The 125,882-nt window shown below is 44.9% G+C and overlaps 4 protein-coding genes and 1 long non-coding RNA gene across 5 annotated transcripts; 2 read left to right on the top strand and 3 right to left on the bottom strand.

The window, feature by feature from the left end:
- Nucleotides 1-22,293: 22,293 nt before the first annotated feature.
- LOC114065499 (serine/threonine-protein kinase TNNI3K) lies at nt 22,294-62,861 on the top strand (the record flags this gene model as incomplete). Its single annotated transcript, XM_027899464.1, has 27 exons — nt 22,294-22,543; nt 22,658-22,825; nt 23,808-23,900; nt 32,920-33,028; nt 34,998-35,083; nt 36,570-36,667; nt 37,165-37,275; nt 41,790-41,888; nt 43,343-43,481; nt 47,301-47,445; nt 47,534-47,638; nt 48,282-48,376; nt 48,998-49,147; nt 49,813-49,899; nt 50,899-50,955; nt 51,948-52,040; nt 52,126-52,183; nt 52,309-52,503; nt 52,850-52,954; nt 57,557-57,609; nt 57,777-57,829; nt 59,117-59,249; nt 59,959-60,068; nt 61,527-61,586; nt 61,805-61,974; nt 62,543-62,622; nt 62,750-62,861. Coding segments are annotated over 27 exons (2,979 nt in total), but the record flags the coding sequence as incomplete, so codon positions are not given.
- Nucleotides 62,862-65,009: 2,148 nt separating this feature from the next.
- On the bottom strand, nt 65,010-66,889 carry LOC114065494. Its single transcript, XR_003572981.1, has 2 exons — nt 66,845-66,889; nt 65,010-66,393 (listed from the first exon to the last, which is right to left on the bottom strand). It is a non-coding gene; the product is annotated as an uncharacterized LOC114065494 (long non-coding RNA).
- A 461-nt stretch (nt 66,890-67,350) lies between these two features.
- ERICH3 (glutamate rich 3) lies at nt 67,351-87,618 on the bottom strand. Its single transcript, XM_027899463.1, has 16 exons — nt 87,304-87,618; nt 84,131-84,224; nt 83,386-83,511; nt 82,691-82,762; nt 80,813-80,941; nt 80,123-80,206; nt 79,493-79,642; nt 77,946-78,164; nt 77,163-77,337; nt 76,229-76,415; nt 73,866-74,161; nt 72,022-72,243; nt 70,311-70,772; nt 69,862-70,008; nt 67,499-69,033; nt 67,351-67,380 (listed from the first exon to the last, which is right to left on the bottom strand). The coding sequence occupies exons 1-16, from the start codon at nt 87,321-87,323 to the stop codon at nt 67,351-67,353; spliced, it is 3,948 nt and encodes a 1,315-aa protein (XP_027755264.1). The 5' UTR covers nt 87,324-87,618.
- Nucleotides 87,619-90,609: 2,991 nt separating this feature from the next.
- On the bottom strand, nt 90,610-95,955 carry CRYZ (crystallin zeta). The gene is made up of 9 exons (XM_027899459.1): nt 95,908-95,955; nt 95,170-95,294; nt 94,677-94,829; nt 93,657-93,820; nt 92,945-92,996; nt 92,191-92,340; nt 91,708-91,809; nt 91,498-91,593; nt 90,610-91,236 (listed from the first exon to the last, which is right to left on the bottom strand). The coding sequence occupies exons 2-9, from the start codon at nt 95,278-95,280 to the stop codon at nt 91,075-91,077; spliced, it is 990 nt and encodes a 329-aa protein (XP_027755260.1). The 5' UTR covers nt 95,281-95,294; nt 95,908-95,955; the 3' UTR covers nt 90,610-91,074.
- Nucleotides 95,956-96,034: 79 nt separating this feature from the next.
- On the top strand, nt 96,035-99,882 carry TYW3 (tRNA-yW synthesizing protein 3 homolog). The gene is made up of 6 exons (XM_027899467.1): nt 96,035-96,193; nt 96,799-96,879; nt 97,864-97,962; nt 98,744-98,815; nt 99,082-99,215; nt 99,395-99,882. Exons 1-6 carry the CDS (start codon nt 96,035-96,037, stop codon nt 99,597-99,599), a joined length of 750 nt encoding a protein of 249 aa, XP_027755268.1. The 3' UTR covers nt 99,600-99,882.
- The last annotated feature ends 26,000 nt before the right edge of the window (nt 99,883-125,882 follow it).

Here is a 125,882-nt window from a genome sequence, read left to right as displayed (position 1 = left end):
ACCTACAGCGTGGAGTCCCACTCTGCTGGAAGTGCCACTGGCACACTGGGCAGCCCTGGGTGGGCAGCATGTGCTGGGAAGGGGCTGTAGTCAGGGACTGAGGGGTTGCAACAAAGACCTGGCAAGTTCCAACACAGCCAGGAGGGAGACAGATAAGGAGCAAATTCCCGATACTCACACAGCTGCAGTGTGTTCCAGCTTTTACGTAATGTCTAAATCCCAGCTCCCAGGATTCAGCATCCTGTATCAGCAGTAATGACTAAAACTATTGAAAGTCATTAAAGAACTTGCTAATCAGTCTCTTAATTGAGGCTATCTGTTTCCCTTTACTCAGAGACAAATTAAGCAGGTTAAAGAAGCTCCCAGCAAACATCTGTTGAAGCAACTCAGAACTAATGACAAATACAACTGAGTTCCCTTTGTGGTTGATTTTTCTCCCAACTGTACCTATAAACATGCTGTCATGAGTGTCAATCCAAAACAACATTGCAGCACATTCACGTCCCCTCACACCATCTTGAAATCATAAAATGATTTAGGTTGGAAAAGCTCTCTGAGCCTATCGAGTCCAATTGCCAGCCTAACTCTGCCAATGTCACCACAGTTTTTAAATCCCCACAGGTATGCAGACTCCACCACCTCCCTGGGTAGGCTGTGCCAGGGCTGGACAAACCTTTCAGGGAAGAAATTTTCCTGACTATCCAACTTAAACCTCCACTGGCACAGCCTTAGGCCGTTTCCTCTCATCCCATCCCTTGTTCCTGGGGAGCAGAGCCCAATCTGCCCCTGGCTCCACCCTTCTGTCAAGGAGTTGTCGAGAGAGAGAAGGTCCCCCCAGAGCCTACTTTTATCCAGGCTGAGCACCCCCAGCTGAGGGATCAGCTGCTCCTCATCAGACTTATGAAACCAGACCCTTCCCTGGCCCCATTGCCCTCTTCTGGACGTATTCCAGTCCCTCAGAACACAATCATTGGATCATGTTCAACCTTTGAGTCCACCTTCCCGAAAGTCCTTTGATCAAAGGTGGCCATAGCTCTTCTCCCCACCTGAACACATTCACTTAATCACTTGCAGACACCAAACACCTTCTTTGCCTGGCACTGCCTGTCATCTCTGGGCAGGTCTGTGGTGCAGCACCAGCACATGGCCCTCCCATGTCAGAACCAGAGAGAGATGTCAGGGCATGGAGCCCTAAACCACAGAGGGTGGGGAGCTGTGTCCCAGTGCCACCAGTGCCGTGCTCCTTTTCTCCAGGGAAGCCTTCTCTCTCCACCCCAGTGCTGCTGCGCTTCAGATGGCCTGGCAGCCCCGGGCTGCTCCTCACTCAGGCAGCAGCAGCCAGGCAGGTGCTGCAGTTGGCACTTGCCAGCTGGCCAGCAGCAGCCAATGATTTTTTTGAAAGAAAGAAGCAAAATCCCAATACCAAACCCAGTAAGAAAGCAAAAGGCACCATCAGCACTGCTCAAGTGCTAATTGGTACCTCAGAGAGCTGGCTGCAGCTCACCATCTGGGCAGACCTCGGAGGCATCTCAAGCAAGGTATATTCAGCACCACATGTACCGGGCAAGGTTCTTCCCCAGCCTCAGCAGTACCATCCTGCTCTGTGTGCTGGCTGGTGCCCCTGCACATCACCACAGACCTCCTTCCCTTGGAGGCAGCTATCTCCAGATGTCAGTGAATTAGAGTCTCCTTGACACTGATAGACAAGTTGTCACAGAACTGTTCCTCTTTCTAAAGGAGCTGCAGGAGAGCTCTGCCCACAGTGGTGGCTCATGACGAATAGCCTGGGGTGTTCGTTTGTTTGCTCACTGATTACTTTGCACACTAATACCTTTGCTCCCCGTACCTGTACTGCTGTGGCTATGCAGCACCGGGTCCAACACGCCTCAAGGCAACAGCTATTCTGACAGTAAGAAACTCAAACATGCACCAAGATCAGAGACCTTCTGCAAGAGATTCTCTGTTCAGCAGACAGCAATATGAATAATGTTTCCCAGCCCAGGAGGAACTTCTGCAGCCCCCACCAAGCTCCAGATTCCCAGCAGCTCTCCTTTCCCAAGCAGCAGCGCTGCCTCTCTCCCAGCTCCAAACATGGTGTGCAGAGCCAGCTCAGGCAGCCGGCCAGGGCCAAGCCTCCACTGGGGGATGACAATCCACCTGGGAACTCACCACTGCCATCCGTCACAGCTGCATGTAGAAGCCTGGCTTCTGAGTGGGTTGGGGTGTAACCCTTGCCCACAATCCCTCAGATTTTTGAACTAGATAGATGCCCAGCTTAAAAGAAAGTGGATGAAAATGCTGATATTGATAAGAATTACGCATACTTCCAGAAAAAGTAAGCCTTGAGAAAATCCCAGTGGGCAACTGGCTGCCCTTCAGGAGGCTGTCACCTTTTACGTCATGTCTCTCAGTGACAAGAACCGTCTGCCTCTTCTTGAAACACTGCTACAAAAGCCCAGACAAAATTCCACAGAAGATGGCCAGAGAAAATCCTCACTCAAAGCTGAGTGGCTTTAGTGAATATCAGCCAATGGACCTGGAAAATCACTGAGACCACCTGGCCTGTAGTCCAGTCCAGAGCAGTGGGAGTGAGCAGCTCAGGCTCTGAGTGCAGAGTGACCCAGAAATCCAGACAGAGCTCTCCTCTGCCAAATGGGATGAACTTATCATACTCACAGACTGGTAAACCGGGAATCATATGTTTGGTTATTGCTGAAATGAGGTCATTTGAATCTCCCATCCATTACAGAACTCTGGCATTTACATTGTAATAACAGTTTTCCTCTCCCTTCCATGTTTTACGTGTGCAGATGGATCTGACACATGCTACTAAACACTTTTTTGTAGATGTAGGTTTTTGGTGGGTTTTGTTTTTGTTTTTGTTTTTCCTTTTCAAGCAAGAAAACTGCTCTATGAAATCTAATGCATGAGTTGTCTGTCCTCCAACTTCATGGGTGCCAAGTTCCCAAGCAAGAGCCATCAGGAAGCTTTCAACCCTATATGCTCAAAACAGAGCTTTTACATATGAAATGAAACAGAAATCCCAGCGCTGCCCCAGCCCAGCAGGAGAGGGGAGGCTGCCGGCATGGCTGGCAGTGCTGGCACAGCACCACCTCTTAAGGAAAGCTGTGGGGAAGAGCAGGTGCCCGAAGCCCGAGCTGCAGCTGTGCAGCAGGACAGCAGCAAGGTGGGGGGAGCTGTCCTGAGGGGACCATGATCAGAGCTCCCTCTCATTGCACATCCTGGAGTTAACCAGGAGCAGAGACACTGGTCACAGTGGATGGCAAAGGCCCACCCCAGTGCTGCTTCTCAGACTAGGTATTTCTCATCAGAGACCTCCCAATGGAAGGAACTGCTTCTAGCACCTTCAATTCTGAGCCCAGAAAGTGCTGTCTTCAGTTACTGTATTTGCTCAACAAACACAGCATTTCAGAGGAGAATGATTCCCAAAACCAGCCTCAGCTCTTGCCAACCCATCCCAGCAACCCAAGTCAAGAAAGTTCCCAGCAGTCTCACGCAAACACACCTTCAGGCTTGTGATCAAACCACGAGCTGAGCTCACCCCACCCTTTTCTGGGAGAACAGAGAGGGAAAGTGCTGGGAAATAGGGGTTTATCCCAGTTCTATTGCTGCTCTGGAGGTTTGCTCAGAATCCATCCCTGATGTCCAGGTGATGGTGGAGAGGTAGTGAGTGAGGGTTCAGAGACATGTCTTCTTGCCAAGACAGGCAGAGCAAACTCTGGAGCTCTGCTGCAAAGTGCTCTGAGCACCCAAATCTCAGCCTGAAAATAGGCCAGGAAAGGTGTTCCAGGGGCACTGTGTGGCCCCACTCACAGACAAGGGTTTAGACAAGAAAGGGGGAAACACTTCTTCCTTTTCTTTTGATCTACCACCAGGAAAGTACCAGGCTGAATTCATGCTGCTGTTGTGTCCTATTCTCCTCTTCCTCCTCCTCCCAGGTGCAAGCAGGTGTATTCTCTCACCCCAAACATGTCTCAGTGACATCCCAGATTGACTGCACAGCTGAGACACACAATTTTCTCTGATCAGAAGCTGCTTGGGCATGTCAAACTGGGCAAAATAGTAAGACAAAATCACTTAAATGGTAGAAATTCTCTAGTTGGAGTCTCTGATGGATCTTATTACAGCCTCAGGGTCTGGAGAGTTTTGTATTATCATATTGTATAGAATACTGGATAAAGGGGAAAACAGGAGAAATAGTGAGGAAAATGACAATAACCTCAGAAAAAACAGAAAAGCAGATTAATGATTAGAAAACTGAGCCAACTAGATTTAAAATTTAAGTTTGATTTAATTTCTCCTGTTCTCCAGACTCACAGATCACAATCAGGGTCTCTGTTTGATTATTTGAAATACCTGATTACCAAGTTCTGGAGAAAAAAAGATAAAAAAAACTTAGCTCTACACTTACCCAAGACATATTTTTTTGCAACAACCTGATTCAGCTCCAGCACAACACAGCAGCCATTCCACCTCCCACAGAATGGTAAAAGTGATTTTGGCTCCCTGAGCCATACCATTGGAACGATGGGGTAGACATTCTGTGTCCATATCCAGTACTTTTGATGGCTAGAAAAAGTTAATTATAACTTCTGAAACAATGAGACATCCAATTTTTCAAATATGATTCATCCTACATCTGCACTACTCTCCCAAGGGTCATTTTCACAGTAAATTAATCTCTCTAATGTCAGACTGATGTTATTGGCAGTGACACTGTGGCCACAGTGGTGGCAGCAGCAGTGGCCGTGCTGCAGAGGCATGGGGGTGGCGCTGATGATATTGAGTCTGACAATACAAAAAATTAGCTTAAAATTAAAATAACTCAAATGACACCAAATGCAACAGAGGTTCTTTCAGCCCCTGGCTGCGTCTCTGTTCCTTCATCCTGGAACAGACAGGGATAACATCTCTGGACTGCCCTGCACCACTGCAGAGGTGCTGCTGGAAAGTGCTGGAGACAGGGACAAAATCCTCTGTTCCTGCTGCTCCCAGCTATGGAGACAGGAGCTGTGATAACCATTTCTAGGACCTCCTAGGGAGGGAGGGGAGTAGAGGGTACATGACCAGCCAACACATCCCCGCTGGACATGTGCTGACCATGCTGCCTTCCCGTGGCTCAGCCACAGAGGCCCTGACACTGCTGAGTTAAACACGATTTTCTTTAGCTTGCCTTTAAGCACCAAGTATTGCAGCCAGAGCTCCTGAGCAGTGTTCAGCTGGGACATTTCAGCAGTCGCAGCATGCACTGCAAGCTGGGAAAATAAAATATAGCAAGTAGCTGTTCTAAGTCCTCAGCATCCTTCACCTCGGAAACCACCATTCTTTTATGGAGCTCTAAGCCATTCCCTGAATACATCCTGGAAATAATTTCATCTGCTGCCTGCTTGCAAGCAAGTTTGATAATATTTCATATTTTTCTTGGCAAGATGAACTTCAGGACTGGGTTCTTACAAATATATTGTGGGATCTACACCCCCATTTCATATGCCATCAAAATTCTACATTTGACCAAATTTTTCTTTTTTTCAGCAAGCACTCCTGCCAGGAAATTCATTAGCCAGGATTTGCAAAACTGAAGGAAAAAATCAATATTAGCACAGGAGAGCAAATTAATTTGCTGATTAATGCAGGAATTGGTGGTATTTTCTTTACCTCCACTTATTACTGGCCAAACACAGAATGTGGCAACTGTTGAACCTCAAAGGAGGCATTTTGCTGAAGAATCCAATATTAACACTCATTTAAAAAATGTGACAGTTACTAGGAAGGCATGTGACTTTTTTCCTCCTGCATTTCCCATTTGACTAGCAGGCTGGATTCCCTTCTCCCTCATTCCTGCCATGCCCCTAGCGAGTGGCATTGAATCCCTCCGGCTCTCTCGTGGTCTCCCTTGGTCAGAGAGGTAGGACTGCTCTGGGCAGCTCTGTGTGACCCTGAGCTTAAGTTTCATCTGCTCAGTTTCTTGTCCCCCACTATGGATACAGAGCCTGCAGCCCCAGGGTTGGCGCTGCATCCTGGCAGGGGTGGGGGATGTGTCTCTCTGTGTGGTGTTATGAACCCAGTGAGTAGAAAAGGGTGTTGGGGGGTCCAACCAGTTCCCCTTGCAAGAGTTTATTTAACAGGCACCTGCTGGCAAGGTTGGCAGTACCACATCAGAGAATCCCTCCTCCATTCACCACCTGGTCTGAAAGGGTGATGCCAGGAAGGGTGGAAAGCACCAGCACCATGATCAGACATGCAGAGATATTTCCAACAGCCACATTCAGTGCTGGAAACTTCCTGGCAGCAAATGCCCTGTGGTCAAAACACAAGCAAACTCAACAGGGGGGACAAAACATGAGCAACCCCACCCCTCCCTGCACCAACGTGCTCATCCTCAATGTGGTGCTCAGCAAAATCTGATCTAAATGAATATGAGTTGTGAACCTACAGGAGATTACTGAGACATTGCTATGTCTATGTGGGGACACTCCTATTCAGAGGTAAAATTCCCATTTGCTTTAAACTTAATTCTCTTACAAATTGTATTACAGTGAAGTGGCAGCTTACAGCCTTCTTAGTATTTGGGGGCAGCCAAGATCTCTTGGGGTTGTGGAGCCAAACACCACAGAACTACACAGTGCTGTGGGCAACCGGCTTCTCTTGGATTTGCTTTCTGAGCAAAACCAAGGACTCCTGAAACAGAGCCTGGAAAACGATTGTCTGGGACAGAGAAAAGCCACATTAGTGCTGCCTAGGGAAGTTTTTGCATTAAGAAATCTACGTTAACTGCTACTTCGGACATTTTCCCTCAGTGTCCCATCCCAGTGGGGGATCAGTACCCCAAGGCTAGTTGGCTTTTTTTAGGAAACCAGTAGACCTACAGACCAGTATTTTGCACACTTCAGAAAAGCTCAGGAATTTACATTTTACTATTTTGGAACCCTTCCCAGCCATGCACTCCCCTTCCCTCCCACTGCACTCATAGATCTCAAACACAATTAAGACATCTACATTTATCTGTAGATGAGAAGTGGATTCACAATTCCTAGTGCTGATGTGTCACATCACACTGCCTCAGCAGCACTGGGAACCACGTCAGGAGGAAATTTTGCCCCATCCACGCTGATGGAAAGGTCCTGGCTGCACTGACAATTTAAAAACCAGTTTAAATCCTTAAGGCTGAGTGAGTTCTGCACTTGCCAGGTGGGGAATTCACCTGAAGCAGCACAAAATGAAGCAGCATGTCCAGTCCTCCTTCCAAACAGTGGTCTAGGCCAGGTTGAACAGGACTTGGAGCAACCTGCTCTAGTAGAAGGTGTCCCTGCCCATGGCAGGGGGGTGGAACAAAATGACATTTAACATCCCTTCAATCCAAACCAGTCTCTGATTCTATGATTCTGTAAAACAGAGATATCCAAGAAGCTGTGCCAGCCATCCTCCAAGGGTGACCAAGCACTCAGCACCATGTTTGAATCATTCTCTGCTCCTGAGACAGACACCCACTCACCCGAGCCCAAGAGCAGCCCTGCCATTCCACCACCGCCCTCCTCCCGTAATTACAAAACAAACTATGCAACAAAATAAATGAGGTTGGTAATTTGTTATCTTTTTGCTGCTCCAGCAGAACGCTGAGGGTTGTGAATTGGGTGCTGTATTAAAAATGACAGAAACACTTTGGGTCCTGCACTGAGAGAGGGATTTCACTGAGGTGTTTGTGCATCTCAGCACCTGCACAGAGTAACAAGGTGGAAGGAAACAGCAACACAGAGACACTGAGAAGCCACAGTGCTGCTCAGTAATACACAGGAACAGAAATCAGAGGGAAATGGTTATGTGGCTGCAGTGTGTGTTGGAGCAGAGTCCTGACAATGGCAGCAGGGCAGGAAGACAAGGTGAGGTGGCACTGGGTCCCTGGGCAGTGGGCAGCAGGCAGCAGACAGACAGAAGAGGGTAGCAGGCAATGGGCCTCCTGAGCAAGCCACATTCTCATGGGGATCCATCCTTAGCTCCACTGCTGCTCTTGGAGGAGCAACTCTGAGCCATCTTCAAACTGGTGCATCACCTCATTGAATGCACTGTGTCACCCTGGACCAAGGGGCACAAGGAGCTCATAAACAGAGGTGGTCAGAATCATCACTTGCGCAGCATCTTGGGGCCAGGGAGTAGAGCACCCAGTGCTTGACAAGGGCACCAGGAGCGTAGCAAAAGGGAACATAAGGACAAAATCCTGGTAGGCTGGAAGGATGTTGGGACTGCAGAGCAATACAGCCGTAACGATCCGATGAGCCCAGAAAGCAATAACTGAGGAGCTGCCTGTCTGAAATACACAGAGCAGCAGCTCAGACACTGCTTGTTTATGAAGGTTTGCGCTTCCCAAAGGGCTTTACTTGGGGTGATCCCACGCTCTAAGGCAGGATTACCCTCCCTCCCTTCATTCTGCTGAGCACACAGCCCTGGATGAATTATTGAACTCCTCATTTGCTGCCCTCCAGGTAATAGCAATCTGTGTGCTGAGAGGACAACCTGCCGATTCCTCAATTTCTGTGTGCGTTATTAACATGGCACATCGAGTACACACACATCAACAGCCCACGGAAAACCCTGTTTGCTATAAGACTCACACATTATGCAAAGCAAAGAAATTATTACAAAGAGGGCTTCCCCCCATTTGTTATCAGGTTCAATTACTGGGCCACTTAACCTATTTTACTGTTCATCTCCTTCTTGCTCCACATGAAAGCTTTATTGCCAGCACTACAATCATATAAATAAAAGCTAAAGCCTGAGACTGCTGAAGAGTTTTGGTTTCAGAGCTGAAGTGGAAGAGCACAGCAAGAGTTACTGAATGGGAAGGAAGCCAGCATGCACTGTGCTGCTGGTGGATATATCTCCAATGCCATTGCAGGGGACAAATTAAACCCCAGATTTATTTAAAGGTGAAAATTTTGATATAGCTTTTCTCATTCCAGCACAACACAGAGAGGCTCAGCAAGCCCTGTATCCCCCAGCACTGCACAGGCACCTCAGTCAGAGGGTCTATTTTTGTTTGTATTTGCCTCTACCAGTCACACATAGCCAAATGGCTGATAAAAATATGGCCACATATAATTTCTTTCCAGGAATCCAAAAGAAATTCCCAGGCACTCAGCAAGAAGCAAGACTGCACTGAAGGCACCTCCTTCCCCCACCTGCAGCATATGAACACCATACCCCCAGGTACTGGGCTGCTCACCACATGCCCCACAACAGCCACTACAGGGGGCCCACACAGATGGTCCAGCCCCAGGCTGGTTTTGTTATCTGGAGTAGGTTGGCAATTAAACATATCAGACATCAGCAGCTCTTTGATAGTACTAGTTAGGAATGGTTACTATGGCTTGGTCCTACATAAAAGAAATGCTTGGAAAAACTTCAGGAAACTCATCAAAGTAGCACCAAAATTTCCATCTGACTTTCTGACTTACATGCTGCTCCTTGATTCTCTTATAGACTTTTTTCTTCCAAAGATTTAAGCCGACATTTAATAAAGGGCATTCAAGGGAATTAGTCAGGAGGGGACTGAGAGGCAGGACTAATTTTGGATGTGCAAAACATAGCTGACACACCTGGGATTGCTCACGTATGTCATATCAACCCCACGTGCAGGAACCCTGCTGGATCAGAGCAACACAGTAAGTCCCAGCTGTTCAGATCAGTCCTGTTCCTAAGGCTGCTCTGACCAAGGATGTGCTGCAGGAGCTGCCTCAGCCTAACAAGGTACTATGGGTTCAGCTGAGACACAGACCACACAAAATGTATGAAAACTTCTTCCTAAATTTGAAAGGGAAATTTAATGAGATAGAGATGCCATCAGGAATTAGTAAAACTATTATATAAAATCAAGTTTTTCAGTACGCTTACTTAATCACACTCTGTCTTTCTGTATATAGAAGAGAAAGGTCTACTTATTTGTTTGACACTTCACTTTTCAAAGAGTAACATAATAAGCGAATTGATAAGTAGTGAAAGCATTAACTGTCATGTAAAGATTATGACTCTGGTGCTCAGTCGCACAATTAAATTTAATGTTTGTTTCTCTGTCTCTGTGAATAATGACAAGATTTCCCTTGTGAATACCTAAGCAGTGCCTGATAACATGAGGACAATCACTCTGGGTGGCCAATGCAATTCATTACTAGCCATGTTATTGAAACTAAACTTTGCAATTACCTTAAGTGACCTCAAGTGCTAAGCAAGTTATGTTTAGGTGTGATTAAATAAACATGCATAAAACTATCCCCAAACCACGTCACCCCCCCCCCAAAAAAAAAAAACAGAACTCATTTGAATAATACTGAAATGTAAAGCTGCATTCATTTTTTCTTGTGTATTCTGTGATGTGCTGTAATAAAGATGTGATTACATCCAGAGATATGAATTTATAGTTCTCATTTCTCGATAAAACATCCAGGAAGGCACTAATAACAACTGAGGATCAATCAAAATCAGGAATGCTTTCTGAAAAAGGGATAACTGAGAAACAGAAAACTTGACGCCTACAACAAATGATTCTTAAGGGAGAGACATTATTTCTAAAATATGTTGACTGTTACCTAATTAAACAGAGGAAATCATCCCAGTGGCTGGACTCCCAGAACCCATCGCAGTTGTTGTTTAGAAGTGCTCATTAGCAAGAGGAGCCGTGCTGTGTTAGAGCAGCGTGTGTGCCGTTCCAGAGGAGCTCAGTGGGACTCAGTAACATTCACCCCTTGGGAGATAAAGAGCATCTCCAAAGGGAACAGAATTTGGAGACTTTGGGCTGCATAACTGGAGGAATCGAATGGTTTAACAGGGATTATTTCTCTCACTCAGGTTGGAATGTTTGGAATGTCTGTGAAATATATAACTCACTATTTTTATCAGTTACTTAACGGTCCTCAGTGTTGTCTCAGATGTCTGGAAGAAATCTTCAGTCTCCAGTAATGACAGCAATGATCACCCTGGTCTGCCAGGCAGTGTTCCACCAGTCCACACAACAATCCCTGACAGCCCTGGCTGCAACTAGGGCTAATGAGAAATTAGGATGGCCCAGGCAACGGGAAGAAGCTGATCAGATTTAAGTCAGGTCGTCTGTAATTGCACTGAGTTAATCACCAGGCTCCTCCCAGCAAAGCTGGGGTTCTGTTGTGCTCCCTGTGCCTGGCTCTGTGCCTTGCACAGGCAGGGCTGCTGCCACATCCTACAGGAACCAGGCCCTGGTGTAATGCTGTTCCTGCCTGGTTTTCCAGTCCAAACCTCATTTTCCTTTCCATTCTTATGCAACATCACATCCCTGTTTAGCCTGGCCTCACGGCAGAAAACCACCATTCCAAACATGGCTTAGCACAGCCATGCCTGTTGAATCCATGGAACACTTCCTTGATCATCTGAATTCTTTGGGATCCAAACTTATTTAATGTCCCTAGGAGATTCAATTAATCAAGGTGGTACAATATGTGATCTACAGGATGTGACTGATGTTAAATTGACTACAAGATAATTAGATGGTAATGTCACCATTGTGTCAGGATGACAAGAATGTCACCCTCTGCCACATCTGTGTAATTTATGAGTGACTGAGGTGTCACTTTGGAGGTTGTTTAAGACACTCTAATGACATGATTGCAGGGTTGCCTGTGCAGGGTGGGCTGTTTGTGTGCAGGCAGACCATATGATCACTGCATCCCCTACCATGTCGCAAAGCCAACAGCCAAGGGTGAAGATATGAATTCTGGCCTAAAATTTGTTAATTAAAGTTCCCCTGAAGAATGAGGGCACAACCTGGGATATTCTACTACAGACCCTATTTAGAAGCCAAACAAACACAGAACCCCAGAATTCCAGACTGGTTTGGGTTGAAAGGCGCCTTAAAGCTCATCTTGTTCTACCCCCTATCATGGGCACAGAGACCTTCCACTATCCCAGGTTGCTCCAAGCCCCATTCAACCTGGCCTTGAACACTTCCAGGGATGGGGCAGCCACAGCTTGTCTGGGCAACCTGTGCCAGGGCCCCACCACCCTCACAAGGAAGAATTTCTTCCCAATACACCACCTAACCCTGCCCTCTGGCAATGGGAATCCTTCCCCCTTGTCCTGTCGTTCCAGGCCTTCTGAGCTCTCTTCCAGGCCAAATACCCAACCATGTTCCAAGATGGATTAGGTGATAGCTCCTTGCCCTGGAACTCTCCTCTGGGGAACCCTCTCTCCTCACACCCGCAGGTCTCCCCACTGCTACAGCCACAGAACCCCAACGCCAGTCCCAGCCAGGGGGAAAGGAGGAAAGCCCAGACAACAGCAAACCCCTGGTATGAAAAGAAGAGGCTCTTCACTTCATGTGGGTAATTCCATCTCTCACTCCTCAGAGAAACAGCCCAGCATTGCAAGGCTGCAATAAAAGCCTTCAATGGCCTCTGCAGCATCTGGACCAAGACCAGCTCTCATTTCAGGCGATATAATGAGAGGGTAAATGAGAGTTCAGCACCCATCACGCATCCATCCCTTTTGCTTTTATGAGATCTGATATGTAAAAACTGGTCTCTTCTCTACCACAAACCCAAAGTCATTTTAATCTCAGCTGGATCTTATCAGCCATGCTGTACCTATCAGCTCTTTGACACAGAATCAAAGAAAATACTCAAAATAAAAGTAGACAGACATACTATGAGAGAGGAAGAGGTTATCTATAAAATATTATGAACTTTAAAAGCACAGATATATTCCAGAATCCCCTTTCTTTTTTAAAATAAAAGGTTGTTGCAGAGAGAAGTCCAGTTCAGAACAAAGATGATCAGGAGAAGCCCCATGGCCTACCACAAACCCATTCCTACCTCTCCTGGCCTTGAATTTAATTGGGGAGTCAATATTGGTCTTGGTATTTTAATTATACTTTGAAAAGTTTCTTAGGTAGGGACATTTAGTAGAGATATGGGCACTTAGAAGTGTCAGGGGCGTTTAGAAGTGTTAACAGCCTCTGTCCTAAAAGAAACATTTTCCTGTGGTTTGTGAGATCTGGGCATGTTCACCTGATGTTTCAATGCGTTATGCTGGGAATGCTACAGACAACCCAACACTGGAAACAAAGCTTGTAAAGCATCAAATTGTTGAATTCTGACCAGCAGAGGTCAAGAAAATTAACTTTTTTCTTTCTGCAGCTGTGTCAGGAGTTAACTCTGAGTGTGAGTTCGGCACTGCCCTCCCCAGCACACACACACTCCCCCGCTCAGGCACAGGGCCAGAGCGTCACCTGCCAGCTCCTGTCCAACACCTCCAGCTCCCAGGGACGCGGCCTGTGCCTGCAAACCCCATTTATCCACACAAGTGACCGGTTAGGTACATAATTGCCACTTTATATTCACTCTCAGCTGGAGCTTTTGAGTGCTGGGCATGTTCAGAGGCTTGACACTAAAACGTGCAGAGCAGTGCATTAAGGCATCAAAAAGGGTAACTTAAAAGTCATTGCCATGGCTACATGACAACTTATTTTGCAGTATAATATATTCTATGAAATATGTATGATCTTATTTAATATATACCATTTGTTTTTAGCATTTCATTTCTGATAATAGCCTTTTAATGATAATCATGGTCTTTTAATGATTGTAATAATTAGACTCTTATAAATCAGCATGGTTTATGTTAAATATGATGAAATCCTTTAAAAATATTTATTTTTCCCTGCTCTTTAAAAGGTGCTTTGGTCTTTTACACTGTCTGGAATCTCTTTAGAGCCACATTAAAATCCTTCCTGAAGCCTCATTTCCTTCCCTGGCTGCCAAGGGCTCCTCATGCCTCTTTCTTCTTCCCTTAAGGATGTGATAAAGAGGAAAAATCAAGCATCCATTATTTGCATCTAAAATGTAATTGATCACATTCTTCATCTTTTTATTAACCAGCCAACCATTACGGGACTAAATCTTGGCGATGAACTTGTAAACAAGGGGCTCAGAACAGCAACACAACACTGAAGCTGTTTCATACCCCGTCAGCTCCGGGCCTTGTCGGCTCCCAGGTGTCCATAAACCAACATTAACTTTTTGTAGGCTTCGCTTTTTTTCTTCCTGAGCCAATATTAGGCAGCTTTTTAGCCTACAACTTCTCATTCTTTGAAAAACACACATCCTTTAGTCTTTTTTGATAGAAAATATTGACAGCTTTTGGTAAGGTCATATATTCACTAATGAAACCTCATCATTCATTCAAACTTGCAGTGCCCTGGATTACACAAGGAGGTTTAATCTAATCTCCAGCATCTAACACTTATTCACCCATTTCAACACAGCTTCATTAGACTTTTATTAAGGACAGGACTGCGAAAAGGGAGAATTATTCATAATTCTTTTTAGTATTTCCTAATTTTAAAGGGAAAAGTAGATGCCATGAAAGTATTTCCACCTGTCTGCCCACCAGCATGGACCTGACCCATCTCCTCTGTTGGTCATACAAAAGTAAGATTCTTTTTTTTTCCCATATAAATAGGAGATTCAACAAAAAGTTTGAAATGGGTGGCTCTGTGCCTCGTGCCTCCCTCCTGCCTGCACCCCTGGAGCCTGGCCTGCACACCCTCAACAGCAGGATGACCAGGAGATAGAAGAAGCCCCTCAGCCTGTCCTGAAAATGCCGCATTTGGTCGATGTATGAACCCATTATCATGCATCCATAGGTATTTTAACATTTTCAATTAAGAAAAACTCAGTTTAAGCAATAATTATAGCAGGTCCCCTCTCTACAGTAACAATGGAAGGAGAACATTATCACCACTGCTTGTGGCAACAACTTGAACAAAAACGGGTTAGAGGGGAAAAAACATAATTAAGATGAGACATGCATGCCTGACTCTGAAAGAAAGATTGTTTATGCCTAATGCATTAGGGAAATTGCTCGAGAAGGGCTCAGCGAGCCCCGGGCTTATCTGTCCCATTCAGGATGTTGCACATGGTCCCTGCCGGCTGAAGGAGCCCCACAGCTATGGACCAACAGCAGGAGCTCTGGCAGCACCAGACTGACATCCCCTCTAAGCAGATGTGAAATACATCTCACCTTATCCATGAGGGATTCTTGGGAAAACAGAGCTGAGGAAGAGCACAAGCATCACCTGGCACTCAGGCTGCCTCGAGGTTGCTTCAAGCCACTCCCTGTGTAAACAGCAAGAAGGGGCAGCAGTTGGCTCCCTGGGTGACTGGGAGCACCAAAGAGCCCCAAAAGCAGAAGAAAAACTCTCTTCTTTCCCTATTTTCTTCCCTGTCTTTGAAGGAAAAAATTCCCCAAAGACACTTGTGCAACCAGTAGACAATAATATATTTATAACAAATTAGTGCAACAGAAACAAAAGTGGAGTATTAAAGAAAAGAAGTGCAGTATTGAAAAGGGAAAGTGCTGGCAATGAACAGAAAATAAGAATATTGAAACTGCTGCCAAGAGCAGTACAAAATAATCATTCCTGTCTTCCTGCATCATCATCACTGTTCAGGGAGCACATCTGGAGAATGTAAAGCACACCAGGTTTTGTTACAAATCTCTTGTTTCCATACAAGCACAAAGCTACAAGGTCAGGCCTTAGTGGGTGCCAGGAGTCAGTGTCGAGGTCCCTCCAGGTCAGGGCCAAGATAAGCCCTGGGGCTGAGCCACAGCCTGAATCCCACACTCGGCACAGTGACCCAAGGGGGGAATCCTCAGGTGGCTTTACATAGCCGCTCAAAAAATCCCAAACATTTAAAAAAACAACAACAGCAACCCCCCCCCCCCCAAAAAAAAAAAAAATCCCCAAACATTTCTCAGATGCATTTGCTTCCAAGGAACTTGGATCCAATCCTATCTGTATCATCACTTTTAGAGTAAATCCTGGGTCACAGGCCTTCATGTTCCTGTGGGAACAAACCAGCACCACACCCCTATCTCGCTCTTTTGTGTTTCAGGACCAAAAACCACGCTACAGTAAGAAACAGAGATTTTCTCCCACTCACTGCACACAATCCAGTGGAGTCTTTCTACTGAACTCCTCCTTTCTGGTTCTCACCAGCCATTTCTTGAAGGGCTGACTAACATTAGGACTAACAGTTATCAAATATTTGGTGCTTATAAAAAAATAGAAACAAGCTACACAACCTTTTAAGGATCATACATTGGTCTTCTGCAAGCATTTCCTTAACACTTTCTGAAGATTTTACTTTGGTTGGAGTTTGGTTGGGCTTTTTAAGAAAGACTGAATGTATGGTGCCATCTCCTGGACAGTATAAATTAATCCACCAACAGTTAGGTGTTTTTCCCAAAAAACCTGGAGAGGGGATTGACTTTACTTCCTTGCAGTTCATAGAATCCCAGACTAGGCTGGGTTGGAAGAGACCTTAAAGCCCATCTCGTTCCACCCCTGCCATGGGCAAGGACACCTTCCACTATCCCAGGTTGCTCCAAGCCCAATCCAACCCAGCCTTGGACACTTCCAGGGATGGGGCATCTACACCTTCCCTGGGCAACCTGCGCCAGGACCTCACCACTTTCACAGGGAAGAATTTTTTCCTAATATTCCATCTAAATTACTTTCCTTTCAGTATAAAACTATTTCCCCTTGTCCTATCACTTATCTGCAAATCTAGAAAGTCACTCTCCTTCTCTTTTATAATTCTCTTCAGGCACTGAAGGGGCTCTAAGGTCTCCCCAGAGCTTTCTCTTCTCCAGGCTTAAGACCTCCAGCTCTCCCAGCCTGCCTCCAGAGCAGAGGTGTTCGAACCCTTGGAGCATCTCCGTGGCCTCCTCTGGACTTGCTGCAGCAGCTCCACGTCCTTCCTGTGCTGGGGATCCCAGACTCGGGCGCGGTGCTCCAGCAGCCCTGCAGGGCCAGAAGGGTGCCCAAGTCTAGGGCACCCACCCAGCCTTTTCAATTAAAAAAATGCAGCTTTTTTACACTGGAAAAAAACCCTCTGTTTACTACAACTAGAGACCACATGGAGCACATGAGAGACGTGGCAACAGGGTCTAGAACTGACCAGCACTAACAAAATCACAAGGTTTGATGTAGTAAAAAGTGCTAACAGAAAGCAGAGCTGCCTACAGCTGCCTCTGCAAGCTCAACATGCCTGAAAGGACAGCCCTGGGAAAGAATAATCCTCTCTGTCACAGAAATTTAGGAAGGAAGCAATAGAGGATGAGGAACAAAGATGGAAAAGTACAAAGGGAAGTAAAAGGAGTCCTTCACTGGAGTATTCATTGCTGGCGACCACAACCAGGTAGGTGGTTACAGAGAGAATGCAGGTCAAAGTATCTGTGAAAGATTTGCTTTGGCAGAATCTGGGAATGTTCAGTGTCCAGCCCAGCATGACAGCAGAAGGGGCACCAAGAGACCAATATATGGCAAAGTAATGGCGATGCCCAGCAGGAAGAATGCCAAGGGGGTCTCACTATGAGGTGCACAATGGGAGAGCACCACCCTGTTCAATTCCACAGGCAGAGTGGGACCAGAAGCAAGGGAATTCCAAAGCAAGCTTTAGGAACAAATCCTCTTATGCTGCAGAAGAGCAACATGCACAGAGAGAATGTGGACTGATGAGAGCAAGGTCTGGGCAAATATTTGGCCTAACACTCTCTAAAAAGGGAAGTATCTCTGGAGCACTGGACAACTGGGACACACTAGACATAATTTAGCCTTAAGGTATCATTACCAAGTAACTTGATTTACATGGAAGGTGAAGACAAACTCTTGTTTGGACAATTCAAGGAAAAACACGACCAAGAAAACCATCATGAGCAAGTACCTATTAACAGGCAAAGTACTGAGATTGATTACCTCTGAGCATGAACGGTTCTGGAGAGCTCAGCCCTCAGCAAGCTGTGCTGTCCCAGCCCTGCACTGGCAATGGGAAGGACAACACAAATCCTCTCATGAATCCATGAGAGTGCTGCCCTGGAGGACCATCCCTCGCTGCCCAAACCTCCCCTCCCAGGGGAGCACAGTCTCCAGCTGTTCTGACGGAACCATGGCACTCACCAGAATTGCCATCTCTTGCCTGCTGTGCCGGCAGCACCCCATGTTTGTCACCACCCTGTGTTTGTCACCCCCAGGAAGGACTGGCCACAAGACGCCAAGGGGCGAGATGCAGAATGCACAGGGAAAGGCTTCAGTGGCTAACACGATCCAACTGTAGGAGTTAAAAAGCCGACTTACAGTTATGACTATTTCTCACTGAAAATTAGCTAAGCCTGTCCTTCAGGAAGCCGCGTGTGTGTCACTTCAGTGACTTTGTACTCACAGATACAGCTGCTCAGGGGGATTCCATTCCATTCCATTCCAGTTCCCACAGGCAGTAGGTAAGGCTGTGGACTTAGGGGTACGGAGATAGTGGAGGTGCCCTCCCGACTGTAGACCTGACCCTCCAAAAGCCACAAAATCCCCGAAGAGCTGGTGCTCCCCTCTCTGAAGCCCACCAGACAGACCCAGCACAGCCCCTAGCCAGCTCCACTCCCCAAGCCTCCTAGAACTGGCCCCTCAGCCAGCTTCACTCCCCAAACCCCACCAGACTGACCCCCTGACCATCTCACCTGCCCCAAAGGAGGGGGAAGGCAGCCCGACACCCAACCTATGATAAAATATCTCAGCTTATCTTCATACTGTTTTATATAAATAAATAAGTATATATATACACTTTTTTTCTGGGCTCATTTTATTTATTTCTAGCAGGTATCAATGTCTGTTTAATTCAAACATACTGCCCCCTGGGACTCATTAGCAGTTTAACAAACTGCCTGGGTATCAACACACGGCAGATAAAAAGACAGAATTTTAAAATGTTGTATGTATGCCTACAAAAATAATCCGGGTGAATGATGAAAGGTGTCAGGGAAGTGCTTGACCACATCAAACAATGAAAACATTCCTGAGATGGGCTGTTTAAATATTAAATAAATACTCAGAACTTCTGTAAATGTCGAACTGGAGAAATGATGGAATGCTATTTTTCCTAATCTGTTTCCACTGTAATTATGGACTCTATACTCCAGCTAAAAAGATCATTTATCTTGTGCTGAACATTTCAATTGCTTTATCTCCAATAAATTGCAGATATTACCTTCCCCGGGTAACCAAGCCCAGTGCAGGAGCTCCAGACACAGCTGATGTGCCTGGAAAACACTTAACATTTGTCTTAATTTTTTTATTTTCTTTTATAAAATGTTTTATCTCTATTTCTGTGAAAACCTTTTTACCAAATTTTGTATTGCTAAAAAAAATTAATTTATTCCATTCAGAAAGACTCATTTTGGGCAGGTGGGAAGGCTGTTTACAGGCAAATATTCTGAACTGTATTCCCTTTTTTTATAATACCACCCGTACAACAATATATATGCCAATATCTAGTACTATACTAATAACAACACATGTAATAATTTTTCAATGAGCTGACCTGGGGCATGGAGGAGGGTTCCTGTGTCCTTGCCACCAGCATGTAGCGGAGACATTTCCACAGTGACACAGATACACAGATAATTTATGCAAAATACACCCAAAGCATGTGTGAGAACCGGGAAACTAATTAAGTAGAGACGGCGCTAATGAGGGTTGGCAGCCAGGAACAACGGCTGTGCCAGGCGTGGGGACAGAGGGGAGGGAAGAACACATCCGTGGGAATGGAGTAGGGCCGGGCACTGCCAATCCTGGGCACAGAATCCCAGAATCATTTAGGTTGGAAAAGTTCTCCAGGACTGTTGGGTCCTACCTTTGACCCATCACCACCTTGTCAACTAGACCAAAGCACTGAGTGCCACGGCCAGTCATTCTTTGAACACCTCCAGGAATGGGGACTCCACCACCTCCCTGGGCAGCCCCATCCAATGCTTGATAATTCCTTCCATGAAGAAATTCTTCCTGCATGGCACAGCCCAGAACAACACTTGTTCATATTTTGCAGCCTGAACCATATAGGCATTTCCTCCCACTTCTAGTAAGTACTTAAAATCCAGTTCTAAGAAAAAGGACCAGTAAGGGCACAGATTTGCAGTACTTATCAACGCATTTGATTCATCCTGAAATACCAGATATTTACTGGTCTGTGTGGGATTACGGAAAATCTGAGCTAAACCAGAGACTACACTATAGTAATTGGTTTTTGTTGCTGTTTTAGCCAGGCAAAGCTGAGCAGCAGGCCTGGTGTTACAGGTCCATCACTGCTAAGAAAAAGTGGTTTCTCATTGCTCCTCTGTGAGAGCTCAGTTCAGATTACAAAGGTGACATCAAATCTCAGCACTTCCATAAATATTCAGAGCCTGAGCATGCTCCATCTGAGGCACTGGGACTCAGGCTCTCCACTGACAGCACAGGTCACTGCTGCTCATACTGCAGGTGTGCAAAACCTCTTCCTGAGAGAGACACACAATTTGATTGGATTTGGTGGAATAACTGTGCTCAGAAACAAATGCCTGTGCTTGTTTTATAACTGCATTACTCTAGTAAAGCAGGGAGTGAAGAGATACCAGCTTAGGGATAAATCTAGCTTGGAATGTGTCCTGTGTGATCACAACAGTGAGGTGCCAGAGCTGTGGGGGCTGTGTTAGGAGCAGCACTGACAGTGGGGGTGGGGGAGCCCTGGGGTTGCTGGGTCCATCTCCCCAGTAAAGAGAGAGAGGGACATACTGCGCAACCCAGCAAGGGGCCCTGAAGATGAAGGGACTGGAGTATCTCTCCTCCAAGGAGAGTCTGGGAGAGCCAGGACTGCTGTGCTGGAGCAGAGCAGGCTCAGGGGATCTCACCAACGTGTACAGGTACCAGCAGGAGCGAGCCAAGGAGATGTAGCCAGGCTCTTCCAGTGGTGCCCATGGCCAGGACTAGAGGCCACAAGCACACACACTGGCACGCAGGAGGGTCCCCTTCAACATCAAGAGACACTTTTTTACTGTCAGGTGACCAAGTACCACAGGGAGGTGGTAGAGTCTGCACCCTCAGAGATACTCAAAACCCACCTGGACATGGCTAGGGGGGACTGGTCCGGGTGACCTCCAACAGTCCCCTCCAACCTCAACCAGTCTGTGCCTCTGTGACAATCTCCTACATGTAGTCTCTGTTTTTATCAGACTTTCCCAGAATTCTCAGAAGGGTTCTTTCCTCTGCTCACAGAGTTCATTTTTCTTAGAAAGGAATGTTCTGCCTGGTGCACTCCTGGTTCCAGTTGAGTGGTGCTCCCCCTCGGTGTCCTGTGCTGGTTTAACAGTGTATCACAGGGAGTTTTTCCTATCACAGACTGGAGCTGTGCTTTGACTGTTAATTCCTTTAATACTCATCTCTGACATAACACCTTCACATTCAGATAAAGGAATTCTACTGTAATAACCACTGCCCCTGTGACTATTGCACAGGATAACAGAAGAAACAGTGCTCGGAATAATAATGGAGTTAAATCTTTTGTTGCCGCTATAACTTAGTGAACCACTATGTGCAAATATTTTACATTACTGAAATATCTAGTCTGAAATTTTAGAAAATGTAAGAAATCCCAAATTAAACTCTTCAATGCTTATTTAACATATCTCAGATGCTGTCAGCAATGAAAACTCAGTGCAAAAGAACAAAGGCGTAGTTCCAACAGCACAGATCACGGTCCTTACTGGAGTGAGTCAAGAGTGCAAGTAAAGATAAAACAGAACTTTGTGGTGTGCATTGCTCTGATTAGGGCTGTTATCACCTGCATCGCAGCAAAGTCTCACACCCAGAAAGCAGTGAAGCTTTCAACTTTTTTTCTTAATCTTCTCTGTCAGAAGTTTACAATCATGAAAAACTATGGATTTGTTGAAAATTTTTTTCTAACTTCATAAACTCTTTGGTTTTTTTTCCCCAGTAGCTCCTATAGTGCTTCTACAGCTACTTTTTATTGTAAAATTTGTGTATAATGAGATCTTATCAAGGCAAACCCTCCTGTCATTCCCATCTATTTGTATTTGGTATCTGTAGTCACAGCAAACTCTGAATTCGGATGGAATCCGCAGATGAAAAACCACAATATCCACGGCAAGGAACCGCAGCCGGAAAAACCATCAGCTTTGTGACTCCTGCCAGCTGCTAACAGATAAAACACACACTGACGCCTGCGATGAGTCCGGGTGAGGTCCGCTAACCAAATCGCAGCCCTGCTCCGCGCTCACCAGCGTGCCCCTGGTGCTCCAGGTGCGGCCGAGGAGGCACCAACCGGCAGGTGTGGGCAGGGCTGAGTTAAGCAGGCGAGTTCGTGGGCGATTAGAATTCTGTTCCTGACTGGATTAACAACCCGGGCATCCACCTCCTCCTGCTTCCCCGAGAGCGCTCGGAGCGCTCCCGCGGCCGCAGCGCCGCAATCCCCGCCCGGAGCGCGGCAGAGCCGCCTCTCCCCGCCCGGTCGGGCGGGCCCGAGGGCTCCGCACCGCCCCCGCCCCGCCGGCGCATCCGGGTCGCGTTTTGCGGCGGCAGCAGCGCAGGTTCCCGGCCCGGCCGTGCCGGCGATGGGCGGGCGCAGCGCGGCGCGGCGGGAGGACACGGCCCGGCGGCTGGAGCGGTTCGCGGCGCTGCGAGGTGGGATGGGATGGGCGGGCGGGGGGCGGCGGGGCCGGCCCGCGGGGCTGCCGAGCGCTCGGGGCCGGGGCGCGGCCGTGCCCCGGCAGTGTCTGAGCGGGGCCGCTCCCGCAGGCGCTGCCGCCCGGCCCGGCGAGCTCTGGGACGTGGTGGTGCTGACGGCGGCGGACGCGGCGCAGGCGGGCGCGTTCCGGGAGCAGCTGGCGGAGAAGCTGCGCCGGGGGGAGCTGCCGAGGGGCGTCCGGTACCACGTGTGCTCCGACCCGCCGGGGCCCAGGATCGGTGCGTGCAGCTGGCCCGGGGCCGGGGCTGCGGGGGGCGAGGGCTCCGAGCGCCGGCCGCGCCGCTCCTCATCTCCCCGCGGCTCCGCCTCGGCGGGGGCGGGCAGGGCAGGGGTCGGGTCCGGGAAGAGCTCGGGGGGTCCGGGCAGGGCTCGGTGCGGCCGTAACGGGCAGGATGGGCGGTGGCAGGAGCCCACCTGGGGCTCCATCGTGGTGTTTGTGAATGGGCGTGCTGGTTATCCTGTACAGCTCCTCACAGTATGTCTCATGGATACAGAATAGCACTGGCTCGTGTGTTTTAGAAATTCATACTTAACCTGATTGCTTAAACAGTTTGATTATATTTTAATATATTACTCAGTGGGCAGCAAAACTCTCGAAACTAGCCTGACTGCCCATAATACCATCCTGTAATTCTTAATTGCTGTTCCCTTTGATGTACAAAGTAACTAATATCGGTATTATTTGCAGTGTAGAGTAATAGGCAGAGATTGATTCTCAGAAATCTGGCAGCTTTAACTTGTAGGTGCATAAAAAAAATATCCCAAACCATTTCCTTGTATCACAAACCTTCCTCTTTTCCATACTGTAAATGTCAGAAGTACTTCTGAACACTGCCTTGAGGCCACTAGTGAGCTTTTGTCTGACCTGTGTCCTACAGGAGCTGGTTTTTATGGCTGGGTTATGGCCTGTTCAATTGATTAAATGTTTCAAATGTTTGGCCTGTACAGAGGTGACTGGGAGAGAAAAACAGGGTTTTCCCGAGAGCTGTCTGCTCAGGATGCTCTACCCTGGGAGAGCACAGGCTTCCAGAGGAACTGTCCATCAGCTTCTTTGCGTGATCTTATCAACCACAATAGGGTAGAAAGACTGTCCCATCAGCACTGGTGTGGGAGGTTTCAGCTGGACACCAGTACACCTCACCTGTCAGAGCAGGTGTTATTGGAGCTCCTCTCACAGATACTAAAATATTTCTCCTTTAGGAAATGGTGGATCAACTCTTCATGTTCTTCAGTACTTGGAAGATCTGTATGGTGATCAGTGGGCTTCCTTCACTGTGCTGCTAATCCATTCTGGTAAATTCGATTTTACATTTCTCACTCTAAAACTGTACCCCTTTTTTTCCCTTCCTTAAAATGATATGATGACAGAGGAGTCAGAGTTCCGAAATACAGTTCCCTCAGAAAAGTCACCCCAATGTGTGTGATCATTTGAAATTAGGTTGATGCTTAGAGGATGTTACTGTCACTTCAGCATTTTTTCTCAGCACTCAAGTTGTTCCATCAAACAGTGAGAAAGATGTATTTTAGAGTGTCTGATTGAGTTCCTGCCTTGAAATACCCATTTTAGGGAATATGGCCCTCTCACGGTGCAGGGGACCTCGGGCTCCTTATACCTCTGGGCAGGCTGAGTACTTGCCTTCTTATCCAGTTAGTCAGGATACTTCCAGAAGTGGAAGAATGTAAATTCTGTAAAGAAACCAGGTGATAAGTTTCCCGACCAAACCTCTGCTTATTTGGCTCATCTCTGGATTAAAATTCCCATCAGAAGTGTGGGGGTCCTCCTCTTTTCCGAGCAAAAAGTAGGTGTCATTTGCTTTCAACACTTCAGCAACAGGCAGCTCTGAAACAAACTAAAGATAACAAAATCAACCACAATTTTAATATGAGCTATTTAAGGCAGAGTGGGTTTTGGACATAAGGTCAAATCTGCTTTGGGAAATGTTTGAAGAAGAATGATTGATTTCTTCACATCTGTCATTCTTTAAGGAATACTTGGTATGTGACCAAGCGGAGGGGTTTTTAATGCCTATGTGCACCTGTGAAATAGCTGTATAGGTTTAGTTTTTTGCTTACTTACATACAGTGTCTCTGTGTAACTAAATTTCTCTTTCTTTTCCAGGTGGTTACAGCCAGCGTTTGCCAAGTGCAAGTGCCCTGGGGAAGATCTTCACGGCCCTGCCATTCGGCGATCCCGTTTACCAGATGCTGGAGCTGAAGCTGGCCATGTACATCGACTTCCCCCGTCACATGAAACCAGGAATCCTCGTCACATGTTCGGATGACATAGAGCTGTACAGCACTGAAGTGACAGAAACCATCACGTTGGATAAACCTGGATTTACCGCATTGGCTCACCCCTCAGATTTGGCAGTCGGGACCACTCATGGGGTGTTTGTCTTAGATCCGTCCAGTTTTTCAGGAAAAGGAGGACTGGAATATGCATCTTGCCATCGTTTCCTGCACAAGCCTGACGTGGGGGTGATGCGGCAGAGTGGTGCAGTGTGTGTGAGGGGGCACTGCTCCTCTGGGAACCACGGCGACTCAGGGATGGCCTCAGAGTGTGTGTACACAGACAGCATATTCTACATGGATCACCTCACTGCAAAGCAGCTACTGATGTTCTATAAGCAGATGGGCACACTTTGCTATGAAATAGATGCATATGGTGACTTCCTCCAGGCCCTGGGGCCTGGAGCCACTCCAGATTATACCAAAAAAATGAGTGATGTCACCAAGGAGGACTTGGGGTTGGTGGAAGTGCGGCAGCAGTTATACTCCCTCCTGCGAGGAACTGCCCTCAATGTCATAGTCCTCAACAATTCCCAGTTCTACCACATTGGAACTACTCAGGAGTATTTGTTTCATTTTACAGCTGAGAGCAAACTGAGATTTGAGCTTGACTTGCTCCCTGTGGCTTTTAGCATCTTTTCTGACACAGCCAAGACCTCAGATCAGTCAAGCGTCATCCAGAGCATCCTTGAGCCCGGATGTGTGATAGGGCCTGGGTCTGTCATTGAATACTCCAGAATTGGGCCTGAGGTCTCGGTAGGGAAGAGCAGCATTGTTAGTGGGTCCTGCATAAATTTCAGTGCAGACATACCCTCACACTGCTTTCTGAGTTCAGTAACTGTGAAAATTAATGATCAAGTTGAGTATGTCACCATGGTGTTTGGTGCAGGAGATGACTTGAAAAAGACTGTGAAATTGCTGTCGGATGTACACTCGCTCCAGTTTTTTGGAGCCAGCTTAGCAGAATGCCTGGGCCTCTGGAGTATAGAGGCTTCGGACCAGCTCTTCTCCAGTGGGAACAAACGTCTGGGGCTGTGGACTGCCAGGATTTTTCCTGTTTGTTCTACTCTAAGGGAATCCGTTAGGATGTCACTGAAGATGTTGAATTCTGTGCAGCACATGTCACCTTTCAAACTGAGTGGCTTTCGGCTCTTGTCTGTTGAAGAAATGCTCGCCTACAAAGATGTAGAAGACATGCTGAAGTTTAGGAAGCAAATTTATGAGGAAGTCTGTCGACAAAGACAAAAAGAGAAGTCTGATTGTAGAATGAACTGTACTTGAACAAATCTGTTTTCATTTGTGGGTGATTGATTACTTCACAGTTTATAAGAATCCTGAGGAAAAAGTACATAGATTTTTTCTCTGATCTCACTGAAGTAATAATAAAGAAATTGCATTAACAGTGTTGTTGTAGCATAACATTAATAATGCAGCAAATGTGATAAACTGTTCTTTTGATGAAAGTAGTAAAATATTTCAGATCTGAAAGCACTAATTGGTGACTTTCAGGGAGTGCATGTTATTATGTCTTGTAGTTTTTGTCAGTAAGAATATGACACGGAACAAATTAATTAGAAATTTGATTGAAAATTGCTTTAAAAGCTTTTAAAGGGTAGAATATTAGCTCCAGCAACATTGAATAATACAACAATAACTTATGTTTCTCTCCTTTCGTGCTGCCTTTTTGCAGTACAATTTCAATTAGGAATAAGTAAAAATTATTACAAATGTTTTTAATTCAAGACATCTTAAGTATTAATATTTTTTCCTCTTTTATTTTGTAATTTTTTTTATTCTTGCCTGTTTTTCATCCGAGGAAAAAAGATTGGCATGAGAGATTATTCTCTCCCTTGTGACTCATGTTACTGGGTCAGCACCTGTCATCAAGACATACTGATTTATTTTTTTGTACTGGTAGTTGTTTGGATGCTTGCAGTGGGGTTGGACATCTGCCAGCTTTTTGTTACCCACAGATTGACTGATGTGTGCCATGTGAAAACCTGCATTTTGTATTTCTCCAAACTGAACTATTGGAGGCCTTAGAGTGAGGGTTCACCCTCCTGCAGGGCAGTGGAGCAGACATGGGACATGTTCACATTTGTGAGCAGTGTCCTCAGAGAAACACACAGTGTCTGTTCCCTCTTCACCTTCTCCACTCTCTGCTAATAAAGATAATTATGAAGTCCTTCTGTTTATAGTTTAGGTGCCCAAGATTTAGCTCCAAACAGATAAATCTGCTATTTTTAAGAATATACTGTGCAGTATAAGTGTGATTTGACTGTAAATACGATGCGTCTTTTTCTCTTGCATTTATCTCTGGGTTTTCATATTTTATTTAATGTTTCATGATGACAGTGTTTATCTCCCTGCTGACTGAATTCCCAAATGGCACCTTCCTTATGCCACCTACAAGGCAGCAGTGTTAACATCCCCTGAGCTTACCCACCCTGCTTTAACCTGCACCAGGTTTCTTCCTCATTGATAAAGAAACCTCCCAAGAGACACGGTATTTTTCCTGAGGATTTTTTCTGGGCAAGAAGAAATACATAGGAGCTAGATGTGGAGGTTGGGAACTGCTGGGGTTGACTTAAAGAAATAAGGAGAGTTTCTGAGCAAACAGAGGTTCTAAAAGTCAATAGTTTAACAATGGAAATGGCAGTAGGCTTGGGAACACTTGGGTCTAAGATATATGCATAAAGTCACAAAGTAAAAATAGTCATAGAGCATGGAATTGTGAGCATGGCTTGCCTGTCATCTGTTTGCATGATCTATTTGTCTATTGTTACACAAAACATTTTAGGAGAAGCAAATGTTTGACACAGACATTGCACCTTAAGCTGGAGAACAAACTTTGCTCTGCACAGGCTTCCCTGAGGGTTGCTGTGCTGCCAGGAGAGCTCTCTGGGTTTTTAGTAACAGCAAAATGCATCCTTTTAATGTGATTATCCACTTTAACTGTTACAGCTGCATTTGTTCTGAATTCCCTAAGCACCGTGCATTGATTTCATTAGTGAAAACAATCTGGATATAAATAGGAAATGGATTTGCTTCTGGCACATAAGTATTGGGAAAAGCGAATGAGGAAAAGCACAGTGACTGAACAGCTTTTGGAAAAGGTTGGGGTAGGCTGGGCCAGCAGCAGCTGCTGTGGTTTAGGGAGCAGTGTGCATTCCAAGATAAAAAACCCCACAGCTGGTCCTGGGGCCAGTGGGTGTCCCAGGCTCTGACAGCCTGCTGAAGGCACAGGGGACAGGGGAGAGGTGCTGCCCAGGGTGTTTCAGGTCTCCTCTCCTGGTGAGCTGAGTTTTTTATGCAAAGCTGTGAAGCAAGTGATGTCCAGCCCCAAGAACAGCTCAGAGCAGGGTATCGGGAATCACCTACTGGGAAATGAAACATTCAGATCTCTAGGCAAAGGTTTTAATGAAAAAAAAAATCTGTTGCAATGAAATAAGCAGGAAAAGATTTACCAGGTAAGAAATGTTGCACTGCTCTAAGTCTTTATGCTACCTCATGCTTTCCTCTTACACCGAATATTTTTTTCTTAAATTTAAAAAGTACATTTTGATCAATATTAGATCTGGATAATGTCAGAAGTCTTCATGGATTTACTCCACAGGTATTGAAATATCTGGATTTGTACCATTTTTCATTTTTAAACTGCAATTAAGTGTAACATAAAATATTATGAAAAACATTACAAATTATATTTCATTTTTACGAAGCTATATTGATTATTTTCCCATGTGTTTTTGTCTCACATAGAGCTCTGTCTGTGCTTATTCACAGACATTCTTGGACTCCACACTTGGCGATAAACACTTTTACATATATCAGCTTCCACTAATTTCTGCTGAGCCACAGGTAGTGTGCATTTGCCCATTAAATTTCTAATGCATCTATCATCTTGGTGGTCTTTCTTACTCTCAACAAAATGATCATTGTGGAGTTGGAGATTAGAAAGTTTATGGAACTATTTGGAGGAAATGCAAAGGAGAGCAGCTGGTTCCATTGAGTTTCCTGTATCAGCCTCAGACCAAAATCCGAGAGCCTGAATGAATCCCCCGCTTAATGGAACTCTTTCCTGTATGTCCCCATTCCTGGAGGGATTTAAAAGCCATTTGGATGTGACACTTGGGGACATGGGTTAGTGGTGGCCTTGGCAGTTGAACTCGATGGTCTCAAGAGGGCTTTTCCAGCCCAAATGATTCTGTGATCCTGCAATTCTTTGTAGCTCTCTATGAAGTGTGTCTGTTTTTAGCTATAACAATATGCAGTACCTACAGCAAGGACTGTGTTATAGTGTGATCAGACTCTTATTAAAATCAAAAAAGCCTGCAGACCAGACCCTTCCTGACAATAATAACCTGTGTCTGACATACTCGATCCGTGTATGTATTTTATCCATATTGTATTTACAAGTCCAGGTAATCTTTGTATTCCACAGTCTGCTGTTAATGTAGATGACAACAATTTTCTCATGCAACCAGCTGGGATAAACACATCCCAAGGAAATTGAGAGATCTTTGCAAGACCACCCAGTAAACCTTGACAGCAAGATCATAGTAATTCTGAGTTGCTGTTTTCCAGTACTGGGTTCTGAAAACAAGACCACCATGGCATCCTGGCCCGTGATTTTCCTCCAATCTGAGTATTGAAGGATGTAGTGCTGACAGTGCTAGGCAGGCAGGACATTCTGAGGATAGGATTCATCTACTGAAACCTGGAGCTTGATTTTGGTTAAGCCTCATTGAGTTTCCCAGACGGATGCAGTGTTGTTACATCCTCTAGATCATTGCCTGGCTCCATCTATCCCGAAATACAACTCGGCCTGGTACAGTCTCAAACAAAAAGATAAGTGTTTAATGATTTTATTCATGTCAGCTTTCTTTATTTAATTAGATTTTCTGTGTAGTGCAATAATAGGGCTCATAATGAACAATGTTGCAATAATTTCCCTGAATGCTTTGAGCACGTGGCATGGTGAGCAGAGGTTTGGCCCTGCTGTCTGAAATCTGAAGGGTTATTTCAGTGACCTTTTGGGGCAGGAAACTGAAATCTGAGAAACTGGGCACTTAAAAAAGAGCACAAGGGAAGGCAGCTGAAATAAAAATGAACAGCTGAGAGGAATCTCTGCCAGAAGGATTTGGGGAGCTGACGAAAGGAGGTAAGCTCCAAGGATCATCTGGATCTGCAGACAATGTTCATGCCTTGTCATGGTGTTTGTGCTGGAGTTCAGCGCTTCCAGCCTCTTCTCGTTCCTATATCTCAAATGCAAGAGCTTCATTTTCTGCTTTCTGCACATGTGGAACATGAGTCCCTGTGCAAAGGCCTCTATGGTGTTGTGAGAGCAAAAATAGCAGCACTGTTCTGCTGTACGCTCTGTTCATCTGCTGCCATGGAGGAGCCACTGCAAACACCTGCTCCCTTACAAGGGCTACAGAGTTCCTTCGTAATGGAAATATGAGTTATAAATATGTATTTTCTTTTAGTGCCCTTTTCATTTCCTGTGATGTATCTGAATGTCCCCAGTATGGCACTGAAATTTATAGGAGCAACATACAGCCTCTCCAAGGAAAGGATAGATAAGGATATGTTCTAATTGTGGATATGTTCTAATTGATTTGAAATAGTTTCAAAAGACTTGCTGCTGTAAAGCCTCCCTGGGAAGGACATTTAAAACCAGAAACAAGAATTATTTACACATTTCTACTGTTAGATTGGCCATGACACCTACACATTCCAAGCATAAAACTGCAGCAAAACTTACAAAAATTATTCAAATAAAGTTGTACAGCTCAGTATTCTGTGAATATCACATCTGAAGAATTTACTTGCTTACAAACATTACTCATGATGTTTTAGTGCTACTTGTGGAGATGTTTATTCAAACTGGCCTCACAAACAGCACAGTTTCTCAATCTTCTCTGTTTGCAAACAGGCTCTGCAATTATTATTCTTTTTTGTCTCCCCCCACCCCTCCCCCAGTTTCAATTATTCTGCAGCTGCTTCACCCAGCCGAGGATGTGAATGCACTGCTCCAGGAATTCACCTGCTGCCGGTGTGAGCAAAGCTGCTGTGTTGGCAGGGCCAGCTGACAGGATCAGCTCCAGAGCTGCCCTTCCAAGGTCCTTCCTTGAGTGTCCCCATGAATGAATCTTCCCCCACACAAAGGGTTGCGAAGAGTGAGTAAAAATATGGTATGGAAGCTGATGACTGCTTTTCAGTGTATTTTCATAAATGAGATGGTAGAAGAATACAAGTACTATGCAAGTTATTCTTGTAAAAAAAAAATCATCTGTCTCTTTATGGAAATTTCACACTTTACTTTATAAAATTGTTGTGTTAAACTGCTTTTTCTTTGCAGAATGAACAGGGCATTTCTAGGGCTCTGGGCTCTGTCCTGTTCCTGTCACAGCTGGCTTGGTATGGATGGGAGGAAAGTCCTTCAGGACTTCAGGAGAGGAGTCCCAGGGAAGAGACTATCCCATGGCAGAGGGAATACCGTGGGAAACGGGACAGCCTGAGAGCCTGGGAGCATATCCCCAGCTCTCCCAGTTGTTTGGCAACTGGATGTGGGGATAAGTTGCCAGGCTGGCGGCTTTCTGCACATATTTGGTCAAATGTCACAGAGCACATTGTCACAGCAGTTCAGACTCCTCTGAAATAGATCCTTGGATTCATGTGTAAATTTGTGCAAGTAAAGGGATGAGCTGTTAGTGCCAGGAGCTGTTGAGGTTGTTACAGGAGGTTTTATAGATGTGTGTTCTCTTAACATACCTGCATGCCTGAAATCCTTCAGAGAAAGCTGAAAACTCACACACAGAACTGCTGCCAAAGTCAATCAACACACTTTAAATGTGTGTATATATATTTATATAAATATACAGTAAAATATATATATAGGTGTGTATATTTACATTTCACTTTGTATTATGTATTGCATTCAAATTGAACTGAGATCATCCCTGGCCTCTCTGAGCTGGTGATCCCCAGCACTCCTTGGGTATCCTCACAGCCCACCTGGGATTCAGCTGCCTAAATTCCCTTTTCTCCACAAAATGAGTAACAAGCTGCCAAATTACCACTTCCCACCAGTTTTAACTGTTAACTTCATCCATTCAGCAAATGAAGGCAGGTGTTTGTGTGGGAATAGATGAGATTTTTAAGCAAGCTGAGTATGTGTTTTTTTTATTATTTTAGCCCAGTGGACAGCACGGGCTGTATCACCCTGTGCCATTGTTGCATGACATTCCTCTTGGCACAGGGTTTATTTTTAGCCAGAGACTATCGCAAGTATTTTTCAGCAGGACTGTCACTGCCCCTGAACAAGGAATCATATTACTGCAAGAACTTTGCTGAAACAAAGAAGATATATTGGACAAATGGGAAATTATAAATCTAGACCAACTCAGACTTGCACTGGTAACTAATGTCACTTTTTTACAGGCAATGTGCCACCCATCCCTCGGCAAGGAGCAAATGGTATTTCAGGAGATAACTCATTGCTGCTTTACTCTTGAGTTCAAGGCTCAGGTATTGTTCTTGACGTAACTCAGATACCGGCTGTGAAAGAAGGCAAAAAGCTACTAAACTAAATTTCTTTGAGGAATTATATAAGATCATATTAATTTAGATTATTATGTTGGTTTAACTCATGCTTCATTAGGAAAACCTTTACATTTCCAATGTAATTCCGTTTTCTGCTGTGTGTCTGTTTAGGAAATAAAAGCTAACAAATGCAACCTGAGCTTTAAATTTTCTTTTAAGTATTATTTAATATTAAAATATTTCTGATAAGGATTCATACATATGAGCTGTCTCTGAAAACTGTATATATGTGTCTGCATTGGCTCAGCAAGAACACTTTAATAGCTGTAATATTTTAAATTTAATAGAAATATATATGAAACTGTGCAGCTGGATGCTTAAAAATAAAGTGGTTTGGTTACTGGGGCATTATGATTTGATTTTTGGGGTTTTGTATGTTTTGAAGTGTTTTATCAATCAGGAGCTTTTGTTGTAGATGAATGGAAGAAGAAAGTCAGTGAATCCTATGCCACAGTCACAGAGCGGTTGGAGGATGACCTGCAAATCAAGGAAAAGGAGTTGGCAGAGTTGAAGCATGTTTTTAGGTAAAATATTCTGGGAACCTATTTATTAATTTCTTTCAAATAAGTATTTGCTATCAAACAGTATTTTCAGTTTCAGGTGTTTCTTATGGACGGAGTTTCTCGTGTATGGAATGCATGCTCTTTATGTCTATTTTTGGGAATACATCATCACAATGCTGGGCAGAGCCCCACAGCAGAGTACCAAAATTAGTGGCTACTGATTCTTAGTGCCAATGTTTTACAACAAACACTTATATGCTTTTGTAAATTAATTAGCTTTAGTGGGATTTCTGATTTTGCTGTGCACTTCTCGGTTTTGCCGATGTGTTTTTTTAGACAAGAATATTGCTGAAGTTTTACTCTTCAGATACAAATACAAAAACAAATACAAATACAAAAGCAGTGAATTCAAATTCAGAACTGGAATGATTTTCTCAGAATAGCACGTGCTCACAACTAGATTCACCCAACCAAGTAACACACTGGTATGTTCATTATCTTCAAAGCTCCGGTGCAGCAAACATTCAGCTCACGGACTGGGAATAAGTTGAGAAAATGATCAGACAAATCATTTCAGACATCAAAACCACCTGAGAAAACAGGGGATTCCAGTCAGAAATAAATCATAAGCTCAAAAAAGCCAGCCTAGCAACATAAATTATTCCTCGTGCTGAGTTTCAGCTGCCACAGCTATCACAGTTTGAGCCACTGGGCTTTCTCTGCAGTGTGCTGACCACTTCGGCTATGCTCCAGTTAAGTAGTTGCCTTATTTTAACCCTGTTTAGTAGTAAAAGTGATCATTTTAATAAATTGGAACCAGAGTAATCTTTATTTTAGATAAGCAAGACAAGGTAGTATATTGTGGAAGTGCTAAATATCTGAATTAGGCATAAGATTAAATAGAAACCCTTTCAAGGTTAGGAGAGCTCTGGTAGCTCAGCTCAGTCAGGCGCAGGTAAGTCTCAGTGTCAGCCAAACTCTTCTCCTTAGCTACAGAGCCCTACTCCTCTCACCAAAGGAGTGAGAATTAATGATCCTAGTGACATTGCAGTGGAGGAGTTTTTAAGTCAGGCTTGAGGAATCAATCAGTGATTTAATTTCCAAAAGCTGCCCTCACCCATGGGGAATGAGTTCAGTCCGATCTTCTGAGTATCTAAAATCCAAATATGGCCTCTCATGTAATAGGAAAAACTTCTGCAGCAGCAGTGGTTGATTTTGGAAAACTTCTTATTAATCCTTATATTTAAAAAATTCAGGACTCAGAAACTGGATGGTTGCTGGGAGATGAGTCAAGGAAGGTCATTTCCCTGATAGAAATGAAACAAGTAGCTGGTAAAGTCCCTGCTCTGAAGGTTTGAGTTATAAAAGTGGCAAACCCTGGCAGAAGAACAAGTTGTCAGCTTCCCGTTTATACTCAGGGGACACATGCAGGTCACAGGGAATTGTCCAGTGCCACAGAAATAAAACAACAGTTCAAATAGTAAAGAGTCAACATATCAGGAGCATGGCACTGGCACTCGTTGGGTAAAAGGTGTCCCTACTCTGTGCCTGTGTCTCACAGCTGTTTGTGCAATAGTTAACTAAGGCCACCTTAATAATAAACTGTCAGAATTTCTTTTCCCTAAAACCCAGTGAAGCAATGAAGTTTAAAGGAAGGAGTTAGGTAAAGCTGGGCCTTCATAACAGTCATTCAAGCTAGTTCTTGTTTTCAATATAGGCCTTTTAATTGCAGCTTTTAATATATAAAACTTTCCTTGCAATATTTTGCTACAAAAACATGAAAATGTTGCCAGTTTATAAGAATTCTAATGATTAAAATTGAATATCATTAAGAAAACAAACTGAAGCAACTGTAAACTGGATATAAATTCAGGCTCAGGCTCATGTCTCAAAAAAATTATTTTGAGATTCCTCTTTTAAATGTTTCCCAAATGCGAGAAGCTGCGCTGAAGGATGAGAGCAGTAATCATCTGTAAAATCCCTTTTTCAGCTCTGATGAAGCCTTCTGCAAAGTCAATTTAAATTACCGCACTGAGAACGGGCTCTCGCTGCTCCACCTGTGCTGTGGATGTGGGGGTAGGTATCTGAAACAGGATGATTAAACACTTTATTTGGATGATTACTGATTTTTTATGGATGATGGCTGTCAGGAAGAGTGTATTCTATGGGATTTTCTCAGCTAGAGGAGCATCTCTCATCATCACTCTGAGCTGCATTGCCAGGGGTTAAACTTAGTTACACTGAACCCCATTTCAGCTGATTCTTCAGTCCAAGGAAAGTTCTGGTTGATGATGCAGCGTGTTTTACTGCAGGTGTTCACTTTGGTCAAAATTGATTCTAAATGCATTCGTTAATCCACACCCATCACAGAGCATGGCTCCACCTTTCTGAGTTCTGTGCATGGTACAAACTCAAGGACAAGGACCTCATCGTAGCAACACTTACATACTTACACCACCAATTTTTCTAGTGTAATGAAAATATCTGTATTTTATTTCACAAAGATTAAAAGAAGTATAGCTCAAATGCTTTAGTGACAAATATCAGCTTATAGGGCTTTGGCAGATAGCAGATCGAAGTACACAAGAGAAGAGGGCAAGATTTCTTCTGGGATGTTCCATAAAAACACACTAATGGTAGGATTTTCCACTCGGATCCACACAGCTGCTCTGTTATCCACAGTGGTCATTAGTTCATGCACACACTTTACTCCTGTTAAACCATTTTTAGCAGAAATTGTCTGAGAGAGGCAAAGAGAATTTAGCCCTGAGGTTTCAGTGCTGCAAAGTACTGCCTAGCGACATGCATAAATAATTTGATCAATCTTAGTTAGATGTTACCATGAGGATAAACCTGATCCTGCACCACTGAAAACTGAAAAAAAGAGTGGATATTTACTCATCATTTCAGAGTGCAAGATCCTGTCCAAGTATGATATCAGTTGGTAGGATTCCTGAGAGGAAGTTTAGGAAAACACTAATAATTAGTTATGTGAACACTTGGAGGAGGGCGAGTAGCTACTAGATTCAACACGGTCTTAGGTTACTGCCTCAAGAATTCAGAAAGCAGATGCATTTATTGAAATGATCACTGTGCATCCAAAAGGTCAGAGCAAAGCTACTTGCTGTGCTGACCCAAAATGACTGTCACTGTAAGAAAGGTGTGTAGGGACAGCAGTGCTCCAATTCTGGGAGGGCAAAGGAGCTCAGTGGCTGAGGAACTAGAGATTCTGGAAGCACCTCCTGGTCCATGGAGCTCTTTGAAGCATGGTCTAGACATTAAAGGAGGAGCTGTTTCTCTAGAAGTTCAACTACCCTTACCAAATCCTTGTTAAAGTGTGAACAAGCAGCCACTACGTGGCCAGACCCACAGCTGTGTTGGACAACAGGGAGATGTTTCCATCAACCCGATTTCAAGGATTCACAGGATATATTTTATGCCTTGCCTCAGGTCAACAGTCAAGCTGCATGATTCTCTGTTTTCAAACTCACACAGGAGCTTCTTACCTCATCTGCACTTTCTTTCCTGTAACTGACTTTGTTTTCCACTTTTCTCTCTAAAGGCAACAAATCACATATCAGAACCCTGATGCTGAAAGGGCTGCGCCCATCCAGGCTAACAAGAAATGGATTTACAGCTCTGCACTTGGCAGCTTATAAGGTAAATTATTTTGAATCAAACTGATGACAGGGAATCAGAACTGAGCAGCTGATTTGTCTGAACTGTCTGAGGTCCATAGTTGTTACTTCTGGTGAAATATAAATTTTATATTTATAGTGCATTGGAAAATGCCCTATAAAGAGCCTGTGCACAGGAATTAGTGTGGGCTTTTGCAATGTCATCCATGGGGTGGGATACTGCTTTGGAATTACTGATTCAATCATGCAATGCAACTCAGTGTAGAGGAGTTGTCCAGTGCCACCATAAAATCAGGATTAAGGCATTTTTAAGACATAGGTTAGTATAGCAGGAGAGACGTCTGGTGGTGGGACAAACCTTCTCCCCCTCTCCATGCTCCCTGAGCCCCTGGGCCACGGCCGGTCCCTCTCCATCAAGGCCAGCAGTGTCACAGCCAGGGAGGCTGAGGCTGGTCCTGCTCGATTCAGCTGTGAGAGCTGTGTCCCAGAAATGATGTGGGTTAAATCTGTGGCATTTAGGACAATGTGGAGCTGCTTACAGCACTGTTGCACGGCGGGGCTGACATCCAGCAGGTCGGGTACGGAGCGCTCACGGCCCTGCACGTTGCCACCATCGCCGGCCACCACAAGGTACGTCTCTCTTTGCTGTACAGGACTTATATAGGTGAGTGCTAATATTAGCAGGTCATTCTATTTTGCACTAATGCCTTTCAAAACAAAACTCAGAACTATTTAAGTACAGATGGATTTTATTTAACTTTTTCCTGCATTTTGGGAAAATGACATCTGTGTATATATTTTTATATTGAACAAACATGCACAAAGAACACAGACCTGTTTGTACATCTCTTACCTTTCCATAAATGTCTTTAAAGTCTTGCGACTAGATAGTGTTGTTTCCTAAATATCAGAAGTGTTAACCAAGAGATATGTGATGAAACACTCACTCATACATGTCAGGGATTCAGAACCTGGATATGGAGAGAGCCTTCCAAATACTGTCTTTCCAACTATGAAGGAATCAGAGTAAAAGAGTTTTACTCCCTCTTCCCTCTGCTTCTTAGCTCTGTGATTGTCCCTTCAGAAAGGGACTGAGGTTCTTGTTTTAGATCTATTTTATACTTTGGATTAGTGCAGAGAAAGCTGTTACCAGGGTGAGTATGGCATGAATCTTAGATATCTGTACTGATAAGTCTTCTATGGGTTGGAGACTTCTCACTATGGGGAGCAGAGAAAGGAAGAGAGGATGATGTTCCCCAGGTGCCTGTAGTCAGGCCCTTCCCTTTCTAGACATGCTGTCAGTCATGTATCTGTTCTCTTATCATTTACCACCTCAGTTCAGGCATTTCACACACCCTCTCATTTCTGTCACCCTGGCAACAGCTCCCTCAGCATAAAATATTTATCTTTTTTTAATAAATACTGAGAATTTATATTTAAATAAGTACTGGAGCTGAGGATACTGATGAATTTGGCTTAACTTTGCAGCCTTCACAGCAGTTCCAAAATTATTTAAATCCAGTAGGTGTTTTTGCGCTTCCCAGCTCACAGGGGTGAGCACAGTCACGGTCAGTGATGGCCCTGGTTACCCAGAAGTCTGTGTGTCTGAGGAAGGTCAAGCTGAAGGAAAGACGGGACAATTTATGGGTGGTCATGGCAAGGAACTCCATTAAAAAGCCAATAACTTTCAGTGCTCCAGTCAGCAGCTCCGACATGGATCGGACAGATCAGTCCATAGCATCAGTTCCAGCTGGTGCATGAGGGAATGTGCTGGCCGGGCAGGCTTAGCACCCGTGTTGGGAAGGTCAGCTCCCCAGGCACAGGGAGGAGGCTAATGGCATGTCTGCCAACCAGTGAGGCTGGGGAGTGAGTACAACGGTGGGGTTGTACCGTAGGATCACACCCCTGAGCTCATGGATATCCCACCATTCCCTTCCAGCGCACACAGCTCTTACTAGCCTAACGCACACCCTTCCTTGTGTGTCCCCTTACTAAAACACAGGTGAGGAACCTCTACATCTACCACATCAAAGGCTGGACTTGATGATCTTGGAGGTCTTTTCAACCTTAATGATTCTTTGATTCTAAGAGTTCTGTGCGGAGCGATGGTGGAGCTGTTAACTCTGGGATGGTCTTGTTCTCAAGTATTTACTGTCTCCTCTGTGGGCAGTACAAAGTGCTCCTCTCTGATCCAGGGTTTTAAGTAATTTTTAAAATGTTTGGGCTTTTTCCTGCAAATGCCAAAAGCAAGTCTGCTATTGATCCCATGTCCTGATTTCCTGCTGAGGCTATGGACAAATAAGGGTACTCAGAACCTGACAAGGATAAGCTCATTAACTTCATAAGAAATATAGTATGAGTGGTTTTCAAAGGTCCCTCATTTCTTCCTTGGGAATGATCAGATCTGTATCAGAAGCATCTCCATAAATGGAGTGGGACTCTGTATAACTCATTTTATTCATGTGCTGCTCTGGGGACCGAGGATTTATGGTCCAAGTGCAAGCTCTTGCTTTCTTTCTTTATATAGCTCTGAAATTTTCAGTCAGCTTAGAAGCTCCTCTGCTAGATTAAGTAGCTTGTTTTGTTCACAATTTCATTAATATTCATGGAAATATTGAATAATTTTTTCAACCCCCCTAATAACTAGAATAAGTTTAAGAAAGAGGAAATCAATCATTATTTATACCATTAAATAAATAAATAAATAAATAGCAGAGCTATACACCCCTAATCCATACAACATAAATTTTTACTACAGGAGATGGCTGACTTATATTTAGGACAAAGACAGAGAAAAGTGAATGAAAAACTTCTTTTTTTCCCACTTCCATGAAGAGGCAGTCTATAGCTTCTGCTCCATCACTAGACCTGAAACCCCTGAAATGATCAGTTCTCTGGGATGAGGCAATCAGTGTCACTGGGATGCTGCATCTCATTTGAGCCAGTGTGGCGTATTGAATATTTCATGTTCTTTATGATTTAGGACTGTATTTTACTTCATCAAAAATAAGTTATCTGCTGATTTTACCTGTTAATGAAAATTGCAGTTCTCAATGGGAAGAATTAAAAATAATTGAAAAATTAGAAAAGAAATGGGTGACCGTATTAGAAACATGGGCAAATAAGTTCTATATATCTCTCATTAAGTCTGTTGTTTTGAAAATATTACATGTTTCAAGCCCAGTGAGATCATTGCTAAATAAATAATGCATGCGCCTCATTCACATTTATGTGTTGCCCAATGTTAGCACCTTGGAAAGCCAGGGCCAATGCCTATTTCATGTTGTAAATTAAAGTTGTCACTCTGAGACTGCAAGACTTGTGGATGCAGGATCTGAATGGGGGGTCACAGGCAGGATGAACCAGTGCCACTCAATCTCTGTATCTGCACGTCTGAGGACCTGGGCTGTGAGTGTGTGTGTGCCAAGGACCTGTTGGGGAAAAGAGAGTGAATCTCTTCTCAGGGTTTCTGTAGATATTTCAGTGTATGGCTGTATAGAGGCTGGCACTGTGCAAAGGCCTTAATTGCTGAAATTGTGTTCTAAAAAGTCAGTCATCACTGTCCTTGTTTTCTTAGAGGAGTTCTTATCCCTTGCCCTTGTCCAAAACACAAAGTCCTTATGTCTGTCTCTTGTTTTAATTTGTCAGCTCCTTCTAACCTTTAGAGTGGCTTAATTAATTGTCTTTGAAGTGACCATCATTGACTTGAATGTTCAAAAAGCCTCTAAATAAACCTTTCATAAGAGAACTTTAAGAAAAATTGCAAAGTAAAAGTCAAAATATCTTTTGAATTTAAGATTAGTTGTGCAAGCGAAAGGGGAGCACTTGTTGCCCTGATTCTTTGGCCTCTGCCCCAGTGAATCCAACCAGGACACTGCCAGCTGCCTTCATCCAGCTTCCTTCTATGCAGTTTGGGAATGTCCCCTGGGTTATGAGCTGCACCTTTACTCTCATCACTCACAATCTGTCTCCTGAGAAGAAAAATCTTTTTTTTTTTTTTTTTTTTTTGGATCCTTCTGCAAGAATTTAAAGCTCTTTTGCATCAGAAATTTTCCCCTTAGTTTCTGAAGTATTTCTATCCTTGCACATCCCCCCAGTATCCCCCCCACCACCTGTGATGCCTATGACAGCTTTCAGTGCTTTCTAAGACTCCTTTTTTCTTTCCTAGAAAGATATCTTGTCTGAGAGACTATCAAGCCTGTCTCTGTACCCCTCTCATCATTTACACTTGAGTGGAGTTTGCTTAATGCAGCACACAAAATTCCATTTCTCAGGAGATCACAAAGCAGCAAGCACGGCTGCCATTGCTACAGCCTGGAAAATGTGTCAAAATTCATCTGGTTTTATGTTCATCATCAGAGGTGGATTCACATCGCTTAACACAGTTTTTTTCATCTTGAAGATCTACCTTTAAGCTTGTAGAGGAATCTAAATTTTGAATTCCAAAGAGATAAGGAGAACTGGAGTTGTGGTCACCTCCCTATATGTGTTACAACCTCACAGCTCATGGCTAAATTAAAACCAAACTCATCCAAAGAAGGCAATGCTTGAAAGTTCATAGATGTCCAGGAAAACATGGGCCTCCTGAAGGACCAGAAAGGGAGAAATTTGAAAGAAAACACTTAGGGTTATTTATTGAAGCCAAAGAGCTATTATCTTCTAAAATACTGATAAATCTTTACATGCTTAGGGAATTATGTTTGAGGATTTACCTTCACACATTTAAATTTAAAAGGATGTTTCATTTTGGGGGACATTTTCACATCTAAAAACTCTGATGTGTTTATGGCTCTTTGTTCATAATGGGTAAAAGAAAATTAAACTTTGAAAATCCAGACAGTCATTTCTGTGTCTCTTACTTCATAAATCAGTATTTTTACTGGCACACCGATTTTCAGGCTTATTTATAAAGCGTCAGTGACATTCAGTGTTCAGTTAAAGTACTGTAAGTTGATCACTTTTACATGCAGTATGCAGCTCTGCACCTTTATATGTGTTTGTTTGGGGCTTTTTGACTTTTTTTAAACTGGTGACATGAGGTTTCAAAGTCCTGTTTTACCAGCTGACCACACATATGTGTGTGTGTATATATATGTATAGTATGTAGTGGTTCTAATTGGAATCTTCTATGGGTCTTCTTGCAGGCTGTGGATATTCTCCTGCAGCACGGGGCCTATGTGAACGTGCAGGACGCTGTGTTCTTCACCCCCCTGCACATTGCTGCTTATTATGGCCATGAGCAGGTAACTGAGGGGGGACTCAGACACCTGAGCAGGGGACCACCGAGGCATCCATAGGTTTAGTGTCAGATGTTTCTGCTTTACATTCCAGAGGGTCCTTCCACGCAAAGACCTCCTACACTGAACTTGCACTCTGCATAACTACACATCTCTGATTGCCCTACAAGTCTGAATATCAACAAGAAATTTCTACACATCCATCCTCTGTACTGGACCCCAGCAAAAACTGGTGTTTTGCCCCTGAGACCTCTTGAAACAAAGAGTTCTCTAGCAAGCTTTGATGGGCAGTCTTGGGCCCACAGGCACTTTTCATTCACTTTTCTTTCACTTTTCATTCACCGTTCATTCACCCCATGTATCAGAGATTGCCTAAGGAATGTGAGTATGCTTTCTGAACCTCTCCAAGGAAGTGAATATCACTTCCCTGAAATAATTAAATGGCAATTCTATCAGTTTTCCTTGAAACTCACAAACTGTTCAGTTAGTGGAAAAAAAAATGATCATTCAGAGAGCATGATTTTCCCTGAGGTGCTGTGCACACAATCAGTGCAGTTGAGCTTGCTCCATTCACACAGATGACAGACTTACTGAAACACAGCCTAGAGTTCTGACCAAAGCTGGCATTGCCACCCTCAGCTCTCTTTCTTCTGTGTATCTGGACAGTACAATAGACGCAGGGCTGATCCACAACCCTGAACAGCTTTTTCATGTGAACTGTGGTATTGGATCTGTTTATCTTATGCAAGGCATTCCTTGTGCATTGCTTTGGCTAAAATCCTTGTGTTCTGGGGTGTTCTAAAGTTTCAAAGGATGACCTCTAGGCAGAATCTTTTCCATTCCAGTGAGGTGTTACTTTGAGTGCATTGAGGAGTTGTCTAGGAAAAGCTTTAGAAAGCAGAGGGTTCAGATGCATGCTGATTGGAATGCTCTGCTCTGCGCTGGGTGAGACGGGGTGTGAGTGAGCCAGGGGCGTGTCCCCAAGGTGCTGCTTTCATATCTGTGCACCTCATGATGCAGAAGAAACTCCTCCTGTGTGTGCTGCGATTAGTTTGCTCATTTTCCACAAGCCACTGCAGAAGAGTCACAGTCCTGGGAGATGATCCTGAAAGCTCAAGGGACTCTGGGATAAGAGACTGATCAGGCAGGAGCCATGGCTCTGACTTTTGGTGACTTTGAGGGCATTTCCTTTATTATGCTGACTAGTCATTCAAACAAATGTATCTGGTGTCCATTCACCACAGAGAACATTTTAGAGAATGAATGAGCGCTAGCTTTTGAGAATTTTAATGTTTTTATAGATGTGTAACTTAAAAATTAATTTTCTATTGAATTTCCTCTCCTTGTTTTACCTTTACAGAGATGCCCACATGCAGTATTACCCAATGCAATACTGTATCTAATTTTCTCAAAGTTTTATTTTTATGTGATATTTTAAGTAACCTTAATCAAATATTTAGGTAACTCACCTCTTACTGAAGTTCGGAGCTGATGTGAATGCAAGTGGTGAAGTTGGGGACAGACCTCTCCATCTGGCTGCTGCCAAAGGCTTTCTCAACATCACAAAACTCTTGATGGAAGAGGGAAGTAAAGCTGATGGTAAGAAAAGATATTTAAAAATCAGCTCTAAGATTGTGTTTTATAGACAGAGTCTTCGTTTCCTAACACATACTCTGTGTGTGTGTGTATCATCTTTGGGCAACTGAAACAAAAAAACAGTAGTTCAAGAGTTTTTCTCATTTAATTTTGCTTGTTTTTCATCTCACATGTACTCTATTTCCAGTAATAAGTTAGAGGTAAAAAACAGGATCAGGAAAAAAAAAAAAGATTAATATACAGAGATGGCTCACTCTTGAGACAATCAAGCAGGGAACACGTGGCAGTGCAGTGGGGATCTGCAGTCGAAGTGACTTCAGTGCATAGGGAGCTAGTGAATAAGGTACAGGTGAAGGGTTTTAAGTCAAAATTATGCAGCAAGTAATTTAAAATAATTCATATGGAAGTTGAAGTTCCACGGAAAATGGGATCTTTTTATCACATGCTTTATTATGCTGCACAAATTTCATACTCTTCACTGTGGGATATTTGCTGCCAGAGAAAGTGCTTATAGGGAGATGTGATGGGCTGGACAGATACAAAAGTCTTTCAGCATACTTTGGGTGTTCTGTGAGTCAGGGGTCTGCATGTTCTTTGTCCCCGTGGCCTCGCAGTGATGTCAGTCAGGCTGTGACATTATATCTCGTTGTATATTTTCATGTGTTGCAGTTCAAAATATTTTCGTTTGTGACTGATGTCAGTGTGCAGCTGGTGCCCTCTGCTTTTGCTGTTTCAGTAGCATTGAAGGCACAAAATGTGCCACACTCCAGTGTTACTCTTCCACTGCTGTGACACCTGTGTCACACACAGTGGTGACACATCCTACAAAGCCATATAAATGTTAAAACTTAGAGATAACACTTTATGCATATTATGATTATTACTGCAGAGATTCTGATCTGTGTCTGAAGGTAGTCTACAAGAAGGACGGAGAGAGACTATTTACAAGGGCCTGGAGTGATAGAACAAGGAGGAATGGCTTCAAACTGACAGAGAGTAGGTTTAGATTGGATATTAGGAAAAAATATCCTGTGATATGTGATGATGGTGAGGATGGTAAGGCCCTGGCACAGGTTGCTCACAGAAGCTGTGGATGCCTCACCTGTTAAAGTATTCAAGGCCAGGATGGATGAAGCTCTGAGCAGCCTGGTTGAATGGAATGTGTCCTTGCCCATGGCATGGCATTGGAACTGGATGATCTCTATGGTCCTTTCCAACCCAGGCCATTCTGTGATTCTATGAAATACTGAGCAATATTAAAAGTATTTGGAAATTATTTTCTTATCCTCAGAGTAAGAGGCAGAAACAGTTTTTGGAAAGGAGCAGTACATTACTTGGATAAGTACTGCTCTATAATACATGAATTTACAATGTTTTCCGTGTGTCCTGCCTGCAGTCACACATCCTCCTCATGCAGTGAAAAAGCATGGAGGGAAGCAACACAGTCAGGTCTGTACAAGCTGTTGTCAGTAGTGAGCTCAGAGTGTTGCAGCCTCGATGTGAGTGCACTGAGCTGATAAAATTATAAAAAAGAGGGGAAAGAAAAGACGTTCACTCACCATAACAAGGCAGTGGGAGGTTTGCTCTCCGTTAGAGAGTTTATTCCAAAAGAAAAGAATCTGGGGCACCATTTCAGGTGCTTTTCTTTAAAATCAGAATCTTCAGCACAGGAAAAAGAAAAGGGAGACTGGAAGCGGGAAGTCTTTTGCTCTCAAAGCAGCACACTTTGAAACTTGCTATAAATGCAGCAGCGGAGGAATAAGTCTTCAATGCTCAGGAATGAAAGGAACAGGGGAAAGAACCTGAATAAATTTGGCAGTGTTCAGTGCAGACCAGTAATTGGGGTCACAAACCTGAACTATTTCTTTTAACATAACCTGACTCGTTAGTCAGCTCCAAAATCACGGTGACTGAAGACAAGCAGTGACCACCAAATCAGGCTGAAAAGGTCAGAATGCTGCTGAAATAAAGAATATTTGCAGCCTAACAATGGCCGAAGTTCTTCTTCAGAACAACCACAAATTAGGAGAAAAAAATATAAAAGAAAAGTGCTGCCTATGTGTGTCATGACAAATGTCCATGTTTTACACATGGCCCATCTATAAACCCAATGTTACAAGTGCTGCCAGTTCTCCTCATGCCGATCCCATCATTTGTTTTAGCATAAACACTCTGGGGACGGACTAAGAAACTCTGTATTTTCAGAAATCCCATAAGCTCTTTCAAGCACATTTCCTACATTGTCTTTTTTTCATCCTTTTACTTATGGTCATGGTTTCACCTGTTACTTTCTACCAGTGTCATGTCTCAGTGCTAAGAATAATTTCTACAGAATTCTTTTTTTTTTTTCACAGGCAAGAACTTAGCATTTGCTCAGTTTTACTGTTTACTTGTAAGGCAACCTCAGTTTTCAGTCCCTGACTGCTGTGACAGTTATACTCACTATACTCAATTTAATATAAATGTGCTTTAAAAATCTCAATTTGAAGAACTCTCCTATACTCTTCTTTAGTAATTCCTGAATCAATATGATTTACTTTTTCTCCATAATACTCTTCAAAGGTCTTTTTGATCAATTATCTTTTGTTTTGAATGTAAACTTCTCCTTAATTAAAGTTACAGGAATTACTTTTTCTTCTTTTTTTTCCTGAATCAGAGGCCAGCATTTCAAAGGACCGTACGTTTCTGTGAGCATTCATCATTATTACAGAAAGGTTTTAAGACAGGGATTTATTTTCATTTTTGTTGCTCTTTATGCTCACAGAAAATCAAAGAGAAGACAAACTCTCAGAATGTGGTTAGTTTCATCTCTGTCCCAAGGAGGCTTAGCTGCAGGAAAGATATTCCTGAGGGATATTTGTCACAGTTGTGTGTAAAAGCCTGGGAGTACAGGTTTGGAGACCCCTAATGGACAGATATTCCCATGTAGTCGCTTCATTTCTTGTAAACTGCCTAAAAGACCTGGTGCCTTTGGTGCAAAGGCTGAACTGGGAGCTAAATTCGCACAAAGTAGACTGGGTTTGTCATTTCTATCAGTTACAAAATCAACCTATTATTGTTGTTCTGTCTTTAGACACAGGAAGAAATACACTGAGAATCACAGAAATACATGCTGTCTTTCAAACTGACTAAAGACCTTTTTTGGATAATGAAAACAGTATTTGTAGGTGTCTGTATCAACGGAGAACTCTGCCTAGAGCCTTGTCCAGTCTCTTCTTCACTCCCTACAGAACAGAGGAAGGAAGAGTCATGTAAGGTACCTCCATACCCACGGTGCTAGAATGCAATTGCTCACCCCATAAACAGGCAGAACACCCCCTGGCATGGACATAGTCCAGGATAACTGGAAGTCTCACACAGTTCCCACCTGCAGATCAAGGATCCTCCAGGGACACTCCAAGCAAGCACACAGAATAGTTCGCTACTACTGGCAGATGCCAGTGGTTCTGTGCTGCCTGAAGATTCCGTCATGCTGATGTTGTTATCTTCCTTTTGCTTCACAATTTCTTTTTTTAAGGGTCATTTATAACTCGTGATTAATTCATGGAAAACTTCATCAAAACATTCAAGAAGTCTGCTGCTGGAAGAAAGCAATTATGCCTCAAGTCCAGAAGATTGCCTTGACACTGCACTGCAGATGGCACAGAGCAGTATGGGTTTGATATATGAAAGACCACAGAAATTTCAATTTTAAACAAATAGGTCCATAAATATTTTAGCAGGAGGTTTCAAAATGTATAGGCACAACACATAAAGCTTTACTAAATATACTGTGTTAAGTATAAAATCCTTTCTGTGGTCTCTTTCTGTGTCAACTGGCAGTGAATGCTCAGGATAATGAAGATCATGTTCCTCTGCACTTCTGCTCTCGATTTGGGCACCACGAAATTGTGAAGTTCTTACTGCAGAGCAGCTTTGAAGTGCAGCCTCATGTGGTGAATATCTATGGAGACACACCTCTACACCTGTGAGTGCCCCTGAGCAGCTGTTGGGCAGGTTTGGGGCTCATGGGAAGGCTGGTATTGCTAATGACTCTGTACTGGCTTCCTCTTCAGTGCCTGTTACAATGGGAAGTTTGAAGTTGTCAAGGAAATAATTCAACTCTCAGGAACAGAAAGTCTCACTAAAGAAAATATATTCAGTGAAACAGCTTTTCACAGGTGAGGTGTTCAAATGCCATTGTCAATAGAGCTCCACTAACACACACCTGCAACACAGCATCCAAAATTACCAATGTCTCACCAGCTGCCAGGTGAGGGGCAGAGCAAGCAGAGAGCTCGATGGGGAGGGTGAGTTTCTATCATGAGATACAGGAGAGGGCATGAAGTGAGAGGCAGAACCAGAATGAGGAGAGAAAAAGTGAGGGTGAGGAAGGTAGGAAAGGCACCAGATTCACCAACACCTGGATGGACAATGGTCCCTCTCCTTGTCCAATCTGGGAACTGAGCCTGGCCCCTGTTCCACCTGTATGCCTGCTAGAGCCAAGTACTCTGAATGAGAAACCAGGTGGCAGAGCACGTTTTGGTCAGGATGCTGGAAGTTTGTAAAGGGCTATTTAAATGGCACTTTGCAACACAGAGTGTTTGCACAGCTGTACAAAAATTAATTTATTCAGCAATAATTAGAATGTTTCCGAAACAATAAAAAGGAACTTGCTTTGGTGGATTAATAGTGCATTTGCACATTTCCAAAGATCCTTTATTACTACATTTTTATCTCTCTGTTATTGTTTGTAAATTTTTGACTACCCAAAGCACTTCTTTTATGGGCTATAGCATTCACCACTCCCTTTTACTTCTGCAGCGCCTGCACCTATGGAAAGAACATAGAACTTGTCAAGTTTCTTCTTGACCAGAATGTTGTAAGCATCAACCACCAGGGAAGAGATGGGCACACAGGTAACATCAACGTCCTGATTGTGTATGAGGGCATATACCAGCACTAAAGTATCAGGAAGCCATACACCATCAGGTTTTTTAGGGTAATTCCAAGGTAATTGGATGACCAGCATCCAAGTACCTTTCAGACAGAGCATAACTTTTTTGAAATATTTTTACAGGCAGGCATAAAAGTGATAAAATGTGATAAAAGTGAGGATGTGTCAGGCTTGTTAGCATGTGTATTAGTAACAAAACCTGGTCTGTTCATCCCCTAATGAGGCTTCTAAGTAATGTTAGGAATTACTCTGCAAGAAGCTAGGCTTCTGGGATATAGTGTCTGAAGGGTTGCACACCTCCCTGTCCCTACTACAAAGAAAGCTGCCTTTGTTTCTACTTGCTTTTCCCACCTGCAGAGGCATTAAATGTGGTTTGCAGGTGGCAGAGGAAATGCTGACACATCATGCAGAGGCAATAGGTTAGTTCTTGTTGCCTTAATGTTTAATTTCTACCTCTTGCCTCAGGTATTTTTTGACAATATATTCCTTTATCGAGGAAGTCAGTCTGCACTTTACAGTTATTGCTGCAGTCATATTGCCATGTTGTGAGAGTTGTGCTCCCCACACTTCTCTGGTGTTCCAGGATTGCACTGTGCTTGCTACCATGGCCACATTCGCCTTGTGCAGTTCCTGCTGGATAACGGAGCTGATATGAATCTGGTAGCCTGTGATCCCAGCAGGTCCAGTGGAGAAAAGGATGAGCAGACCTGTTTGATGTGGGCTTACGAGAAAGGTATTTCAATTTTCTGGTTTCTGGTACAAAATCCATAGGAGCTATGCAACAAAGAGAGGGCAGCATGGGAAGGAGATAACCTTGCAGAATAACCCTTCAGTGCCTGCAGACAGAGTTCTCACCACCTGCTCTCCAGGTCCTGCCACAAAGTGTTATAAACCTCAGCCCTTCAATTTTTCTCAGATCTCTGTTAAATGTCAGCTTAATCCAGCACAAAGTTCAGGAGATATGTGTTTCTGTGTTGCTAAAACAGTTGTTTGCAGCAATAAGTGACAAATTTGTCCAGGTTAGGATTCCAAAACAAATTTTTCAAGCACTGGTTTGCCTTGTCAGGGCTGCTGAAGACTAATGTCAACTTCCATTGCGGGATTTCTGCAGCAGGTTTTTCCTTTGCCATATCTCACATTTTAGGAGTAGGTGGACTCATGAAAATAACATGCTTGTTTTTATTGGCAGGAATTTCCCACATTTCTGCAGTGAAGAATCACAGTAGGTTTCAGATTATCACCACCATGTCTTTGTTTGCATATTTTATAGGCATGCTGTACATTTTTTTTTTTGTAAAATCCCTTGCTTTTGTATAAATCAATTAAAAACAAACAAACAAACAAACAAAAGAATATTGAGTTACCTGCAAGTCCTTTTATTTCCTCTTTCTTTCCTAGGTCATGATGCCATTGTGACCCTCTTGAAGCATTACAAGAGACCCCAGGATGAATCCCCCTGCAATGAATACTCCCAGCCTGGAGGAGGTACGGGCTGAGCAATCACTTTATTGTCTAATTAAAGACCTGATCCAGAGAATGATGAAGTCTCTGGAAATGATCCACCCATGTCAGGTAGCTTTGGGTCAGTTCTGTCTGGCACAAATAAAATCAGTGTAATGGGACTCTCCAGTTTCCAGGTACCTTTATGTCAAAAGTCTTCCGTTCTCTAAATTGGAGTTGTCAGCTCATGTTACTCCTGGAAAGAGGAGCCCAAAGCTGTGAGCTGAAGATCAGTCCCTGTCAACCATTGCTCACACCTTTCCTCATCCTGAATGCCTTGTGTAGCTGTACTGTTCGTGTTGTTTAGTCCTGATGTTTCTTTGATTGTTGACTTTTTTTTTCTGTACTCAACCCCCCTCATACTTTTTAATATCTTTGGATATCTAATTCCCCCTTGGGAAGAATTAATTACCCTTTTTGCTACAAAAAGACTCATTTGCATTGGTGACTAAATGACAAAAGCCAGAAAGAGGAATTAAACAAAACCTTTGACCATGTGTTGGAGCACTGCCTCGAAGAAGATGAGGGTGGGGCTTGTCTGGGTTATGTAGCACTCCAGGCATGGAAACAGGAGGAGCCTACAGCCAGCAGCAGCATCAACCTACTCCCTGCATCGTTTGGCCTGTTCCAGGTTTAGGTGTAGTATAGCTTAAGTATATGTAAATCTTTAGTAGACTAAGGTTATGTGTGCAATGGAAATTATTTTGGCAAGCAATAAGCGCACCCAGGGAGATTTTGTAATGCTGATTATTAAAAGGACAACAACAAAGCAAAACAACACCTGGATCTGCTGTGCCCCTCACTGTGGAGAAAATTAACTGTATCCCAGTCCAAAACAGCTCACGTCAGATGTGTTTGTGTGTTTATGTGAATTCTCACCCTTTATTATTCATTCTTTCAGCCATCATTGCCTCATTAACTTATCAGCACAGACACTTATGTTGTTGTTGAGTTCCATAAATTTTACTCTGTTCTTTATTTCAGATGGTTCCTACGTGTCAGTGCCTTCTCCTCTGGGGAAGATTAAAAGCATGACAAAAGGTATTTGCAATGGCGAGGGAAAACTTGAACTTTTGTGGTCTTTTTACCCACCACATTTGCGAGCCTGAACATCCTGCACAAGATTCATTATTCCTGAAATGTTCATTGGTCCATTTCCCTGGGATAATTTTATGAAGCAGTATACTTAGCTTTGTTACTCAGAATAATGACAATTCCTGTATTTATGCTATTTTCATTTATTTTAAAGAATGTATTTTTATTTCTTTGAGAAAAGGATGTGATGTGAATTAGCACTAATGAAATACCCACTAATCCATGAATGCAAATAAATACCATATTGAATCCCACCATAAAAAGCCTGGATTATCTTTACAAGAAAAATTCTGTTCAAAATATCTCATGTTACTCTGAAACAAACACAGATAAAATAGTCAGATAAATACTTGTATTTTGAAATATTTCCTGGTTGGTTTTTTTTTTTTTTTGTGATGCTTTCAATTTTCCTCTTTAAATGTTCGCTCTGGATATATTCAACTCCTTACATCCTGTACACAGCACCATCAAAATGTTCCATTTAGAAATATTATGATAAACTTTATAGTAATAAACCAAAAAAGTCAACAAGATAGAGACATTTGACAACTAAATTTAGTTGCAAAGTTTAGATTCCTCATATCACTAGGAGTCAGCTCTGGAATAGCATTCCCCAGCAATCAGCACCCTATGCACATTAAAAAAGAAACTGATTCTCCATGTAAGGAATTTTGTGCAACCATCCCATGGCACAGGCAGAGTTTGCGGATGAGGGAAAGTGCTCATGGCTGATGTGGTGCTAAAGCCAGGAATGCCAAGGCAGCTGCAAGGCATTGCAAGGATTTGTCTGTCACTGGGGTTTGCTGTGTGGAAGAAAGGGAACACAGGACTAGCAGAAAATCATCTTTCTCAGTGTGAGGGTTCTGAAGTTCAGTGCTTTTGTGTTCTGTCCTCCCCTGACCCATGTTTTATAGACAGGATGAGTGTTTCTCTTGCAGAGAAGGCTGACGTTCTCCTCCTCCGCGCTGGTTTGCCATCGCACTTCCACCTTCAGCTCTCCGAGATAGAGTTCCACGAGATTATCGGCTCAGGTACCAGAAAAGAAACTCCATCCTCTTGAAATGTGTGATGTTCATAACAAACATCTCTGTGCTTATTTATTTTTAATCATTTTAGGGTCTTTTGGAAAAGTCTACAAGGGACGATGCAGAAATAAAATTGTAGCAATCAAACGGTACGCTTGTCAGGCTTTTCCATCCTGTTTGGTCAATGGACTAGTTTGAAGTATTAAGAAAGCCCATATTTTATAGTATTTTGTAATATTTTTGCCTTTCTGTTTTCTCTCCTTTCAATCCTAAGCTATCGAGCCAACACCTACTGCTCCAAGTCTGACGTGGACATGTTCTGCCGTGAGGTTTCCATTCTCTGCCGGCTGAACCATCCGTGTGTCATCCAGTTTGTGGGAGCATGCCTGGATGACCCCAGCCAGTTTGCCATCGTCACCCAGTACATCTCTGGGGGATCGCTCTTCTCCCTGCTCCATGAGCAGAAGAGGTATTCCCCTTGTCCTCCACTCAAGCTTCCTGTATAGAATTTGGAAGGGTAGGGAATCCATGCTGATGTAAATATGCATTTCAGTATAAGACAACAGAGAAAGGAACACACTAGAAAATGTTGAGCTTTGGTTCGGTTCATTTGGTGTATGAGGGAACCTGATAAGTAATCACAAAATTGTTATTGTCATTATTTTACAATATATAGATTTACATTACATAAATTATATAACCTTATTTTGTATGTAAAACAATTTTAAAGGTTGCATGATTTACATTTAAGAAAAAGTGTCAGACAATTTTTGGCTGTTTATTAACTTTGAGTAATTTTTTTTTCCAAAATACAGAACTCTTGATCTGCAGTCTAAATTAATCATTGCTGTAGATGTGGCCAAAGGCATGGAGTACCTCCACAATCTCACACAGCCCATCATACATCGGGATTTGAACAGGTCAGTTTCTGTCTTTAACCTAAAGATTCAGAGAACATGAAGGCTCAAAGACACAGGGACCTCCACAGACTGCTGTAACCAACATCTTGTCTCATTAGCACTGAACTGAAAATAATCTCAGACATTTCCCACAAACCCCTACAAGTCACAATTGCCATACTGTCATTGTCCTTGAAGGCAGCAGTCACTGAAAAAGAGTGTTTTCCTGCATCTGTTTGTTTGGGTTTTTCTGAATTTCCATTTCTGAATGCTCCATGTATTTTAGCCCAGCACCTGCTGTCAAGGAGTACTTTGTCACTTTCCCTCGTCAGTTCATCTCCTTCCTTTGTTTTGTCCCTTTTACTCCAAGTATTTCCCCATAGTCACAAGTTTGTGTGTTTCTTGATTTGCTTGGCTGGTTTGTTACAGCTAAAAGCATCTCTGACTGTTCTCCTCTGAGAGCTGAGGTCTCACACAGGACCAGGCACTCATCCCTCTCTTTGGTGGTATCCGAGTAGGAACACTGAGCCCTTGGTGTCTGCAGGGAGAAGCCCGTTCTTGCTGTCCTAGATATGAAAACAGTCTTGTGATGTGCGTGTTTCAGAAACAGGAGGGGAAATACCTAAACTGCATTGACTGCAAGATTGGAGATGAAAATGATCTTTTTGCTACGGCAAAACATGGTCCTTAGCTCTGTCAGCCCCTGAGACCAACAGGCACACTGGGGTGGCATCCCTCACTTTCGCTCTGAGTCTCCTTCACATCCCTGCATCACTGCACAGGTTCCTTTCGGGCCACAATCCATGGTTTCCGAGGGAGAGCCTTGTTTTCAAGCCTGCAGCTCTTGCCTCAGCTGTGATGCAAGCCAAGAGCCTTGTGCCTGACCACTGCAGCCTGTGGGACTGCTCTGGGGCAGCCAAGGTTTAGACTAGGGCAGCCAAAACTCAGCTCAGCTCCACAGTTCAGACCTCACAGCTCAGCTCCGGGCTGTGGTGGCTCTTAGAAGAACAGTTCTGCAGTGAAGGATTTTAAATAATATTTTCCACAAAAGAAAACCCAAATCAGTATCTTCCTAGAGAACTGGAAAGCATGTAATTGCCCCACAGAATTTTTACAGATCATATTTGTGAGGGTCAGAAGATAATTTGCTGTAGGGACACTGCTGTCATTGATGTGTGCCGATGAGAGCAGCTCAACTGCAGCGCAAGAGCAGGAGTTGTGTTTGCAGCATGAGTCCCAGCCAGCCCACAGGCACAATTACCAGATGAAAATCTTTGCAACAACTTAAGAGAAAGACCAAGAGTGAAATTGTGTTAAGTTTTGCCAGTGGCTTCACAGCAGTCTCATATTTTTTACCTTAAATTTTCACATAGCTCGTAACCCCCTTTGTGAGTTCTGAAATCTAATGCACCACACATAATGCATTAAATAAATCTGCAATATGGCTTGATAGAATAGAGAAGAAAATGAATCTTTCATGTACTCTACCCTCAAAAAGGGGTTATCCTTCCATTTGGAGAATAATTGGGAGTTTTATTTTGCTTTTCACTTCTGACAGCTATCCGCAATGGTGACACGTATCAGCTTATTACTACTTACACCATGGTGAGGGATGACAGCCACAATGATTATAGCACTTTAATAAAAAAAGAGACCATTTTAGTATCAATTTAATTTAAACCATAGCAGCTGAACATGGCTGGAGCAAGCCTTTGAGCGACTGACCTGCATTTGATGGCTCTAACTATCCGTGAACACTTCTGAGAGCTGCTTGGTGAGGGAGATGAAAGAGAGGATGGCAGCCTGGTGGTAATGGGGATAGAGTCTGTGACTCCTCTTTGTTCAAACATCCCTTGTGAAATCTTAAAATAGCTGTTGCTTTTCATTAAACCCACAGCGTGTTAAAGGGAGAAGGATCTTTTCGTGGCCCTGATCTCTGGGAAAGGGACATGCTGTGCCTGTCACTTGCCATGGGAGGGAGAAGCCTCCGTGGCTGGCAGATCCAAGAACCACATCCTTTCACAAAGGCAGAATGATTGCACATTACTCATTCTTCTCTCATTTTCTTCCTTCCATGTTTTCATGAAAAGAATGAGGCTTGCTTTCACCATTGCAATCCCTGTGTGATCTTAACAGAGGATGGTTAATTTCTGATTCTGCTGAACTCATTATTAACCTTCTGCCCGCTCAGCTCAGCTCATTTTTTTCTTCTGTATTTCTCAAAACAGAGGCATAAGAGTTTCTTTCTCATCTAAGGTTTTCAAATTTGCAAGTGCCATTGAGGCAATAACAGCATTTTTGAGCTGTACCTTCCAAGCCCTGTTTCTGTGGGCTGTATTTTTTACTGTAGAAAAGAAAAATCAGTAACCATAGCATTCACTGGAGGCACCAGATTGACAAAACCCTCCAGAGCCTGTGTTCTGCCCTCAGATATGTCCATCCATGTGCTCAACACCAAAATGAGCCTTTCAGCATTGTTTGTCAGATTCTGGGCCAAGGGAGGTTCAGGTTGAACATCAGGGAGAATTTCTTCATGGAAATAGCTGGCAGTTACTGGAATGAGCTGCCCAAGGTGATGGAGTTCCCATCCCTGGAGGTGTTTAAGGAATGATTGGACATGGCACTCTGTGCTCTGATCTGGTTGACAAGGTGGTGGTGGGTCACAGGTTGGACTCAATGATCCTGGACATCTTTTCCAACCTTAATGATTCTGTGAGTCCATGAAAGGCTGTTGCATGCCATGGAGAGAAAGGGCCTGTCAATTGATTTCTCAGCTTCTCAATAAAAACTGACAATCCAGGTCTTGATTATGCCTTGACTTGTCAAGTCTGATTTATTCAAGGTCTACACAATCCTGGAGAAGACTGAAGTTGAAGGTAGGGCTCAATACAGTTTATTCACATTGAGACTTGGGGATATTTTTTGTCCCTACTGACAGAGGCTAAATTTGAGTGAAGACCACAGCAAAGTCTGTAGCTTTGTATGACTTGTACATACACTCAGCCTGGGGTGCAGCCTTCAGAAGTCTCTCTAGTTCAGCTTTGTGTTTGATTCATATTTTCCTTTGGCATCTGGTGGGGATCTCAAAACAATTCTCCATGTCATACTGAAATCACTTCAATATTTTGACGGAGACTACATATGGGAGCTAAAATCAGGTTGAATATAAATCAAAAGAGTCATGATTGCATTTTTATGATTAAATTTTATCATCCCAAGTGTTGATTTTAGGTGAAGCTAGAAATCTTAAAGACAGTGATTTGTAGAAGTCCTGCTTGGGAGAGCTTTAATTTTTTCTGTCCTAAAACTGTTCTCTAGTGAAATTTGTGTTCCTCACTTGACTGTTCTTGTTTCTATCTGCAGCTCTAATGTGAGCAAGTTGTGCTTTTTGTTGAGACCATCAATATAATTTCCATTTTTTTTCTCCCCATATAAGCCCTGGCCAAATTTTCATTTCTTTTTTACATACACTTTTCACTCTTCTGAATTTTCTTGTATCAGTCAGCATTTGATAAATATCCTGTCAGCAGCATTGTGTCCACATTCCTGCACTTTTATGTTGTGATTTGCTCAGCCCTTCCAAAGCAGATTCACAGAATCATAGAATATGCCAAGTTGGAAGGGACCCACAAGGATCATCGAGTCCAGCTGCTGGCCCTGCACAGGACCATCCCCAAGAGTCACACCAGGTGCCTGAGAGTATCATCCAAATGCTTCTTGAACTGTCAGGCTTGGTGCTGTGACCACTGCCCTGGGCCATGAAGGTGTAGTGACTGGGGTAGGGAAACCTTCATCCCAAGAGGTACTGGAAGCTTGTGACCTAGCTAAGGCATGTTGTGAGTCTTTCCCCATGTTCCCACTTTGTTTGAAAACCTGTGTTTGTGTTGCTGATTTATAAAAGCCTTGGTCAAAGGTTGGATTATCTGTTAAAGGTTTGACTCTGTGATCTTGGAGGTCTTTTCCAACCTTAATGATTCTGTTATTCTATGGTTTTATGAAATGGCCTTTTTTCTACTTCCTCTTATGTGTTCTTTGCTGAAAATTAAATGAGTTGCTGTAATGTCCTTGAATCAGTTTTCAATAGATTCTATATACACTTTCCCTGCTAAGTGACGCTTTGTAATAGGCAGAAGATATTTTGTGTTCATGATCCATTCTATATGGACTCTTCAGATCTGCTTCTTCCCTTCTATACACCATCATAAATTAGGGATCACCACCATGAATTTACACCTACTTAAGCCTTAGAAGAGAAAAGAATCAGTCCATGCAGTTTTATTTGAAGGCCATCACTCTGCTTATATTCCATTATCATCTTTGTCACTTCAGCACTGAGATTAACTGCACTTACTTAATAAAACTATTAGACTTGGTCTGTAACTAATTACAGAAGCTGTTCTGCTCTGATATTGATTAAAAGCTGACCTTCTGAAGCTTTGGGTTTGCCTCTCAGAATTAATGTGCACTTTCTAACAATAAATGCAAGATGCAGCTATAGACATTTAATTAGCTATGCAGGTAATTCGAACTCCTCAAAAGTGTAACTATGACCCAAAAACTGTAACATTTTCACCATTTTTAAGACACTATCAAACAATTACCTATATTTTTTTCCCCCCCCAGTCACAATATTCTCCTGTATGAGGATGGTCATGCTGTAGTCGCTGATTTTGGAGGTAAGGAGTTTTTGTGAAACATTTATAAATTAACCCCAAATTCTCTAAAACTAAACATGTGCTGGCTGAGACAATCCTGTAGGATTGCACTGAATACAGGGCTTTTGTATAACAAGGTGTGTGTCTGTATTGGTTTGACAGTAATTATTTTTGTCGTTCTGTTTCAGAATCTCGATTTCTGCAATCCCTGGATGAAGACAACATGACAAAACAACCTGGGGTTTGTTTCTTGTTTTGTTCCAAGTAATTAATATCAAATATAAAGGCAAACCCAGTTTAGGAGAAACTGAAATATGCTTATTGAAAAGATGGACTGCTGTAGTGTTTCATCTCTCTCAGTGTTTCTCTGTTTTGGCTTTATTTTTTTCCTTTAAGTGCCTTTAATAGCAGAGATGAGGGAATATATAACATCTTCAACAGAAAACAATGTTTTATAAGGTTGTCTTGGGAGCTCTATTGCCCCAATTCCTTTCTTAAGACTGAGTTTTAATCCACTCTTCCCAACTCTCACACACATTTGTTGGCAGGTGATTCATTTTTCTAACAGGGAATCAGTGCTGAAGAACTTATTTCACAGTTCTTTTCTACACAGCAGCCTATTGCTCACAGTCAGATTTACAAGACAGTTGTTGTCTTTATGGGTTTGAGTCCAGATGTGTCCTGTATGCCACTCTGTGGCCAGAAATGTTCACATCATCCTAACTACTAATGTGGGATGTGATGGGCGATACCAAAGGATGGGTAATACTACACCAGGGCTTGCAATCAGCACTTTACACCCTGTAGTGGCACCTGCTGTGTGAGGAGCAAAGGTTGCTGCTCAGACCCAGGTCCTGCTAGGCCTTAGTGACATCCCACTGAGAAGATCTGTCTTAAGAAGGGCTGTCCCAAGAAAGGCTGACCTGAGGAGGACTGTCCTGTCCTGTAAAGGATGCAGAGTAAAGGAACCAAGGCACAAGGAATCTGAAAATCACCCCAAACCCATCGCCCCAGGGAGAGGCTGGTTCCCTGTGAAGCACTCTCAGAATTAGGGGTCTGCCAGGAGGGGCAAAACCCCAAGAGAGCAAAGCCCCAGCCCAATACAGCTGTGGTCAGCTTTTGTTTCTCCCAGCTGAAGCAGTTAATTCCTATTATATGGAATTTATTCATATGTATACATATATATATATATATTTATCTCTCCGACCTTATGGTGTGGTCTGCAGGCCTGGAGGCTGGGGTTCTTTTATTCTTACTCTACTCTCATGTTTAAAATCTGCTCAGCCTGGCTGTACAGGGCTGAGACAGCACCAAGCTAATGCAGTTACGTATCATGTGCAGTAACACACACCAACTAGAATTTATAAGCCAGGTGAAACTTTTTCCTGGGAAATTACCGGTTATTTTATAGAGTGACGGAGGCAGGAAATAAGAAAACAAAGGAAAAGAAACATCCAAAGACAGGAATAGATGCATGTGTGAGGAGGCAAACACTGCTAACGTGTGACTGCTGTTTCCTGGTGCACAGAACCTGCGCTGGATGGCCCCCGAGGTGTTCACCCAGTGCACGAGGTACACCATCAAAGCTGACGTCTTCAGCTATGCTCTGTGCCTCTGGGAGCTGTTAACAGGGGAAATTCCATTTGCTCACCTGAAACCAGGTAAGATGCCCCATGAATTAGTATTTTAAATTTCTCTAAACTGGAGAAGAAGCTACACTGTGTAATTTTAACCAATAGTTTACTGAAGTGTGTTATTAAGTGCTAAAATACAGCATTTGGTGAAAAGCACAGAAATATCCCATTATAATCATGTATATTACTCACTGCAGATCTACATAACCTACAATTCTTTATCCAGGTCTAGTATTAGGAACAAGTCACTCTGACTGCAGGTTTTTTAATCTCTCACATGAGTGTTGGGATTGCAAAGCCATTCCTTGGTACTTTTCCTCACGTACCTCAAGAGAGCACCCAAAAACTATGGGGGGGTACAACAGCAGAGTGACCTTTCTAGGGCTGCACTTGGCACTCCTGAGATTCTGACCACTGGATGTCTGAAAGGAAGTATTAGAGGTCAAGAGTGCTGCAGGATGTGGTCAGAGCCAGCACAGGTAAGGAGGGAGGGCTCAGACCCCTCTGCCAATGAGACCCCTACTGGTGTCTGTCCTGTGGCTAGAGGTGGGCCCAAGGCCATGGGGATGGGCAGCTCACTCTGCTCTCAGTCTGACTGGAAAAGCCATGCCTTTATCTGCAGGTTGGATGGCTCAGTGTTCTTGTGCCTGCCAGGTGTCTCAGCAGTGAGCAGGTGTGTTCCCAGGATCTGTGTGAGTGCAGGCATTAACAGGTCTCTGTGGGCTGTCCCTTGCAGCAGCAGCTGCAGCAGACATGGCCTATCACCACATCCGCCCACCCATCGGCTACTCCATCCCCAAGCCCATCTCTGCCCTGCTGATGAGGGGCTGGAACGCCTGTCCCGAGGTGAGTGCCCCTGGCTGCGGGAAAACAAGCATGTCTGCTCTGGCTGACCCTCCCCAGAATCCCATCTTCCATTGGAAAGTTGCCTTCAGAAAGTGCCTAGACACAGGGGTGTGTCAGGAAATACAGGAGAGTTGGTGAATTGAAGAGGAAAGTAAACTGACATTTAGCCATCCAATGAAACTTAAGTAATCACGTGACTTTGATTATGACTTCAGTTATAGTGTGAGTAGAAAACTCCTTGATGGTCTCAGACTGTGTGTATAACTGCTAATGACAGCATGTAACACACATTCACTTTAAATTTATTAATAAGATGTCATATTCAAGTGTTGACTTAAGCAAGCACAGAGATGGATGCAGTCCCTGTGTCTTGTCAGCATTCCCACAGCCCACTTAGCCCCCAAACCATCTTTTCAGAGTCCCAGTGCACTTTGCTACCCATCAGTGACACTCCAACATTGCTTCATCTTGCCAATGTTTTAGAGTTTTGTGACAGAATTATAAAGAAATTGATAGCACAGTCACCCATGGATGGCCAGTACTTTGCACAAGATATGAGCAAGAAGTTGTTAAAATTACCTTAATTAAAAGTGTTTTGCTTTTTTTTCTTTACTGAACTTTCCTTCATGGATGGCAGAGCTGCTGTTGCTCCTAGACTGGAGGGCTGCTGGGAGGACTGCAGGACTTTGGCTCAAAGTCCTTAAATAGAGCCTACCTGTTGCAAGTGGTTCTGTTGAGGACAAGGTGGTGATGGGAATGAGTAGCTTATTTAGCAGTTACCTCACTAAGGTATTCCCAGCCCTCTACTGTCAGTGCTCTAGGTACTGCTTCAGTCACACCTGAGCTTCCCGGGAAGGCTGAGCTGTGAGCTGGGACAGAACAAGGATAGGCAGTAATGGAGGACTACTTGTCATTCCCCTCACTTACCTGATCCTGTCCCGAGTGTGGCCTCCACAAACGTCTGTGCCACTTGAAGCACACAAAGATGGACATACTTGTCCAGGAATGGGCTGGGCAAGCGGTGGGGAGCAGCTGTGGGGGGGTGCAGGTACATGGGTGAGGGGAGGAGGAGGAGGATGGTCACACAGGCAGCTTGTCTGCTGCTCTTCTCTGCTGTTGCCGTGTCCAAAGTCCTGTTCATGGCCAAAGAGGAAGCCAACCTAAAGAGCAGAGCCAAGGATTTATTAATAGCATTTTTGTAATCTTATGATCTAGGTATTATTAACTCAAATGCAATTGTTACAGAAAAAGAGATGAATTGCAGTTAAAGTTGTTATACACACACCTCTTCATTTTGTAGCTCAGCACTGAACTTGCAGTTCTCATCAGATTCCCAAACAGATTGACAGCAATGCCATGGAGTTCAGAGAAATCCTGTCCCTGTGTGTCAGTCTATTCACAGCAGATCTGTCCCTTTCCATTTTTAACCTAGCTCTGCTTTTCCTGTTGTGTTCCCAGGGGAGACCAGAGTTCTCAGAAGTTGTCACAAAGTTAGAGGAGTGTCTGTGCAATATTGAGGTAAGGACCTGGTTCCCAGCATGGGGAATCTGTGTGTGTACAAGCAGATGGGAGTACAAGTGGGGAGAGGGACAGTGCCAGCAGCTGAGGACACCACTGGCTTTGTAGCTGCTGGAAAAGTCCAAGGAAAAGTGGGGGACAGCTTATGAGAGAGAGATGAGGAAGGACATGGAAATATGCAATAACAGTACCTTTTTTTTTTTTTTTTTTTAATGCAGTTAATGTCTCCAGCCTCCAGCAACAGCAGTGGGTCCCTGTCACCCTCCTCATCCTCGGACTGCCTTGTGGCCCGGGGAGGTCCCGGCCGCAGCCACGTCGCTGCGCTGCGCAGTCGGTTCGAGTTGGAATATGCCCTGAACGCTCGAGCCTATGCTGTCTGGTCAGAGGGGTGTGTATGAGCCACCCGGGGAGGGAGAGAGGCTCTGAAAGGCTCAGACTGAGGTGACTGAATGAAGGAGGCCATGCTGCTGCAAGGTGTTGTGGCAGGACCAGGAGAGAGCTCTGCCAGATTTGTGCCGTCACCTGTGCCCATTACAGAGATCAGGGATAAACTACCTGTCAGCAGGACAGTGGGTTTGGTTCATGACTGGAAGATAATTCCACAGTCTTCCTCACCAGAGAAACTTATTTGCAGGACCCTTTTTGCAGTGACACATAAAACACATGGCAATGACCCTGGATAGATGCCTGGAATTGCTTCCATAATGACAATGCAGAGAGAGTTGTGAAGCCCCAAACAGGGTATTCAAGGGCAGTTACTCTGAGAAGGGTAACTGAGTGCAAGTGTGCCTGTGGGTCCTGGTCTTCATGACTTTTTCTTGCTTTTTGTTTACTGAACTGCTGTGGTCAGGCCCTACACTGATGTCTCGTGGTACTTTTTCCTCCCAGTCTGGAGAAAAAGCTCCTGTAGCCTTCATCAGTCTTACCTAAACTGACACCTCTTGTTTAATTTGCAGCACTGGGCAACCCCTCTCTCAGGGCCTGTCTCTGGATGACATGAGAAGGAACTTCCAGTATCCCCCAGTCGACAAAAACGGTGAGTTATTGCAGAGGGGTCCTCTACCACAACAAGTTGTTCTGCTGCCGTCAGCGCTGCATGGAGCAGGGACAGGAGCACCACTCCTGTGCTGAGCTACAGTTGACTCTGTCTCTGCACCTTGCAGGGTACGTGTCGGACCCCTTGAGCACCATGAGGTTCCATTCGTGCGGTGGCAGCAGCAGCTTTGAGGAGAGCAGCTGAGGGAGGGACTGTTCGCCTGCTGCCAGCCCGGCCATCGACCCGCAGCCCTTACTGCTCCACCAAACCCCGAGTGTCACACCGAGATCCCTGAACAGCTTTAGTGTTGATGGCAAATATCCCCATCCTGCTTTCTGCTTTAGCATCCCTGATCCCTGAAGCAGGTCTGCGATGAGGCCTCGAGCAGTGCGACAGACGTGAGCTGTGACTGCGTGGTGGGCTCTGTTAGAGAACTAAAAATGGAGCAAGGGAGCAGACTTCGTGTGCACTAATAACCTCAGTGTACTCACAGATACCTGAGCTGCTGTGTCATCTGTGAGCACCTCCTCAGAACGTGACATGTGGAAACAACAAAATAATTCCAGAAAGCAAAAGTTCTATAGTTTAAGAAGCTGTTTACAAAACCACCTGCTTGCAAATAATTGTACTAGTAATTAAAATTACTGGTTCCTTGAAGAAAACAATGTCGTAGATAATTGGTCTCTATAGAAGAAACATCAGGCTTGGGGGAAAACATGTTTTATAGGAGTGATCAGTTAGTAATACAAACAAAAACTCTGGAAAATGCAAATTAATGAGTAGAACATGCTCCAAAGCTGTTTGTGGGAGTGCAAGTAGCTGTGCTGTTCCCAGAGAAGCCTGAGGACCCCAGCACATCAAAATATTTACCAAGAATGAGACAGTCCGAGGATTCTTACACTGCTTTGGAGACCTGCCAGTGCCTGGCGACTGTAGTGATATTTTAAATTAACATACCAGCAATAGCTTATCTAGATTATCAGCAATAGATTAAAATAGATGATCTAGATTAAAATAATTAAAATAATTAAAATAATATGGAGTCCAACCAGACAAGGGCTTAGACTGCAGGCAGGAGTGAACCTGGCATTCCTGCAGCACATGTCCACCAGCCTGGCACAGCACGGGACCAGACAGCCAGAATAGCACAGCACAGGGCAGCCAGCACGGCATGGCCGGCTGCCTCGGAGGCTGGGCTGGCACAGCCCTACCAGGCAGACTGAGGGGTTGGTCATGCCTGGTTTGCACAGCTGAACCCCAAAACCCCTCAGGCAATTCCCAGCCAGGAAAGTCACTTTGCAGCCCTTGTTTCAGACAGAGGGATGCACTGCCCATACGGTGCTGCCCACCAGGTGCTGCCCACCACCAGCATCCCAGGCAGCGTCTGTGAGCCACCATCCCACATCCCTGCCAGCAATGCCAGGGCTTGGTGCCCAGTTCCAGGAGCATGACTTCAAACCTTCCCACGCTGTGTCCACGTTGCACAGCTGGTGTGGGTTTGAACTGGTGAAATACATCTCTTCAGCCTGTGGGATGTCACCAGGTTCCAGCTGTGCGAGACACATCTAAGGCACAACCATCGGCAGCCAGTGACAGGCAATTGAGAACACCTGGCAGCTCAGGGAGTTCCAAAAGCCTTCCTGATGAGCCAAGAATGAGTTATGCCAGTGGCAACACTGTTTGATAGTTTGCTTTGCTCACATATGCTCACTTTAATAATTAGTCGGGGGCTTTTTTCTGCTGCACATCTTGTTTTTCCCCAAGTGCCACCTACTTTTCACTTTGAAGTTAATTACTAATTAGCACCAGATAGGAGAACAGAAAGGACCAAGGGAAACACTTCCAAACCTATACAATTATCCTTTTCCATGGTTTTGCACATTACCAAATTTCTGCCTGCTCAGATGACAGGGACACTAATGTTTTGAAAGTCCACATATGTGTTCCTAACCACAGGATTCCTTCCCCCAGTTGTTACAACCACATGCCCAAGTGCCATTTTGAAGTATTTCAAGAATGTTAAATAATGAACTGCCAGCATTCCAGTTCCTTACAATCACACTGCCCTGTTCATCAAGGCCTTTTAGGATGACCTGGGTCTTCTGCAGTCCTGAAGGGGCTCCCAGGAATCCCTCCTAAGGCAAATCCCTGCATCCCCATTTGCCTTTGCTCACCTTGGATTGCCACCCATGTGTCCAAATGCTCAGATGCAGCCATGCCACAGCCCCAGGCATGAGCTTTGTGTGGGCACCTGTCTGGGGCAGCTTTAGCAGCACACTCAGCCCAGCATCAGTCAGTCCTTTGGCAAACTGAGACAGACACCACAGCCCAGGCCCTGCTGCACAGGCAGGGGTTATTCCTACAGTTAAACCACTGGCAAAAATTGAAGGAGCTGCACAGACTGGTACAGGTGTTTAATAGACCCAAGTGAATGTGCAGGTCTGGGTATGTACACAGAAAACACAACCTCCTGAGATGGTCCTTATCAGGAATGTGCATAGACTGCACGTACAAATGCAACTGCCTCTAGTACAGAAGGGAACACAGCAACCACTTGATGACATTTGAGTTTCCAGTCCCAGGCATATTGATCTGAAGTGACTCACAAAACCAAGCCACTCAAAATCCTACCCATTTCAGCCTCATTTTCCTACTTGAAATGCAATTACAGTCCCTACTGTGTGGGGCTGAGAGTCCTGCACCCACCAAGCATTGCCTAGAGGCTGCTGCATACCCAGCCCCAGGTGCCCAGCTCAGGTGGGCCCGTGGAGGTGCAGGAGAGCTGAGAGGAGCCTCAGGCAGCAGAGATGGGCAGCCACTGCCAGGCTGAGACAGCTCTACACTGACCACCCTCTTGAAGCCTCAGCCCGGGCTCCATGGCCCAGGAAGTCACTCCTGACTGACATCAGCAAAGGCAAAAAGCCAGGCTTTATGCATTTACAAATACTTGTTGGAATTGTTCTGATTTAACAACTTTCAGCATTTCAAAGTGCCAAGAATACCTTGAAGTGTGGCCAACAGCAAGTATGGATCCCTGAGAGAGAAGCCCCCCATGCCTCCCAGCACATAGGGCACTGTGCATGCAAGAGAGCTACCCTCCCCTCACCTGGAATGGGGAAGTCCCCAAGCTAAACCCCTCATGTGAGGCCTCCTTCGCCCTGATCCTGCCATTGTGTCTCTGCTGAACACCCCTGGATGATCTTACGAGAATCAGAGCAATGGCATGCACAAGTGCCCCATGCACAGCAGCGAGGACACAGCATGACTGACAAAAGGCTGCAGCTCAGAAAGGCAAAGACACCTCAAAAAATGACAGATACACTCAGACATGGGCACCCTGTACAGACAAACACATACAGCACATCTCCTGCCCGCCTGCAGGAGCAAGTGATGCATGAGGGAAGAGAAGTTCAGCCAGTCCAGTATTCCTCTGCTTTTTGGGAAAAACAAGCATGACAGCTATGGAACAATCCTGGTGATTACTGTCTTCATCATTCCGAAGCAGCACTGTTTCCTGGGCTGGCAAACACAGGCTTGTTTCAGGTGTCTCCTGCACACTGAGGAGCTGCTACAGTGAAATGTGACAGGTGGTTGTGGTACTCGTGGAGTAAACAGAGGAATGACATCCCAACCAGCACAAACCCACAGCTAATTGTGTGAATGTTGCAGGACACATCCCTGAGGAGCTGCTGAAAAAGCTCAGAGCAGAGTTTCTTCCCCATCCTGGGCCTGTTCTGCGGATACGATGATTGGGTCTGGGTTTGCGCAGTCCTACGGAACAATGAGCAAATGTTACAGGAAACCTTCTGAACTTGGAGCTGCTGAGGTATTTGCTGTGACATCTCCTACAAGCAGAGGCCAGAGTAACAGCAAAGCCAAGTGCTGATGCTGACCTGGTGCTCCAGAGCCCACAGGTGCTGCCAGGGCTCACCCAGTGCCACCGGAGCCTGTGGCAAGCTGGGTGGCTCTAGCTGCTCTGCACAGCCAGAGGGGAGAGAGGGCAGAGGGGCTGCAAGAATTAATACTACAGCAAAGGGATTTGCATGGGATTTTGGGGACAGGAAAGAACACAGGCAGCAGCCACCCGAAAGGATTTATCATCCCTTGTCCCAGTTACCAGCAGCAGACACTTAAGCAACAGATAAGGAATGGGACAGTGATGCATCCTTTGCCTCTGACAGGGATCAGCCTGGGGGCAGTGATGGACCCACGCAGGACTCACCTGATGGGGCCTGTGGCTCCTCTCGCCCACATCAGCAGCTCCTGGGCTCCCTCCAACGGGACTGTCCTCCTTCTGCTGCCTGGCACCAGCAGAGCTCCCTGCACTTGCTGACACATCCACTATCTCACACTCTCTCGTGTTTTCTCGGGGGCCCTGCTGTTCTCCCTCTGTTTTCACTCCCACCTGCTCCATCTCCTCCTGCCACCCATCCTTGCCCTCCCCTGCCCCTGTCCCGGGAGCTGCCAGCTGTGGCTGGGTGCCCAGGCACAGCCCTTCGCCTCCTGCAGACCCTCTTCCTGTCGGCTCCACTCCCCCATCCCCATGGGCAGGAGTGTTTGGGGAGGTTTCTGCAGTCGGCTGTTCCCCAGGGGACATCGCTCTATGGGCTTCTCCGTGTCCTGGGGACATGATACTCACTGTGCCCCACTCCCACTCCCCCTCTCCCTGGCCCTCGGCCCCCAGTGGCTCTGGTCCACTTGGCTTACACCCCAGTGCTGCCTCCTGCTTCACTCCTTGTCCGTCAGCCACAGCTCCATCTGCCACCCCTACCCTGTCCTTCCCAGACTCCCTGGCTGCCCCCTTTCCCTTGGCTGACACCCCTTCTGCCACTGCCACCCCTGTCCTGCTCTGTGCCCCCAGCACTGCTCCTATCACCCTCTCCTGTGCGACTGTACCTGTGCCCACTCCATCACCCCCAGCCACTGCCACCCCCTCGGCCAGCGCTGGCTCCTCAGCCAGTCCCTCAGTCGGAGCCCCTCGCCCAGCCTGGCCGCCCACCACGGCGATGGCCACCAGCCCAGGCTCCCCTGTCCTGCTCACACCAAACCCCAGGGCTGGCACTGCTGCCTCACCCACAGCCCCCTCCCCAGAAGGCCTCCCCTTCCCTCTCTCTTTTCCATACCTCAGCCACCCCTCCATCCCAGTTGCTGGCTCCTCTGGACCTGCTGCTCCACCTGTGGCCTCCTCTCCACCTCCCGACCCCTGGGTGGCCACCTCTGCAGACCCTCCCACCACCCCTCCATCAGGTTTTCCCTCCATAGCTCTCTCTGTCTCTGCCTTGCTGCCCACAGATGAGTTTCCACTCCAAAGTGCTTCCACTGCATCCTCCTCCTCCTGCACTGCTGGAGTCTCCTCCCCCTGAGATGACCCTTCACTGACAGGATCGTCCCCAGCACCCCCCAGTGCCCCTAACCCAGGTGCCGCTTCCAGCACAGCACCCTTGCCAGGCTCCACTGGCACCTCCATCATGTCCTCCACTTTTGGGAGAGTATTCCCTCCCATCATCCATTCCTGGCCACGTTCAGATGCTGCTGCTCCTGTGGCAGTCTTCCCCATCCCCATCCACTCTTCCCCTAACACCTCTAGCTGGGAAAACTCATTTGGCTTTACAAACATTTCCCCTCCAGGCATTGCTTCTCCCGTTTCCATATCCCCTAATGCTTCCAGGAGAGCCTCAGGCTTCCCCACAGCCTCCTCCCCTTCAGAACTGTCTTCCTCAACAGCCTCTTCTTCTTCAGGGCCAACAACTCCAGCAATACCTTCTCCTGCCAGGTCAGCATCCTCCACAGCCTCCTCTCCATCCACCACAGCATCCGCCACAGCACCCTTCCCTCCAGACCCTCCCTCCTGCAAGGACTCCCCTGCCTCCGACACTGCCTCACCTACCTCCTCCTCTGCCTGCAGCCCTGCCGCTCCATCAGGGCCTTTCTCCACAGCCTCCTCCTCCTCAGTGACCCCCCCAGCCCCCTCCTGCCCCTCAGACACAGCTCTGTTTGTCTCCTGGCCCGGCAGTGCTCCAGTTGGCCCCTCTCCCCCAGGTGCCGGCTCTCCTAGTGCTGCCTTGCTCTCCATCCCCTCCACCAGCACCTCCTGCTCCCCAGGTGACACCTCTATGCTCAACTCCACTCTCTCTCGTGTCCCCTTCCCTTTTGGACGTTCCTCTGCCACGGTGCCTTCCTCAGGTGTGGATTCCTCCGGCGCAGACCCTCTCTCTTCCTGGGGCAGTAAATCCTTCTCCTGTACCCCTTCTCCTCCGGCCTCTTCACTGCCAGCATCTCCTCCCACAGCAGCACCATCCTGCTCCAGGGCTTGTCTCTGGCCTTCCTTCTGCCCTTCTTGTACTTCTTGTCCTGCTGCCTCCTGCACATCAAGACTTCTCCTCCCTTCGGCCAAGAAACTTCCATCTGATGCTGTTAGGGAATAATCAAACATTGGTTTTACTCAGCACTGTGTCAGTGTTATATGTTTGACAGGGTTAGTGTTAAAGGTCCCATCTCTGCCCAGCAATGAGGGACACCAGCATGGGGAGCAGAAGAAAACTTGTAGTGTGTCTTCTCATCACACCTCTGGGCTCTGACTATGTCTCTAGTGCTGCTGTCCTGGCATCTGGCATAATGAACTTCAGAAAAAAATGTTGATGCAAGGCCAGCTTTCATCTTTGCTGGTCTTGCCTGCCGTGCCTGCTCTGCCTCCCTCCCTTCCTGCCTGCAGGGAATTCAGGTGTGCATGCGAAACACCTGTAACCTTGACAGTGACACTCAGAAAGTCAGAAATAGGTGGCAAATTGCTCACGTAAAATATGTACACACAGGAGGAAGAACACTCAGCGTTCATATAAAATGTGTAATTGCTTCCTGTGGATTCTTTAATTACACTGGGGAATAACACAGGGTTGATTCCTGCTCCTGGGTGCCAAAGAGTTTCCCAAGGAGGTCCCATGCTACCTGGAAGCACAGAGAACCTCACGACATTTCTGCTTTCCGTAGCTATTTTCCTAACTCACAGCCAGTTTATCATGGCCTGGGTTCTCTGCCTAGAACCATTTAAATGCCAAACAAGCATTAATTATACATGACTACAGAAACTGGATAGTCATCACCCAATTCTATACAAATTAGGAAAGAAAAAAGCACAAGGAGGGTTAATAGCCAAAGGAAAGTGAAAGGACAAACAGTTCCATAAAAAACCTTCAGACTAATAAGATTTAATCCTTCTCCCTGATTGACAGTCAGCCTCACCTTCACTGGCATCATGCTCTGTACTTGCTGCGTTCTCTGCTTCCTCACTGGCATGGGAATCGTCAGGTTCAGGGTCGGAATTCACAGGATGATCATTTCCAGTTGCCTTTGATATTTCCTCCTGGTCTGGTTTGCAATCTTCAAAAATTATCACAAAGAAAACAGGAAGCAAGAAAGAGAAACCATTAAAGAGCAAAAGGGGAGTAGAAGCCATCCAGCCACCTCAGCTTGGCTTAAAATGGTTTAAAATTCATGTTTGGGCAGAGCCTTACACTGGAAACACTAGCAGAGAAGCACCAAGCCAGAATTATGTTCTGAGTGGTTATTGTGCTTACAGCAGCACAGAGTTGTTCCAGCAACCTGAGAACAGTCCAGTGACTCCCCATGCTGCATCATGACATGGTGACATGCACCAGTCACTCAGAGCTATGCAGAGGGGCTGTACTCACCCCCTCCTTTCTCACTCTGAGGAGACTCTCCATTGCCATCCTCCATGTTCATCATCCTGGGGTCCCAAGGCACTGGAAGACGTTCATACTCATCATTCATGCTACTTTCTCCTGACACAGCCTGTTTGAGTTCCGCATTAACTTCAGGACTTTGATGCTGCATTGCCATTAAATTTTCATGAAAAATTCCAGTATCTTCCCTTGCTGCTAGATCTTCTAGTTTTGCCTTTCCTGCTTCATCTATTTTTTTCTTTTCCATTGCAGAAGTCTCCTGATTCTCCTCCCTTCTGTGCAGTTTATTCTCCCCATTCCCATTTCCATACTGTGCATGTGCTGTGCTATCAGATGCCCTTTTGATATCACACTCCTCTCTGCCATTGTCCATCATTGCTTCAGCATGAGAGTCACCCTCAGTGCTGCACCGAGTGCTGATGGATGAGAGAGAGTCTGTAGGTCTCCTCTCTGGAAACAGCAAAGAGCACTTTGGTTTAGTATTTGGCACTAAACATCTGCCTTCACTGGGCACTCACAAAGGACAGAATTTCATGAAATAGCAATCTCTGAATTACACCATCTGGGGATATCATGACAAAATTCCAGTAAGTGTAAATAGAAGTACTGAGGTATCAATTATTAAATCCATTTAATGTTTTTGGGGGGTTTTCCTGGTAATGGAAATTAACCTCTAATGGAAATTAACCTTCTGATAATGGAAATTAACCTCTATCAATCACACAGAAAGACACCCCCAAAAGCACCTTGAAGTGTCACTCAGACAGGGTTTATCACAGATTCTTGAGCTCTGTTTGATAAAAGACTTCAACCATAGCAACAATCCTTCAGTGCACTCCTGTTAACTCAATGAATATTAGAAAGTTCTCCAAAACCATGTGTAAACCACTCAGGTCGAACTGGAGGTGAAGCTCACTGTCTTCTCTAAAAAAAACATAGAGACATCATCATTTAAATTCAAAAATGGAAAGTCTGAGGGGAAAAAAAAGCAGTAATCCTTCATCTAACCCTGAGCTGGCAGCAGAGCTGACTGCTGCTCAGCCTTGTGGCTGCCCATAGTCCACACAGGTTCAAGAAGGGATTGGTGAAACTCAAGGCAGAAAAATCCAGGCAGGCTGAATAAGTAAAAGTGCCAGAACTGTCATCCACAAACAACTGCATGTTCAGAAAAACATACTGTACCATGAAACCTTACAGCCACAGTTTAAAGACTCCCACTCAGAGTACCACTCCTCCACCATGGGAAAATTCGAGGGAGTTCCTCTCCAGACCTTTCCCCTCAGACAATCTAATCATTTCTGGATCTCTGGCACAGACAGATACATTAGGGCCATATTAAGGGCCACTAAAGACAGCACTTCTAAAACCCAGGGTGGTCTGTCAGGTTTCTTGGGACCCTTCAGAAGGTGAAATGGGTCACAGCTTCTCGAGGAGTGAGTCCTGCTGACATGGAGGACTGCCCTGCCAACCTGCTGCCTGCCTCAGCCTCCATTTCAGCACCTAAACAGCTCAGTAAAAAGCCCACGCTTCCAGGGGCCTGCAGTTGTAGAACTATTAACAGATAAAACAGCTGTCTTTTACCCTGTCAGTAGGAATGGCATGGGTTTCTCCATGCAAACTCACCACACATACTGGACATACACACTGTAAAACATGCATCAGGTCACCTTCTCTAAGCCTCATTATGAAAAAAACTAACCTTGTTGATCATTCTCAGAGTCCCTGTCAGAATATCCATCACTTTCATCTTTCTCGCTGTCAGAGGCCTGCAGTGCCTTCTGCGATGAGGTTCCACTCTCCTTTCCATAGTCTAAATTATGGGGTTTATCATCTGAGGATGACTCTGACATTCCATTTGTTTGATCAGCAGTCTGTCCCTCTTCATTAACTTCTTCATCTCCTTCAAAATCTTCATCATACCCTAAAATAGAAGAATTGCGCTGTGAGACAGAAAACAGAATTCACAGCTAATGAAGTTCTTTTTAAGCAGAGGTTAAATTCATTAATCTCCTTTTGCCCTTAGATTATCTCATGACTTTAAAAAGACTGAGCAAATATAAGACCACAGGTTCATGGAGTTGCAAGAATGCAGCAAAACTACTGATTGATGCACCAAGTATCATTAATGCATTAAAACAAAACCAAACAAAATCATTAGACATAGAAAGGACTAGAAAAATTAAAACCTGGGCAAACTCAGAAATTAAATGCAAGAGTCTCTTATTACAGGAGAAAAATGGTTGTGATAAAAAAAAAAACCTACAAGCAATAAGGAAAGATGGAGAAAGGTAATATATTGTAGTGCAAAGCATGATAAATGTGGATTTAGATGGCTAAATAGCAAAAAAGTGTCTTATAAACTCAATTAATCTAATTAAACCCAGCCAAAGGGCACTGCAGAGGCACACTTTTATAACACTGCTCTGAAGTGCTCCTTCAGGCCCAAGGGAAATCCCAGCACAAATGAAGATTGCACACAATTACCACTCTTATACCCACATGTCTGGATTTCAGCCAGGCACTTGCCTGACAAACTGTGACATCTGATAGATAACTTTGCTCAGATCTGTAGGTGGAGATGCATTAAAGAACGCTCCCCTTCAACGTCAAAGCTGCACTGTGCACATCCCAGGCACGAGCACAAGAGATGTCGGTGATTCCCATCTAAAATCCAGTCATTTTGCTCTATCAGGGGCTCCCTGCACCAACAGCAGCAAAGGAAGACACCTGCCCTGTGCAGGTGACTGTCACTGTTGCCACACCAACTGTCCCTCGTGGCCATCACTCCTCACCTCCTTTCTTTCCATCAGGGCTTTTAACATGCTGAAGGGACAGAATGCCAAGGGCAGAAATGAAGAGTTCCTGATGCAGAACCAATTAGGCAAACAAACAATTACCCAGACAATGACAACTAAGGGAATAAGGAGATTTATTTTCTATATTAAAAATCAATTGAGATTCCAACTGCAGTGTTGGCAGGGAGGACTCCTTATGTAACTCTCAGAAGGGAAGCTCCTCCTGAAGGAAAAAGGCCTGATTAATCCCAAACACACATCTGGAGGGACTAATATGGCAGCTGAGCAGTCACATCGCAGAACTGTAAAAGCAAAAATAGGAATAGGAAGTAGAAGTTAAAATCTCCCTCTAAATGTGACTGCCTCTGAAGAAGACTACAGTAAGGAAGTGAAGGGAGAGGCTGAGCTGAATGCCTCCTCCATGGAAGAGAACATCTTCCACTAGACCAGGTTGCCCCAAGACCCCTCCAACCTGGCCTTGGAAACTTCCAGGGATGGGGCAGCCACAGCTTCTCTGGGTAACCTATGCCAGGGCCTCACCCTCCTTCCTTACTCACTTTCTTGCCTCTTGCAAACCATCTCATCCTGTTGCATGGTTGAAAGGTGCCCCACTAATTCTATTACCCAGCCACAGGCATCACTATATTTCTTAAGCCCCAGGCAAAGTCAGAGGTCCATAATCACGTACCTTCTCCAGAATCATCCTCTACCATTTCTCATCCCCCACTCATGTCTGGGAATACTGTACCATTTTTACTGATGTCTTCCTGACTATCTTCACTCTCACGATCAGATTGGTTTGTGATTTCTTCTTCTCTGTACTCCTCTCCAGTTTCCAGTTTTTCCTCAGCAGTTTCCACACTTGCTTCATGAGCTGGTAGGATGACTAACACTGAATTTTTCACTGATTTCTGCTCAACACTGCTGATACTTGGCTCACTGTGCAGAGCATATTCCCAGGAACCCACATGCTTCTCCACATGGCACTCCATCTTCCTCTTGGGAGGGGATAGCTTTCTGTCCAGGCCCATCGCAATAATGCACCTATAAAGTAACACAGATTGGGAAGTATCACATTTTTTTTCCTGGAACAATGGAGGGCAGCAGACATTGTGAGTTCAGCTCATTATCAGCAGTGAAACCAGGTACCCATTTTCCTCTGCACTGTCACAGCGATTCACATGGAGAAGCACCCCAAAATCCCAGAGAGCTCCCCTAACACAGATGCAGTTCTTCCTGAAGAAGAGTAATCCTGTCTGCACTTACAGGCGACAATCGACATATAAACAAATTAAAAACAAAATTATTACAACTGACTCTTCATTTGAACCATCCCAACCTACTTATGTTGGGAACCAGAGAAGGTATTCAATGCGTGTCACAGAGCAGGAAAAAAAACAATTGCACCTGACTTGAAGGGATGTGAAACTAGCTGTCATTTATGGGGAAAATCAGGTCAATAGACATGGGTTTTAAGTCACCAGATAAGGTCAGCTGGACTGACAAGAGGCAGGAAAACAGAAATCATTAAGAATAAGAGGGAAAGGGGGGCAGAAAGGGGGCTGATTATTCAGAAAGGAATTAACCAATTTTTGAATACCATATTAAATTCAGAAAAATCACTTCAAAACTTTCTAGAAATCACACAAAGCTGAGGTTTGAGCTTTTCCTAAATTCTATACCCACTATATCCATTTTGAATTCAGAAGCTATTCACTTGTTTGAACATGCTAGATAACCCATTTACTTAAATCATGTTCATTGTTAGACTGGAGTAAAAAATTGTGGTACAATATTTCTTAGAATTCACTCCTTATCTGAAGGAACAGGGTACAGCTTTGTAGACAGTCTCTTGTTCCAACTGCTTCCTGCTCTTTTAAAAATTATTTATTAAAAGAACATGAAAGTTTTTTAGTTGTCTACATGTCCAGAAGTTTACTTGTTTGGCCAGAATTAACAGTCACAGAAAAGGAAGGTTTTATGACAACTAAAGCTTCTTGGCAGTGATACCTTGGAGTGTTGATGTTTTGATTTTTTTAATTTTTGTAGATCTTAGAAGTAGTTATGTAGTAAATGTAGATTTTAGAGTAGCAGCATATTATCCCTTTACCCTAAACACATCAGCTCAAACCCCTGTTACCCATTCCCATATCAATTCCCTAAATTCCATAGCCTGTTTAGTCTCTTTTTCAAGTTAGAATTGTAGAAGAACACCCTAACCCTACGGAAGAAGATACAGCCATAGACCCAACAACCTCCAGGCCTAGAATTCTGGAAGGCCTCAAAGGACATTACGTGCTCTGAGGAAGATGAAGATGAAGAAGAGGGGGTCCCAAAATGCCCCCAGACCCAATTTCCAAGAGGCGTGGCGGGGGCAGAACCTGGGTGGTAGCTGGACGGCATTGGGTAAAAATCATTATAAAAACTGTGAACATCTCATTTTCGGGAGCGCACGCTGGGGGTATTCCAGAAAGCCTGGGGGCTCATTAAAACCTTTGTATCCTTATCTTATCTCCTACCTAATTTGGCTTGGAGTCTTTTTTTTCCCACAGCCATTTAGGCAACAGCAGAACCACAGCTGTTGGTCAGAGCACTGACTTTCACCCAAACCTGTAACCTTTCTGCACAGATTTGCTTTCTGAACCATGGCCAGTGTTCAGTGCTGCCTTATTCTGCAGCCGGGGGGAGGTATCACAACAGAATCCCACCTCAGAGGCAGAGCTGTTTAAAAATAAATTATGCACAAAAAAGCCTCTGAAAAACACAGCCTGGTATTTGTTTCACTGCCACTTGGGCCAAAGACACACAGGTGGCACACGAACCACAACCCACAGCCCCTGTCCCATGCTCAGCCACCTCCAACACCCTGACAGAGCCAGCACCAACACTGTGATGCCAGGCACTCAACACAGGAAGACTGAGCAGGCACGGGAAAAGGGCTGTGCTGACACTCTTGGAGGTGAGACTCAGATAGGCAACCGCAGTCCAAGGGCTGCTGTGAAACAAAGAAGGTTCTACAGAGCTGTGGGGAGCTAGAGAGATGAAACAGGAACACGTGAGAAACTCTCTGAAAACCAAGTCCCTGTGAGCAAAGCGTACTCATCTCCATACCTGTAGCAAGGAGATGCTCCCTCCACATCGAGAAACCTGAAGTATCTGTGCCTGCTTCGCAGCCGGGAACGCCTCTGATGTTTGTACTCACAGCAACAGCTCAGCCTGTGGACTTGCATCCCATTGAGAAAAAACGTGAGGCTGAACGGGAAACCACGGTGCCTCTTGGAGATGAACTGGAAGGTCTCTGCAATCATAGAAAGAAAAGGTTCAAAGAAAAACATTACACTTCACTGTCAGCCTGGGGTAATTGCTGTATCTCACCTGCATCAGCACAGCACCCAACCCTCTGTGGCCAGCCTCTGGGGTTCTCAGCTCTGTTCATCACTCTACCCCTCCACACACATAGCCCTGGCTCTCCCCAGCCCCAGGACCCAAGGTGGGCACAGCTAGGACAGGTGAGCACCCTGTCAGTTTGGTCACTCACTGCTACAGCAGAAGAGAGGCAGGACACTCCCAGCCATTTCCTGTGCCCAGTTTCCCAGAACACAGGTCACCTTTTACTGGTGTGATGGAATTTCACTCACATAAAAGAGATGAGAACTAGGCTCCCACTATGTACTTTTCCTTCTGGAATAATAAGCAACATGTACTGATGTATTTTAGCAACTCAGGTAAATCCTATTTAAGTACAGCTTACTGCTACAACTACTCCATTAAACATACATCTCTATAGAAAATTAATCTAAGCTACAGTATTTTGTTAAATTAGCTCTCTAAATTCCTTCTACTATAATTCACAGAAGTAATTGTAACTTCACTTGCAATCATGGAACAGTAGATCCAGATTTAATGTGGAGGCAGATGGTATAAAAATCCCTGGATGCAAGTATCTTGACTGAGTTTAGCTGAAATCATTTTGGTGTCACAGCAATGTTTTAACCAAAAAAAGATGTTGCCAGAATCAATATGAACTCTTTGCCTCTATCCTTACCTCCTTCCAACAGCTTGCCAGTGTAGACACAAAGGTTTTCTCCTCCACAGTGCTGCTGATAGACTTTGATTTCATCCCTGTAATCATCGCGAGACAAATGCAAACTCTTTCCTAGGTAGGCCATGGTGACAACAGCATTGCTGCATAATGGGGACTTGGGGAACCCTCCAGAATTCTGCAGCAGGAAACACACAGAAATGCCGTCAGCTTCCAGCTCCAACAGGAGGGGAACAAAAAGCCCATGGCTGTGCAGCACACGCTTGAGGCTTCCAGGCTTTTACAACAGGTTCTGGGCTGATTAAATTAGGAAGTGTTTATAACATGCAGGGGGACAGGAAAATATTTCAAACTGAAAATCCATTTCATTGAATAGCACCAAATTGCAGGGACCATGTCTCATGACCCATATTGTCCCTCCCATTCCTGGGTTCCTACAGTTTTATTTACAGGAGTCAAAACTGGCTGGAGACAGAGTATAACCCCTGCAGTGTTCATACACTTGAGGCATTTCAAAAATCCCCGAAGCTCTGGTGCCAGCTATGGCCAGACACAGGATCAGATTGACTGAAGTGGAAGGTCCTATGAGTTTTTGTTCTGCACCTTTTTTCTACTGAACTGATGAAAAACACCAAATGCTTTAGTTTACAGAGGCATGCTCAGCAGTTATATATTTTAATATTCATACATTTTCTTTATGCAAAGTAGGCATATACACCTTTCAGCATTAACCAAACACACCAGTGAGGAAGGTAATACAACTGTACACAGACAGAGATAACTCACCTTTGTTAAAAGTTGCTCTGTGTCATTCGATGCAGTGGTGGGACGAAACCGTCTCCCTGTGGGCACCCCACTTCTCCCTGCAGGGACACCCCTGTCCCCTCTGTGCCGGCGAGGCGGTGGCACTGGCACCACGCAAGGGTTAATGACAGGCAGCTGATATGGGGATACACCAGTCACGTACTCCACGGAATTCAGAAGCCTTAACTCGCTTCTCTCCCCCTGCAAAAACATTTTAACCTGGTGACATAGGTTGTGCAGAACCAGCTCCTGAGCACATGGAAGTGGCCGTGGTCTGACTGCTCAGTACATTTAGCAGCACACGTCCTTCTGGAACAGCTCCTTAACTCGGGGCCTGCAATTTGTTTGTTAAAAGATTTCTGTGCTAAAACCCTTTCTTTTAATTGGCAAGACAACATGAAGTTTGCTTGAAAATGTCACCCTCAGAGATACAGACAGCACTGCAAACCAAGCCCTGCCTGCAGCCCCGCAGAGCTCTGATATCAGACAGAACTCTGCAAAGTCCTACAGCAGTGCTGCTCTCAAAGCTGGAAAACACATCCCCGAGCAGCCAGAGTCATCCAGTAGGAACATAACTTGGTATCCGTTACACAAAATGGGGTTCAAAATGCTGGTTCCCCATATGAGTGGAGGTTTAGTCCTCTTTCAGAATGAAATGCAAACAGAGGATCAGGGTCTCAAAGAGCAAGACATTGCCAGAGACCAAGTCCTGTAAATGCTGCATGCTCTGGCTCTGAGCTCTGCCTCGCATTCTCATAACTGACACCTGACTTAGCTGTTTTGTCACTTGAGAGTATTAAAGAAACCATTAAATCACCTATAAGTTGAGTATACATAAATAATACCAGCAAATTCTTGGACAAAGGATTGTGATCATCCCAACACAGAGCAAACGCAGAGCAGAAGGGAGCTATTCATACAGCGTCTGCCAGCCAGTGGTAGCAGGTCAGAGGCCCACTCCAAAATCTTCCACCCCATGGAACTCATATCACAAAACCAATTACATTATGTTTTTCTAGAACAGAAGAAAAGTCCAAATATCATTGAAAGTGATGGTAAACATATCGAGATCATGTTTGACTCTCATTTTCTGAACCCACTAGTGTGACTTGGTAGGAGGAATGGCTAAAAAAAGGATTTTTTTGCTACTTTGTAGCTGTAGATGAAGATGAAAAGTTGTAAGACTTGTAAGTGAAAATATTCCATTGGTTCTCACCAGGTGTTTGCTTCCCTCTCTGCATAGTAGAAAATTTACATAGAGGGAGGAAATTTTGTATGCAGAGAGATTTTATACTATAAAATATAAGTCACCACGTTTTTCCTCACTGTGATCAAGAACTGGGTATTAGACCAGTAAGAACATATCTTGAAAGTTAATGGGAAGTGAAAAAGGAGAGTTCAAATAAAAGCTAATGCCATCTGTAAGGCACTGTCCCTGCATTACATAGTTCTGGGAACTACAGTACTAAAGTAGTGTTATAAAACTGTCCCTAAAATGCTATTATTTTCAGAATGAAATGCACCCTCACCCCATGGGTAAACTGCTGATTCCATTCCAGTACATGGCACTTCTGTTGGGAAGGCTTTGGTAGTGACCCTGCTGCAGTCCGGCCGCGAAGGGGCTGGAGGCGAAACGGCTGCTGCACATTTCCTGGAGCTGTATTTGGTCGCCAGGAACTCTACAAAAGGAAAAAGAAAACAGCAACAAAATCTCAGTGTCTAACTTTCAGTGCAGAGCAGCACCATAAAGGAAAAAAATAGCACTGATGAATATATCTGAAAGCAATGAGTTATTTCAGGTACTTCCAGGACAGGACATTTTCTAGTTCTCCAAAGAGCCAGATCCCTTTAGGCATCTTTAACTGACCATGCAAAACTCCATCATCCAAGAAAACTCTTGGCCATAAATACAAGTTTTTGCTACTGTCTCTTCACCGTGCAGCCTTGAAGCAAACCTCATGAACTCACAGGTGTTGTAGCAGTGTGCTATGGACTTCAGTAGATGGACACTAAGAGAATGCACAATAAAAATATGCCTATTTTTCTTCAATATTCAGCTTTTTCCTGACTTTTTTATTTCATCTTGTCCCTGTACACCCTTTAGAATACCAAGTTAAAAAGTTACAGCCTAACAGCACTGTTTAACTGAGGTAACTCACCACCTCAGAGGGTGCAGGCTCCTTGGGTCGGTGCTGATGAGAAGAATGTCCACCACCATAATCAACTACAAGTCCAGGTGCTCTCTGTATGGGGAGAAGGTCATTCAGGACTTGAAAGTCTCTCTTCAGTCTGCACCAATTATCATTATTGATATGGAGAACTAGTGAAAGCTGAATTATATATTTGGCCTTTGACCTTAGGTTTTAGTATCATTATATTTCCAGAGTATATTACCATTGTTTCTTTGCTGTTAACAGAGAGTAAGATCCAGAGCTCCAGACCTCATTTCAGAGCTCTTTCAACTCTGTTTTCTAAAAGACCTCCAAATGCTTTCAGGACTTCACAACATGTGTAAGCCCTTCTAAAGCTCTGGTATTTACTGACAGTGCTCAATGCACTGATACCAACTCATCTTACGAGGCAGCTAAAAGGGAAAGATTGAAGCAGACTTATCAGAGAGCAAAAGTTTTGTTCGGTTTTTTTTCTAAGTTCTGATGTGCCATTGCTGCAACACTGTCTTCTGAAGATTCCTCTTTAATGATACAACCCTGCAAACAGGATGAGGTCCTAATCCAGAATGATCCAGGCAGCCAACGCTTTGTCCTGAGTACAGATGTCACAGGCCCATGTGCACACTTGCAGCTACCCATGCTTCCATGACAGGCAATGGAGAAGTTATTGAAACTCACCCATTGTGAGCGACCAGCTCGATCTCCAGTCACTAAAGGATGAAGCCCACTTTGGTTCCTTGGACCAAGCGGCGGATGTGGAGAATGCATGGGGATGGCATCTTCCATCGATCTTCTGAATTGTTCCTCCTGAAAGAACAGAAATACATGTCTCTAAATATTCTAATGGTGAAGTCTGAGCCTCATTACATCTCTCTTTCACTGTACAGCTGTGATGATCAGCTCACCCGGACCTGATGGAACACTTAATTAAGGAAGGAAAGGAAATTATGGGAGAATGTGAAAAGACAAGTGAAAAGACTTGTCCCCAGCTCTGATCTCCAGCTGCTGATCTCCCCAGATTCAATTCATCTGCCTGCTTCTGTGTATCTCCCAATTCTTGGTTTTTTGAAGGTCTCTTTGAGAGCACCTGCCTCTTCCCTGCTCTGACTGTTGCCTGTCTCCCCTTTCTCTCCTCACCCACCCCCCACTGGGGATAGTTGTCCCACTGGAAAGAGATAGCTCTGTGTCTCAGCCTCTCTCGCTCAGCCATCTGCCTTCCTCCTTTCCTTTCAGATGAGCAACTTGGCTGAATCCACTGAACGCATGAGGTGAGAATCAAATTACACCACTGGCTCCAGCCAGGCTCCTGCACCCCAGCACGGCAGCACAGCACATACAGATCAGGTATCTGCAGGCGTCTTGCTGAAGGAAGCAGTTCTGCTTTATGTTCCAAAATTACCCAAGCCCAGGATCCCTCATTAGGGTGCTGGAGTTGCTGCTTCCACAGGGTGACTTCCTACCACAGGAGTTTTGTCAGCAAACAATGCCTCTTCAATTCCCATAGTGACCAGTGTCTTTTAGGAAAATCTTCTTTCTTTACCTGAAGAGCTTCCTATAGATGTATTATTTACAATTTAACAGATCTGACACTGTTCCCCAGCTGCTCAAAGCAGCAGCCAGCTTCTCAAGGCACTCTTCTCAAAGCGTTCTAGCTCCTAATACAGGGGGAAAAAAAAAAGGCAGAGCAGGATTCTGCCAAAATGAGAACAACTCTTTCCATATGAATCAAAGTGATTTCATGGGGAGAACCATTGACTTCTGTGGGATTTCCATGACTCTAACTACAGAATCAAGCTCAATCTACATAACAGCAAAGTGAAGGCTCCTGAAACCTCTTTTCATTACTCACATGCCAGTTCTGTCCAAATCCTGTGGAGAGGCAAACAACTGAACACATGAGCTCAGTGCTCAGTAGCAGTCAAAAGCACAGAGGGTCTAGAATTACTGTGAGGAGAACATCTCTTGAATTATTCATTCTGTTCTGGTTCCCCATTTCAAAACAGAAATAGTAGAACTAGAAAAGGTAAAAAAATAGCAACAGTAGTGAGAAGCCTGGAATGGCTCAGCTAAGAAAGATTCAGACTGAGGTCTTCAGCTTGGAAAATGGAGAAAGAATATGAAGAAGGTGTGTAAAACTACAGATGCTTTGGGAAAAGAGGAAAGTTATTAACTTTTTCATACCAAGAACAATGGACCATCAGAGACATCAGACAGATATTAGCAGATACATTAATTACTGTGCTGAAATGCAAGGAAGTACTATGTCACACAGCTCATTATTAAATCCCCCCATGAAGAACACTGCAGAACCAGAAGAATAACTAGATTCAGAAGGAATTAGATGCGTGAGTGGAAGTTTTGGAACTTCTAGGCAGAGGAAGAAGGAGATGTAACGTGGGGCAGGATCATCCTCTACTTGCCTGTTTCTTGTCTTTTCCATAAACATCAGAGACAGAGTACTTGGCTCAATGAATCTCTGGCCAGGCTTGTGGCTGTTACTCAACCCCAGGCAAAGCTGCCAGGAGCCACCAGCACCCAGCAGCACTCAAGCCTTACCTTGATTTTCTGCACCCTCTCCTTCTTTGCAGAATATTCAAGTTTCCTTTTTATTTCCAGCTGATGATGACGCTACCAATGTAAGAGGAAGAGAGATCCCATTAATGGGCATTATGAGATGTCAGTGAATGCAACAACACTTGCTTCTGTTCTGCTTGTCCTGCGCCTTCTCCCTGGTCATAACCCTCACTGAGCCCTGTAATAAAACTACTATGGATTGAATCCATTTGCATTTCACCTGTGTATATACACACAGCTAAGGGAACAATTGAGCACTGGTAAATATTGGTAAAGTTTGTAGGGACCAACTCCACTCTTGATATGCCACAGAAACGTGCCCAAATTTTGTATTCAGATGATAAATATAAATGTGTTCAAACAGTTTTGGTTTTATTAGTAATTTTTTAAGCAAACTAGTCTTGTGAATATCATCTCATAATCTGAGGGCTGCCAAAGAGCAATGTGGGATCCGAGACAGTGCCTGCTCTCCTGACAGCAGGGTTTGACAACAAAAGGCCTGTGTAAGGAATTCTGTAGAGAATGTCAAGCAGAGACTGTCCTTTTTCCCTGCAGAAGAGAGCCTTCCAGGGGAGCACGAGGGCAGGTACGGAAAACAGTTCAGTACAAGTTAACAGCCCCTGGCTGTCAGCAGGGAAGCACCTGAGAAGGCTCACACATCCCCAGTAAGGGCATACCTCCATGTCAAGGACCTTATGAAATATGGCACGAGCCAGGCACTCCTGGACGTATCTCTGCTGGTCCTTCCTCATGGCATTAAGCCGGTATTCTTTCTCAGGTATTATTCTTCCACTTCTTGAGATCTGCCATACACAAATATAATGTTACTGAAGAGGAGAAGATGGAATAAAGTACGTTTTGAAACAGTGCAATTTCCCAGCAAGACCACTTTCTCCTCTTGCTTAGTTACCACCTCTGCCCTTGCCATGGTGCTGCAACTCACCTTCCAGCACAGGACTGTCTTTGACCCCATGGGCCCAGCAGCCAAATGGAGGGAGCAGCAGCCACATTTCTAACAGCCAAGGGCTCAGCCTTACTCCTCACAGGCCACTGCCCAAGAGGGTACAGGGAGTTAAACACTTGCCTTCCAACTGCTGAAGGCTACACCTGCCTTTCTGTGACTCTCACCTAGGAGTGCATTAGTGTTTTTTAAAATGTTCAGCACATTCATCGTTAGCAAATCCTTCAGTTTGCTATTAAACACTTGTGAAAACTAAAACTAACACTGAAGCTATTTAAACAACCAGTCAAGTCAAAGATACTTCAGTGCGAAAACCCTGAGTGAATCAATATGATGCTGTATTTTTGCAAACTGAAAGACTTGGCAGAGGGAAAATCTAATGAGCGAAAATAAATATGGAACAAAAGCATTAAACCAATTCTGAATTAAATGTTGAATTCAGGAAAAATTTTCAGTCTCACCAGTCCTGATCTCTGAAGATGTTGTCTTATCCTGGCATTGCTGAAATATCCAACCAGGTGTTTGTCTGTAAGGCTGTTGTAGGTTGAAAGAAATCTGCAATAAAATCAATATAGATGTTTAAAATCTCCTTGACTGACAAACTATTACAGTTTAAGTTAAACAGAACTAGCCAATAATTTGCTGCACAAAATCCTGCCTTGGTGAATTACGCCCTATTTGGTCAGATAAATGTCCATTAGATTATGTAAAAGCAACATCTTTTGGTCTCCACAAAATTCATATCAGAAACAAGTGAGTTGTGCGTAAGGCTGAGCAGCTCAGTGTGGAATCACTGACAGGCTGACACGCCCAGCCCAGACAGCCTCCACCATCCCCAGCTGCCACAGCAGCCCCCTGGGATGATACACCCTGACCTTGGGCATGGCAGTCCCACACAATACCTGGAGCTGGATTCCAGCTGCACAGACCCAGCTCCCCAGTCACTCTGCCTGGGGCCGTGTTGGTGTCACAGACACTTTCCATACACCAGGTTGCTCCAAGCTCCATCCAACCTGGCCTCGGACACTTCCAGGGATGGAGCAGCCACAGTTTCTCTGGGCAACCCGTGCCAGGGCCTCACCACAATCATCACAGCTACCAAAGATCAAACCTTCCAAAAACGGAGCCTCAGATTTGAGAGCTGAACACAGAAACTGAAGCATCCATAATTAACAGATATATTTTTAAACAATTCTTAGCACAACTGTATCTTACTTCCCCCTCTGTAAAACAAGACAAATAATGAAGTCAGTGACAGTAGGCTACAGTTTGTAATACTCTAAATCCATTTACAAATGTACAATTTACACACTCCGGTGCATCTTGCATAGTACAATCAGGCTGACCTTTGGGCTCTCTGGGCAGGTTGTGCGTTAGTTACACAACAAAAGACTGATGTCTTTTGTTTTCTTTGGCTGTAGATTTAAATGCCACTGTACCTCTATTATATCCCTTTCAGTTGGATAATTCAGTCAAATGTCTATTGCCAGGCTAAGCCATGACACACAAAAACACACTCAAGGAGAGAATGAACAATTTTTTTTTGTAAAAAGAGATTATGCATTTACAGGAACTTTATGTGAGGTTTCACAATAACCTCACAGGTAGCTGCCAACAATAAATTAAACTTTAAACAAACAAGCAATGTAGCTTATCCTGTTATGCCTGTTGATTAAGCACTGGTACTATGGCAACTGTTCTATGTTACTTTTTTAATCCAGAGTTTGCATTTGAAACCACTAGATTCCACCAACTGTGATAAGTATCGATTTATGGTATCACCCGGCAACTGCATGTCGAGGCAGAAGAGAAATTCAGTTCAATTCCTTTTCATTGACTGCCTTGCATCTAAGATTTCCTGGACCATATAACTGGTTAAAATGTAGCTCCCACCTGAGCACAGTGATGCAGCAACTTCTGTTGCATAGATGTCTCAGTACAGGTATTTTCTCACTGGAATTATAAACAGGCTGGTCCTTGAAAATGCTGAATTAAATTCAGAGTTCAAAAGGGGCATTGGAGGTAACAAGGAAATGTGTTGAACCTGAACCAAAGCCCATTAAAGCACTGGAAAGAATGCAAGTGGATCCACTAGGGTTTGGCCGTGCCATGCTACCTGGAGGAGCCCTTGCACCAGCCCCAGAACCCTCTGTGGCTACAAATACCATCACAGACAGTGCCTCGGGAACAGGCAGGAACACTCCAGCAAAGCAAACATTGGTCCCCTTTAGTCCCTGCTCCTGTATGTGGTATCAACAAAATGGGAACAGAAGTTCTTGTCTGAGCAGTTTTGTCCCACATTCCAATATTTAAGAAGCACATACAAACGTCACCTCCAAAACCTCTCCAACAGGCAGAAGTGCAGAACTGACAAAATTCATTTTAAGAAAACACACGGCAAAGGGAAAGCACCAGCCTTAGCCAGCTCTATACAGCCTGTGTCATAGCCATCACATCTCTTTTCTGGGTACTCCTGAGACTCCTTTTCTTCTGCCCATTTATCCAGTCCATTCTTCTCTCCAAAAATGCTAGGTTTTTATTTGCATTACAGGCAATTTTCCTGGACAGAACCCAGACTGACTGATCTGTAATTTCCAGGACTGGGTCTGAAGGTCTTCTCAAGATGAGCATCACGTTTGTTTCTCTGGCATCACAGCCACTGACAAAATATCACTGTCATGTCAGTAATTTTATATTTGCAGCTATTTACAATTCTATGATGCTATGATCATTGCCATTATTATTATTAACAGTATTTTTGTTCTCAGCTGGCATCTTACCCACAGCACTATGCTCAGAGCCAGCACTGTATCTCTCCATGATTTTTAAGATCACTATTACTTGGTTGGAAGGATAACAAGACAAAGCACAGCAGGCATCCTACATATTTGCAAAGCAAATCTTCACCGTTAACGTTTCACAGTGCAATTAAATCACTAACTAAATGAGCTGAGAGAGGATCAAGGCATCAGTTATTGATTGGCAGAGTCACAGGGGATTGTGGCCCCTATGCTCTCCACCTGGCACCTGTCTGCCATTCCCTCCCTAAAGAAGCTTTCAGCCACACAACCAGACATGGAACTCAGAGCCAAAGACACATGTTCTGCTACTGATTTCTTGTGTGGACATGAGCAAGTTCTATCATTGCTTCTTTACTCAGAGCATCACCCACTACACCAGGATGTGCCAAATTTTGTCATGGAGACCTGCAGAGATTCTCCATTTCTCACTATTTGTCCTTGATAACATATCAGCTCGGGGAAGTCTGGATTCTCCGAACTCACGACCTGCAGGTCCGGAGCCGGTCAACAAGGGAATGACCTGCAGCCCCCGGCGCCGCTCTCCGCGGCTCCATCACTCCTGCGCTGGGAGCGGCGTTACCTAGACGGTGGAGTCGGGGGTTCGGGTGCTCGCCCTGGAACCCCGGGGTGTGTGGTGGCAGGTCGGGGCATCCACACCCCGTCACCCCCATCCAACGGCCGGCGCGGGCTGCAGGGAGGCGCCGCTGGTGGCCCCGGCCCTGTCACCATCCCCGAAGAGCTGACAGGCCGACAGCGACTGCGGGTGCGCCCGGAGCTGCCCGGGCAGCGGGACCGCACGGACCCCCGGACCCCCAGACCACCGCCCCACTCACCGGGGCTGCGGGGCGCTCATGGCGGGTGGACCGGCGCTGCCGCCGCGTCCCGGGTGTCGCCAGGAGACGGCGGGAGGGAGGGGCGGGAGGAAGACGGGGAGGAGGGAGATAGGGAGAAGGAGGGAGGGAGGGAGCCGGCGCTCCGCCCGCCACCCCCGCTGCCCCGCGGCGTCACAGAATGACAGAATAGTTGGGGGTGGAAGGGACCTCTGGAGATCACCCAGTCCAACCCTCCTGCCTAGGAAGGGTCACCTGGAGCAGGTAACGCAGGAACGTGTCCAGGGGGATTTGGAATGTCTCCAGAGAGGGAGACTCCACACCCACTCTGAGCAGCTGTTCCAGATTCTGCAACCTCCATGGAAAGTAGTTCTTCCTCGTGTTGAGGTGGAACTTCTTGTGTTTTGTTTTATGGCCATTGCTCCTTCGTGTCCTGTTGCTGAGAAGAGTCTGGCACCATCCTCTTGGCACCCACCTTGGAGGTATCTGTAGGGATTGATGAAATCTGTTCTTAGCCTTCCCAGACCCAGCTCCCACACTCTCTCCTCATCAGAGATGCTCCAGATCCCTCATCATCTTTGTGGCCTCTGCTGGACCCTCTCCAATAACCCTTGTCTTTCTTGCCCTGAGGAGCCCAGAAATGGACACAGCACTCCAGATGTGGCCGATGTGCCACTCTGTCACTGCCTGCGGGACATGGGCCGGCAAGGGGGCTGTGGGACACCGGTGCTGCAGCAGTGCTGGGCTGCCAGGGGACAGGAAGAGAAAAGGGGAAAAGGGGGAAAGGGGAAAAGGAAAAGAGAAAAAAAAAAAAAAAGAAAGAAAATAACAAAAGGAAAAGAAAAAAAGGAAAGGTATGTCAAAGGCATTTTTATACAGCACAGACCCACGAACTTAAAAATATCAAACAAGGTGACTGCATGCATTTCCAATATCAATCCCAATTGCCATCTCTCAGTATAGATGACAGGAAGCTCCACCGTGTGTGTGGCAAAGACCACTTGATTTACTGAAATAAAGAAGGTATGATCACCCTTCCATGCTCCAGTTTTTCCCTTCTTCCGGCAGTTCTTGTGAGTTCCAGTTGAAGCATAAACTCACAGGTGTGATGTTTCCAGGGGCCTGATCTGAGTGGAGATCCCCATGATGAGGAAGAGCAGGGATAACCTTCCCCTATGATGCTTCTGCTCCAAAATGTTAAAGGACTTCACCACTCTCAGGCCTTCTTTGGCATGATCCACCCACATTCAATATTGATCTGCCTTCTGTAAAGGGAGCAACTATTAAGAACATCAATATTCTCTTGATATTTTATCTTTCCAGCCCTGTAATTAAAGTCTCATTAATTTATTGTACCATCCTGCAGCACAGGAAGAAGTCAGGAACAGATACAGGGGAAAATTACAAAGGAGAAGGGATGGCATTTTTAATGACTAGAAAGCGTAGGCAGCATTTATTTTGGGCACAATAAGATTAACCAAGAGCAGATGCTTTTCAGAACAATTCCACTCTTTTCTGTTTCAGAAATATGTAGAACAGCAGTTTCCAGACTCTGACATTGTACACAACTCCTTGCTTTGAACCCCACATCTCTCCTGCAGGTGCCAAGGCCAGTACAAATACAAGAGCCTGTGCAACCTTTCCAACCACCCACAGCAGCACTGAACAGCCTGCTGCTGGGAACTACTGCCCCTGAAATCCATCCAATCAAATCAGGAGAAGCTACTCAACAACCTGACGGAATTATTCTGCCCAATTCAATTGTCTGAGATCCCCATGCTCTTCCTCCATCCTTTTCTGCACTGCCAAGGGGCAGCATGTCCCAAAAGGAGAGCCAAACCAAGCACTCTCCAGCCTCACATTCTAGATGGGTGGCTTGCACAGATCAGACACACCTCAGTGCTACATCATCAGTTCTATTCACACTACTTTTTCCAAAATTAGAACAACCCCTTCCATTGGTACAATACATTGCAAATGTACAGAAGAATAAATGTTACATGACATTCCTTCACAAGTCAGTCTCAGTCCTGCTGTGCCATTCTGCCAGATCACCTGGCAGAGAGCAGCTGCAATGTGATAACACAGAACTGCTCTGACACCTTCTGGTGACAAACCCCGTGACAAACATGGCCCTTGGAGACAGCAGCAATGAGGACAGACCAGAGAACTGTTCTGAATTTCACTTCTAAACATCAGCGCAATGCAGAAGCAGCACTAAGAAAGGAGACACTGTAAACCGTTGCTTCCCATTCATGTAATATCCCCTGACCAAATTAAAAGGCTGAATCAAAAGTAATATTTAAACAAACACATAGAGGATATAAGGAAAATGTATACTTTTACAAGCATATCATCTCCATGGTCAATCATTAACCATTACTTTTAACCTCTATTTAGTACTTCGATATTAAAATATGTTTTACTTTCTCTAACAGCATTATTAAGAGGAATAGCAGGTTCCCAACACACCATCACTGCTCAGGCTGTATTCTGCCCCAGCAAAGAGGAACAATCAGCACCTTTCACCTGCATAAGCAGCTGAGAAACTACCTACTCACATCATTTACACCAGGTGAGTCACTTAAACCTTCACATGGAAATGCAGCTCCCTACTCCTATGGGGAAATGCAACAAACAAGAAAACTAACTCTGCTCCCCTGGGAAGGCCTGGAGGGAGGAAGGATCCCACTCCAGACAGGGAGACAGAGACCACATCACTGCCTTCCCACAGCGGAGCCAGCCTCATCCTTCTCCCCCAGCAGCTCTCCAAAAGCGCTCACTAAAACACCAGATTCAAATCGTTTCTTTACCTCTAGAAACATTCCATCTTCTTCCTTGGCAAAACCACCTGCTGTGCAATGGATTTAAGGTTTGTGAGAGCAAGAAATAATGAAATGACTCAGTGTAACAGCACAGTTACCCCACACTGAGACCTGCACAGAAGCCCCAGTGGTAAGGCAGTGGCCTGCCCACTCCAGAGAATGGGGCTCAGGAATTTCACAGGAAGTCTCCATGCCACAAGAGCCATGGAGCCCTGCTCTCCATGCTGCCGGGGACCCAGGAGACTTTAATAAAGGTCACAGCAAGAACTGAAATCCTCACGAACAGCCATTTACCATCCAGGAGTAAATATCATCAGTTCCAGAGAGGAATACCAGCATGGATCTCCAGAGTGACAGTCCCTGTGGATGAGCCAGGACACTGTCACCTCAGACTCTCAGGCAGATGCAGCCAAGTGGAAGTACCTCTGCTCCAAACAGTTCATGTTTGAGAGAATCCACCCATCTTTTGAGCTGGAAAGTGAACTATTTTGTCAGTAAAAGCTTTTATTTCACGTAAATTTTGTGACAAAATTTGAGTTAAGACAGATTTTGTGGCTAAAAGAATTTACAGTTCTAATTAACACACACAGCAAGTTACTTAATTTTGTGTATCTGTAAAAAGCAGCTTCATTCTGCACTACCTACAGTGGCCTAACTCTGCCTTCACACAGAACATGATACCAAACTCTACCTTCCCCTGCAGTACCATGCCACATCGGCAGAGAAAATTTATTATTTACACATTCGTCAAAAAAGCTACCAAAATTACTTTACAGTAAATTAAACTCTGCTCATTACAAAAAGAAGCAGCTTGTTAATTAATTCATGTAAGTGAGCATTTTCTACTGTCAAACCTGATCAAAAGTATGCTTATAACATTCATTCAGTGAACCATGTAAGCAAAGGTGCAGTTAAAACAGCTACAAAATAAACGAAAGATGGTGCTCCTTTACAGAAGGAGCACCATCTTTCCTCGGGCACCACTGCTACAAATAATGTCTTCGTGAGCCTTGGCTACTTTCTCCAGGGTATATTCCGAGCCCACAACGGGTTTCAGCCACCCAGCTTCTATGCCATCAAGGAGTGCCGTGGCACATTCATGCCTCTCCTCCTGCATGTAACAAACACAGCGTTTACAACAAGGTCTTTGCATTTTAGAATTGCATTGACAATTCATGCAAGTGTTAAAATAAATTCCACATCCCAAAAATATTTTATTATGTTCTGAGATTGAATCAAAACATAAAGGAATGAACTAACAAGTTAGTTACAGTGAAATTATGCTTTCAACCCTACAAAGGATTTTAACTTGAAATAGACGAGTGCTGGAACAAGCCAACAAAGCATATTTTAAAACAGAAATGTTTCTCACCTCAGTTGCAAGAAACAGACTCACTCCAATTATGCTCGACTCCTTGCTCATGGTGTCTCTTGGGTTTATCTCGATGCGTCCTCTGCAGCCCACAACCTGCCCAAACAAGTCCAAAGTAAGAGCTGTACGATTATGATGTGGAACGCACAGACTAAGGCAATGATTCCAGCACCCACCATCACCTCCCTGCTCAGGGACACAAGCACTCACCATCACCCTCCCTGCATGGGCCAGCAGCTGCAAGTCAGTATCCAGGTTGACATTGGAGAGCATTTCTATGATGATATCCACTCCCCCTGGCCCTGTGCACTCCTGTACAAGACATAGATGTTATTTTAGTGCTTGGGTACCACCATTTATTTCAACGCTACAGGAAACATCCATTTTACAGGCTATTGTTTAAATTTGCAATGCAGCCTCTGTACTACATCTGACAGCTAATGAGCTGAATTGTGGCACATTATGTTGTGCTGACTTATGGTTTGCTCCCACACTGGAATCTGCTGAATATAAGTTCCAAATGACACTGCCTGTGAGGAAAGCTCTGCTTTCCAAACATGGGTAAATTTTATCTTGTGTAGAAATTAAAAAGGCAGTACACTATTGCTCCTAGATAAATTCCCTTTATAAACTTCAGCAAACAGCTGCTTGTTTGTTAGTACCTGCATCCTCTAGCCCTGACATCATGCCTACCTTAATTCTCTCAATGTAATTAGGGTCTCTGTGGTTAAAGGCTTGGTGAGCGCCGTTTCTCAGGATCACACTCATGCCCTCCTCAGTTCCTGCTGTACCTAAAACCTTCAGACCACAAGCTCTGGCAATCTGACATGCTGCTAGTCCCACCTGAGGGGATAAAAAAAACGAAAGAGAATAATTAATTATTCTACCAGCAACTTGGAACTTCCCCCTTTAAAAAGTTGGTCTGGTAACTTTTTAAAGGGGGTTATATAGTTATAGTAATTAGTAATTCGGATTACTATGAGAAGTGCAATTTCACACAGTATTCAGTCACAGCTTTATCCATTCCAGTGCCTCTCCCTGTGCAGTTGGCTGTCAGCTCATGGGTAAAAACATCCCAGACATGCACAGTTGCCCTGCACTGCTGATTCCTTCTCAGAGGACTTGAAAACAACTTGCACATATAGGAAAATTACAGCTTTCTGCTATCAGTTTTGCCTGAGTTTGACTACTACAAAGCTTCCAGACCAACTTCCACTTGTTCAGTGTGTGACCCTCTGACTGGTGATCTCACACCTGCGCTTGTGCAGTCTCACAGTTATTGTGAGTAACAGAGTTTGCTCTAAGCAACTGTATCCCAGAGTATCTGAAACAAAAACCTTATTTGCTAATCCCTTTATTGATCTAAATGTGACTGTAACTCATAGCCCAGGCAGACACAAGGACAGAGAGCAGCATTCCCTATCACCTGCCTCCTCAGAACACTTACCCCGCCACTGGCACCATGCACCAGCACACTTTCCCCAGCTTTGGCACAGCCTCTGGGTGAAGAACACAGGAAATATTGGTGTTGTGATTGCAGTACACATCGACTCAGTACCAGGGTGCAGATTCTGACCAATGCAGATACTGATCAAATCTCATCATTCACACAGTATTTCCAATTTACGTTCCAATTAACGTTCCAAACTATGCTCCAAGTTATGGCTAAACAGGTATCATAAGCCTTTTTGGGAGAACAAGGAGGCAAAATAAACCCTGTGTTTGATGACGTGAAGCAACAGGCAGCCAGCAGCCAGGGACAGCCTGGTACTGAGCCTCAGCTTGAGACCTTCCTCTGTCCCAGGAAAGCGGTGGTTCTGCTCCACAGCACCTGGCTGTTTAATTAGGAAATTAGAACTATTCCTGCTTTTCTTCCTGGGCTAAAATACCAGTGAGTACTGAAAAGCAGCCACATGTTTTATTATATGAAGCCTTTCCAGGTCTGTTCTCTCAAGAAGAAATGCAGGAAAACACAGTCACCAGCTTCTAGGTCACAATTATCTGACAATTCCATCAGCGTAACAAGTTCAAGTGTCTCGAACATTTCCCACTCATCGATCTTCCCATTTTACAGGACAATGAAAAATATGAATTTAGGGGGGGGGTTGTATTTTAAATATTAAAAATTAAAATGCACAAACTTGGATTTGGTGCCTTACTTCTGGAAGAGGGCCCGGTAGGCAGTGAAGTAGGGCACTCCAAGCGCTGCTCCCTGCCTAAAGTCCAGCTTGTCTGGCAAAGGAAAGACTCTGTTGGCTGCAGCAACTGCATACTCTGCATATCCTCCAGAGACCGTTTCAAGGGTGAAAACCCTGTCCCCTTTCTAGAACAGAGGGAGAGAACATAGAGAAATTAATCATTTCCCTTTCTTTTTCCTTAATAAGCATTAAGAAGCAATTCACAGAGGTTTAGGCTATTGCTAACAGCCCTCCTATTAAAAATAACCAGTTATATTTGTCATAGAAATTTTTATAAATGCTGATACATACCACCCATGCAACACAAACCATACAATTCCATATACTTAATTTTAAGTGTCATTATTATAACCCTGCTCTACAGTGTAACACACAAACCTACTGCCTCATTCATATGAACCTTAATGAACTTAGTCAACTTGAACAGATTTGAAAACTATATAAATGTCATAGATATCTTTTATCAAACTGATATTTGCCTTCTCCTGTCACAAAACTTTCCCCCTGAGAAATACAAGTGAAATGACTAGACTGGATCAGTGCAGTATTTGAACAGTTTTAACAACAAATACATAATGGGGCTTTTCAAGTAAGCAATTTCCATTTCCAAAAAAACTTTACAGAAAATTTTTCAGTTCTGCATTAAATTATTATCCCCAGCAGGAAGCATCCAATCTCAAATACTTCTGCAATGCAGAAACCCCACTTATGTACACCTGATGTCACCACTTTAAGGAGACAAATACCAGGTGCCTCTTCTGAGACCTTTGAGCTCCCAGAGGTCGCAGCATTCCTCACAGTCCCAGCTGCAGAATGGCTTGCCATTGCTATCCCATTTCCTGTTTTTACAAGTCTGTGAAGGGGATTCCCCCCTTGAAGAGATTATATGATTATAAGCAACAGAACCTGCTACAGTAGCACAGCAATCACCCAAAAAGGATACAATAAACAATAGTGAATTAAAGCTCAATGTGTAAATACCTTGAACGCAGTCACGTGTTCCCCAACACCCTCGATCACCCCAGATACATCCGAGCCTGGGGTGTAGGGCAAAGCCGGTTTCCTGGCATAAGTCCCAGAACGAATATACGTCTCCACAGGATTTACCCCGCAGGCATGGACTTTAATTAATACCTACAAAAAAAAGATGCTTCTTAACCAGTAAGTAAAAAGATTTAGCTGTTTTATTTACAGCACAGCATCATGGCATTTTAACTGAATTCTCAAACAGCCTCTGCGACAACCCAGTGTGGAACTAGAGCTACTTTCAGGAAACCCTTGATGTGGAATATGTAGCCCATTGAATAGTAAAGAGCCGACATTTGTCAGGCATGATGTCCCAGGGAGCATGAACACAGTGATCAAACCCCATCTACTCCAGATAAAAGAGTTTTGGGTTGCATCCCTCACTCTGTCCTGCAGGCACCTGTTACCATTCATTACTGCTATTTCCCTTCACAGAGCTCACAGATACCTGGTTTTCTTTTGGAATAGGAACTAACACATCCGACTGGAGTTTAAGTACTTCAGGGCCACCAAATTCAAACACTCTGACCGCTCTCATCACTCTGCTGGTGGCTGCCATGGCGACCAGAGGATCTGGGGAAAAACACGACAGTAACACCCCCGGTTCGTGCTCAGGTCAGGGAGAGCTTGAGCCCCCAGGACGTGCCCTGCGGACACCGCCCGGGACACGGCACAGCCCGCGGGGCCGAAGGGCAGCTCGGCCTCGTGATAATGACCCGATCCAGAGGGAGGGGAAGGTGCGGGGGGTGCCCGAGGTGCCCAGGGTCTCCCGCTCAGAGCAGTTCCCGGGAGCCGGGCATGGGGCGGACGGGAAGCACAGCACAGGGCCGTGCCCAGCGGGGCACAGCCAGGGAACAGGGGCAGCTGCCCCGTCCCGTCCCCTCCCGTCTCTAGCAGCACCACGGCCTCAGCACGGACCGACACGGCCCCGCTGTCAGGCCCGCCCCCTCCCACCCGGACATGCCCCCTCTGGCGGGGCCCGCCCCTGACGCCCCTCTCGCCCCAGGCCCCGCCTCCCGAGGCCTGTCGCGGTCAGGCTCCGCCCCTCTGAGCGCCACGGCCGTGGCCGCTCGGGGTCCGGGCGTGGCCGCCGCGGCTGCGGAGCCCAGCACGGGCAGCGCGGGGCCGCCGCCGCCCCGTCTCGTCCCCTCGGGCAGCACCGGGGAGCTCCGCGCCCCCCGCCTACCTGCGGAGCGCCACCGCCCCCGCGCCGGAGCGTGGGCCAGAGCGGAGGGCGGGGCCACCCCGCGCCCCGCCCCGGTGCTCGGCCGCGCGCGGGGGTTTGTCCTTCGCGGGCCGCCGTCCCCGGCGCGATGGCGGCGTTCGCGCGGCGCAAGGCGCAGCGGCTCGCGCGGCCCGACGCCAGCCGGAAGCGCTCGCTGGACGCGCGCGCCGCGGGGCTCGCGCGGCTCCTGAACGCGCGCGAGCGGTTCTGTACGGCCAGCTCGTGCGACGGCAGAGTCCTGGTGGCGGTGAGACACACACCGGGATACCTACCGGGATACAGGGACACACACCGGCATACGGGGACACCTACCGGGATACAGGGACACACACCGGGATACCTGCCGGGATACAGGGACACAGGGACACACACCGGGATACGGGGACACCACCGGGATGGGGGCTAGGATGGGGACCGGGATACCGGGATGGGTACCGGGATGGACACTGGGGTACCGGGATGGGTGCCGGTATATGGACCGGGATAGGGGCCGGGATGAGTACCAGGACACCGGGATGGGGACCGGGACACCAGGATGGCTACCGGGATGGGGGCCGGGATGGCTACTGGGACACTGGGATACCGGGATGGGTACCGGGATACCGGGGTACCGGGATGGGGGCCGGGATGCGTACCGGGATGGCGGGGCATGCCGAGACGGGGATCCCCGCTGTTGCCCGTGCCCGGCTGAGTGCTGGTGTCCGGGACACACAAACCCGGCGGGTGCCGGGCCGAGCGGTGCCCCTGGGAATGGTCTCCGCGGGCAGAGCTCGGGTCTCCGCTCCCGGTTCGGAAGGGCCGGGTCAAACATCACCGACCCGCAGAGCCCATTCCCTGGTTTCTGTCCATCAGGACACGGACGGCGGCGGGATCCAGAAGAAGAACTGCAGATGGCTCCTGGTAACACACGACCCGTGTGCCAAAGGCGATGTGGTAAGAGCAGAGTGGCGTACAGCTTTTTTGTTTATTCATTGCAGTGCTCATGGTGTCATGGAAAACACGTCACGTGAAAGGGGTTTTATTCCTGCTGCTGAGATGGATTGCCACTCTTTCAAAATTAAATTTTCTTTGGGGGTGTTGCTCATTAAATTCTTTAGACTCATTTTGAAGAGAATGCTTTTAAGCTCAGTGTGTCTCAAAGTGACTTTTCTGACTAGAAGACCCTTTAGGTTTCTCTGCACAAAGACAGCACAGAAAAGGAGAAAAAATGTCTTTGTGAGCTGAGCAGGATGTCAGAGAGCTGTCTGCACTCTCACAGATCCAGGAAAAACTGCCACTAGCATCTCTGTCTTCTGGCAGAACTGAGGGGTCTGAAGGGGATTTCTTCAATTTTATAAAGTTACTCTTTTTTTCTCTTATCTTGTGGGTGTATGCCTCTAATTTCAACCTCTAAATTTTTCTTTACATCTCTCATATGGTATTTGAGCAAGAATTAAAGTCTAGTATGTTAGGCCATGGATTTAATCTGCTGAAACCCAGAAAGTTTTCTAAAGTTGAGGGATGGACTTCAGCAACTAAATGTCTTTGATTCTAAAGAACAGTTTAAAAAAAAAAATCCCTGCTTAATCACCTGATTGCAGCAGAACAGTTATTGTCCTTTGCTGGACTGATGTTTTCTATGTTTGGATGTACAAAGGAAAAATAAAAAGGATGAAACACAATTTTAAATGTCTGTCTTTCTATGAATTTCTGTCAAACTTGATCAGTTTAGCAAACAGAATTAGGGAAATCCAGGGAGTTTCTCTGTATTGTGAGCAATAAAAACTTAAAAGCAGCTGATCAAACCTGACTGCTTGGGACTCATTTTGATACTTGTTTTGCTCACAGACTAGCTTTTTCTTTTTTGCATTTTTTTTTTCCTGGCAATAATAGTATACACTTGCAATGTTAATATAAATGTTTTGGTGTATTTTCCAGATGACAGCACTAGAGAAGGCCACTGGAGATGTTGTGTTCAAGTTTGAACCATTTGTTCTTCACGTGCTGTGTCGGGAGATGCAGGATGCACAGCTGCTGGTAAAACCACATCAAGCACAATGTGACATCATTGTTCTGTTACATTCCTGCCTGTAAAAGTAAGAGGATTGGCTCCTGGTTAAGCTGTAACACTTAAGAGCAGTCACAGATGTGCTATGTGTTCAAGAACTAGGATAGTAAAGTAAGCTGATGAGGAAAACACAGCTTTCAACTTGGTGGAGATTTTGCTGTACGCAGAAAGCAAAATTACTCACCTTTGAGCTGAAGCGGGCTGCCCATAAAACATTTCTCAGCCTGGGCTCTCTCACTAGCTGAAAGGGATGGATTTTAGACATTACTTTGCTACCATCCAGGCCATTTGTCTCCGTTTTCAATGAAGTGAGTGGCATCTTTGTGTTCTGCTTTTCCGTCATGATGGAAGAGCAGCGTGTGCTGTGCCAGGCTCGTTCCCTCATTAGCACAGGAGAGCTGATGAGCTCAATGTACAGTCCTGCTGCTCTCACAGCTATGGATGTGTGGCGATGTGTGCTTCCAGCTCACTGGGATAAAGCAGCTCAGTGCTCAGAGACACATGGTGTCCCATCTGCACTGATGGATTCAGACAATCACGATCCACCATGGGTCTCTGAAAACCACCCATAGTCTGTGGGCTTGATCTTAAAGACATTTTAATTTAACTATTTTTGTATCAGTCTGTGGAGATGGCTTTGAGTAAGTTTTTTTGCAAAACTGAGATTGCAAGTTGCATTGCAACCCATCCATAATTATTTTTTGCTGTGAAAGTGTACAAGACCTGTTCAAACCCTTGTTTGTTCTGCAGCATTCAGTGGCTGTTGATTCTGGATTCAGGAACTCCGGTATTACGGTTGGCAGAGGAGGAAAAATTACAATGGTAAGGACTCTGCTGCTGTAAGGGATGTAACAAAGTCATATCATTACATTAACCTTGACTTTTTACCAGCTGAGATCTGGCTTGTGCTAAACAGCTGTCACAGGGCATGCTGTAGCAAAGAAATAGCTTTCCGCTTTAGGTGAGAGCAAACTTACCAATTGTGTGGATAAGCAGTTTTTTTCCTGTAATGAACTCCCTATATTATTTAAATAACATTCATAAAGTAAAAAAACTTTGTTCCAGATAAATTCTGTGTGCTTTTTCAGGCTGTCCGGAGCACTCACTGCTTAGAAGTTCCATTGAGCCACAAGGGGAGATTGTTGGTCTCTGAAGAATATATTGAATTTCTGGTACAAGTAGCCAATCAGAAAATGGAAGAAAACATAAGGAGGATTGAGAGGTTTGTAAGATTACACCATGTAATGATGTAATGTTCATGACATTGAATTTTTCTTCAGTATTAGCTAAAACCACTTTCTTCTCCTTGCATGTTTTGATTATGTTCCAAAAACATTAGTTTCTCAGAGGAGTTTTGAAGGAAGCCTACAAAATAGTAAATACAAAATATTTTTTTTCTAGATTCCAGAAAGGCTTGGAGTTGGCTCTGGAGGCTGCTGTTTCTACAGACACCTTGGCTCCTGAGAGGCCGGAGAAGAGCCGCTCTGTGTATGTGCACAGGAGAAAGAGACGGACCCCTCGGGAACAGGCCGATCCCAGCAGAGAGCTGGAGCCCCAGGATGATACTGAAAGCAGTCTGGATCTGTTTGCCGAAATCATGATATAGACTAAGGCATTTGAAAGGAAATGGCAAACTGATTGTAATGCTCTTTGTAAGAGGTTTATATACATTTGTGCTCTAAGTAGTCACACTCCCATGGACATGGACTAGAAAAAAGGTAATTAACAGAATGATGAGCAGGTGTAACGCTACCGGGCACAGACAACAAAGCCTTAGAGTGTTTTGGGGGTTTTTCAACTGTACAGTTTTTCAACTGTACTGTTGAATTAACAAGCTTTTACTCCATCTTCCAGTTATCCCAGAAATAACAGGTTTGCTGCAGCCTTTGGCTGTGTTCTCTGGGGCAGAATTTCACTTCCAGCTTTCATGTTTTTGCAGAGCAGAGAAACTTAAAATGGGTTGTTTTCCCTGCAGGCATGGCTGGCCCTTCCCAGCAGCACAAAGCCATCTGTTAGTCACCTGCAGAGCATACCTGGGGCAGAGGTTAGAACAGAAAAGCAGGAGCTGGGTACTACTCTGCACCAGCCTCAGCCAGGTGCATCCAGATCCCTCCTGGCCACTGCACTGGCAGCTGCTGTTTCCCTGCTCTTTGCTGTGCAACCAGCACCCGGCCAAAGTCACCCCAAGGGCTGGGTTGGGCTGTGAACCACTGACTACAGGAACTGTATACTGAACTGTATACAAACAGTGCAGTACTGTGTGCATTCTTTGTTGTACCACTGGCAAAGGCACTCCATGCTCATGTATTTTTCAGAAAAATGCTGAATTTGTAAACCTTCCAAGCTGTCTTTTGTGATTTGAGGGATAGCTTACAATGCAGAGCCAGACCCTGACTGAAGGAGATGGTTTATTTGTGCGGGAACTCCCAGGCCATGCAGAGAGGGATGTCACTGTTTCCATTACATGAGCCTGTGTCTTGGGGGCATTTTAATTCCACTGTAAAAACTGAACATACTCCATGGCAGCCACAGGGAAGAGTAATTGGGGCATTGGGTAGATTCTGAAAGGCCCACTAGGCTGTTTTCAGTCACAGGTGCACCAGAAGAAAGGAACTGGAGCCTCTTGTGTTGTGTGTTAGTGTTGCTGACTGAGCTCAAATGTTCTCCTTCTGGGAGCTTGAAACACCTCAGCATGTGGCTGGCGTGTGGGAAGGGGAGAGGCTAGTGCCTTTCTGTCCCTGTAAGTTTGCAGCCACGTTCAGCTGAGGTGCTGGGTGGCTGCCAGCACAAACAGCGTGTCACAGAGCACACCGGTGCTGCTGGTTTCAGGGAAGGAGAGAGGTGCTGGAGACAAATACTGAAGACTATCGGCTTGTGAGACGGCCAATACGTGAGGTGGAAATTCAACAGAAACCTTCCAAAGCAGCATTGTGTGCACTGGTCTCAGACCTCCTGCACATTTGGGAGAACTAACCATGGTTCCATTCTGACTGAACATGGGGGGGATCATTTCAGAGAGCTGCTGGCCAGGAGGTGAGTGAGCAAAGCCCAAGTCCCTTGACCTTTGAGGCAGCAGCCAGGTGCTGGAAGCAGCCAGGGGTCCCACAGCAGGGCAGGAGACAGCATCTCCTCAGGTGGGGACATGGCTTCTGCCATAGGCATTGCTGGAGCAATGTTGGGATGGGGCCTCGTGTCAGCCCTTTGCAGTCACCACGTTTTACAGACCTTCCTCTCTCTTTCTGAGGCTCTGCTGCCTGTGTGGGCTGAACTGAAACCCCAGGGCTTCTCTCAACGAACAGCAACAACTGCCTCCGTGCAGAGAAGCCTCCCCAGGCTACTGCCCCAGCCAGGCACTGCAAAACCACAGGCTCTCCCTGTCCCCATCCCCACTGCTAGGGGTCCCACCATTCTGGCAGGTCCCTTCTCACTACCCGAGAGGCAGCTCCTGTGCACAGAGGAGGCAGTTGTTGCTTGTGGATTTCAAGGAGTTTGTTCAGAACAGTCTGAACCCTTCTCTGCATGTGACATTTCCTAAAGGTCTGGCTCTGGTCTGTTGGTCGTGGCTCAAGGGACTGACAGCACCAGCACCAACCACAAGCAGTGCCCACAGACCTTGCTGTGCTGTCAGGTCTCATCACACATGGGAAGGGAAAATTCAGCACTGAAAAAGCAGAGATGCAAAAATATCAGGCTTCAAGCCCAGCCTGCAGAACCCATATTCCTAGGACAGAGGAGGCCTTTCCCGAATCCAGAGCAGTTTAATTCCCAGTTGGTACAGTCACTTGTGCAAGGTGGGAGAGGGATCACAGATGCTAATGGTGTGTGTAAATCAGGACCTCGGTGTGCTTTTGAAGGCAGAGTAGGGTTGTGTATTGGCAGGAAAGAGCATTCAGTGCAAGTAAATTTTTTGGGAAGCTCCTTTTTAATGTTACCTTTTTCTTCTTATTTCAGTGGAATCAAACACCACACTAACGGCCCAAACGCTTGCACTGTGTAATAGCAGTACAGGATTTACATTCTTAGAAATACAGTTTGTCAGAAACTGAAATGTGATACAATCCCACATTTCTCTGAAAAATTATACAAAATTCATGAATATTTTTTGGCAAAGCTAGAAATGTTACCCTGACTGTTGACATCTTGTTACTTTATTCCCATCATCTCCCATGGTTGAAGACTGTTGGGGACCTCATACGAAAAATCCAAAACAAGACCCTACAACAAGAAAAATCAACAGTCTCATGATTGTCAGGGAAGGATCAGGGAATTTTGTTACTTCAGTGCCTAAAATGTAGAACGGTTTTTACAAGGTTTGTCTGATTTTTTTTTACACCACATCCAACATTGCAGAGGGCAATGCTGAGGTGGTTTCAACATCCTGCAGCCGCTCCAGGAAGGAGCACAGCCCCAGCAGCACCTCCTCCATGCACCACTGCCCTTACCTGCCCGTACACTGGGGATCACCACACTTCACCCCAGGCTCACTCAAGTTGCACCTGTTCTTTTTGAGGTTAATTTTGCCAAGTTGTGTTTCATTTCCAGCTGCTCTGAGCAATTCTGTTGGGCTGTAAATGCCATCTGCAGCTGCAGAGTGCAGGCAGCCAGTGGGCAGAGCAGCCACAGGCAGTGGGAGGCAGCACCACTGAAAAGGCGACTCTGGAGGTCATGGCCAAAGGAAAATCCACTGATAAGCAACAAGACTCCTAAAACTGGCAAATCTTTACCATTTGTAAATGTGCTTAGCCACTTAATTAACCTAAAAGGTATTTTCATCTCAATTTTCATATTTGCTCTTGCTGTGTTAAATTTTTTAAAATTACGATTTCATTCCCTGTGCTTCTCAGTTGTTTCAGGGGAGGCAGATGGGTTCATTCACTCCAGCAACTGCTAGTCTTTCCTCATCCATAGCATTTTGCATCCACACCAGGAAACCACTCAAATCAGAGCCACAGTGTTCCCAGCTGGTTGTTCCGCAGGTTCCAAGCCAGTTGTGCTCCCCAGCACATCCAGGCACTTGGACACAAGTCACTTGACTGATTCACCAGGATAATTCTGTACATGCAAATCATAGATGTCATACACACAAGTATTTTCTTGAAATAGCTTCTTCCTCTGAAACTCAAGTACTTAAATCAGTTTACAAGAGCATGACAGTAAAAGCTACAGAGTGCACTGAAATCAGTGTTTTCACATGGGATTAAACCTCTGTGGACAGGGCAGCTTCTCAGCTCTCATCCTCGACTCCTGCCAGGGCTTGACCTGAAATTGCCCGAGTCCGCACACTTAACAACATACAATTGTATGAAATTCAGTCTCAAGGTTTTAAAATTATTGTATTAAATGTACCGTGCACTGGAGGCCTAGCAGCTCTTTGGTACTTTTGATTACTGAAAATACACAACTACTTTGCAACACCCTGTCAATTAGATTTTACATAATGGGATATTAGGGGAAATAGTTGAAATTGTCCCGGTGCAGCATACTGGGGGTTTTTTGAAAGAACCCTTGAAAAAAATTTGAGCCTTTAAAAAAATTAGATAATCACATGCCTAAATTTCCCGAGCTGCCCACTTAATTTCTTCATATCAAGAGAAAGTAAAGCCTGTAAAAGCTGCTGTCAAACATGCCAGCTGTGGTGTGGCACCAGGCAGCTACCCGGTATCAAGGTCAGAGAATCCTCAGCTCTTTTTTAAATCAAAGAACAGCACACAAATTACAAGAAAGCTTTTATTTTGTTTTTTGGATGCAGTTTATTTATGGTAGCTGAGCAGATATACTATTTTTGCTCAATTTTATACTGGAGGGGGAAAAAAATCTTTTGTTTTTATTTTCTGCAGGATCCTGTGAAAAGAAAAACATTTTTTTCTCAAAACCAAGTTTTATAGTTACTGTAATTGGGGTTTTTTTTTGCAAAGGCATTCTGACAGCTCAGAGCCCAGTGGTTGGAATCTCGGCCCCGCCGCAGGAGCAGATCCCCGCTGGGTCCCGGCGGCACCGCCGGGCTCTCCCGCAGCCGCCCCGGGCGGCGGGCGCAGCGCTGCTCGGTACATCCCCTCGGTGCGCAGGTGACATCCCCGCTGTCTCGGGGATTCGGGCAGGGGTGGAAGGTGTCGGCACAACCCGCGCTGGCGGCGGGCGACAATTCATACAGGCACCGGAGTTCGCTCCGTGTATAAACAGAGTAGGATTTTTCGTTTCTCTAAATAAGCACCTAATGAATTCCGTTTTACCGTATTTGAACACCGGGCAGGGACTGCAGCTCTCCGCGCCTGCCCTGGCCCGCCGGTCACTCCGGGGCTTACCCCTCCGGTGGGTGCCGGGCAGCGGCGGGACCCGGAGCGGGGAACGGGGCCAGCGGCGGCACCGAGCGATGGAACCGAGCGATGGAACCGAGCGATGGAACCGAGCAAGCGGCGGAGCCCCCGCGACCGCCGGTCCCGATCCCCGTCCCCGTGCGCTCGGGGCCGGTGAGCTCAGCTCGGGGTCCGTGCGAGAGATCAGCACTTGCGGCTCTCCGCACTCACGCTCGGGTTGGCAGCAGGAGCCATTTAACCTCCCGAAATATCAAACAGCTGGCAAGCAAAAATCCGTTTTCCTTGGGATGACCAGCAATTCTCCGCTAATGCCCGTCCCCGATCGATTCCGTGTCGATGTTACACGGGCAGCACTGCTCTTTTATAATCTGCTCATTTAAATATTTTTGCATAACATTGCTGACAAAAATCAAGGAATATTTAGAAGTGAAATGCACACAGAGTTTATGCATATAATCCACGTTTTTCCGTTACTTTGCATCTGTCGATGCAAATTATTTCAGAATTTTCTTCGATTGCACAGAGCCTGAGCCTGGTTTTCTTTTCTCTCACTGCAAACACTCACCTCAGAAATTCTGCAGAGACAAGTGACAGGAAAGTAAAATCCAGGAGGATTTTACGCAGAGCTCTGTGCAGGGTTTACTTGTTTATCCTGTAACATCTTTACCTCATAGTGACAGACAGGACCCAGGGACACATTGCTTTTGGAAAGCATGCAGGAATGCCATGGTAGTTCTATATGGGATCAGAATTTGGCCCAAAATGTGTAATATTAGAAATTACCATTTTCTCCTTGTTCCTATTACCTAGATAGAAAAGTTCAAATTCAAGAATGTGTTTTCACATCCATAGCACTCTGGGGTAATATTAAATGAACTCTATTTAATAAAACACATTCCAAGTTGCTATTTTGATTGAAGCATTATACTTCTTGTCTTGCAATAAGTAGTTCAGATTTCACTGGGTCATTGAAAATTTTTGAATCAGTTTCTTTTCAAATCATATTTAAAATACAGATGTAAATAACTGTGGCACAGATCCCTTCACAGCACAAAGCAGGAGTAAGGGACACATGCTGCATTACAGTCAGTGCTGCCATTACCTCCGGAGGCACATAAGGAAATTTTGTCATCCTCCAAACACAGTGATCGTCCCTTTCATAAAACATCTCACATTCATCCAGGGAGACAATGGCATCCCATTTTGTCCTTGAATCACTGAAATAAGAGGTATTTTGATCACTAATATCTGCTATAATCAAAACACTATCAAGATTCCCACAGGATTAGATAACCCAGGTGAAGCTGTGCACAGGTCCCCCCAGCACAGGTCCCCCCTGGCTCTTTTACTCTGTGTCATGTTGCATCTGTTTTTAAATGCTCTGTCATTGAGAACAGCGGCACTAGACAAAGCCCCGGGTTCTGCCCAGGGCAGCTGTGGCCCTCTCAGGTCACAGAGGGAAGGCACATTGTCCAAATCCTCGTGTTTCAGTTTTCTCAGTAGAAAATCCTAGAATCATAGAATCGTTTTGGTTGGAAAGACCTCTAAGGTCGACTGTGATGTGTGTGTGAAAATCACAACAAACCTACAGAAGATGTTTGAATAAATATTCACATAAATACTGAAATATTCACAGATGCTTGAACCAGGAAAGCAAGGGCAATAAACGCAGCTCAGCTACGAGGGTTCCAGAGTAATACACTTGGCACTTCCCATCAGGATAACCTATGGGTTAAATGGTTAATGTTTCTCTGCCTATCCCAGGCAGTCCAGGCAGGATTTGGACAGCAGAGCACCAGTTCATTCCATTGGCTGGGTGGCCCCTGACCAGGGGAGGCCAAAGGTCACAGTGGCTCCATTGCGGGGCTGGGCGGGCAGCAGCCCTTCGCTGCACCAGCATCCCAACACCACCCATCCACCTGCATGGGTGCTCCTTGCCCTTTCCTTTGGGAAGTTCCTAAAGCAAAAGGTTTCCCACTCCAGGGAGAGCTTGTGCAGAAGCCCCTGGGCTGGGAACAGTGTCCCTGCTCAGCACAGCTGCTGATCCCAGCAAGAAGCTCTGGGCACTCTACAGTAGCAAAGGGAAGAGCCAATTCATCTCTCCATGCTTCAGGTAATCTTCTACACACCATAGCCCCGAGGTTAGAGGATCCCTCTGGACTTTTCTTTCTTACATATTTTCACCATATATCACTTCCCTTCCAATACGAGATCAGGGAAAAAAGGGGTGGTGAAAGTGGGAGAGCAGCAGCAGGAAAAAATACCTGACAAACAGCAACAGCCTCCCAACACCCCTTTAAAATAATGACGATTTACCAAATGGTTGGGAAGTTGTTATAATTCCTTTTCCAAATTATTACTCGCCCTTTAGATTAGAAATGAGGCCAGGGTTAGCAATCAGCCTTAAATGGTAGGATTTCTGAAGTAGAAGCACTTGTCTGATTGTGAAGTGGAGGCCATTATTGCCTTGATTGAGTCTTTTTTTTTTTTCTCTTTTTTTTTTTTAAGCTTGCTTGATTTGCGGCTGAGAGCACACATTCACCGCAGTACTGGGAGCAATCAGAGCTTTCCCTGCTCTTTTTTGCTCAGCGATTTAGGGTCCACTACTTTGGCACAGCTGCCACCTTTTAGCCTCCATCAAGCAGAGATATTTTTAAGTGAACTGCATTTTGTGTTTGTCTTTTCTCCTCCCACGCCTTTTCTTCCTCATGATTTTTCTTTCTCTTTTTTTTTCTCTTTTTTTTTCTCTTTTTTTTTTTTTCTTTTTTTTTCTTTTTTTTTTTTTTTTTTTTTTTTTTTTTTTTTTTTTTTTTTTTTTTTTTTTTTTTTTTTTTTTTTTTTTTTTTTTTTTTTTTTTTTTTTTTTTTTTTTTTTTTTTTTTTTTTTTTTTTCTTTCAGAGTGGGGGGGATGAATGTCTGTGAAAATATTGTGTGAACTTTAGTTCAAAGTATGAAGTTGAAAGAAGGCAGCTGAAGCTGGCAGGTCATCATCTGGCTCCACACACATATCAGATCTATAGTTACATGAGAAACAGGGATGAAGTGACTTGTTCAAAGGGCTGAAGTCAGACAGAAGCACTGACAGGTTTCTGGGTGCTGGAGTTCAGAGTTTTGTTTGCCTTAAAACCAGATTCGAGCCAAGAACTTGTATTTATATCATTTCTTTCCAGAACTCATCTGTTTAGCTGGCTCTAAAAGTGTTCAGCACAGCTGAGGGGCTGGTGCCTGGCAGACCATGGGGCTCATGCTGGCCCCCAGCCCACAACCAGGAGCGGCCAGTGAGGCCAGCGCAGAAGAGGTAACAGAGCCACAGCAGGGCCACCCTGCTCCAGCCCAATCACAGAACCTGCCAGCACCTCAGGGTCAGGAGCACATCAGCACATCTGCAGGAAGCCACAGACATCAGTTTCATTCCTTTAATCACTTCCGCTCTGAAACAGCTGAGTTTTGCCTCATAGTTCATCTGCAGGTAGGACGTCTATGTCAGCTAATCCAACAAAACACACCTCCATGGGCCACTGGAACATCCCTAAAACCATAATGAATGGAAATGCACCAAATGCCCAACTGCAATGGTGTGACAGGCCTTGGGAACGCAGGGACTGAGTTGTGCCATGTAATGCCACATAAAGTGATGTAAGGTGATGGGATGTAGTGTGATGTGATGCTGCATTAGAATAGTAATGCTGGCAACTGTGTGCAAAACCAGGAAATGTAAAAATAACAGAACTAGTATTTCCTGGTACTGGAGACTGCAAATGCAGCAGAACAGGTATTTAGTGCAGGTCTGTAACTCACCTGTTCTGCAGCCATTTGTTTTTCAAAGAATCAGTTTGGAGGGTCTAGTACATCACGGAGAACATCAGCCATATCACCAGCTCATCTTCCAGGTCAGTTAGCAAGCTAGTGTGAAGGAGGGATTGGAAGACTCTCAAAGAGAAATTATTTCAGAAAAGGGAAGAATCTGTTTCAGCATTAACCAGGAAAACCCCACTTTAGGCAGGCTCATAGAGAATGAACAGCAAAGCCAAAATGTATATTATTTGCAGATATTATTTGCTGTCTTAAACCTGTATTTGTGGTATGTTCTTGAAGAGCACCTACATGCACTGTCCCCTGAAGGCAGCACCAGGACACAGTGCTACAAGCCCTCAAGAACAAATGAGAGAACCAGCTTTGCAAAAGGCAAAAAGGGTGTGACCTACCAGTGATGATAAAAAGAACATTTCTGCTGGGATTAAAAAAAAAAAAGCAATTAAAAAACCAGCCTTACACCCAAAACACAGACTCAGAAAGCTGTGCTGCACTGTATTTACCTTTTCAATATGCACAAAGAGTCCAAAGGAACTGCACTGCTGTTGTGCAATGCTGAAGTGGGACAAAGACAGAAGAGACCCTTTGACTTTAATTCATCATTTATGCTGGATATTACAAGCATCACTTTTCAGCTGAGAACCATTTTATTCCCATTGATCCCAGGGCTGAGAACCAAACCCATCCACCCATTTTCCTTGTACTTACACAAATGTGCTTTGTTGCGCTTGCCCATCTGAGCAGCTCGCCTCATCTGTAATGGGAGCATTGCATAATTAATTACATCTATTCTGAGGTGCACTGGTTTCTAGGAAGGATGAAGAGAGGAGTTTGACCCCATCCTCATGCCCACACTTACCAGTGAGGTATTTGTGCCCACAAAGCTGGCAGAGCAGCTGAGCGCTACAGAAGCTCTAGAAATGGAGGACCAGACCTCATGCAGCTCATCACCTGCATGGTTGAGGGCTCAGGAAACCATCAATGAGCTCTGACCACTTATTACCAGCTTTGTAAGTAAGGTGCTAATGCATCTATTACAATCAGGCCAATGGAACTGCAGAAGAGAAAAAGATGCAAAATTATGCAAAACGTGACCCAGAAGAGTTGTCCTTGTCCATCTCTCCTGTCTGAGGTAAGGAAAAGTACAAACAAGTTTGGTGTGACAAAAGTCTCACAAGAGCAATCAAAATACTGAAATGTAGCCAGCAACAACCCTTCCGTCTGCACCATCCCCTCACTCTACTGTACCGTCTCCCACTCCCGTGTCCCATGCCCTGTGCCCATCTCCCTGCCATGCCCCTTTGCCTCCCCAGCCACTAAGGGATCAGCACTCAGAGCTTCACTCGTGTATTTTCTCTCTCCCCCTGCATTCCAGCTCCTCAGCTAGTCTGGCTCAGATCCAGCAAGTCTCTGGTGGAATTACCTGGTTTATTTGCACATAAATCTTAAAGTTCTTAATTAATTATTTTGGTCATCCTAAGTAAGTCCATATATGACCCTGCAAAGGTTGCTTGAAGCAGAAAACTTACTTCAGGACAGCTTAGACTTACAAAGCTTTACTGCAGCAAGCTTCCTTATCCATGTTTCCTGAGGCAAGATGAGATCCAAGGAGCCAGGAAAAAAAAAAAAAAAAAAAAGAAAAAAGACTAACATTTTAGAGATTTAATCATGTGTGGTATTGTAAGGGTCCCTGGTGAGAAGCAGAGCAAAATTCTCTTCTTCCACAAAACACAGTTTTCACTTATCTGCCTTTTTCCCGTGGTGAAAGGCCAGCAAGGGGATGAGACAACATTTGGGAAGAGGCATGTTCCTCCCAGCATGCACTGGAGCCTGGCACACGGCTGGAATTTTCCCTTGCTGACTCCATCCAAGGGCAGCTTTAGAGGAATGAGTTCTGGGTGGGACAGGGAAGAAACTGCTCCAGCAGGTTGTGGCTCTTTCAAAGAACATTCGTTTGGAGCCACAGGGGGCACAGGTGTCAAAACCAGTCCCGAGGGGGAACTGGGGGCAGAAAACAGCGATGGTCACAGTCTGAGCCCGCCCTTGCCTTTGCCACATTCCTACAGGGTGTGTGCATTCATCTGACAAGAACCTTCCATCAAATGAAAAACTGGTACATCTCTAATGTTACATTACTAATCCTCAGGTAACATTTCAGCTCAAATGAAATCTCGGGGCAGAAGCAGTGGTTATTTGGCTGGTGCAACTATCTAGTATTTTTCTAGAGAATTTTTTTCTAAATTCGTATTTCAGGAGAGGTTTTGCTAAAAACAAACACTGAAAATGGTTGGCCAGTTGCCATGACCTATGAGCCCACTCAGAACTCTCTCTGGGTGTATTTTGTCAGCTCTGAGCAGTTTGCCAACGGGGTGACTTGCCGGATCCACACATCTCATGCATTGTCCAGTTTTATGAATTGAAGGGTGTTGCTCTGCAAGGACTATGGAAGGGAAAGGATTTGATCCATTTTTCACGTGTACCCCTCTTCTGTGACTACACCTCTCCTTTTCCTTCCATCAAGGTGCTGTGGTTCCAGTCACCTCAGCAATCTGGCCGGCAGGGGACAGGTAAAGTTTTCTTGGTCAGCCACAGGTTCAGCAGCAGGGAGGAATGTGTGTCTCCTTCCTCCCTGCAGCCTGAAGCTGAGCACGTTGGACTGCAGTGGTTCAGAGCTGTCACTTAACATTATCAGCTACATCTTCTGTAGCCCCGGCCGCCCCCAGAGCAGGGGGGTGTGCTGCAGGGTGGTAGCCTGTCACCGGTGCTTCGAGGGAGAGGGATAACCATCTTGGTACAAACTTGACATCTATAAATTGATTACATAAGTGGGCAGTGGTGGTCCTTTCAACTATGCTCCTTTTGTTTCAGCTTTACAGTAAAATTACCAGCAGCAGTTTACAATTAAGGGAAATAATAATAACTGCATATGCTTTCATCTACACATACAATTACAATAAACTGCATGCTTTAATAGGATTGTGAAAAATCTGTGTTTGACCTCTACAAAAAAGTAAACATTCTTGTTCTGGATACTATATCATTATCACAACAAAGGGAAACTCCTGAAATCTGATGATTTAAACATCTGGAGAATGTTAATCACTTCAAAATGACGGATGTTTTTTATTTTAGCTTTTGACAGACACACTCCTTTCATAGATAGATGATTATTTACATAAATTACATCACCAACATGGAAAAAAAATCCAAAATAACTTCAAAGGATAAAGAGCTTAATTAAAAGGAGACTTTTATATTTCTTCTGTTGTAGAACACAGAATAAATAGAAGAATTTGCAGAGGGAAAAGGTAACTCCATGATTTTAAACATGATGCAGTTGGGTTTAGGTTTCTCTCATCGTGCACAGGCTATGGGGGTGCACTTTGCACGGGGCTGAGGTGCAGCAACATCACTGTAACAGTGGCCCAGGCTACCCCTGCCACGGGGATGGGGTATGGTGTGAGATGGGCACAGTGCCGAGGGGCAGCTCAGCTTTCCAAGCTCCTCTGCAAAAGTTCTGGTGCCACTCTGACGGGCGTCTGTAGCCCCCACTGCTCTCTTGTCACCAGTTTCATAAAATATAAAGCCAGTGACTTCAGCAGAACTATTCCCCAGCAACTCAGATTTGCTTGGCTTCACATATATAAGTAAAAGAAATAGAGATACGTATGTAATAAATACATAATGTGTTCTGTATAACATAACACAATGTGTTCTACAGAACATATAGATGTACACAGAACAGGACCAAGGTCATCAGGAGTATGACCCATCAGGAGTATTATGGGATCTTACAGGTCCTTCAGTCCTGTGCCCCAATGTCACACATCAGGAAGCAAATTCAGTATCCGCCCCGGCCACTGTGGATGATGAGAACAGGCCCAGCTGCAAGGTCTCATCTTCCAGCTACTTGTAAGACAACAATTTCAAAGAAAGTCACAGGAGTGAGTGAGAGGAAGGTGCAGTAATATCGCACTGTGTGGCATCTGCAGAGACCTTTGAGTGCTTTGTATATGGCCGGGTTTAACACAAGGAGTCTGGAGGGCCACTGCACACATCAGTGTTAGGCCAAAAGAATCACTCTGCTGATCTAATTCATTGTCACTGCGCCAGGTAAATTCCTCAGACTCTGGAATGGCTGGAACTGGCCACACTACAGCATGACCCTGGTGCAGAGCCCACGGTGTCGGCACGGGCCAACACTGCCCGGTGCTGCCCCAGACCCGCCGCAATTTAGCTGATCCACTACAATTTCCTCCTGCACATTGAGCTGATCCGCGCGCTGACCTCAGCCAATTTGTCTTCTTTCTGGCAGAAATGTCATCCAAAAGGAAGTTATTAAGTCAAGAAGGTAATTCTGCAAGAGCAGTCCACTGTATAAACAGAACTTGACCCAGGGTAATTTATTTCTAGTCCTGCACAAAGGGACTCAAGAGGTATGATCGATACATTTCAGGATCTAAATATGCCAGCAAAGGCCAGAACATAAGAATTTTAGACAGCATTTGTGAGGAATTTTCTTTAATACTAGAATCTGAGAAACAAGTGTAAAACAGCCTTTAAAATCTGAAGAGATTTGGTGTCCACATTTAAGAAGATAAACATGTGCGGATAGTGGGACTTGAACTAAAGTTTTGTTAACCAACTGTTATTTAATTCTCTCTCAAATGTGTTAAACTGTGCTGATGTCCCCGAAACTTAACAGCATTACAAAGGAGATCATTTACTGCCTTAATTCTTTACTAACTTTAAAGGCTCCTTAAAACTGTAAACAATTTTAAAAAGGAGGCAAAACAGTGAAAAAAAAAATTAATTCCTGCTTTACAGTGTAGAAAAAGAAATAATTTGGAGTGCAGTAGGAGGCCTATTCTCCCTTATTAGTACTGAATTAATGTTTTGCTTAGTCTGAATCAATTTCCTTGTCCAAGACCAGTTCTCAACACATCCATGAACACAAACCATCACCTTACACTGGGTGCACACACAGATAACCAACAGCTGGTGGAAACAGGTTGTTCTCAGCCCCCACAGTGGCCAGGACCCCTCCACCCTGGGCAGGAGGGCAGCTGCAGTTCTGCTCCAACATGGCATGGGCTGGACACCCCTTAGGTTGGTTCTACAATAGGGTCCAGAGTTGTGAAGTCAGGAAAATCACCAAGATGAGTTCTGCAAAGAGCAGTTGGGAACAGCCTCCAAACTGTGTGTGGGAGGGCCTATTTTGCAGTCAGAGGACAGCTCAGTGCAGTTTTTGGTAAAACTACAGGCAGGCAATGTTGTCACAGTTTCTTGTTTCAGCAGAGTATAGAGGGATAATGTCACAGGTTCTCCATCATCAGAACTCTCTTCTGATGTGCAAAGGTATGAAATGGTTAATTGTATTTATATTCAGAAAGCACATGGCTTCTTAGGCTATAAAAAAGCATTTCTCTTTCTTGCCTGGTATTTACACTTGCATTAAATAACTCACTTTTTAGAAGTACCAGCATTTGAAGTTTAAGGAACTCGGCAGTATCAGATATTTCCTTGCTGGCTGCACCTGGACCAGAATGAGCTCATTGTATACACCTACAGCCCCTTTCAAAGGAACTGCCTGCTCTGCTTGTTTTCACCAGTGAAACATGGATGTATGGGTCTGACAAACACAGAATCTGCTTTTTGTTCTTGCTCTTGTCACCCAAAAGGGATTTTATAACATACTGTATATTATCAACTTACTTGAAAATGACTCATACTAATGAGAATAAAAAGACAACTTAGTTTATTCACTTTTGACCAGCACATTGCTTTTGGGTTCCCCACCACCAGCTGGAAAGATTTCTTCACATTCTGTGCCAAAGAAGTGAGTCTGTTTCTTGGCAATATTCATACATTCTTCCCTTCGTCCACATTTTCCACTTGAAATTTCAAATCCTTTTCACAAGGGGTTCACTTTGTGTACTGAAGCCAAAAAAAACCTGTTTCCTGTCCAAACTGTTACTGACACAATGCAACAAGCTGTTGATCATTTGGAGTCTGTTTCTGGTGGGATGACTCACATCACACAGACGTTTTACATCCTGGCACAGAGTACAAACCTCTATCTAACCCACAGCACACTGTTAACACTCTATGCTGGACACAGCCCAGGTAAGGACAGGGCAGGTCCTGCAAACTCTAACTTCAGGGAAAACCCTACAGCTTTGCTTCATGGGTCTGCTTGCAAGAAAACTGCTACAGGAGCAGCATGGGACACTGGAAACAGATCCCTAGATAGCTTTCTGCTCCCAAAAAAGATGCCCAGAAAGGTGCCCAACAGGGATTCTGTTTGCATCAATCCAGCCCAGAGGAGGGGGAAAAGAAGGGTTACCCCAAAATCACTCTATTAAAAGTATTATTTATATATTATCTGATTTTTATCATTGTTTTCCATGGTTTAAATGAAGCTGTGATTTTAAAGACCTGACTGCAACAAGAATCACAGAATATATCGATTTGGAAGGGACCCACAAGGATCATCGAGTCCAATCCTTAGCACAGGCCCATCCCCAGGAGTCACACCATGTGCCCCAGAAGATCATCCAAACACTCCTTGAGCTCTGGCAGCCTTGGTGGTGTGACCACTGCCCTGGGGAGCCTGTTCAGTGCCCAACCACACTCTGGGGGAAGAACCTCTTTTTAATATCCAACCTAAACCTCCCCTGACAGAACAGGTCCCACTCCTTCAGGACCTGTCCCTGGTTCCCATAGAGCAGATATCAGTGCCTACCCCTCCTCTGCCCCTCTTAGGAAGTTGTATCTGCAATGTGTCTCTCCTCAGTCTCCTCCAGGTTGAACAGACCAAGCGATGCCAGCCACTCCTCATACCAGAGCATCACCTCCAGCCCCCCCAGAGAATCAGGACAGTGGTCCTCTCTTGGTTTGTCCTTGAGCTGTTTTCAACCAGTCTTAAACAAGAACAGAGTTTAGTCCCATATTTTGTACCACTGAATGTATTGGTCATTTCTAGTTTCTATTAATAAGCAAGATGTGGAAACAGCCCAGAGTGTGTTTCCCTTTGATGTGAAATCTTGACTTTGGCACTGCCCAGAGCTGGTAAATCATGAGACTGTTGGCATGTACCTTCAAATACTCCAACTCTTCTGGGAGCATCCACAACTCCTGTTGGAAAACAGGTCTGCAAATAGTCAGCAAAGCGTCAAGCCAGAAAATAGGTGACAGCAAAAGAACAGGCAGCAACTAAGACTGAAAACTCCTTGTCATGGTCACAGATTACTTTGACATCAAACCTTTACAATGCTAACTAAAGCCATCTACCAAAACCACCGCCCGAGTGCCCCTACAGCCTACTTAGGGCTGAGAAAGTAAAATAGTAAAGGAATATGTATTCCCAGGCCAGCCTTGTGACATCAGTGATCAGTCACAGGGGTCTACAACTGCACGTCATTTTACTGTTCACCTGGCTTCCTACAGACATGGGGATTTACCAGTATCACCAAAAGCCCACTGCTAAAATTCCAGTAAAATTAGTGGAACAGGAGACATGGAGGCATGTTGCTAGAAAAACGGACCATGCACGGGTGTCCTGTAGTTCATTATCATCCAATTTAATGTAAAGATTTGCTGCAGTGGCAGGCAGCTTGTTGCAAGTTTGCGCTCTGACAGAAGAGCACAGACATGGATGAGAACTGAGTTCTCAGGACCTGCGACTGCCAGGAAAGCTGCTCGGATGCTGCCAAGGACTTGGAGAACCATTGTGAAGAACTTGCTTGGATACTCACTCTGAAGGACTGAATCCTGAGCTGTTATGAGGTAACATTCTGTCAGGGTGGGAGCAGGGACCTGATACCTGAGCAGCATGACAGAATAAGGCACCTTGAGCAACCCTCACTGGTCCTGACACTCCATCCACACAAGTTATTCCTGGGAGTGACACACCAGATTTAATTGCTGACTTCACAGGGAACATTGTGTCATTGGCAACCATGCAATTTGGTTGTTTCCTTTGAGTTGTTGATGCCTAATCATAAACATTTCTAGCTTTCCTTTGCACTATATTGACACGGCTGTGACAAAACCTCTGTGATTTTACCAGTGTTCCCAGGAAATGTGGCCCAATTCTTTAATCACACAGCACTCACAGCACACAGTAATGAACCCTCATTCAATAATTCTGGATTTACTACTCCAGCTCACTCCCTTTAAATCTGTGATTTACTGTTGCATTGCCTTTCTTTTCCCAGTTTTGTTAATTTTCAGTGGTCTGCAACGTATCATTTTGGAGTTCTCCAACCTCTGCAGAATCAAATAGAAAACATTATTCATGCACAGTTGTTCAGTGATAGGATGTATAACTACTCCATATCAAGAATGGCTTGCACTATTTTAGAGCTGGAACCAATAAAAAATTCAGGGTAGAAATTTCAAACAGCCTGAAGTGCCAAACGTGTTCTTATATATCTTTATAAATCTCTCAGCTAAGGTTATAATTCACTGAAGCCAAACAGCACAGCTTCTTTGAATAAGTCTGTCAATAGCAGGCTCATGGCAGCCTGATTCCCTACACATCTTCCCTCATCCCTCCCTTCATATTAATCTATTTAGAGGGTTACATAGCACAGACACTGGGAGATTCTGGGATTTCTACACCGTCCAATTGTTCATTGCCATTTAATTTAACTATTCTGGGAGAGAAGATAAAGGTTTCAGCTCCCTGGCTCTGGAGTTACCTTCTGTCACTGACTGATGGGGATCCAGGTCTGCTGATCCTCAGAGCACGTGGTAAAACCTGCTTCCTCAGCCACTTTCCAAGAAGAAATCTTTGGACTGAGCTTGACCTTTCTGTCATGCACAATTTCTAGCACATGTTTTTATCATGGTCAGAAAATCGTTAAGTTGAAAAGTTTTTTAAAAAAGATAGAGCAAACACTAAACTTAAATCAGTCACAATGGCATATGAAGATATAAAACCTGTCTCCAAAACTGAGCTAAAGAAGAGCAAACACCCCAGGTGTGCCTGAAACGTGCCAGGCAGTTCTACCACTGCATAGCAAAGTGGTCTCAGTGCCATCCACAAAATTCTTAATATTGACAGAAATAAATGGTTGGAAAGAAAGAAAACCAGCTTGATGATTATAATTCTCTGTCTCTGCTGTCTGCAGCTAACTCACTGGATTTAATTAATAACTGAAGCAAATCTGTAGATCCCCCAAATACACAGTTTTGCCCACAGTAGCTGCAGACAGGTCCTAAAGAAACATGGAAAGGACAAGCAAATTGATTTTCAAGGAAGGCTGTACAGGACAGATCTGAGCAAAAGCAAAGTCAGAAGGAGCGATTTGGGTCCTGGTAACTGCAGCTCGTTCCAGAGAAGTGAAACAGCCAAGGCTGTTGACACTGTAATTCAGATATCCGAGTCACTGTGCACTCTGAGAGTGCTTTTGATGTTTTCAACAAAGAAAGTGCAGTATTATTAACACCGGGTAGAAATGATGTCAAGGAAATCAGTGACCGTGGCAGCAGCAGTGACTCTGGGGAGTGTAACTATTCCACAATAAAAAAAAATGAGAAGGGAGAGGCAGAGACTGAGAGCTTCCCAGGGCTGAAAGCACTGCTCCCAACCCCACAGTGCTTCTCCTGTGCTTGGAACAGCAGAATGAGATACAGGAATGGGCAGGAAAACTGTCATGATGAACTGATGTTCAGCCCTGTTGGGGAGAAAATAATAATTTAAAAAAAAAAAATCACTGGCCTTGGACCCTCCCCTCCACTGGCAGCACAGTCTGGAGGAACACTCAAATGAAAAGCTGGTCTCCTGCAGAGTCAAATAGCAAAAAACAAGTAGCAAGGATGAAAATTAAATTAGGAAAATAATTTTTCACAAGGTAAATGTAAAAGGAGGTGTATGAAATTTAAAAGTTACAAGAAATTGAACTAGGTTCTTACTCAAATACCTGAATCCCAAGTCACCATTTGGTTATCATGTAAAGTCATGTTATTTTCAGTGAGTTTCCTATCAGACATGCCTCAGATTCTTCCTACAACTGATAGTACCCATCAACTTTTAATACCATTTTTATAAACATTGCTTGGAATTATCATTACTTGTTTGTTTGCAGAGAATAGAAAATTAAAGTAGCACACAAATCAACTGGAAAAATGCATTTTAAAAGACCAGAAGTCAAATCTAAAGTGACAGACACAACAATATTACCTCTCTGTGGAAAAGATGCAGATCTTCTTCACAGCTATGGACGAGGCACTCCAGAAGTGTCTGTTCATCAGTTTGCATTTTAATACAATTTTAAAATATTAAAATTGGAGCTGGGTGAAAAATGCTCAGACAAATAATTTCAGTTCTCTCCATTTCGGAGCACAAGCCCTTCTGTTCCCTTCCTGCTCCCCCAGTGTCAACCCCAGCCAAGGTGACAGTGGTGTCACCCAGTGAAGGCCCAAGGCATCCCAGGGACATCACATCAGTCTGCACCTGTGGCACAGGAGAGCTCCCACTGATGCAAAGTGGCTGCTGAGCAGCCTCAGGAGCCTCACACCTCCCAGCACTGGCTGATGCCACCCCTGGACCTGGGTCAGAAAAAAAAACAAAGGAGAAAATTTCACAAGCAAATATTTCTTTTGTTCCCAAACCTCAGTAACCTTCTGTCTGACAGCAGCAAGAATGACTCTGAATTCTTCCACCACATTAGCAGCTTAAAATTGTACACCACAATCAACACACAACCATCACACAGCATGCTTGCCCTGTTTACAGAGTTGCAGTCCTAAATCCAGAGTGAGGTGCACTTCCATGAGTCAGAGTACGGCATCAAAACACTCCTGTTTAGGTCAGTCTTTGAGCAAATTTAGGGTAGATTGTGGTTTTCAGTGGGATACCAAGATTTAGTTATTTGGTGGAGAATGTACAACTGGAGCAAGCAAAAGTAAACTGCAAGAAGAGTTTCCTGGGTATATAAATAAACACAAGTGGTTTTATCATGGCAAGTGCAGCAGGCAATGGGCCATTGCACTGTCTCATTCTTGCTAACAGGAGCACTGCGACCTTTAGGGATTTAACAAAATCAGCTCCTGATGATGGTACAAGTAAATGAAAGTAAAACAGTTTTGCAATTATACCTGAGGCCCCAGACTTGGGAGAATTGATTTCTATCTTTCGATTTCCTGTAGATTTTCTGTGTGACTTAAATATATACCCCAGTTTTGGGTGCTGTATTTTGCCCATCTTTCAATCAGTAAACCACAATTGCCTTTTTGACATGAGCTTTAACCTCAGAGGGTGACTGTGATATGCCCAAAGCAGCAGGTAAAGCACCTGCTGATAGCTAACAACACCAGACACCTTTGCCTCACCCCGTTTTTTCACAGCCCAATGCTCTGTGAAGGTGAATCCAGAGCAGAGCCTCGAGTGGCTGCTCTGCAAGCACCAGCCACTGAAGCTTCTCAAGAGGATCTTTGAGGAAGGCTGAACTCTTCCAAAGCCTGTCCAAATTACAGTCTTGTCTAGGGATGGCTCAACCTGTGCTGTGGGTCCCTGGGTGCCAGCGGTGTGATGGAGCCCCATAGGTGCCAGCTGGGAGCCCCTGGACAGAGATCAGTGCATCTGTGGACAGAACCAACTCCCGAGAAACTCCCAGACAGATACTTGTAAACTCTGGGGTTTGAGCTGCAAAAGCTGATACTCAAACCAAACACTGCAATCCATTATTACAGCGACTCACTGCAAATGGAAACAGTGTGAGCTTATGCTTCTCACACCGCATTTTGACTCAATACCTGCCAAAGACTAGAGCCAAAATTCTGTCAAGACTCTGTTCTTTTCAGTTTTGATTCCTTGAGAAAGAATTTGAGGGGAAAACATGACTAGAACTCCTTTAACCAAATTAAAAACTTATGCCCTCCTACAAATTAATGGAAGAGATACAGACAGTGAAAGGAAATGTCATCAAAATCCCAGGATTCCAACAGTCACAGGGATGTGAGCAATCCTCTGGTAACCCTATAGCTGCATCAAAAGCAACCAGTGAGCCCCAGGCAGTATTGCCGAGATGATTACCCAGTTCCTCTTGGAAGTTTACATCCAGCTCATGTCTTACGTGCCCCACGCTCCACGTTCTGCAACAGGTAAAAGGAAACTCAGCCATGTGTTCCCATTTTAATTACAAACCCAGCCCTTTCAACTCACTCCTGGATGACTTAATCATGCTGGGAGACTGAGCAAAGCTGACAGATGAATGTGAGCATAAGGAATATACAGTTGGTAACCTGAACCTTTCCTTTGTGCTGAGGGACCGTGGACTCCCACCATGATCGGCAGAAGTGGAACACTTGGGGAATCCAGGGAGATCTCATGTGGTTCCAGGACTCAGGCAGAAGTTGCTCAACTCTCCATCTCTGGTATGTTTTTCCTTGTGAAACCCGTAAGAAATGTGGTTGTGCACCATTCTGCAGAAGATTAATTGAGGCACAGCAAGTGACTGAACAACTGACCTGAGTGCACACAGATGTCATGCCACAGCAGGATGCCAAATGTTGATGTCCAGGGTCTTTGGCTTCTTTGCCAAACACAAGCACTCTCTCCATGCCCAATCCATGCCTAAAGGCAAGTGCTGTCCAGCAAGAAATAGCAGAAAAGCAGAGGCATGGGATGTTTTAAGTCCTGCTCCAGCTGTAACCACCCGTAGCCCAGCTCAGACTGCCCTGGTGCCCAGCATGGTGGTGTCATGGCCAGTGAATAGACCTTCCTCTGAAGCAGGACTGTGGCAAGAAAAACAAAGGGAGGGTTTGACCGTATTTGGGATTTTCCCTCCAGTATCTATTACCACATTACCATGACACTCAGTATCAAACTGAGATCTCCCAGCAGCCTGACAGTGGAGTGTCCCAGGCCCTTCTCATCCCTTGGAATGATTGCAGATGGCTCTCTACTTCACCACTCAGATGAAAGCCCATGGGTTCAGAGGTACTTCATCTCTCTGCAGCATGTTCTGAGATTTTTCTTTACCAATGATGACTATTCAATAAAAGTTTGTAACTGCAACTTCATATCCACAAAATAAATCAGTTTTAACTGCACAGTGTAAGTATGTGAGTGTTCTGGCAACCAATTGAAAACAGACAGGTTCCTGCTCACAGCTCCATGGCAGTGAAAACCATGACAAGCTGAGGAAGGTATGTTCAGAAAGGAAAATCTCACACCAGTGCTCATATGGAAATGATTTTTTCAAAACACTGTGGTATTGCAAACCCAGCCCAATAAACAGCAAGGTCACAATAGCATTGTTCATCATGGCATCTCCTGTAAAATTCAATTTATTCAGCATTTTTTACTACCAAGCCACTATTTGTTTTTCACTATTAAAAGTTAACGCTAACAGCTGAACAAAACACTCATCCTTCTCACCACTAATTATAGAGGTTCTAGCACCCTGGAATTAGGCTATATACTCCTGAATGCTGCAATCTTACCTATAACATGGTTGCCTAAATACCAACATGGAACATTGCATACTTGCTAATTACAGTAAAAAAAAAAGAACAATTTTATTAGTTGGCCCCAAGCCTGACAATACTTAATAATCTTGGACAATGCTCTTAGATATATGGTTTAACTTTTCAGTTGTCCTGTATGGAGTCAAGAGTTGGACACAAGGGTCCTCACAGGTCCCTTCCAGCTCAGGATATTCCATGATTCTATGCATATTGTTGGGTAAAGACAAAAGTACTCATGGCAGTATGTTTAAAAATCATGCAAACATGTTAGTTTAGAAGGACATACAGGGTCTTGAGAACCTGCGGGGTCTGCACTGGATATTTCTACGGCTAGAGACAAAGCCATGATCAAACATATATTTTTAACTTAAGAGGGAGGAACAATTATACCAAAAAAAATCCTGACTGAAGGATACATTTGGTCCACTTGGAGATTACATAAATACAATGTAGTGATGAGCAAAGAGACCAAAAAGAAGATGTCTCTATCCATTACCCAGCCCTGAGCAAGGTGTGAAGGCTGACCACCTTTGAGTGGCTGGGAGGATCCAGAGGCTGGCTGGGCCTCCTGGCAGCCATCAGATAGACAGACAAGGGGGGACAAACATTCCTCTGCTCACTGTACTCTGTCTTCTTGCACCGGGGATCCAGCCGTTGCCATGCCAACCATCCTTTTGTCTTGCACACCCTTACACAAGACACTTTATCTGTTTTCAATGGTTCCTAATCCAGGAAACGACTTAAGAATGTGCTTAACCTTAAACACATACTAAATAAAGCCCCATAGCAAAGAGAGAAGCTTAGGAATCAGTGCCAAAGCAAGGAGAATGACTTCAGTGGTTTGGGAAACAATGTTGTGGTTTTGCTCTTCCCTCCCTCGCGCAGAGACGTGAGCACTGGCTGACTCCCCAGAAGGGACGGGAACATGCACCAAGCTCTGTGTTCTCATCCCAGGAGCCCCAGAGGTAGTAGCTGGCCACCCTCTGGTACAGCAAGGGTGTGTGCTACTGCCAGCACAAAGTGGGGGCTAAAACCTACCTTACCATCCTTTGGGAGCAGCACCACTGGCATCACTTCAGGGCCTCATTGCTGTCATTGTGCATTTATCACACAATGCATCAGCCCAGGAAGCCTTGGATGGCGCTCAAAAATGTTCAGGGACAAGGACCGCATGTTGCTTGAAGACTGGGGACATATTCCCAGTGAACTTAACCTGCAAGAATCACTGACAGGATGAGGGGAAATGACTTCAAGTTGTACCAGAGGATGTTTAGATTAGATACTGGGGAAAAGTTCCTCATGGAGAGAGTTGTAAAGCCCTGGCACAGGATGCCCAGGGCACCGGTGGAGTCACCATTCCTGGAAGGGTCCAAAAAGCGTGTGGATGTGGCACTTGAGGATATGGTTCAGTGGTGAACATGGAAGTAGTGCTGAGTTGATTGCTGGACTTGGTGATTTTCTAGAGGTCTTTTTCAGCCTTAACAACTCTATATTTCTAGGATCGGAGTTTCTTCTCTGTTAATTGTAAAAACTATGGTTTTACTGTATTTTTCACTCAGGGAGCTCCTTACTGAGCATGGTGATGATGTCACAGAAAAAGGGGCAAAAGGCAGTCGCAGGAGCAAGAGGGGCCGGCTGTGTCCAGTGAGCAGGAGACACCAACTTTGACTGTAGCAGAAAGAGGTAAATTATTGTTGCTGCCAAACAAATTCCAGGTGTGACTGAGCTGGGCTCTCTGAAAGGTCTGGGCATCCGTAGAACTGGTTGCAATGACAGGCAGGTCTCGCACCAACGTTTCAGAGAAATGCTTGCATATCACAGGCACAACCAGCAGAATTCAGCTCATTACTGCTCTGCTGGTCCTGGTTGAGCATTTTTTCCTCAAATACACCTCTGCCATCTAATTGATTAGCAAATAAATTAGACTAAATTTTGGTAGGTCTTCACATGGTTGCAGCTTTCTGCAGTGAGCAGGAGTTTCTAACGTTGCTGTCCTCTCACTGACATGTGTAATGAAACATGGGCGAGGATAGGGAACAAACCAGGGACCTACAGCAGTGGGGTGGGCCAGGGCTGAGCACCCCCCGGAGACAAATCCACCCACCTCTGCAGACACTCAGGGATCAATCAGTTCTTCCCCATACATTGTGGCAAGACTTACACACCCGATGAGGGGCCGTGTTCACTGATAAACACCAGATTGCCTCAATATGGCTGTTCTGGGGCTTAAATTTCTTGGAAAATGCAGCTTTTATTAAAGATAATTAAGCACTGTTTTCTTTGGGGTGAGTCACTGAGCTGCATCATGTTCTGCCTTTGCATTTTGGAAGATCAGTATGATGATACCAGGGAAATATAACAATTTTGATTACCACAGCAAGAGCAAGGGCAGCAAATTCTGATCTTAAATTTCACAATGCACATCTATTATTAATCCCATATTAACAAAGCAGAGCATTGAACATGTTCATTTGTTACCCCAGGCTCCTTGGGAATATTGGAATAGCTATTGTTCCATCCCACTTGCTAGATACTACAGCTCTGCAGTTCACCAGCTCACGCCAAATTCATACTGACTTCAGGAAACTATTAGGATATTTCAGCCAATTTTCCTCTAGCAAGAAGTAATCACTTGTGAACAGCAAGGATTAAACTCCATCTTCAACGGGGTCTAAGCATCTTTTTAGGCACTTTTTCAGGAACATCATGTTGGAGAAGCCAAGATTCAAAAGCAGTGTTGTAAAAGAAGTGTTTGCATCATCAGTAAAAGCCTATTGGAAGTGAACAAAGACTTTGCTGCCATTTCGTTAATGGAGCCAAATCTTCATCACTTTTACAGCAGCAAGGGCAGGATTCACCTCCAGCTACTCGAGAGGAGCAGACACTGTGAATTTAGGGCACATCCACCTCAGACACTAAGGCAGTGCTCCAGGGTTCTAGTTCACATCAAAAATGCTTCTGGCACAGTGATAGGGAGGTGCTATGCCACAGCTGATGCATAAATAATTTGGCTTTCATTTCTGTTAAGATTGCTGGCTAATTCCCAGGCACATGTGGTTACTCTGGGCTGTAGTTACACTAAAGTCCATCTCCCTCAGCTCAAGATCTGCCCCAGAATGAATGACATAAGCTAATTACCAGCATCTGGCCCTCCCTTTATATTTCTGTCTTTAGGTTTACTTGGTTGAATTTGTCTTAATGTCAAGATCTTGTGCCTATAGCAAAGGCAAAAATCTGCCTATTAAGGGTAGACAAATGTCTACCAGTGTAGACCAATTTCCCTTTGGAAATTATCAAGCAGTCCATCAGCACCTTACAGAGACTCTACTGGAGCATTTTCTTGTGATTCATTAACAAATATTTCCTTCCCTGAGAAGAAAGTCTCTCACTTCAGTGGCTAAATACAGCTCAGACATATAAAACCTGTACAAAATATGCTGAGTCCAAAATAATAAAGCAGTAGATTTGACTCCACTTCCATTCAGATTTTCTGAAATTTCCATGGTCTGACCTCCAGCTAATAAAAAAGGACCACGACATCTGTACAAGAAGAAGTTGCTCCATAACACCAAAATCAGCTATGGCTAAGAAAAGAATAAACCTCAGGACTATAATTCTTTTTTGCAGCACAGGTAGCAGCTCACAGCTCACAGCAGTACAAGACTTGTGAGCATCACTGTTCCCAGCTGAGGCAACTGTTAGAGGATTGTCATGGGAAGCCTCAGACTTGGCTCCTTTTTCTTGAGTGTTTAGATTTCAGAGGGCTTCAGGGCTTAACCAGTCCTTGAAATAATTGGCCAGTTGTTTTTTAATTTCTTTCTTTGTTGTAGCTAGAAAATGGAGACTGGAAGGAGAAATAATCTTCTAGAAAACATAATTATAATTGCTCTTACTGATTATTAAAAGTATGAGGACATACAGAAGAGTTAGATTTCTTGTGAAAAACTATTAATTCCCACTAAAATTTAATCACCTACAAAATACATCTGTGTTTGTGGCAAAGCCTTCCAAAGGAGTCCGATTAGTTTCTACAAGATGAAATCAAAAGAATTTCTCAAGGGGTTGGTTTCTAAAGCTCATTTTTATTCCTAATACCTGCAATAAATAATTTTTACCACTTTATGTGGCCCAAGCTGCCACAAGCTATCCAATCCACACTAGTGGGCTAAAATACTTCATAGTTTATCTTTCCTAAGAACTGTTTTGATTATTTTATTCAACTAAGCTTAAAGAGAAAAAAATCACAAGGGAAATTCTTGTGTGCTTTAAAGGCACATTTACCT

Source organism: Empidonax traillii, unplaced genomic scaffold, assembly GCF_003031625.1.
Source record: "Empidonax traillii isolate 1590-97213 ecotype Southwest subspecies unplaced genomic scaffold, ASM303162v1 scaffold669:size348880, whole genome shotgun sequence".
NCBI lineage: Eukaryota > Metazoa > Chordata > Aves > Passeriformes > Tyrannidae > Empidonax > Empidonax traillii.
This window is presented reverse-complemented; position numbering and strand designations above follow the sequence as displayed.

Bases quoted from the DNA above. Each gene is read 5' to 3' on its own strand.
- TYW3 (XM_027899467.1), top strand. From the start codon at position 96,035: ATGGCGGCGTTCGCGCGGCGCAAGGCGCAGCGGCTCGCGCGGCCCGAC. The intron at 97,963-98,743 runs GTAAAACCACAT...TTTGTTCTGCAG, and splicing joins TGCAGGATGCACAGCTGCTG to CATTCAGTGGCTGTTGATTC. The intron at 98,816-99,081 runs GTAAGGACTCTG...GTGCTTTTTCAG, and splicing joins GAGGAGGAAAAATTACAATG to GCTGTCCGGAGCACTCACTG.
- CRYZ (XM_027899459.1), bottom strand. From the start codon at position 95,280: ATGGCAGCCACCAGCAGAGTGATGAGAGCGGTCAGAGTGTTTGAATTT. The intron at 92,997-93,656 runs GTAAGGCACCAA...TTCTTCACCCAG, and splicing joins TACCGGGCCCTCTTCCAGAA to AGGCTGTGCCAAAGCTGGGG. The intron at 91,594-91,707 runs GTGAGTGCTTGT...TTGTTTGGGCAG, and splicing joins CCCATGCAGGGAGGGTGATG to GTTGTGGGCTGCAGAGGACG.
- ERICH3 (XM_027899463.1), bottom strand. From the start codon at position 87,323: ATGAGCGCCCCGCAGCCCCG. The intron at 80,207-80,812 runs GTGAGTTTCAAT...CTCCCCATACAG, and splicing joins GAGCTGGTCGCTCACAATGG to AGAGCACCTGGACTTGTAGT. The intron at 70,773-72,021 runs GTTAGTTTTTTT...TGCTGTTTCCAG, and splicing joins CTCTGAGAATGATCAACAAG to AGAGGAGACCTACAGACTCT.